Genomic DNA, 144,179 nt, shown 5'->3' on the forward strand with positions numbered 1-144,179 from the left:
TTTACTTCCAGGTTGTGAGGCAGCAAAATATGGAAAATGCTAAGAGGGGTCAATACCTCTGCAAGACACCATGGAAAAAGAAAATAGGGCTTGATGATTAAATTTAAAGTACATTAATTTAACATGTTTTCACATGTAATGAAATTACACAAAATGTTTTTTAAAGAAATGTGATCATAACAACTTTAAAAAAATCACTGCATTTGGACAATGTCGAGAGGACAGTCTTGGAAATTGAAAGATGCCTTAGTTTAATGTAATGTTATTTAGTATTAATGGTATTGGTATGATATTTTTCAACAGTTTTGGACAGAATCATGAAGTGGACATTTGTGCGTACAGAAGCATCTTCAAGGACATTTTGTGTGCGTTTCTTAATGTTATTTATGTGCACCATTAAAACATGAAAGCAGTATAATATAACAGAGAAAAGGGCTCACAGATAAAAACAGTCCATCAATATTGTTTTTTATAAATGTGTTTAATTTATTACCACATATCTTATGATAATTCAAAAAGAAACACACAACACTGTAAACTATGGTGGTTTTATAACTTGTGGGTCAAAATGACTTATGATGAATAACAAATTAAGCTCAGAACATAAAATTTTAAAAACGTTAACAGTAACAGTTTGTATTTACAAAATAAACAGACATAATTTTGGAATGATAAAAATATGCAAAAAGAAAAAAGATAAAAAATATGTCTGAGATGAGAAATCGGCTCCAAATAAAGCTTTCTTTTTAAGAAACACCTCGATGCCGAGGCTTCTGGCTGCTCCTTGCAACGTTAGGCACACATTAGGCAAAATTACAATCATGTTGGGGAGGCTATACACTCTATAAGCATCAAACATACAAGAATCAAAATTATTTACACCAATTTGCACAACTGATTTGCAATTTTCTTAACTTGCAACTACTATGTAAAATATGGCATGATTACAACTAAAATAATGTAAAAATCAAATAAAAAACACCATAATAGTAGTCTTGTAAGGCCGGTTTACGCAAATAAAAAATAGTTGAAAACTTATTAAAACAGACAATATATTAAAAAAAGGCTTTTTTGATTTTATTTTTAAGTCCAAACTCAGCTGCATATGGGTCTTCTGTACATCATCACATTCACTAACATTAGCAGGAGAAATCTATACAAATTATATTCGGTCTAACTGGAATCACAAGCAAAAAACTCTGTTTCAAGTATAATTTTTTTTTTTGCCTTTATAGCGATTCAGTTCCAGGTTTTCTGCGTTTCACATGTATCTGTTCTTCACGTACTCCCTGTACATCATCATGTCCTCCCTGCACAGCGCCCTCACCTGGCCCTGACCCGTCATCACATGGCTGTCGAACATTTCGTGGCTTCTTCTGTCCACCTGAGGAAGAGAGACGGCGTAGATGCTGTCGTCCTTGAAGCGGGAAACCGGTTCTCTGAAAGCAGAGATGAAAGAACATAAAAACAAAATGTTAGGCCGACCATGGAGCAATGGAAGACTTACTCAAAGGAAACATTTCTATATTTGCAGCTATATAAACACCCAGGCTGGATAACTATTTTTATTTTACAAAAAAAAAAAAAAAAAATGTTCAACTCAACAGCTAATGGCCATGCTGATAATGGCAGCAACACCCAGTTTGTGGAGATGGGCACTTTTGCAGCAGAATATTAGATGTTTTCTCAGAAACTAAACACTAAAGCATGTCTCTCCATCCAAACAACGGATTAACAAGCTTCTGCTTGTCAGATGGTCCACTCAGTCAGTCAGTTCGACAGCAGCTGGGGATCAGACAGAAGCTGAACAAGAAACGGAAAAAAAAAAAAGAAAAAAAAAAAAACACAGCTGAGTTTCAGCAGCGCCTTCCTTGGTAATGGGCTTTCTGAAAGCAAAAGCGGACAATCAGGTAGACGCTAACGCATGCCTTTGTACAAGAAACTAGGCACACGGTCTTCTAGCTAGACACAATACTGTGATTCAAGGGTCAAAAGCCAGGAGGAAAATCTTTTATTTATTTATTTTATAAAGAAAAAACAGTGATCAGTCGATGTACACACACCAGCCACTTTATCAAGTACACCTTGCTAGTTCCCGGTATGGACCCCATTGTGCCGTCAGAACTGCCTAAATCGTGGCATAGATTCAACAAGGTACTGGAAACATTCCTCAGAGAGTTTGGTCCATATTGACATGACAGCATCACGCAGATGCTGCAGATTTGCCAGCTGCACATCCATGATGCGAATCTCCCGTTCCACAACATCCCAAAGATGCTCTATTGGATTGAGATCTGGTAACTGTGGAGGCCATTTGAGTACAGTGAACTCATTCTCATGTTCAAAAAACCAGTCTGAGATGTTTCATGCTTTATGACATTATTATTATTGTGGCATTATCCTGCTAGCCATCAGAAGATGGGTGCACTGTGGTCATAATAACGGGATGGACATGGTCCGCAACGATACTCAGGTAGGCTGTGGCGTTGACACAATGCACAGTGGGGCCCAAAGTGTGCCAAGAAAATATCCCCCACACCATGACACCATCACCAGCCTGAACTGTTCATACAAGGCAGGTTGGATCCATTTTTTTGATGTTGTTGAAGCCAAATTCTGACCCTACCATCCAAATGTTGCAGCAGAACTTGAGACTCATCAGACCAGGCAACGTTTCCAATCTTCTGTCCATTTTTGGTAAACCTGTGCGAATTGTAGCCTCAGTTTCCTGTTCTTAGCTGACAAGAGTGGCACCCGATGTGGTCTTCTGCTGCTGTAGCCCATCCGCCTTAAGGTTTGACGTGTTGTGCATTCAGAGATGCTCTTCTGCCCACCTTGGTTGTAACGAGTGGTAATTTGAGTCACTGTTGCCTTTCTATCAGCTCGAACCAGTCTGGCCATTCTCCTCTGACCTCTGGCATCAACAAGGCATTTCCGTCCACAGAACCGCCGCTCACTGGATGTTTTTTCTTTTTCGGACCATTCTCTGTAAACCCTAGAGATGGTTGTGCGGGAAAATCCAAGCAGATAAGCAGTTTCTGAAATACTCAAACCAGCCCGTCTGGCACCAACAACCCTGCCACGTTCAAAGTCACTTAAATCACCTTTCTTCCCCATTCTGATGCTCAGTTTGAACTGCAGCAGATCGTCTTGACCATGTCTACGTCCCTAAATGCATTGAGGTGCTGCCATGTGATTGGCTGTTTAGAAATTTGCGTTAACAGTTGGACAGGTGTACCAAATAAAGTGGCAAGTGAGTGCATGTATCAAATGTTGTATTTAAAAAAAAATACAACATTAAATACAACATAAACATTAAACAAAAGATTAAACTCTGCGTAAAATATCACATCAACTCAAGGTGCTGAGGCCAGAAATGATAATATACTTAATAACAAATTTATGTTTTGTTTTTTCCTTTTAGTTTACAATTAACACCATAATATTGGTTTGTACTGTGATCTCAGAAAAAAAAATTCAGGTTGAAGTCATGGCTGTTAGGGTTGTTTTTTTACGTGGAGCTTCCATGTCAAACTCTGCCAAACATCCATCCATCCATCCATTTTCCGAACCGCTTTATCCCTCATGGGGTCGCGGGGGGTGCTGGTGCCTATCTCCAGCGTTCAATGGGCGAGAGGCAGGGTCTCTGCCAAACATTTAATCTGAAATCTTACTTATTGGAATACAACCACAATTATATTACCGCGAATATTAAGTGATTTTCTTCACTTTTTTCTGGATGCTTAACATTTTCTTTTTCCGCAACAAAATCACAAAGAGCATCATAAAGCATATTTTAGTTGCAAATTACTCAGGAACTTTTATAGTGATGTTATAGAATATAGATATAGAAGGAATAATAAGGATACAAATATATATATAAAATGAAAAAAAACACAGAAGGAAAGAAAAGGTCAGTGGTAAGGTATGATAATGTGGGATACATCCATTCTTTGCGCAAATACAATTTGTCATTTATTTCTCGCAACCTCTTAAACAAACTAGGGTTAAGTATGTAATTTAAGCATGTTTTTAGCATTATGATATTTAATTAAAAGGAGTCAGAGGCACAACTTTGCAGTGTTGTGTTTACAGAAAGAAAGAAACACATGGGAAGCACAAAACCTGCAAGAGGCCACTAGATGGAAATAATTTCTGCAGACAATTTCTGAGTTCAGGTCCAACAGAAAGAATAAATTAATCAGCCGCTCTAACATAGAGTCGGATTTAGTGTTTGTTTTTTTTCCCCTCCCAAGATACTATGCTACACTGCACAGTAATCCTCATCGGTGACCATCATCGAAAGAGGAAATTCATCTCCTCACCTTTGTATTGCATCTCAACAGGAACTGGCCACAGCATTCATATCATTTCCACTTTTATCTCCACCAATTGAGTCAGCGTCGCCTATTCCTGATGGATCAATAGAGGAACTGCACAGAGGGAGGTGGATGAACAACGCGGCCCTAACAGGAGCCACACGTTTGGGGTTCTGTAACAACTTAGAATAGCCCTGTTGCGCAACAACCGACACGCCTGTCGCAACCTGCGGACCTGACAGGAGGACAGACGAGGAAAGCAGTCACGCCGGAGGGAAACAAGAGACATTCAAAGAAAAACAAAACAAAAAAAACCAAAAAAAACGATGAGATGTTAAGTCCTCCTGCTAGCTAAATGTGCTTCTTCCAAAGAGGCCTCAGTGAAGCGAAGACGTTTCTAGTTATAAGTGCAAGAAATGACGGTGAGTAAACCTACAGAACAGCAGGAAGGCCTTTTCTAACCACTAGACATGTAGCAGTCTTTAGAAAGTCTAAAAGTGAAGAGTCATTAAGAAGTATAGGTAATCTATTTCTTTAAATGCAAGTAAAAACATCCATTATAAATGTCCTTTTGTAATTTTACCTGGCCTTTCAAACAATCTCTGAAAGTATCAACTGTTGACTTAACCAGGTTCTGGAAAATAAGTCCTTCCTTGCGCAGGGTCATCTCCTACAATCTGCTTAACCGTGCTTGAACTAGACACGCTCTGCAGCCTTTGTACTCCCACAGAACAAGTGCAGGACAGTTAATAAAAGTCGCCACGTGAATTCCTTTTTATGCACCCCCCCGTGCAACGTACAGAATATCTGATTATTTCCCAGGCGGGTGTTCTTCACATAGTCATCCATAAATGTTGTCTGGGTAGTTAAACCTAAATAAAGCAGCAGCTGTTTCCGAAACTTTTCCCTGATTGTAATACTCATTGATTACAAACAGCAAAGAAGGAATGAATACATGAATGGCAGCAAACCACACCAACGTTACTTCTAAAATATTTCCATTCTTGTATTTTTGTTTAAATTGCTCTGACATTCATTATTACTGCACAGCCGAGTTGCAGCGTTTGGTGTTTAGCATTGACATGTGCATTTAGAGGTGATGGTGGTAGTTTTACCTCAAGACTACAATATACAGTACCTTGCAAAAGCTTCCATATCCCCATGAGCCTTTTCACATTTTATTATGTTAAAACCACAAACTCCAATTTATTTTACCGGGATTTTATTTGCTAGAAAACCATAAAGTAGCATGTAATTTTGCAATGAAAATAAAAAGCTAAATAAAATCTGCAAAGTCTGATGTTCATATGTATTCAGCTCCCTTTACTCTGATACCTCAAAATGAAATCTATTCTAACCAATTGCCTTCATTCGCGGACAGCCATGTCTTTGTAGGTTTGAAGTCATGCAGATTAAATTACAGACAGGTGACCTCCATCTACCAGTTAATTCACTTCTGAAGGAAACTGGTTGCACTGGACTTTATTTAAGGGTAACATATTAAAAGGATCAGAATCCATATTCACCCCACACCTTTCAGTTATTCTAACTGTAAAGCAATTTAAAAATCACAGTTTAAAAAAAAACAACTCATCTTTTTCAGTAGCCTTGGAAACATAGCTGAAACCAAGACCTCGGTTCAGGCAGCATTGTACAGCTGCCTTGTCTAAAATTACTCCTTTTGAGAAAAAGCGCACAATTCAACAAGGCCTTCTGTTTTATTCCATGCTTTGCATGGAAATCTCACTCAAATGTACATTGTGGATGTGCAGTTGAATGACAATAAAGTCTGTCTAAATCTAAAAAAAAAAAAAAAAAAAAAACATTAAGGAGTCAAAGTCTGACTCAACTTTTGCTTTTGCCTAGGATAATGGTCAATTTGTATGCTTGTTACAAAACTATCATGTTAAATGCATTTAACCTGTTTAAGAAATATTCCGCTACTGATAAACGACACATGTTGTGTTGGTCACTTTTTGTTCAAAAGTTGGCAATTAATTTCTTAAACTCTTAATAACTTATCAAGAATCATTAACACTTGACAGTATTTCTACTTTTGTAATTAAATTACTAAAAATAAAAACAGAATTATTTAAAAAAACGTAACGTCTTCCTGTAAGGATTAAAAAGTGAAAGTTTCTTCTCTTAAAGAAAAAAAAGAGCATTAAGGTTTTCAAGTCGCAATTAAATTAAATATGGACAGCGGAGATGTTCTGCATCAATATATAGGATATTTTATTTATTTAAAGCCTGGGAATAGAATATATACTTTCTTTTCTGATGAACATACATCAGTTTTGAAGATGAAAGCGTTTTCCTCTATGGCTGCACATTGAAATTACACGTGCGCTCGTGCACAGTGCCTCCATATCCTGCTGGGTCACGGCTGCAGTCGCAGCGAGACTAAGGCTAGACCAAGTGAGGAAATAGCATGGGATGAAAAGAAATAAAGAAAGTACCATAAGAGTGCACAGCTAGAAGCCTTGCAGGAACCTATTTAGAGTTTTTTATCTCCCAAGGAGACTTGGGGGGGAAATGGCATTTCCAAGGGTTATTTTATGAGTAAAAACTAATATGACGATGGTTAACAGCTCGTGGACTTGGACAACTAAGCTGAGCTACATGTGCCTGTATGTCGGTTTCCATGTGCATCTCAATGAACTATAATGATCAAAAAAAAAAAATCTGTAATTCATTTGAAAAAGAGAAACTCATGATATACCTTAATTACACGCAGTGATATGTACCAACAGTTTGTTTAATTTTATTGACCATTTCTCATGAGTGATGAGAACCCAAAATGTTTTATTTTATTTATCAGAGAATTTGAATAAAATGGATAATAAATACATTTATTGTCGTACAACGGGTAAATTCAGGAAATTAATAAAAAAAGTTAATTTAAAGTTGAGTTGTAAAGCAGAAGAGAAACAGCTTATCAGAAAGAGGAAACGTATTGCACAATTATTAATTGATAATACGGCATATTCAGGTAAAAAAAAAAGCATGATTCAAATTAGATAGAGGAAAGACATCAGCCGATTTACAGGACAATGTGAGAAAACTATGCAACACGCGTGATTGTAAAAGAAACATACACCTGAGAGAAGCTAAAGACGTGGTGAATGGAGATTAGCATCCGAGAAACACTTTTTACACATTATGCCTAGGAATAATAAAATGGTTTCCTTTTACATAGAGTTGTCAACCAACTGAAAAAAAAAATGTCCATGTACCGTTTAGTATATTCCCCCCATAACTGGTTGGTGCTCCTGAGTTACTGCTTCAATCTTTAATAGAGCCCTTTAGCTGGTCAGGATAAAAAGGGACTAGACATCGACATTGTGAACATTTCTAGCATTTCTCGCCCGTATTTCAGACCACAAGTCTTTTGGTCAGTTTGCTGTGTGTTTGTCTGTACCGTTTCCCTTTCTGAACAGTTGTAAACCATCTTTATGAAAACCAAGATCTCTCTTTTAAGTGTTAGGGGTTTGGATAATTTGCGTTTGTACAAGCAGCTCCAAAAAGACCAAGGGCTCAAAAGAAAGGCGAAGCAGAGTGAAGCGTCTCAGTGCATGCAACTGAAATGAACTCCAATGAAATGAACTCTAAAGATGGTTTATATTAAAATAAACACCGTAATTCTGTTATATTTAGACATGACGACATCAAACTCTGTCAACTGTGCTGATTGGTTAGACAGAGAAATCAAGTTATCTCCTTTAACCTGATTTACTTACAAGGAAATGATGTTCGCCAGGTTTATGCGCTCCGTTTTCTCCACCGTGTGCTGGTTTTCACCAAGATGTGCAAACCTGCAGAAAGAAAGGGGAACAAACACTAAATAAGAATACCCCTCTAAAATAAACCAACAGGTAAACTTTTTTATATTGCATTCTTTACGAACATATTTATCCTTTTCTAATTACTTATCAGATTGGTAATTTTTCCACCTGGAAGACAAGAACGTGCAACAGCACGAGGGGCTTTCTTGTTCTTGCTTATGTTTTTTTTTATTATTAATAAACTGATAAGAGGCGCTCTGGCTTTCACTGACATCTTTACAGCTGCTGCTCCTTCCAGCTTCAATAATGAACGCAATTTCGCGCTTGTTATGAGCCACTATGGTCGAGGGATATGAACATCGTTCTTCGACGCAATTCGGATGCCAATTCCCCTGCTCCAAATCGCAACTGTGTCTGCCATCAAAGTCTGATGAGAAAGAAACAAAAAGCGCTCAAGGTGTTGGGGGCACAAAATAAAGACCGGGAGGAGAGGACGTTGCAATACATGTCAGAAAAGAATCAACTGGTGCTAGAGAACAAACAGCCTGCGCTCCCACTCTATCCTGCAAGATGTAGATGTTTGTCTCCACCAGACGCAGTCCACCGAGACAACTCTGCTGTCACAAACGCATTTTCCTTACAAATGTCACACCATTTAACGGGGAATATGCAGACTTTCTAACAACATAATTGATATGAGACAATACAATTTTAAGTACTGAGCAAAAATACATTCCCTTTTAACACTTTATTTAGCAATATGTACTTTACTATACATCAAAAAATAATTTATATATATATATATATATATATATATATATAATATTTAGATTGCAAGATTTCCTCAAATTTTCTGTGAGCATTCAAACTCAAAAGATGCCTAACCTGGCCATCAACGAGTTGAAATGAGCTGCTGTTTTCTCAATTACTTTTATTTTTTACTTCACTTAGAAAAATATCAGAAAATTTGGAACATTTTAGTTAGTTACTTTAGCAGTAGCACTTAAAAGGGGGAAAGAACATCATCAAACTAGAGTTTTCTATAAAAAACTAGAAAACATTCCGTTTCAAACTGACCATATACACACACATATATATATATATATATATATATATATATATATATATATATATATATATATATATATATATATATATATATATATATATATATATATATATATATGCCCAAATAAAATTTATACCGATTGATTAAATTTCAAACAGGAACTATTCTTTCTGGGCTTCTCGGGGCATTCGAAAGCTGTGCCTGAAAAACCCATTAGTAAACCTGTCATCAAACATTCAGTTTGCTTCCAAGGAACAGATAGTTATGTTCAATTTCAGAACCTGTGGTGGTCTATTTATCAGCACTGCTGGGTGCAATCAGGGAGAAAGAATAAGATGTAACAGAGAGGACATGCAGAAGAGTGAACGAGGGGACAAAGGTGGACAGGGGACACCCGGGTCTGGAGCGTGATGCTCTGAGTGGGTCAAATCCGACCATGTGCATTTATCAAAACTGATTGTTTTACCCTGAGGGTGTGGCTGAAACTCACTGGCTGTTTTGCCCCTCACCCTCTTAGGGAATCATAAGTTAAAATAAAACCTTTTTGAAAATCAGCGTTGCTCTTCAGTTAAGACAATTATTATTTAGGTCAGAACAAGCAAACAATCCTTTCCATTGTTAGTTGCCGGATCAGAGAACCTATTGCCTCCACGACATCCACTCTTAGGAACTTGACTGGATTGTATTAAATTAGCAAAACTACTAACTATTGAGAGTTGTCTACAGATTGTTACTACTGACCATTGTAAGAGTATATTGCAGCATGAGCTGCTGCTTTTACTTTACCCCTCTTCCTTTTTTCCTGAAATATAATGTCACCCTGAAACACTTACAGTCTTCCAGCAACCAGCACAGCCAGACTTCTGCATAATTCGGATGTGTCTGCACTTTTCTTCCAACTACACACAGAGTGCAGTGCACACATAATCCAATGTGCAAGCAGTCTAAGCATGATAGATTGCATGTTTTGGCTCCCTGGTGACATCCTGCTGGTTGCAGTTGCAGTGGTGGGACATGATGTATAAAGCAGCTGCACTGCCTAGGGCATTGCAATTAATTACACGGAGCAATGAAGGCAGGTGAGGATGTGAGGAGGTCTGCAGCCTTGCCATGAGGCCAGCAGGCCCAGTGATGCTTCAACTTCTGTGATGACCAAGACGTGCTGCTCTGAAGGCGACATGCTGCCGTCACAGTGAAGCACCATGGTCTGAATGCAGAGGTTTAAGGCATGCTCAAAACAAATGTGGCAACTCGTGCATTATCCATAATGCGGAGCCCATATGACCCCAGAAAACCTGACAAAGACTATGCACATCCTGGATGATAAAATCATGGTGTATGCACAAAGATTTTAAGAGATTTCCTAAATTAGCATAAAATGCCAATAACCTTTAGCTTAAGAGGGATTCAGATAGTTGCTGAGAACAACTGAGCAAGGAGATGAAGGTGTGGTTGACCCCGTTGCTAGGTGTGACACTAGATATGTTTAGATGGACAAAAGTAATCGGAATAATGGGCTGATCAGAATAAAAAAATGTTGTGTAAACACGGCAATCGGAATACTGTGATCATAGTAAGCTCAATTGTAATAAAATTGTATTCCAGATGAGAGGGGTGGTTTACACCGATTGATAATCCGATCAACGTGGATATAAACGCTCGTCAGGCTCAAGTTATTGCGAATGTGGCAAACTGACCCGAGTACGCCCGACGCAAAGGTGACATATTTCTGCACTGTTGAGTGACGGAAATACGTCGGGAAGCAAAACTGTCAGGGCTCCGGATTCTGTTCGAAACATTAAAAGAGCTCAAAATTATTACTTATTCCGTAACGGCTCAACCGTAATTAGAACATCGTGCATGTCCAGCCTGGGCGCTCGGAAGACAAATGAACTTGTGCAATAATGCTTAGTTTACTATTTTTTGTTGTTCAGTAAAGAAGGAAATACAATTTTATAAACATGGCAGCGCAGGATGCACGCGTAGCTGCTGCCATCACATCTGTTTTGTCAGAATCCACGTTTTTTTCTCCGATATAGGAACATCAAGAAGTACCTTAAATAGCTTAACTAGTTGTGGTTTCTCATGGCACCTGCTGTCTACGTTTTAATTTGATATTGTGATTGGCTAAAACCAACCTTTGGTAGGCGGGCACTAGGTGTCGCAACTGTGTCTGCCATCAAAGTCTGATGGCAGACACAGATCTGGCTTTTTTTTTTTTTTTTTTTTTTTTGCTTAAAGGGGACATATCATGCAAAATCCACTTTTTCAACCCGAAGCTACAAGTGGATAAGTCAAAATGTCCGGTTGTTTATTACACCGTCCCCCAGCATACTACAAAAATGGCCGAACGGGGTGGAGGGAAACGAAATTTGAAGCGCCTTCTTTAGATTTAAAGAGACAGCACCAAAACAAGTTGCACTCAGACCTCAGAACAGGGTTAAAAGACAGGCTGTGGGGCAACAATAATGAGGAATTCAGACTAAAGCATTGCGGTTCGACTTTATGTAGACCACAACTGAATGATTTCAATGTGAAAAAGAAAAAGTGAAAAGCATGATATTCCCCCTTTAAAGATCCTGTCCAAATTTACCCTAAACTAAGACATGTAAATCTAGGCGTGGTTACGTCGTTTAATCAAGCCCAAGCAATATTTTAGTCACATTTTTCTTTCAATTTCACAATGTTTAGATGGGAGGGAACGTCTTTTTTACGTTATTGGATACATCTGCTCAGTGTGGAAGATAAAAGCCTCCAGAATTTCTCAAAATCTGATAAACTATTTAAACAATAAAATCTGTATTGCAGGTGAACAATGTACAAAACGTGGTTCTAAAAATTTCATATGCAGCGGTAACCTTTATATATACCTTTCATAAATGAGCAAATCTTCCTCTGCAGGACACTCAGCAAGATTATGACCATAAGGCTCCTTCATCACTTGCTGCGGCTGGATCTCCTACAGAGGTAAGACAAAAGGTAACACATGAATGTGAGCAGCATCAAAATAAATAAATGTGGTCAAGTATTATTTGTACATTGAATTCTATAACTAAACTAAATAATGGTACAAAGAGGTCCAGTTCTTCCTAGAAAATAGACTCTTTCAGACAAGGTCATCAGGTTCAGATGCTCCTCTGCAACTTATCCGGCAATTATGGCCACCCAAGGAGTTTAATATAAGCAGCTTTTGACGGTAATTTGGTGGTGTCTGATCAGGCGGTTTTAGGTTTCTTCGTATTTGTGTCCTGTGGTCTCCTGCGGCTTTTGCACGTCCAGTTCGTAGAAACTCAAAATATCCATAGAATAGAGACCACTTGCTTAATCCTTTGCAAGGTTATGAAGTTCTTTTTTGACACCTAAACAGGAATGACTCACCTAAGCATAAACACTGCTGGACCTCTAAAATTGCCCTACGGCATCTGGAAACAGTCACACTTATCATTTTCTGCTTTCATCCCATTAACTTTAAATATAAAAGTGTTCATAAGCTGCCTTTGATACAGAGTCTTGAAAAGGTATTCATAGGCTTTGAACAATTTGTAAAGAGCTGTGAATACCATGAATCGTTCTCCTTGCACTTATTTTGAACTTCGTTGTGTCTGTCTATCACAACAAATCTCAACTGAATAACTTGAAGTTTGTTGTTGTAAGGTGACAAAAAGTTTTATTGAAAAAGGTTTTATTGAAAAAAGGTTTTATTGAAAAAGGTACTTTTGGTCAGAGTCTAATATTTTGGCAATTAAACTAATTGTAGTTTCATCTTAATACCTCTTTACATGCTAAAAGTTTTCATGCGGCATTAAGAACAGTCACTTAATATATTACAGGCATAGCGAGTCTGAAAGAATCGTACTTAAATTAATTAATTTATTAATATGTTTTACATTTCAGTGAGCTCCATGTGATATGGAAATTGCGTACATACCATATTGTGTTAATGGTAAACTTGCGCTATATTTTGTAGACCTGCTGATAGCCATTACCTGGAAATTTAGGAAATAAAGGAAACTAGAGGTAGCCCTCCATGAATTTTCTGGCGGACCAATATTCTCCAAGAGCGCAACTTATAGCTCATTCAGGAGAACATGAAAGAACCCAGAACAACACAGAAAGCACTGCAGACCCCACCTGACTCAGATAAAGCCAATGTTCATTTGTTATTAAATTATAACAGAGACTGAGCAAAGTGGCCTTTATGGAAGAGCACTAAAGCCAAAAAAAGACCCACAAAGGTCCATCTAATACTTGCAAGAAAACATATTAATGATCCCAAGACCTTCATTGGGCCAGGTTGGTTTGAATCATATTACCCCCTAATAAATGAAACAATCAGTTAAAAACATTTTATTTTAATTTGGCGGTGTAATGTTCCTTTCTGGTTTATGTTTATTATTTGGTTAAGTAACCCTATCCTGCCTCTGGGTTTATTTCTGTTTTGCCTCTTTACTGTGTTAGTTATCTGGTCCCTGTATTAGTTCTTATTTTGGTTCTGTGCTTTGTTTATTCTGTTTTATCTTAGCTTTCTTGTCTTAGGTTTATTATCTAGTGTCCTGTGAGCTCCCTTAATCACTCCCACCTGTCCTCAGTTAATTAGTTTCATTCCGCTCACCTGTCTGACCGTCTATTAAACCTGCTTTAGTTCTCTGCTCCCCGTGGGTTCGTCACTTGTTGCCTCCGTTGGCAAGAGCCTCCCAGCACCTTGATTCTGTTCCGTCTGTTTTGCCTTATCTCAGTTTGCCTGTTACTTTCAAGTGTTGCCTGGATGTCCGCCCCGTACCATATGTTGGATCCTGTTCTGTCTGTCTGATTCCCACTCATCCCCTGTTCTGTTGATAAACCCCGTTAAAAGCATTGCTACTGTGTTGGCTGAATACCGGGTTCATCTCCCTCCAAGATCATTACAAGCGGGTCGTCTTTCTCTGATAATATAATACAAAATAAAAAATAAAAAAACTTTCTTGGAATGTCTAAATGCTAACCTGAAAATTACACATAATGTGCACAGAGTAGAAGGTTCAGAGAAAGCTTGTGTGACTTAAAGTTGTTTCTTTGACACATCATGAATTGCGAAGGAGATTTTCATGCCTTCTGTTCACACTAAAAGGAACCTCTGAAGAAAGAACAGAAAACGTGTTATGCAACAGCACATAGAGCAGGCACCAAGGCCAGTTTCCCTCTTTGCATTACAGCAATAGATTCAACACGATGTTTCAGTTTCAAGGTATGTGCATGAATGCAAGTTGTACAGGGAGGTGAATGATTTGGGGTGTTATAGGACCATGACAAAGAAACAGCAACTGTGAACACAAAATATACATAAGCATCATCATACAAAATGCACTAATGTTGTGCAAATTAGACATGCACAGGGATAGGGAATATAGGAAAAGCCCTGTTAGATGAACATAAACATGCTTATAAAAGCACACAAACCCACACATACACCCAATACTGAGGCGAAAAAACCTTAGTGAGCATGTCTCATTTTACAGTAAATGTGGTAATGATCTAATAACGTTTAAATATTTCAGCACCGTTCTCAGCGACAGGGCCTGCAGGCAGGCAACGGCACGTATATTGTGTGTCGGACACGTGAGCTAGATGTCCAGCCCCAAATGCATTTATTCATGATTGCATCATTGCTCAAGGCCCTGACAAGACAGAAAACTGAAGAACAATACATCATAAGTCAGGAATTACAAAGTGATTGATTGAGAAACAGGGGGAGCCATTTTTCTAATCGTAGAGATCAAAAACAAACCTGCTGAGATTTCTCAAAGTACACCTTACCTCCTCAGGAAATTAAGACGAGGTTGGTTCAAAGAATGTTTTGGATAGGCATGACTGGGGTTCAAGGTACACAATGGTTTTTTAAAGTAAATGGTGTCAAAGTAGCAAGAAATCTCAGTGATAACTTCCCTAAGGTTTAAAGCTCATTTTAGAGATTTAAGAGATGCTATCTGTAAGGAGCACAGAGCACCACTGACCTTCACCCACCCTTTGATTCACAGTAAAATTCATATTGGAAACTACGATGGTGAGCTAGCCAGGTCCGGGTCCTGCTGCAGTAAAATACCTCCAAACCATGACACTTTGTTAAAGATTATGGGATCAGAGATGCTGGAGCTGCAGAAAGCAGATAACCGAGAAACAACAGATGACTCACGGACGGCGAGGACGTGACAAGTGTGGCGTGCGTAAACAACTGGACAGCTATCTCAGGGCAGAATGCTCTATGCTTCACAGTAGGTATGAGTTTCATTTTATGAAATGCTGATTTTGGTTCATGCTAAACATGGCCTCTTTCCGGTGCCCAAGCAGCACTTTTCTTTCCTAGCCACCCAGCTTTTATGGACTCTCACTCCGGACTGTCAGCTCCTGCCATCACCTTCATCCCTGACTTTCTGCAGTCCTGAACCTCCGGTCATCATCATGTGCCATCCAGCACACTTCTTATAATAAAAACCCTTAAACTTTAGTCCCGTGTGCGCTTCCTGAGTTCCTCTGTAACAAACCCTGACAATGGGAAAATGTTCGGTCCTCGCGGCGATTCTGATCCAGGTGTACGCTCATTTTGCAGACGGGGCACATTACCGACGCGGATGGTAAAGTGGTGAATTGCAGCCAAACTGCATCGTGATTCCTCTCAGACGTCCAATTTTACTCCATATCAGACATTAATCATAGATCGACTTCATCATAAGAATTCAAAACTGCAGTGTCATTCATGCTGCCGCTAGTGACAACATAACTATACAAAAAGACCTTTCAATAAAATAAAATCCCTTAAGCCATCTTAAAATCTTAAATGTCTGCACAACATTTTATGGGGGTTTCCAACCATCACCTTCCTCTCCCCGATGATCATCAGAGTGATGTGAACCACAGATTATTGTGACAAGGTATGAGGCAGTTACTTTAATCGCTGCCACAGTCAAACACACTTGTGCATAATGCTGCTCGGTGGATGCATTGGCACAGTTGGAAGGCCTTGTAGATGGGAGAATTAGAAGGAAACCGTTTCAGGGATCAAATATATCCTGGCCAATGACGTTGGCCAAGATGCCTCATTAGACTCCGATCATAGCATTTTGCTATAACCTCCAGGGGAAGTTGGCTACACCTCCCTCCCAGGTGAGAGCTGAAAGGCCATTTTCCAGCTCCCAGAGCGCAATTTGTTATTCCAATTTGTTACACCACTGCATCTGACACTTTGCATTGCACTAGGCCACGTGAAGTTTGAAGGTGTGTAGCGATAGATAAAGTTGACAACCTCTGCACATTAAGCGCCTCAGCATCCTCAGCCCCCGGCCTGTAAGTCTACGTAGCCTACCACTTTGTGGCCAAGTTACTGTTGTTCCCACTCGATTCTACTTTGTTATAATACCACAGACAGTCGGATGTAAAATATTTAGGAGAGAGCTGGAGTTGTTGCAGGGGTGGTATCCTATCACAGAACCATGCTGGGATTCACTTAGCTCCTGGCAGCGATTCTTGCAGAAACAATCTGCACCGTGTTTGATTTTGTACACCTGTGGCCACAAGGAAGTGATTTGAACACCTGATTTCTATTATTTGGATGGGAGAGTGAATACTTTGTGTCAGTATTTGGTAATGCCCATTAGCTAGTTTCACCTCAGTCATGTGTAGTATGTAGAAATAAATAGGTTTCTGGCATTACGGTGGCTAAACAGTGCACCCTCTGAAGCGTAGAAAGTTGTTTTTAATTAGTTGGTTTGTTCAAACAAACCTGATTTTTAAGCACACATCCCCAATAGTGATGGGATCAAGGGGATTAAGGAGGCTAAATGGTAGTTTTAATCCATTCCAGATACAGTTTTGAGGTTTGTTTGGGACATTTTCCGGTTGGAACATCCAACTCTGTAGGTTTCAACCATCTAGTTTGATTTCTTTGGTGGAGTTCAAGAATTTAGCGGTAGTCCGTTTTATTTTTTTCCTTTTTATTTCTGACAGGGTATGAATATTTATGGGCCTAACTTGACCTTTAAATATGCCAATGAAGAGTAAAGCTGGGCTCTAAGGCCACTTGTCAAAAGATCTCTCAATACATGGCTTTACTATTATCTCAAATGAGGCCATCCATGTATTAATTGAACAGATTAGTTGACAGTGATATAAAAATGGTGCACTGCCAGTGAGAAAACAGACTATTTACTAGAAGAAGCAGACAACCAAACCTGATGGCGTACTACAAAACAATATCCTTCCACAGAGGACCCCATGGTTGAGTCACCAGCCAAGAAAGCACTTCAGATTTTGGGAATAATCTTAAAACCTGAGAATCACAGCCTCATTGCATATAAACGAGGAACAGGAGTAGAGGAATAGAGTGTGAGCCGGTGTCATGAAAACCATCATAAAGCTCAAATCTGTTAATACTTTGCAATTATTGTGGGCTCTTGAAATATATATATAAAAAAAATGCATCTCAGATGAATGGTTCTATTTTGAATATGTAAGGTATGGTACAGTTGATCCATCCTATTGACACAGTGACATTGTACCTGTACTAGATGTTCCTGCTGAAATACAGAATCTGGGTCAATGCGGGGGGTGTAAACGTGTGAAGAGTCCGCCTGGGGCGTGAAACGAATACAGATATGGGCAGGGTAGATGGTGAACACTTTTCACACCTTCCACAAACAGCTAACATATGGTAACCCATTTAATCATATGCGTCGGTTCATAAAGCAGTTATGGTAATGTGCACAGTGAAATTAAATATTTAATGTTCAAAGTTTAATTCACATTTTATTTAATTCATTTTAGAAAAAATAAATACTGCAAAACTTGTGTTCATGGCTGAAGCTGGTAAATGGTAACTCATTAGGTTTAGTGTTAAGAACTGAAGGCAATCAAGGAACTTTCAGGTTCACTGATGCCAATTTAGGTTAAAGGCTAAAGAATGACGGAGAATTTCTTTTTTTTTACTAATAAACAAGGTTTGGAAAAGGATTTGCCAACTTCTTTCTTTGTGTAAAACTGGAGCTAGTTGAAAAAAAGCCATTGACAGAAGATTGTAGATTGCTGATGACCTGGGCCAAAGTTTGAGAAAAGCATTTGCCATTTTCTAAGGACTTTCTAATAGCATTTTCGCAGATTGCTTTTCTACTGAACTCCCCAGAAAAAGAAATAGCAAGCAAAATGATATTCAAGGAAGAAAAACTGTTTTCATGTCAAGGGAATACAAGCAGCCCAAGGGTAGAAATTCAGTTGTTTCTTTTTCTGAACCAAAACCCTAATTGTTCTTTAAATAAATCTTGGGTTCGGATGTAAATGCAGAGTGCACTTACACCGTATTCATGTCAAAAATCCATACTTTCCCAGATTCAGACTTAAACAGTTTTCTTTCATGTTTACACATTTCCTTTATCAAACTGAGAAAGTATCAATAAAAAAAACTTGACAATGAATTTATAGCAGAATTTTCTAAAGTATGCAATTTGGAAAAAAACTGTATTCAAAGAGGAAGAAAAGCCAAACAGAAAGACAGAGAAAGATGGATAGAGTGACAGACAGACAGACAGATGGATTGAAGGAGAGACAGTTAAATGGACGGATGGATGGATGGCCTCCATCCATTTAGTAGGTTTTAGTAGATCTGCTATGGTAAACCATCTAAATGTTAATTAACTATACAGATTATGCTTTATTACTAAATACACTGCTCAAAAGAAATTTAAGGATCACTTTAAAAAAACACATCAGCTCTTAATTGGAAAAGAAAAATCATGCTGGAAACCTATACTGATATGGAAAAGACTTTGTTAGGAACAAAAGGAGGCAACATGATTTGATCAGAATAAAAATTATTAACCCACAGGGAGCTTAATCTTCAGTCACAGCGAAAGTGAAACTGGAAAACTGAAGAGGTAGACTGGTCCAATTTCCTGAAATTCAGCCACTAAAGATGGTCCTCAGTAGTTTGTATGTCCATGTGCTTGTATGCATGCCTGACAACGTCGAGGCATGTTCTTTATGGGATGACTGACAATGTCGTAAGCTCTCTCCTTCCAGCTCCTGGAAGTCCTGACCAGGGCATCACTGAACTCCTGGACAGACTATGGTCCAAGCTGGTGATGTTGGATGGTCCGAAACATGATGTCCCAGAGATGTTCTAGTGGATTTAGGTCAGGGGAGCGTGGAGGCCAGTCAATGGTATCAATTACTTCACCCTCCGGGACCTGCCTACATAGTCTTGACACATGAAGCTGGGGCATTATCATGCAGCAGGAGGAACCCAGAATCCACTACACCAGCAAAGGGTCTAACAATGGGTTGAAGGATTTCATCCCGTAACCTGATGGCAGTCAGGGTGCCATCGTTTATCCTGTACAGGTCTGTGTGTCCCTCCTTGGACATGCCTCCACAAGCCAACACTGACCCACTCACTGCATCTCCAGACCCTTTCACGTCTGTCTTACGAGCTCAGAGTTAACCTGCTCTCATCTGCGAAAAGAACAGGGTGCCAGTACTGAACCTGGTGTTCTTTTGCAAATACCAATCGAGCTTCACGGTCGTAGGCAGTGAACACTGGGACTACTGGAGGACATTGGGCCCTCAGGTCACCTTCATGAAGTCTGTTTCTAAAGATTTGGTCCCACCTGTGGCTCACTTGAGGTCACTTTCTAGGGCTCTTGAAGTACCTCTCCTGTTCCTCCTTGCACGAAGGAGCAGATACCGGTCCTGCTGATGGGGTTTGGGATCTAAGATGGCTCTGTCCAGCTCTCCAAGAGTAACTGCCTGTCTCCTGGAATCTCCCCCATTCTCTTGAAACTGAGTTGGGAGACACAGCAAACCTTCTGGTAAAGGCAGCTATTGATGCCCCAATGCTTTTGGAGTTGGGTTGCCTTGTGCAACCTCTGTAGGATCCAGGTGTCGCCTCGTGCTAACAGTAGTCACACTGACCCCGGGTAAATGCAAAACTACTTAAAAACAGTTAAAAAACAAAAACACAAGAAGGGAAACATGTCTCTGGCCTCCATGCTCAACACCATTCCTGTTTTTGGTGTCGTCTCATGGTTTAGTTCATCTGTTATTAATTTCATTAACACCAACACAGTTGACTCTGATTAACAATACCCTCTACTACTTAACTAACTAAACATGACCAGAAATCATGCTCTGATTAAAAAGTTTTTTTCTTTAAGTAGTGTACAACACAGAATCAATACCATGGTACAATACGACGCAAACATCTTACTCCATCCATCTGTATTTATAAATTTGGATGACTCCCAACTCTAACCTGATTTATTTCAGCTGCCAGATCAGAGATCAAAATCAATCTTAGCATGAAATAACAAGAACGGCGTAAATGAAGCCCAAAGAAAGCAGACACCTGCATGAGACTTTCACCTGACATACTAAAAGCAGACAAATCCCACTGCACATGCCCTACATGCTTCAAACTCCTTAAAGAGAACTTGATTTAAAAAAGGAGAAAACTGAAGACAGGCGAAACGATGATACACCCTCTCTGAGAGAAATGAGGTGCATAAGATGCTGAAAAAAACTGCTTCAACATTGTTTCATCAGAAATTCCTAAAATCCATAAAAACTAACTTTTACTCACAAATTAATTTCATTTCATGAAGAAAAATATATTTTGCATGATCTCCCTTACAGTATTTTCCTTTAAAAAACACTTATAAAATGCATCTGATTAAGATCTTTAAAAGTAAACTATCCATAGGCTTTGATTTCATCAGTCAGGGTTCAGTTTCCAAAAGCTGGTTTTTACTAGGAGTGGCAAGAACAACAGTATTGGTGGAAGATACCCAGAAGAGGTTTTGTCACAAGCCAAGACCAAAATCTGGTCAGATTAGACCAAGAATAAACTATTTGGCCCACATGCAAAAATGCCATGATAGATGGAGTTATGCATGCCAGGGTCACAGTTAATGCCAATCCCAATAAGCTCTGTAAAGTAAATATGTCTGAGAATTTTCTAATACTTTTTTTCTTTTTGGGTTAATCAGATTGTCTTGAAACTTTTAATTAATCCTTCAGTTCCATTTAAAATATATATGAATATGTGACACAGACATCATCTTCTCTTACAATTAAAGTAAGGCAAAAATATACAGTGATATTCATATGTCAGTTTGCTGTAGAGGTGGGGGGAGTGGGTTCATGCATTTATTTATCACTATGTCAATCACAGAGAGAGCAAATAACTCCCCACTCACAAAAACAGAACTTATCATGACTGTGTGAAAAATAATTAAGGGATTGAAAAAGCAGAAAAGTGGAAATTTTGAAAGAGAAGAGAAAGAATGATGGGGTAGAAGATCAGGTAGGACCAGGTAGGCCGCGATCTACCGAATTAAAATTAAGCATATTCAATTAAACACTTTTTTATGTTCTGAAATAGTTTTATGCAAGTTATTAAAGTAAAAGGATGCATCTTTCTGTTTACTACAATTTAAAGGAACATTTTTGGATTTGGGCCTGTTTCTCTTTCAAAAGGGCCTGAGCAACATTTTAGAGTAAATGGTATCATAATCCCTTCAATATAACTGGATATTTAAAAAAAAAAAAAAAAAAAAAAAAACTTACAGAAAATGTTTTCATCAAGTATTACAGCAGTAAAAGAATAATATATTAACTTTTTCCCCCAGCAATAAGTCTGGAGTGACCCGTTTGTGTATCAGTTTGTTTGACAACCAGGTGTTTTTCTTTTCTTCTTTTTTTTGTTTTACACAGTCACATACAGGCATAAATAAAAAATATTGTTTAAGTGCTCCTCTTATGTCGGTCATGATTTTTTTTTTTTTCACAAAACTTGTGTTGCAAGATCAGCTTAATAGCCGCACTGCTTTTGACTTTTTAATTAAATTGAATGTGGCATTGTTAAGTTACTTAATGACAATATTTAATTGAATTTTATCTTAAAGTGCTATAATATGATACACGTAGAGGCAACCTGTTGACCTTCTGCTCTTTCACAGACTGTGTCTAATTCAGCTTGATGTAAACGGACGACAATAACTATTGTGATAGACTTCAATAAAAGGTGGAAAAAAAGAAACTAGGGAGTGGTAAGACAAGTCACATTGGAAGGCAAAATATCATTAAGGCCTAAAATACAAGCTGTTACCGTTGCATTTCCCTCAGGTCTCTTGAAGACATTATTTATAGTTGGATTATCAAATGAAAGGAAGCAATTCTCGCTTCATTATAAAAAAAAAAAAAAAAAAGTTCTAAAACTATTTGGTTGGTAGCGGATGTGATTGAGGCCTCATTTAGCAGAGCGTACATCTGATCTCAGAGGAAGACACATTTGATTGCAGTAATATTTTCCTCTGACGTGAAGATTTATTTGGCCAGCACATGGACTTATCTTACCTCCTGTGTGCGACTGCTCTCTCCAGACTCTGTCAGCAGCTTGATCGGGGTAGAGCGCTGTGAAACGGGCCCTTCGTCGTCCCGGTCCTCCTCCGAGTCGTCCTCAGACGTACTGGAGATGGCCTCCTCACTGGGGGGAGGAGGTGCACTGGCTGCAGTCTTCCTTTGGAGAACGGTCTCCTCCTTGCTGCTCTTGCTGTTCAACAAAGATTAATATTATATGATTAATAGTATCTGTATGATTAATAGTATCCGTTATGTGCAACATAGGATGCGGATCAATGTCTTACGACTTGACTCAAAGTATTTCATAATGTAGAAATTATCAGTTTGAAGCTCAATATTTTCTAGTTTTTTATAGAAAACTCTAGTTTGATGATGTTCTTTCCCCATTTTAAGTGCTACTGCTAAGGTAACTAACTAAAATGTTCCAGATTTTCTGATATTTTTCTAAGTGAAAAAAAAAAAAAATAGTTTGAGAAAACAGCAGCTCATTTCAACTCGTTGATGGCCAGGTTAAGCATCTTAATGAGCCGCGATTTTGAGTTTAAATGCTCACAGAAAATTTTAGGAAATCTTGCAATCTAAATATTTTTATATATATATATATATATATATATATATATATATATATGTAGTTTCCAGTCAAGGAGCAAGTGTATTGCAGAATTATTCATTCCCCAGTTAGGTTGCCACAAATTTCAATGCTAAATTCTGCACTTCATTGTAGCTCTGCCTGTATGTTTACTGTGGCTCAGGCTTCTGTCCCTGCTGAAGATACGCTTAGCATAACGTGGCCCTCACTATGCGTCACCAAGTGGACGCTGTGTTCAAGATGACAGGTAGTGTCATTTCTTTCCCTAAATATAGGGTTTGCTGGCCAAAAAGTTGCCTTTTGGTTTTCTTCTGATCAGAGCACCTTCTTTCACATGTTTGCTGTACTTTCTAAACGACCAGTGGCAAATTATCTTCAACAGTGGCTTTCATATAGCCACTACTTGATAAAGACCAGTTTTAAGAAGCGAACGATTAACAGATGTCAATTTGGTTCAGTTTCTGTTCTGTCGCCAGATTCTCCCATTTGAGCTGTGGATCTCTGCAGCTCCTCCAGTGTCACCATGGGCCCTCTCTGCATAAGGCCATTACAGGACAGCTGTGCTTATACAGAGATTAAATAACACACAGGGGGAGTGTATTCACTAAACGTATCTGAATGTCACACCAAACAGCTTTATCACTACAGAAAATGTTGTTTTGAGGTCAAACTGTGCCTCGGCACAGAACATTTGACAGGTCGTGAATAATCATTCGGGTTAATGTTGCTCTGCAGCAACGTGGAGATGAGAGTAAAAGCTTTAAGTGTTATATATTTTTTTTCCTAGTAATGTTTGCCTCTTTTAGCTTTTGATTTCAGACATGCATGCATTCACAAAGAGCTCATCAATGTGTCCGCTCAACAAAAACATGGAAAAAGGACAGACCGTATTTTCTGGTTACCTGAGAACATGATGATTAATGAAGCTGTGTGTGTGCCTGCGTGTGTGTGTGTGTGTGCGCGTGTGTGTAAGGGCACAGTGACATGGGATTCACCTCACAAAACAAAACAATAACATAAACACCGGTGTGCCAAAATGAGCATGGTTAAAGAGGGACTCACCCCAGCACTGATTTCCCGGTTTCCTCTGGCTTGCGAACAGTGAATGGACTTGGATCCACTCCCAACGTTTTAGGCATTAGTTCCCTTTATAAACACATTTTAAAAAGGCATTCAGTCAACATCCTTTTGTATCGCTGCACTAAAAAGATACTAAATTCATCACAAATTGTTAAATCAGACTCTCAATTTGCAATTGCCACATAAAAGAATAAGTAACCTCAGCATGAGAGCTGATTAAAATCGTTCACTTCCTAAGTCGTAAATGTTTTGGTGTGTGCACACGCGTACCTCGCCGAGTTAGTCTTGCTAATGCAGAAAGTTTCATCGAAGGAGGTGAGCTCGTAAGGTTTAAAGAACTCTGTGTAGATGTCAACACTTTCATCAAACTGGTTCATCCTCTTCACTTTGACGGTCTTCATCGTCTCTTCGCAGGCGACTGCACGCACAAGGAAAAGCACGAACTCAGGAACATTAACAGCGTTTTGACTTCCCGAAACAACGTGCACCGCTATGCTCGAAAGAGATCAACGTGTTTACGCAATATTGGAAAACTAGATTAAGACAAAGGTTGCTTACAGAAAGAATGCATGACATAATAGGAAAAAAAGCAGCATTGTAAACAGTTTTCACATAAAACACGCAAATAAAAATCAAAGCCGGTGCGGCAACGAGAAAATATACAGTCAAAGTTGCCAAAGTCAGATCGTTTCCAATTCATTCTTTTTTTTCTTTTTTCCTTTAGGAGTTCCTGCAAGTACATAATTACACACTCAGTATGTACAAGTACTCATATTTACATTTGTGGAAAACTAAAGTTATCTTAATAGAAATAAATTACACTGACTTCATAACTGTATTAGGCCTTGTTGCAGGTAAGAGTGCTTGTCAAAATACATAAAGTTAGCAACCTAAAACCACAACTACAGTTTGTTTCTTTCTTCAGATCTTTCTTCTAGGTAGCTGAGGTAGGAGGTTGTTATTGTGTGTACTTATATCTTATTTTAAAGGGTTAAGGTTACAGAAAGCACAAAACACAACAAAATGAAGAAATCATATAATCAGATCCAGAATATTCAGCATAAATAAGGCACACCTTGCAGAATATATTTTACTTTATGTGACAATTATGGCTATTGGCGATTTGCCAACATCTTTTTCAGGGGGGCATTCCCATGAAACAGACCTTGCCTGAACAAATGATTTGGCTTTTTTAAAAGTAGCTTTTTGAACTGTTTAGAAGTAGTTTTAAAATAAACAAAAGTGGAATGAGTGGGCGACGGCTTAAGGGTGAGGAATCAAACGGTAATTGTAGCTTGGTGATTCAAGGTTTACCTCCAACCTGGAACTTGGAACCTAATGAGCAGAGAGAGCAGACAAGCCTTGGCAGCACAGTTTAGCTGCAAAAATAGTCAAAATATGGAAATTACCTTCATCATATGGTACAGGTAAGTAGGACAGGACTCCCTCTGACCACCAAAATGTGTAGCTGGAAACAAGTGAGACAGAAAGAAATAACATTTAATAAACCTTTCAGAAAACATTTTTTACAGGCTAATATGTCCTTTCCAGCCTGCAATCTCATCTGGGCTTTTACTTAGCCTAGATTTGAAAATTGGCTTGGCATGCCCACCTACTGTACTGCTGAATGCACCAGACTGTTATTCAGCACTATAAAAGAAGAAATGCATTTAAAGTGATTTACTTTGTGATCTGCCCCTTATGTCAGTCGATATGTGGCAGCCAAACTGATTACAGCTGCAGCCATGCTAATTTCTTAGAATAATGAGTCCAGTTCATGGAGCCATTGTCGCCATGGGTGCTAGTTGTCCAGGAAAGAAAATTAGGTCTACTTTTGTGTAAGCATTAACAAAAAAAAAAACAAGACAGCGTGGGACATGAATACACAACATATTACATATGATACTGGGTCAAAAACGCCAATGTAATATCGTGTTACCAACAGAGCTGGTCCACTTTACACGGTTAAGTACAAAATTATTCAAACTCCTGAAAGATTTCTCGGTAATATTTTAATTTAACGAAGAAACGGCTTCGTCATAAAAAACCTGCATCTCCTAAATTACAATATTTCTATATTTGTATGAAATGGTATGTAAATACTTACGCCCTTCTCCCTAATCAATGGAAAAACCACCATTGGAGTTACAGTAATAAAACCCTTAAAACCGCTGAGCAGCTTTAAGCATTGTTTCTGCACCCAGGTTAAGAATTTCTCTCTTGTCTTTCAGCTTCAAGTCTTTAATGTTGGAAAACTCAGCTGTCTTCGGCCTAATCTTTAACTCCCTCCTCAGACTCTCCAAAAGATTAAAGTTGGGATTCTGATTTTGTTGTTGTGTATACTTACATCTTATTTTAAAGTTCAAAGAGAGAAAAAAACAATGGACAGGACAAAATCCACATTATGCAGCCTAGACGAGGCACAACTTGACAAAATATGTACATTTTAAACATAATAGAAAAAAAAAAATAGGGAGATGGAGATTTGCCAAGATTTTTTAAGGGGACATTTCCTTCAAATGAAATTTGCCTGAACACATTTCTTTAGCTTTTATTGAAAAAACAAAAATGTTGACCTGTTTGGAAATGAGGCCAACTCCCCAGATTCTCACACAGATTCAAGGCAGGACTGACTGGGCCGCTCCCAAAATTATAATGTTCCACCAAATAAGAAGAAAATAAGCTCGTAAATTTAAAAAAAAAAAAAAAAAAAAAAAAAAAAAAAAAAAAAAAAGATTTTAAACCTTAATCTGTCAGGAGTATAAAGAATATTTGGAACAACTGTAAGATGTTAATAAAATGGCGTCATTTGTGCACTATTACCTCAGTAATTACATTATAACTAACACCGGTTTAAACCGGCTGCTTGTTGCACCAGGAAAAACTTTATATTTGGCTCCATATGCAGCAATGAGGCTTTTTCTTTAGTTTTCAGTGGAGACAAAGATGGTCTTTAGAAGATAGTAGTTGATGTGTTGTGATGGACGAGTGGTGTGTGTCTGCTGATGGTCCTGGCTGGACGTACTGGTCAAATGTGAATGCGTGGTATGCATGTGCCTGGCGAGCAGACCAGTTTGTAGGGCACAGCTTAGAGCTGATGTGTAGGAAACAACAGCACTAGTTTTGCCCGTAATGTTTGCCCCTTGGATAATACAATGGATTATTTGCAGCTACACCTACACACAGAGCATGTGACTACCTCCCTTCCCCTTCTCACAACCGAGCACCGGACCTGGGGCGATAAAGCCTTCTGCTTAGCTACTTTCTCCCCAAACACATCTGTGAATGTGCAGACCTATCCACAATCAAATAATAGCTCTAAAATCCCCGTTTTAGAACTGCTGTGTAATTTCTGTCCGGTCTTATACTTATTGTGTGTTCTATAATGTCTTCGGCCAAGCATGTCAGTGTCTTGCTTTTAGATTTTGTTTCATGTCCTGTGTTTTGTACTTAAGTGCTCCTATTTTGTATTTTTGTCTGATTCTGTGAAGTGTCTTTCAGTTTTTTTGAAAATAGCTATACAAATAAAATGTATTATTATTATTATTATTATCATTATTATTATTATTATTATTATTATGTACACATTGAAGCAGGCGGTCATTTAATCCATTCTCATTTCATACCATTGTCGTTTTGGTTGTTTCTTGCCCAAGTTTTTCAGGAGAAAACTTTTCACACAGTAGTTTGTATTAACCATGCTCTGGCTGGTATCTGCCAGTAAAGGGTACGTAAGTAATCGGTTTCTGCCTTAACAAACAAACAAACAAAAAATCTCTGATTTTAAGTTTCTCTGTTTTCTATGTGTTCAGTTTGAGTTTTAAGGCTACAACTTAAATGTACAGATGCTACAAACATTTATGTTCATCAACAACAAAAATTTAATTTGTGCAGCATCTCCCACACAAAAAAAAATCTGTTTTAAAGAGAGAGTTTCCCAGAAATAGCCAATTGCAACTTTTCAAGTCAGTAGTGACATAAGCACTAAAACAAACAAAACCTTCTCAAGGGCAATCAAAACCGTAAATTATTTTTTCCTAAATTTCACTGTGTATAAAAACTGTCAGAGGCATGTAGGCTCATGCCATAAGACTGATTTATGTGTGTACTAATACCTAAAGGAGCATTATAGTATATAGTGGTGTCTTTACCTGCGTCTGTTGTGTTGAAGGGCCATGGTGCTCTTCTGGTGAAGGTAAAAGTCAGTCGGAAGCTCCCACAAATGTGGCTTACCGTCCGACGGCTGGTAAACTTGGAGGAACAAGTTGATGGCATCTTGTCTGTCTGCATCTGGAGGGTCCAAACACAAGCATCAGTAACAAAAGATTAGAAAATATCAACAGGTGAGAACAGAGATATGTTTCACTGGATTTAAGTCTGGCCATACAAATACTGAGTCCTATGAAAATTTAATTATGAACAAGCTTCTAACAACGTTGCAAAAAATGTGTCTATGAGAGCTTTATTTCTGTCTGTAAGGCCGCAACATAATCCCAGTATTTGTTTGTGTGCTCAGCCTGTGGCATGTGTTCTGCATGTTGCCCAGTCTGGTGCCATCTAACGTGCACGTTGGTTCACGTGCACGTTGCTCCAGCAGAGACACACTGGATATTTAGAAGTTAACTTCAGGTCAATTAAAGCATGTCAAAAAGGCTTTTTTCACCAAGTAATATCAAGACTGACATTACAGGTGAATCACTATGTAAAAGAAATTAACTGAAAAAAAAAATAAAAATACAACATACATTTGTAAAAGGTTGTGACAAAAAAAACAAAGCTATCCTTGAATCAAATATTGTAAATAAAATGCATGCAGCAGGACTGAGCATCATGTGCTTAAAAAAAAAAATTAGTTCAGTTTATCCTGCTGCCGTCAGTACAGCAAGAATATATATATATATATATATATATATATATATATATATATATATATATATATATATATATATATCTATATATATATATATATATATATATATATAGATAGATAGATAGATAGATAGATAGATAGATAGATAGATAGATAGATAGATAGATAGATAGATAGATAGATAGATCTACAAAATAAGTCATGCAAAAAATAAACAAAAATAAAAAATAAATGAAAGATAAATAAATAAATGGATTTAAAAAAGTCAATGAAAAAAGTGTTCTTGAAAACACCATAAAAAAACCCAGAAAAGAGCTTTAACTCATCTGGAAAGGCCTGCGACAGGGTTTACGATTGCGTGACAATTTTTTCAGGACAGCATTGTTTGATCAGACACGAATGCTAGACAAGAAGTTCCTGACTTGAATTACCCTTTAATTCAATCCAAATGTTTTATATCAGGTTTATATCAGTTCTTCTACAATTAACTTGGTCATCCATGCCTTTATGGACCATATTCTGCCATTTTTGCCATGCAGTCATGTCTGAATATGAAGGAACCCTCCTCAAACTTTGGAGCAGCAAATTGGTTTCACTTTGACGTAACAGCACAGCCCAGTTGACTGAAATCCTTAGAAATAAGGAAATTTAACGAAATTTTCCACAAATATCTGTAGAAGCAATCTGCATCACGAGGTGCTTAATTTTTACACACTGGTGCACATCCAACTGATTAAAAACACCTGAATTCAACAATTTTGGAGGACAGCCCAATACTTTTGGCCATATTATGCAGTCATTTTGACACTTTCTGTATCCAGTCTCCTACACATTCTATACTTTAATATTCAAGTATTTTCAACACTCAAATCCTCAAATATCTCTAATAATAATAATAATAGTAATAATAACGACAACAACAATAATAATAATTTCATTTTAAGACAGTTTTAAACATGTAATTATTATAAGATGTAATGTACTTTGGTTTACTTTCTTTAGTTTTTGGAATTCAGTTTCAGTTTTTTTCTAAGCATTTAACTCTTCAAAAATGCATTTTATATCTGAAGCTCCACATCCATCCATTACAAACTGAAAACCGTAGAAATGTTGACGGATCAGTCGGTAACTCTAAACACATGTTATAACATGGTATGCAAATTTATTTTTAATAAATTATCTATAATGTCAAGACATTCCTCTATCAAAAATGATAGAGGAATGTCTTGACACTTGTACAGACTAGGAAAATGCTAAAAGCAAGCCTTGTGCCATTTCTCATGTATTTCTCGGATGGAAATGTGTCAAGTGTAATTTTCATTCAACAAGCATTCAGCTGCATTCTACAAAACTTATAGGTCTATATTAAAAACTGCTAAATTGATCTAAAAAAAAAGTGCATCTTTCATAATGTCCGGTACCTAATCACTTTCACTGAATTGAAGTCCAGCTTTAAAGTCTCCATTGCTCACATCATACACTGTTGCAGGATAAGAAAGTATGGTGAAAATAGTTGTTACATTCTTGTTTCCATCTTTACTTTTTTGCCCATCAGTCTCCCCAGCAACAGCCACGAAGGTAAGTGACCAATAATTGGTCTTAGAGAGCCAAAGAAGTGATTTTCCCTGTACAAATTTAGAAAGTGACAAAAATCTGGCCAAGAGTCTTGAATCGTGATCTTTTTCCTTTTTTTACAATAATAACAACTGAGCAAAAGAGAGGCATGATTTGGACTATTTAGAAAGCTCATTGTGACAATTAGCTTAAAGAGATGTAATTAGTTTGAAAGCCCAGTGACAAGTAAATGACATCACGCTTACGTTGTAATTTTATGTTTTCCTTTTAGAAAACAGGTTGAAAGAAGATACCAGGTGTTCAGACAGAGAGGCTTTTTTTAATATTTTTTTTTTCCCAAGTTCAAGTTCTAGTCATTGGACTTCCTGGCGATCATGATTTTGTTGTGTGACTACGTGATGAAATATGCAGTACTTTCTGCAATACTGTTTCAGTGCCTATAAAATATAACTTAAGTCACTCCTACTTAACACTTCACTATGGACAAAGTAACCGACCCACCAGCTGACCTACATTTTTGAAATGATCGTCTGACCTTTATAAAGGGCAAGACACACAAAAGGAAGTTGACTAAGCAGGTAAATTAGAGCAGCGCTGTTTATCTGCAATTATAACAGTTGTAATTCTGGTTGACTCACTAGTGTGTCATGAAAGTATCACTGTTCACTCAGAATTGTTTTCTTGTCAGCAAAATATCATGCAACGACAAGCTGGGGTGTGATTTACATTATTATAAGCCGGAAATGAGAGCATCCTCTTGTCATGGGAGCCAAAAAAAAAATCTCAGTGGAGTACACTTCATGTCTGGAAACTGATGGTAAATTAAACAACACAGTAGGACAAACTATATAATATTCTAGTTGTAAACAATATAATTTCCCTAAACCTAGTGTTAGTAATTCAATAAGGTTAATGCCAACATCAAACAAGAACCAGATTTCCCAGAAACTGGGGGAGGACATGCAGTTACATTTTGACACTACATTCCTCTCGCCTATACCGCCAAAACACTACATTTTGATGCATTTCTAATTATCTATGCACAATATGTTCCCTAATTGATTTAAAGAAAAAAATGAAGGAAACAACAGCACATCATTTGCTCTATCAGAAGTCACAGATGCTTTTTTTCATGCATTTCTAACTTCTTCAAGTATTCCCTTGGTTGTCCTCTTATTTGTCGTTAAGGCAGTAGATAGCTCGAAGACACTAAGCAGTCTATTTATGGGCGACATTTAGAAGTTTTAGCATTAGTAAATCCAGGTCTGCATAGCTGTGTGGTGGATTATCCTGTCACCGTACACTTCCTGGTTCAAGCCTCCAACAGACCTGCATGGGCTTTCTCCAGGCACATTGATTTTATTCCACAATAAAACGTATTAGTGGGAGGGGAAAAAAAGGCATAAGACACAAAGATACTGTGGGGTATACATATCAGAAACCCAGTGCAAATATCTCTGGCCTTACAGAATCTAGATCTTTACAATGGGTGAACCTTAGGATTTCACCACTGAGATAACTATTAATAATCACATATCGCTGCTGGTGTCGGTGGCACACCTACCTGAGAAGGCGTTGCTGTAATACCGTGATAATGTCTGCATGATATCTTTGGAGTGCTGCGTCCACGGTGCAATCTTGCGGTAGGTTTTCACCCTGTGGACCAGTTGAGAGCCTCCATACTGCAGAGATAAAGTGTCTCCATGGTCCTCATACAGCTCCTCGAATAACCTAAATTGAGCAGGGGACAGACACATATATATATAAAAAAAACAACATAATAGTAACAACAATGTTGGAGGGTCTTAATTTAGATTTTTTTTCAGTCATGGCTTTGAATGAGTAAAAAAACAAAAAAACAAAAACAACGAAATCAAATAATAGGATAGATTTCGCTGACTGGTCAGATCAATACATTAACCATGATATCAGTTGTGTTTTTTAGTTAAGCAGCTTGTAGCTTTAATAATGAGGTCGTGAAAACCTTTACTGAAATAAAATATGCAGTCATATGGTCCTCGTGTGAGTCTTTGTCAACTTGTTATAAACATTGAGTCTTACCTGACACAGTCAGTATCAAACTGTAGCTTGGGTTTATCAATCATTCCTAGTGCATACAGTTGATAAGCCAGCGCACATTTCCCCACCATAAACTGGGCTGTATTGGTACGGTCCAAACAATCCACGCAGTTGGTCCTCAACACACCCGTCTGCAACAACAAAGTATTTATTAACCTGCAAGGGGTAATTTATCTCCAAGACCAAACGTGAAAAAATAGGATTGAAAATATTGAAAATATTAAACACTGCAGTCCAGCGACATACTTTAAATTTAAATCAAAAACAAGTTACTGCGGGCTTTTATCACGCCGAGTTTTAAATGTTTGTGTGTGTGTGTGTGTGTGTGTGTGTGTGTGTGTGTGGGGGGGGGGGGGGGGGTGGGTCCCTACTTTTCTTCAGTATTTTTAAAGTCTAGCCTCCCAGTTCAAACGGCCATTAGGGAGTTTTTTTTTTTTTTTGGGGGGGGTGGATGGGTCCCTACTTTTCTTCAGTATTTTTAAAGTCTAGCCTCCCAGTTCAAACGGCCATTAGGGAGTTTTTTTTTTTTTTGCCGCCAATGACCTAACGCTTGAAAACTTTAAAATCTTGCAAAACATTTTCAATAATTATTCATAAATTTTTCCAATATTCGTTTTTTAACCAACCTATACATCTTTTACTACTTTGTTATTATTACAACTTTTTTAATATATATATATTTTTGGTATATTTTTAAATTAATTTTAGAAAGATATTCCTATTGTAGTTTAAAGCTCTGATTTGACACAACTGACCCCTTAGGGTGAGTCCCCTTTGGTGACAGCACAAGCATTTGCCAAAAAAAAAAGAAAAGAAATGATATTAGAAACAAACAAAAAAAAAAAAATCACTAAACTTGTTTTCTATAGGTTTTCTCTGCATCTTTAATAACAAGTTGACGTGTCTGTGCCTTATGCACAACATAAGCACTGTAACTACGGCTATGGACTGTTGTCAGCTAGCAATGTTGAAGTTGGTGTCTGATTTGTAGGATCTCCTTCAGCCTCGAATTAAAGGGCCCTTCCATTACTTTGAGAACAAACTCCAGATTATTCCATTGACCGTCTATTACTCAAATTCCAAACTACTTGAGTTTTACAATATTTTTAGAAAACTCAAGTAGTATTATGGATGTCATGAAAGCAATGGCTACGTTTGACAGAGGAAGCAAGGAAACCGCATTATACAGATGAGTCAACCCTTTATTAACAGATTCTGCAGTCTCTCTTTTGGCCACATTTTGTTATGCGTAGAGATCAAGTTGGATTATAATGATCACAATCTCAAATGAACTACAAAGCAATTTTCCTAGAGTTTTTTGTAATGCGACTTTTAGAAAAGTTGCATATAAAAAAATCTGCGAGGCAAAGTTACACCAAAACTATGTGATGTACCTGTAGTCGTCCAGTGGATGTAACGGATCCACCCACATCTCTCCACCTGAAAAATTACAAAAAGTTAATTTACCAGGTTAAAAAAAATTTCTCTATTACTACTCTACTACATTGAGTAAATGTTCTTATGCCATTTTCTGTTTATTTAAAGAAACCTTTTGAGCTTATTCATTGATAACAGCTATCAAAATATTTATGACACTATTGAGGTTCCTTGCTTGTTTAAGACTGATTTTGATCTTCAAACTACACTAAATAAAGGATTTTGGTGGTAGGTAGGGAACTATATTTTATTGTTTAGCTTATAGAGTTTTAGAAATCTTTCCACCTCTTTAAATATCAACTCAATGGTATTAGTTATGTTTTGAAATGTCCAAAAGTATGAGATTTAAAAAATATATATATACAAACTCAAGTTTAATACGCTCATTGAATTCCTGCTTTCTCAAAGAGCAACATTAAAATCAGCGGATGCTTCTGGTTGGTCAAATTAAAATTTGGGACAGCCACAACATAAATTAAGGGGTGTTGTCATGCAAAGTGCACTTTGTCAAAGCACAAACTCAGATACTTCCTTTAAAACAAGACAGAATGAGGTTATGCATATGGTAACATATCCCAGAGCAATATAAAGTAACTGAACCAAGAAGTTGTTATAAGAACAAAATTCAGACATAAACTGTTCCCCTGTGTGAGATGAAGACAACAGGTGCCGTCACTTAGTTCACCCACTCCTGTGAGTGTCTACATAGGAGCAGTGGTTGTGTGTGCATGAATATGCATAACCAAGCAAGTGAGCAATAATTACGTAATGCAGAAGAAAAGGTAATAAATATTGGCTGGGGTATGGCTGCTGGGTTACATAACAGGATGGTAATAGTGGCTGAAAGCAATTAAAATATGCAGACGATGGAGGAACCAGTCTCCGAGTGCAGAGATGGCAATCTACTTAGCTTATTAGGAAAAGTTTCTCTGCGTTAAACCCGCCATCAGGCATCATTTCCATTACGGACAAATATCTTTCAAACCCAAGCAACACTGACACACTTCATCCTGCATAGGTACGAAAAGATTCATCTTCGCACTCAAAAGGAATCGAAAGTGAGATATTCCTGACAACGTTTCACAATTATTATTTTTTTTAGTCTAGATGCTTATATGTTGACAACAACGGTGTGTGTTTCTGGTTCTTCTTCTAACTGGAAAAAAGTCCAGAGTGAAAAGCAAAGATTCACCTGTCGTCCGGTCTGAGGGTGTGGCAGTAGAAGTCAGAGCGATTGATGAAGAAACCTGTTCGCTTCACCACATTCTCTGCTATCATGCTCAAGCGGTCCAAAACGTTGCATAATTTGCTGAAAAAAAAAAAAAAAAAAGATTGTGTCACTATATACCAAAACAAAGTTGGTAGGATGGCTGTAGATTTACAGATTACACCTTTCTACAACAGGATATATTATTATAGGAAGTATATTCCATTGGGGAAAATGTATGTTGATGATATTCTTCGAATAATTGCTTTAATTCAGTGTTTTTTTGCAAATTCTCTGTGTTCCCTTTTTATTATCCACATAGTTTGCACAGACTTGTATTTAGCAGTGAAACAGGGGTTTTCCACCTTTGAACCCACCAAAAAGTTGCAACCGCTGTCCAAATAACATAGGAAAAAAGCAGCAATCCACTGGAAAACTCCTTTCATCTTTCCTTACATTTAACAGAGAAAAACTGACTAATGGCCACTTAAACTTTTGTTAACTCTGTTCAGGTACAAGATGTCATGTGTGATGCTTGGCCAAGCCTGTTACAGGCTTTTAGTGGAGCTGTTCCTGGCAGGTACATCCAAGTGTGAGAATGACCACAAACTGCAGGCTGGAAAAGTCAGGATACAACAGAGGCTCATTTAAACCTTTCTGTTTTCTCTGGGAGGCATTTCTTTCAACGATAAAATAGCTGAAGGTGAGTAAGTTCATAATGACAACTGGGGTCATCCATGTAGAGGAGATCAAGTACGCTGATGAAAGGAGTTAATTTTTTTTGGAGTGAAAAGATGTAATGGTCTGATTTTTGGAGGCAATTACTGACTTTTCATTTGATATTTTCATAATGTACGCTATAATTTGTTTATACACATATTTCTTTTACAAAGGTTGCTTTTTTTAAATCCATGCTTAATAAAATTTAATGAATGCTTTGGTAAAGCATGCATCCAAATTATAAATAATTCTTTTTTAGAAAGGTTGTAAAAAAAAGAAAAAAGTTTTTTGATGGCCGTTACCCCCATTTGGCCTTCTGATAAGGCTCTCTTGGGAAACTAAGGGTTAGCGTTAGATGTGCTGGAGATAGATGTGCACAACAAGATATAAATATTGCACAGGGTAGTCTCATCTTGATTAGTCCAAAATAGGAAACAATACAGTCATAGTTCATTTAACAAATTAACTATGACAAAAACAAATATGCTCCTTCATGCAATAATGTCATAAGTATAAGACAAAGCTTGGAGAAGCGCTCAAATGGCAACAATAAACTTAGGGAGTGTAGATAACTTCAGTCCAAGATGTGTCTGTAGGAAAAGGATTTGATTTGAAATTAACTTCTTCAGAAGATTATCTGTGATCTTGTTTTTTTTTTGTTTTTTGTTTTTTTTTATACATATACCCATTTAAAAAAATCACCACCTTAACAGAAGTGGCTTTCACTGTTTTTAAATGGAACTCTATAAGAAAACTATAGTAAAGCATCTTTTAAGTAATTAAGCTGAGAGAATGCACAATACATTGTAGTACCAGTTGTATAATTCAGGATATGGTCACTCTTATATATATATATATATATATATATATATATATATATATATATATATATATATATATATATATATATATATATATATATATATATTCACACACACACACACACACACACACACACACACACACACACACACAAACACTTAAGAATAGGAGAATTATTGCATTGTATCAGATTCTTTTCCACTGCCAGATTTGTTACCTCTTGGTATAGCGGGCCATGTCCCAGGCGATGTAGTCAATGCGGTGGTCAGGAGGGAGGAACTGATTGAGATTGATCACAGCTGGGTAGAGCTCTTCACTGAGAATCTTTTCATGTTTCCTCTTTTCACGTTTCTGTAGAATCAAAAAGGCAAGTACTCCAGGTTACTGACAGATACTATTTTAGCTCTCTGGTGATGGTAGGTCTTGAAGGAGTTCTCAAAGGTAGTAAGAAAAATAAAAGTAATCCGCTAAATAAAAAGGTGTGTCAAAAGTTTTTACTGGTAATGTATTCCTGTCCTCCTAATAGTGACCCCAAAGAAGGATCAAGTTGCAAAATACCATGTACACACTTTAGTTGAGTGTCTAAGTGAAGACTGGAAATGTTGTGGAGGCGAAAGTTAAAAGAATTGAGATGTACTGATTAATACATTTTTCTGTAGATAGGCTCTGATCGGTGATCCTATGGTCAGATCCTTAAAAGTAAAAAAATAAAATAAAATAAAAATCTGATTTCATATTCCTATCAACTAAATGCATCAAACCCACCCCAAAATCAGCCTTTTCTGCAGATAAACTATATAAACTGGGCCTAAGGCCAATACTTTAATGTTACTGTTTTACATTTTTTAGTGAACTTGTTTAGTTCTGCAGTATTTGTCTTAAAACAGTTTTAGTGCTGCCCTTGAATGGTGGCTACTGTAGGTGAATTTTCCTATTGGTTCAAACGGTACATGCTTTTGTAACCATAGCCTCGCATTTGGGTATAAAAGCATCTCAGTCAGACACACGCCCCTGGTCCACGGCAAGTCAGACTCAGGGGTTGAAATTGGAAAGGATTGAGAGCAATGAGAGCATTGAGAGCATCGATCAATAATGTTTTGGGTTACTGCTTTGAATGTTAGCCCATGATGGCAATGATGCTGCTGAAATAACTTTACCACTGAGAAACATTGTGGGGCAATGCTGCCAAATAGTGATGTACAGTATGTACATTATGGAAGAAAGTTATGAAATTATACGGAAAGTGATTTTACTACTCTTGTATTTAGTACAAATAAATAAGTATAGTACTTGTCTAAAATGGGAAAGGTGTAGTCTAATTTATTGTCAGAAAGTGAAGAAAAGAAGATTATTTTTCTTTTATACAGGTTATGTAAATATCTGCTTCCAGCTGCATGTGTTTCTAACCTGAAAATAATTACTTACGTCAATAAAAAGGGAAGCAGTCAGTCTGTCTCTGTGACTTGGACCATCCATTAAGTTATTTGTGTGCTCCCACATTGTGCCTTTATGACCCATCACCCTGGGTGATAATTGTCATGGATGCATCATTAAGCAGGCTCACATCTCCATTCACACCATCTAGCAGCGGCAAGCAACATGGCAACCAGCGAACTTACCAGAGCATTTCCAAACACCCACTCTGCAGAGCTCGTCAGACACAGACACAATCACACAACTTGCAGATGATATACTATAAGTATCCTACACATGAACATGCACTCACAAAGGCCACAATGAGTTTTTAACGCGAGTAATGCGGGAAACATTACGTCCGCCAGTGTTTGAAAGTGCAGTTACCGAGCCAGAATATGCAGGAGTCACACATGGCGCACACGCGAAGGCTGGTCTTTGAAATTTTAAAAGATGGAAATAATGAGAGTAATTATGTAAAATTTGTCTAACCCTGTGAAATGATTTTTTTCCTCACATGTTCATTTCCTTTCCCTTTTATCAGTTCGGTTGTGTGAGAGGATATTCAAATAATTATGATAGCATTAAAACATTTACCTTTTATTATTTCATCAAAAAAATTCCTCTGTGAGACAGAAAATGTTTTAATACACTTTAGTCCAGTTTGATCATGGGGGTGGGGGGGGGATTCACATGCTTGGCCATGTGTTCTTTACTCCTCCTCAAAAATATATGTGCACACCCCAGACTTAACAGGTTACCTGCTGACCCCAGTATCCCCACTGGGAGAGGTGGACTGTCAAGGCTTTATGGTTAATGTCCAATTTTATTCCTCTATCTGTCTTTCTGGGATAAGTGAGGGAGCATACAGTGAAAGAAGGGGGGCAGGTCTCTCCTTTATTCCCCATGGTCTGCAGATTTCACATGGCTGTCGCTTGTGCGGACAACGGAGGTTTGTGATTGGTCCCTCCTCTCGCAGCCCCCCCTTGTGAGGAACAACGTGAGCTGGAAATCCAAGCTACAAATTATATGTCTGGGTACCCAACAGAAACTGTACAATGTGATGCACAGCGAGGTGGAAGTAGACAGAAATATGCACACTTCAATTCAATCCGTTTGCTTCCCTTTAAGGATATGAAGGTTATAGCATAGGTTCAACTACACTTTCCAAGTATTGTAAAAATGGATTCCTTCTTTAAAACTTCAGATCAGTTTAAGGTCTGAAATTACCATTTCACTGAGCCAGGAGTGCGGTGGTATGTTACCTTCGATTACTCACGAGTTTCTTTATAGAGATACAAAGAAACGTCAATATCTGAGGTAGGATTTCAACAGCTGAGAATCACAAACCACTGAGGACGTCTCTTCTTACCATAAGAGCACACAGTTAATGAGAAGCAATCAATTGAATGCTTTAGAGGGCATACGTCCCACCGTGTCCTATTCGACCCATCGGGTGATACCACAGGCAGAGCGAATAAAAAGATAAACACTTGAAGAATGCAGAACATTTCATGTTTGCTTCCAAAAATAATAAAATACTAGTTCTTTAAGTGAGAAGAGAACGTTTTTTTCAGAATTATTTCTGAATTATTTGAGATGTCGCAAAATCATGCCATCTGAAACCAGCCTTGCGAGACGCTTTATGATAGACGACACGTAATCTAAAACTCCCATCTCTCTGACCAGGGGCCTCATGTAACAAAAAAAAAACTTTGGTGGATTTACTACTGAAAAAGGGTACAAGCTTTAATCAGTTTAGTTGTGCATGCACAAACAAATCCAGGCAAATGAAACTATGAGTATGCATAAATATTTGAACATTTAATTTGTACAGTTAATGTCTTTGAAATTGAGGGAAAATGAGGGAATAGAAATGGTTGGGTTTTTTTTTGCGCTGGTTTAAGTATACTATTTAATGTACACAATGTAAAATACATAAAAAGATAGTTAATGTGAATAATAACTTAATATTGTACTGAATAAAACAGAATAGAGTAATCCTTCATTGTCCCACACTGAGGAATTCCAGGCGTATTAATAGCAAGTATGGGGAAAAAGTCCACAACAGAAGAAGAAAATACTGCTCTGCTATTAAAAATAGTATACTCAGATTAAATCAAATGCAACTAAGTTGGTTGACCCAAAAGTTAACTAAAAGTGCACGTGTAATGTTGCACAAAAAAACAGCATCAGACTCAAAAAAATGGAAACAACTGTGTAATGAACAGCAGGGATGTAAACATTTAGTTTGTTGGGAGGAGAGATGATTATAAAGTCTAACAGCTGCTAGGACAAAGCATCTGTGATAAAGCTCCATTATGCGCCGAGGGTGCAGCAGTCTGACACCAACATACGTCCTTAACATACTTAACTGATTAAACGTAAATCCTAATATTGTCACACATGTCAATTCCTTCTGGTTTACTTTACGCCTTTTACACAGTATGCAGCAAGTTTCATTATGGTGACTAATTACAAGTTTTAACCACTTATCCGTTTCTTAAACCTAACCTTATGAACCATACAAGTTCCCATGAAAAAGCAGTAGACAGTGAATCATTATTTTGAACAAAACAATAACATAGTCTTATGGATAAAACAAAACAAAAAAAAAAAACGTTTCTGGGTTTAAAGGAAATCCTACTTGCTTCCGCTGTTGTTTGGTGGAGACAACTTTGTCTCTCATTCGAGAAACAAAAGAAGTCCAGTGGCATTCCTTTTTTATCACATAGGATTGTCATGCTGGGCATGACTGGAAATCTAAACCAAAGTATGAAAGAAAAGCTGTATAATCTGCAATAAATTCCTTCTGAAAGGGCAGTTTTTTATCCTATCTCATGGGCTCTGTAGATTTGTCACTGCATTAAAAAAATCATAATTACTTTTCAAAACTCTGACACATTGTTTAAACGCCACCAGAACATCTCTTCAAAAAAAAATATTGAAAGTTTGCTAGAAAAAGTTCTAGACCTAAACATTTAAGAGACCCTATAACCCAAAACATGCATATATTGAAGACATTTATGGTTTTAAATTTGATTTGAATAGATTTCAGACCTAGAAGAGGACATATCATGCAAAATCCACTTTTATAGCCCTTAAATACATGCTTGTGTAGATTGAGTCTGTAGGAACAGAGAACATTTTATTGTAGTCTGTCCAGCAGCCACATAAATGTCTTTGGATTCAGTTTTGATCATATTTTTCAAGCTGTTCTTGAATTTGTGTAGAAGATGCTCCAAAACTAGGTGTTTAAAAAAGACTCGACAAGAAGTTGTCCAAAAAAAGACCTCCTTGTGGTAATAGTATAACATCCCCACGTTTATCATGCGCACCATCATTGTAAATGATTCCAGAAGTACACCAAAGTCTGGAGTATTTCAAATTTTACGCCTGTGCTTATTCACATGACTGTAAACAAATATGCACCTAGAGACTTGGCAGCACAATGTGAAGCTATTTTAAAAAGAAGAAATCAAAAAGTCAGTCTGTTGAACCCTTAAATAGCAATGATGCCAAGAAGACAGCCCGATACCTGCACTGCATCCACATGATGCACAGCTATGAGGGCACATGAGTACATGTGCATCGTAACATCACCTGGTTGGTCAAATGTGCCTGTGAGAATTACTTTGTACATTTAGAATAATTCTGGTTAAAAATTGGGTACTAACTGCTCTTTAAAATTGACTTGATCAACTAGACAGAATGGTAATTTTATAAACCTGGCTAACGTATAGTGAATTTCAGCTAGAATAGCTCAGCTCAGGATCAAATGACATGGCTCCCACTCTTGCTGGGGACCCCGGCGCTGTCAGCAGCTGTTTGTGTAGGGGCAGTGCACAGTTCCTCAGCTTACCTGCTATAAATGACCACAGATTTGTCAGACAATAGAATCAGGATTTAAACCAACAACCGATTTAAAATTGTCTATTGATGGCTTCTTAGATTAGATTTGTTCCATCCCATTAATTGATAACGCCTGCCGTGGGTTTAGGCTGCTGTTCATCGGAGAAACAGAAGCAAAGCTGCACCATTCCTTGTACTTTGACGTGCTTGGTCTAGGCAAGTAAGGCAAGAAGTGGCATTTAATGTATGTAAATACAAATTGAAGGCTGCAGTCAAAATATGGGAGATGTCCATTCCATACCAGACACTTAAATTTGGCTTTAAATAAGGGAAATTCCAGCTAATACAGGACAGTCGGCAACCCAAGCAGTGACAGAAAAGCAGAGGGCATTATAGGAAAAAAATTATAACATGATAGAAAAACTTATGAAGCCAACAGCACAGTGGACAGTGAGGGCTTTCTTTAGGAGTTTAAGTTTTTCACCAATTTAATTATCTACATCTTATTTGTTTCTATTCATTAACCTAATAGGCTCCTGTTTTGTTAAATTTCATAAATGTGTCCAAGTTTAATAATGTGTGAGAAAATGACATTTGTTTTGTTTATTTTGTCAGTCTTTAAATACAGATAGCTCAATAGATTTCTAAAATATATGATGTGCCTGTTTAAATTCAGCATATTGTAAAAACAATTTTGCCCTTCGTGTTATGGAAGAACCCTCTTGATACAAGAGAAAACTTGGGATTTCAGGAAGATGGCTGATTATTAATTAATCTTTAGTCGATCAATAGAATTAGTAAATTAAGATTAACTCAATCAATAACTTGCATCCGTATTCCAGTGGGGAAGTTGTTTTGGTGGTCCACACATTCAGTTTATTATTTATTCGTGGGGTTATTTGGTTTGGAAAAAGGTGTACGTCATGTTTTTGTGCATAAGCTCCCCGTTGTGCATGGGGCCTCTGGTACATGTGACAAGTCATCGGCAGTTTTTGGACAATGGAGTGGATTGTCTTTTATTCAAGGCAGAAAGGAGGAAATAATAGCCATATTCCATGTAAGAACTTTAAATGGTGTGCAATTATAACCCATGGTTTTCAGTTTTGTTGACAATTTCAGCGCAATCATAACCATAGGAACTATAATATGCTTTTGGAGCTTAGGTGGGCTTTTCTTTTATGTCAGCTTGTTCCAAAGCTTTTTGATCATTAAAAAAAAATCTGCAGATTTTAACATATTAAATTGTTTATCATAGACAAAAAAAAATTATAATAAGGAAAAACCCACTTGTGAATTGCCAGAAAAGTTTTATGCTGTATGTTTTGTCAAGCCTTCCTGATGATCTAATTGACTCAATTAAATTAAAAGACAAATCTGCGTTTGTGAATCAGTTTCATAAACACTACTTTATATATAGGCTATTTTTATATATAGGCTATTTTTGAGAGTCTATATATAAATACCTTAAAGCTGCAGTAGAGAGTTTGGAGACTTTCTACTGCAGACTTAGTTTAAAATTTGAACATACACACTGTGCAGGTCCCTCCCCCACAACAGATCCTGTTGCTGCAATGTATGCAAAGCATGTCAAATTACCAGCTTTTGCTAACACCCAGCCATCTTCCCAGGTGATTTTAAAGAAACTTTGAGGCATTTTTTTTTATCACTAATCTTCTTTTCAGAGGGCCAACATTCAAGTGCTCATATATTCTTTAATTATTTTTTTGATTTTCAAAGTTTGACATCAGTGGAAAGCTTAGATTCCACTCTTTCTGTAAATAACAAATCTGGGGAGAGTTGTTCCTGGTTTTGCCTTGGCCTGTGACATATGTAAAAAATAAATTTTTACAAAAGTTCGCTACTGCAGCATTTGTTTTTAAAAAAAAGGTCTTCCAACCCATCAACTTTAGATTTAGCTGGATAGACATCATTAACCATCTAACTTCAGTAGGGATTAGATTTTTTATTGCTAAATCTGTTGGATAAACCCAAAGCCTAACTGCAGTACTTTCTGTCAGCACAAGCAGGTACCCTCTCTACACTTTTAAGCTGTGCTTTGACAGATTTCGCCAAAGCCTTTGCTACCATGCACCATGATCATGGTATAACTCTGTTGGGGGAAGCTTCGGCCAGGTCTCTGTGGCAAATGGGATTTCTGATCCCAGAGGAATGTTTCTGTAAGTGCTTATTACCTTAACCAAGTTGAGGATGATGATGGGTGAGCCAAACCGCTGCAGCATTTGGTCGAAATGCAGGGCAGCTATATTAGCGTATGGATCTGCTTGGTCCACTATAAAAAAAGGGAAAAAAAGAAATCAGAATGAGATGGAATACAAGACTATAAAAAAAACTTTCTTGATCAGTGTAATTGTGAGGGGAATTGAATATCTCTATCATGTTCCATTTATGGCAATATGTTGTATGCAGAGGGCTGTGCTGCGGATGTTGGGAATTAAGGTATACAATTCTTATCTATTTAACAATACAGTCATGGAGGCATTCGGTCACTACTAAAAATATTAAATTCAATGTCAAGGATCTTATATATGTTATATAAATATATATACAATATATACAATCATCATGGTATTAAAGAACACCATCCAATAAGACAAACAAAAAGAAAATGGTGCGACACGTAAGTAAACACAACTGCAACAGTCTAGGATCATGGCAGCCCTAAACCACAACTGTAGCAAGACTTCCTCATAATAACTTCTCCTAAGCACCAGAAAACCTCTGCATGTGATTCCAGGAGAGCAAGTTGTTTCTGAAGCCCAAAGATTAAAAGAAATCTTATGGTCAGTTTTAAAAATAAAATCAATTCATGGCATTATTTTTGGAAACCGTGTGCACTTGCTTTGTCGAGGTTGAAAGCTAAACAATCTGTAAAACCTGTAATGTCAAACATCATCACAACCCCTCTGCTCAATGCTTCAGGTAAAAAAAATGTCATTGAATTCATTAGGGGTCATTTTTGCAAATGCTTCTGTTGTTGTGCAACTGCGATCACAGCTTCAACCTATTAAATCATTTTTTCAGAGCTTTACCGGGGCTGGCAATGAGTGAGGAGGCCGGTGCATCTTTAAATTTACTGATACTCCAGCTGAGAGTTTCCAACTTTGTTGTAACTCACTTCAACATCCCCCACATGATAACTTTGCTCCCCTCTAGAGTTAATATGCTGAAAATTTCAACAGCAGAGGAGCAGAGCAAATTATTTAGGCTATCAACTTCACCATCATGTCATCGATCATCTTCATTCCAGTCATTCCCCATTACATTACAGATGTAAATCAGAGTCTAAACAGTCATTGTGACATGACATGGATGGTTATTTATTTACAGTCATGGCGCTGATCTAAAATATTCTTACAGATGTCAGGCAGCCACAAAACCAAATAAATATTACAACCTGACTGCCGTTGATTGGACACCCCCCATCCCCAGCCCTCAAAGGATGAAAAGCCAAATAATTATAGTCCTGTAGAATAAGCAGCTCACCAGATTAAGAAAAACCAGCAGCTACAGAAATAACTAGATATTACTTTTTAGCCTCTGACAGTTTATCTGCACAGCTATTTAATAGCAGGCTTGCACTTCTACCTTACCAGACACCAATTTTCGGATGATGGTACCTAACCCTGCTTTAACTTTTCCACAGTTTTCTTGCTGAAATGTCTGTTTTGTTACCAGGTCTTCAGTTGGTTCACTAATGTTTCCTAACAAACCTCCAAAGCCTTCACAAAACGGGTATATTTATAATCAGATTAAATTACATGTGTAGACACTGTTGACCCATTTGGTGTTTTTTGTGATGGGAAATGGTTGCACTACATTTCATTTAGAGGTCTTAATAGAAACAAGCTGCACCTCGTACTGTAATTAGTACATAAAATAATTAGCTGACAAACATCCCAAAATGTGCAAAGACACAATGGTGAAAATGATTCTTTCATTTATGCAGTCTTCTATGTTAAGACGGCCCACCAAAACTGCTGAGATTTTCAGTGTATTACCACAGGATTAATAATCTTAATTTTTATCAACAATATACACAAAGATATGATACAAAAATCTAACCACACTGTCCAATTTCAGCTTATGTTTGCAAAAAGTCAGACAAGGACTGTGTTCAGGGATCAAAGGAGGACCGTGTCAATGAGGTAAACCAAGAGAGAGATTGCTGATTAACATCTCAATTTAAGGTCATCTGAGGATGAAAAAGGCCATAGCAGAGGAAAAAGGATTATGAGTTCATGCAGACATTATACAAAAGTAAATCCCAGCGTATTCCTGTTGATACACACAGTAAAACATGTCAATCTACACTGTCATCAGTCTCACCCGATCTCCTCCCTCCGGTCGAGGTCTCAGTGCTTTTATCCCATTCATAATGAGAGCAGCGAACAAATACAAATATGGAAACCAAGAGGGGGGTCACCTTGCCCTCATCTACTAATCTTTCTAAATCCTACTTACATTTGTGCTTGTACAGGAAATAGAAGGGCCTTAGTGGGAAACCAAGCTCTTTTTATAAAGCTAAATGTCCATGAGCCAAACAGGTTATTTTAGGTTTTGAAAAGCAAAATGGGGTTTTTACTGAAACATTTTAAGGTTTGGGCCTCTCTGCCGCCTCGCGATATTTTTAATAATGAAGCATATGAAACTTCCAAAATGAAAAAAACGACAAGCAGTTTGTGTTTTTTACCAAGTATAGCTGAATAGCTCAAAGCACAACAAAACAGTGAAAAGTATTCCCTTATAAGAAGTGTATGAGATGTGAAGCAGTACTCTTACATCTTATGGGTGGCTTTGGCATCATGGTGGAAATGTCCTGAGACCAGTAGAGTGGCACGGAACCTCGCACCTGGACGTACGACGAGTAGCTTCCTGCTGTGAAAGACATAATCGAGGCATCGTGGACGATCTGCTCGGTCTCTACCTCGTTAGCTACGTCCCCCTGGCGTGTGGGGGAAAAAATGTAAAGTAATCATGAACATGATTTTCAAAAGCAGCCATTTTTAAAATGTGAAGGTTCTTACAAGAAAATGTAATGAATAAAAACAAAGAATGAAATGGAAATAGCATTTTGTTTTCACTAGTCCTGACTTTCCTTCAATCAGGCAACAAACTTAAATGAATCAGAGTTTGCAGAAGAATTTAAACATTTCAGAATCTCCTATGCCATGCGTTGCACAGGTCAAAATTCTTACTTGTGACTTTTAAAAATGACTTATTTTAACTTTAACCAACATTGAATATTTTTTATAGCACAAATAATGCTTAGGTTAATGGCACAAATATATTTATTAAGCATAGAGGAAACAGCAGTTTGATATTGCACTCAATGAGCTCCCTTTTCTCCCAACTCAAAAATACTTTCATCAATAAATTCAAAAGAACAAACAACCCACCCACTGAAGAATAGAGAAAGAAGAGGCAAACAAGCTGGTTTCACAATACAGATAAACGAGCTAAATGAAAAGAAGAATTTAAGCTCGATGTCACACTATTATTTGCGGAGTAAAACAGACGATTCTAGAAAATGGGGTGGTGCATCGTCATGTGAAAAGATTTTTGCCCATTTATAGATTGTTTCTGTTTTGGCTTCTTCTTTTGGTCAAACCTTAATGTTTTAGTGTTTAAAAACACATTTTTATATTAGACAATGATAACTAGAGGACCTACATGTAGCTGTTTTTAAAAGATGATTTCATTTTTAAGACAACCAAAGCTGTCCAACCAGCAAGGCCCTATGATAAAAAGTAATTGCCCTCTAAACCGAATCACTGGTTGTGCGAATCTCATCATGAGCAACTACAATCAATCATTTGCATAACAGGCAAACAATATTTTCTAGTGCTGTGAAGGGATTCTGAACAACTTTTATAGCATAATTCTTTAAATTTAGCTACATAGGAAGGAATGTCAAGCATTAAAGGTTTGTGTGCTTGACTTTTGGTATGATGTTCTTTCTCCAACTATACCAATGAATATCTTCTCAAAGGCCTTGGGATTATCAAAGTTTTTTTTTTTTTCTTGGCAGATGTGAGACAGGCTTTTTTTGTTCTTTCTGTTCAGCGGTGGGTCTGGTCTTTGAACTCCCCCACAGATGTTGTTTTGGCCCAACCTCCCTCTTACTATCGGGTCATGAACACTGACCTTGACTGACCTTGCGTACAGTGCGTAAGATGTTGTTCTGGGTTGGTTTGTAACCTCTAGGATGAGTCGTTAAAGCTCTCCTGGAGTAATTTTGATAGGCCAGCTGCTCCTTGGAAGTTATTTTCTCAATTTCTGGTTAATGGCTCCTGTAGTTATTTACTGAAGTACCAACACCTTGAGAAATTGTTTTTTAACCCTTTTCAGACTGACTTATTTCAATAACTTTGTTTTTCATCTATTCTTAAATCTATACACTGGTGCATGATGTCTTGATTCAGGGATGTTAAGCTTAATTCATGCTGTCAGAGAGCTTCTGATTACGTTATTTCTTGATTTTACAGAATTAATAAGGACCGTTTGATGATTTGAGACAAAAAAAAACTGATGACAAATTGAGGAAGCTATGAGCTCTTATTTTTAATCAATTGGGAAGTATGGAAAGTGGCCTCTGTGAAAACATTTCCTTGATATTGCTTTATTTAAATGGTTGTCTTTTATACAATGAAATGAGTTTAAATATATTAGAAGAGTTTGTTCACAATGGTATTCAGATGGGATTCTAGACCCACTTTGCAAATGTAAGGCATCTTTCACATTTTCTCTGAATGTCTGTATGGATTACTGAACATATGCTAAAGTACCACAAGCCAGGAAATGTTACATTAGGACACATTAGTTTTGATTTGCTGAACTACGTGCCACAGTAGCAGCGAAGGATAAAAAGCCTCTCTCGTCACACGCTTATATCCAAATAAGCCATATGATCATCCTCCACTTCAGATATGGCAAGTGGTAAATGTATGAAAAAATATGCAAATAAAGCTGAAAGAGTTCATCATTACAGATGTGTTTATATAGGATGTGATATGAACAAGAAAAAACGCCTTACAGCACAATGAAACATGCACATCTGATGCTGCGTCTCAATATTCTTTAGATTACGTCTGGGATTTGAAAAAACAACAACAAATGATTGCAATTAATTTTTAAATATCTAACAGGTTTATTGATCACAATATCCTGACAAATAATGTGGCTGCCTGCTTGACTAGTTTTCAAAGAATATTACACGACTGAGACCAACAAAGCTGTTCACTTACAAACGTGACCTAATCTGCAATTGATTGCAAAAATAAATTCTTTTTTCTTTTTTTTTCTTTTTTTTTTGTAAAACGGGTCAAAACAGGAGTGCAAAAAAAAAATAAAAATAAAAATATTTGACTTAAGTTCCTCCAACAAAACGCCCACACAGATATTCATGCGTACTGAAGAAAGAGACTGGATCAAATTAACCCCCTGTGATCAAGCTGAGTAATCTCAATCATGCTGATGGCCCTCAGCTCTGCCTCCACTAGCTATTGTCCCTGTCGCTGTGGTAACGGCTGTACCTCGCAGTTGGCACCTCTTTTCAAGAAGCGGGTCCCGGCGAATTTGCTGGAGCGCCTGGCAATCAGGGTGATGTGAACCGGTCGGCCGTAGATCAGTAGTTCTGAAGTCAGTGGGTTAAGGGGGGAGGATAATGCTAATAATTTTAAAAAGGCATGCTGGCAAAAGCACACACGCTCAAAATAATACAAACTTTGTTGGAAATGCCTGGAATCCGCACTTGAAACATTCTGATAAATCTGGGTTCATGTACAAATGGATCTTTATAAATAGGGATATCAGAACTTTTTGTTTTTTATTAGTAGTAATTGAACTCAAAAAGTGAAACTCACATTACATAAGAGTTGCTATAGTTCAAACATTAATCTCTGTTAATGAGTCTGTCTTACAGTTTATAAAATCTTACTATTCAGTTTCTCAGAAGATTAGAATATTACTTAAGTCCTATAAAACATTTTTAATACAGAAATGTTCTACAAAACCGAAAGGAAGACTACAGACTTAATAGTTGTTCAGCAGATTGTCACTGAAACCCACCTAAGGCTGGAAACCCACTAAGGTCATTGCTAAATAAGCTGGCTGTTCACAAATTAGTTGTATCCAAGCATTAGACTGGAAAGTTTAGTGGAAGGAAACCTGATTAAAAAATTATTAAAAAAGGCAATTTCAAGAGTCAAATGGAGCTGAATAAGGCATGGACTGCGGCTAGAGTCAGAGGCGCTCCTAACCCAAAAACAGCACCAGATGCATTGAAAAAGGTTCATCAAAGCACTTTAAACAAAATGTTTAAGGTACTTCTTTTGATTGGTTAAATTTCTTATTAGCGGTAAGTCATAATCATCAAATCTAAACCTAAAATATGTCAGTCTATGTGTAATGAATTCATTTAATATGTGCGTTTCATTTTTCAAATGTAATTACTAAAAGAGATCAACCTTCTGGTGATAGATTAATAGCAACTATGTTTTCATACACGCTCTGGTTTATTAATGTTTTTATACGCCATGTCTTGTAGTCACTGAAATCAAACATATCAATCTGAAAATGGCTCACTTGAGACGTAGACGTACTGGACTGGAAGAAGAAGGAGGGGTGTCAAATAGTCCATACACAACATCAGCACATCTTTTCCGTAGTATATACTTTCCTTACTTTTCACACCTGTAAATCTACTGTCAAGCTGCGGAGTCTCGCTGCATTGCACCATCTGCCACTCTAATGCTCGCCCTGAAACTTCAGCAAAGGCCGAGTAGTTTCCAGGAATCATCTAAGCTCACACGCAAATTGTCCATGTGTGGCAGCAAAAACTCGTGTACGGAAAAAAAAGAAAACACCACAAAAAAACAACAACAACAAAAACAAAAAGACATGAGAGAAGTAATCGCTAGCTTATCAGTACTCTAAACACTGAAGTACATGACGGTCATACAGTAGCTGCCCTAGACATATTAAATGGTTCAGAATCAGTCAATACCTAAAACACATTAGCAAAAACGTAACATATTTCACTCTGATGTGATTTGTGCTGATGGCAGAAGACTTGAAATTTTAATCTGAGCCTGAGGCGCACTTTTACCCGAATCAATCAGTCTCCTTACGCTTTGTAGCAGTAACTCACGAAGTACAACAAAAGCTGTTCACAAGTCCAGGGGAAATTATTCATGTGGAACCAAACTCAGTGACATGCATTCAGAGCATTTATTTAAAAGATCCAGAACGACTGGATATTAATGCATTAAAGCTAAGGTTTAATTAAAACGCTGACTTTGCCTTTAAGCCAAAAGGCACAACAAAGCATGCACACTCAACTTGCTCCCAGCAGATAACAGACGGAGAGGTTATGTAATCCCCAGTGTCTATACGCCTGATAAGTGTTGCTGAGAAACACCAAATTTCATTTTGCTTCAGTTTAGTTAGCAGATCCTGCGAATTTTGCTCTAACTCCCACGCTGCTGTTCGCCGTGATCCACGTGCTGCGATGAAGACAGCTCAACAAAGAGAGAAATGGCAACAAAAGACAAATGCAGCTGTGTTGGTTGGGCGTGTGTGCTCATTCAAAGCGTACAATCTCCTCACATATACTCTCTATTCAAAACCTCAGCAAGGTATCCTTTTAGATGTCTCTAAACACTAATAAAAACCTCACAATTGTTCCAGCTAAAGAAAAAAAAAACTCCTTAAGAGAACAAAAAAAACAAAAACCTTCTATCAAATAAAAACAAACCCATTGCTTTAAAAGGATACTGGACTGACCACAAAAGCCATGGATTATGTACATGAGCCAGTCAGGATGCACAATGTCCTTGACCCTCTCAAACAGCTTGCCGTTCCACACGTACTTGTAGTACGGCTCGTTCCGGAGGCCATAAACCACTGTGGCACACAAAAAAAAAAAATAAAACAAAGTCAGACAGCATTTAAAACCGGCGGGTCATTTTACCAACCAGGGTTCAGTCCAAATAATCAGCTGGAAAACAGCATATTTAAAAAGGAAACCATGAAATGCATTTAGAAACTTGTGTTTGCGTTCCAAGTTAAAGAACTTCTGTCCAGTTGTACCAGAATGCATGGCAAGACATTAACCTTTAATATGCTAAAAAAAATTTGGTTTATTGTAGTTACTGAATAATCTCTCCAAACGTTTTCTGGTTTTTTCAACAACTGCATCTTGCAGATTCACTTGACAATATACTACATATCCAAAAGCTTTTTTTCTCAAAATGTAACTCAAGATGCACTGATTAGACCATTCTGTCAAGTTTAGTTTTTCTTTCGTGTCTAACCTGTCAATTATTAGTTTCTTAGAAAGAATATAACATAAGCTACATAAATAAACAGCAAATTTTATAATATAAATAATGCTTCTGGGAATACAGGAATTCAAATATCTCCATTTATTCAGCATATGTCCCTAAACCTTATCTGATTTGAGATCTGATATATATAATCATATATATCTATATATATATATGATCATATATATATATATATAATATATATATATATATATATATATATATATATATATTATCTATATATATATATGATAGATATCTGAATCTCCTATATCTATATGAATATATATCTATCATCTCTATCTCTTATTAGATATCTGATCTCTATCTATTCATATCTCTTCTCCTATATCTTTGATTCTCTCTATCTATCTACTCTCTATCTATAGGCTCTCTTATGATCTCTCTCTGCTCTCTCTTCTCTCTGTCGCTCTATCCTCTCTTCTCCTCTCTACTCTATCTCTCTCTCTCTGCTCTCTCTCTCCTACTCTCTCTTCTCTCTCTCTCTCTATCTGGCTCGCTCTCTCTCTTCTCTCTCTCTCTCCTCTCTCTCTCTTCTATCTCTCTTCTCTGTCTCTCCTCTCTCTCTTCTCTCTACTTCTCTCTCCTCTCCTCTCTACTCGGTCTTTCTCTATCTCTATCTCATCTTACTCTTCTCCTCTTCTCTCTCTACCATTTTATTCAATTTTTCCCAACCTGTCCAATGTAGTGGGTAGGTCATGTTTTCCTAAGTGAGCAGTTGTGCCACACCAGTTTATTTTTAAATGACTGATGGAACGGTGCTTCAGGAGAGGTTGTTGTTTAGAACTATGACAACTGACCTGCTGGAAACAGTAGTCATTCTCTAAGACAACCTTTTAGGTCTTTGCAAAAAATCTGCACTTATACAAATTAGGCAACTTCCAAATGCTATTGGAAGCACTGAATTTTATCAAAAGGGAACCAGAGTACTACTTGTGCATACAATTACACAATTATGCACTACTTTGGGTTTTTGTATCACACAAGTCCTACTAAAGCATTGAGGTTTGTGGTAGTATCAAGCAAAAATGTGAGAAAGTTCAAGATGTTTTGAATAAATCTGCATATGTCCTCCACTGACGTGACCTGAATCACAGCATTTACTGTATGGGATCCCCTAAAGTTTATCCCTTCAATACAAAATCTCTAACAAGGTTAGTGTGTTTGTGTTTCAGTTTATTTAGGCCATTAGGAGAGGTTTATTGAGTGTGTCTGACTCATTTATTTATTTTTAAATGTGCTCTTTTAATGCATTTATGCCTTTATAATTAAAACCTGGCCAAGACACGATTCTGAAACAAGGTAATTATTTGCTGTGGCTAACCCACTTTCTCATTTATACGACTTCATGCATAACATGTTTGGGTGTTATTTTTAGAAATTGATTCTAAACCCCAACAACCAACATAAAATGATTAGTCACCTCGAATGGCCGCTTTTAAACAAAGTCTTCTGTAAGGCATTCAAGGCTTTTTCTTATTATTTCAATAGCATTCTAATATAAACCCTAAAAAAAGAATTGCCTTTATGCATGCTGTTTTGTTAATGTAAGGTGACAATGTTCAATGTTTTTAAATAGGTTATTATTTAATTATTTAACACAAATTCTGTCAGAGCGCTGATATTTCTTTTACCAGGATGCTGGGTCAGAATGACAAAACCTGCAAACGACACTGAATAAAAATATACTTAGAATGACGATCCCTAATAAAACTGTAATAAGAAAAGAACCAGGCAATGAGCCTCTCAGGAAACACTATAACCCACATGGGTGCATCACTCCCAATATTGTTAAGGGCCTAAATAACGGTTTGTGAACAGAGATGGAAAATAAGCAATTTTCTAACCAAATGTCAAAAACATGTTAGTATCAATGTGACCATTTAATCTGATATGATATTGAGTACAACATGATGAAGTATTTTTTTATTATCATCATCATTAGTATTATTATATCAGATTTACTGAAACCAATCTTTACAGAATCCACACATTTTTATCTAATTTAAGATGAACTACAAATAAATTAATGTCACTTTTGGCAAAGGAAAATACTGCAAACATTGAAATGTGAAAAAACAAATGTTCAAGTCCTTTATGGTAGACACGTAGAGTTTCAGTTTTGTGTCCAATAACACATTTTGGCAATTTTTGTTTCTTTCTTTGAGCAATTAAAGAATAAAAAAATAAAAAAGATTTACAATAAGCAAAATAAACGTATGCATTATATTACAAATTATAGTGTGATATACATTTACAAGGTTACACACAGTAAAAAGCAAACTTTACAAATTGCAATACAAAATACAGTCTAAAATAAAAGCATTAGATTTTCAATGAGAATTCAGGGATTACATCTTAATTTGGAATTCATTGTTCATATATATATATATATATATATATATATATATATATATATATATATATATATATATATATATAGTGTTCTAACAAGGTATTTGCCACCTTACAGGTGTATCCTGTGTTTGATTCTTGTCACACTTCATATTGTGAAGGCAATGTCTCAATATTAGGCAAAGATAAAATGATTATTTCATCTAAATCACCCTGGCCCTATGCGAAAAAGTAATTGTTACCCTTGTCAAAATTTTTAATTAACACTGATTTGACATTATTTTAGTACCTTACCAAACTTGACCTAAACAATCAAAAAATCTCTAAACAGAACTTCTCTGATAAACTCAAAAAGCAACATATTTTGTCCCAATCTAAAGCAATTTAAGAAGAGATGGAAAACAAAGTCACTGACATCTGTCAGTCTGGAAAGGTTTAGAAAGCCATTTTTATGGCTTTGGAAATTGGGTGAACCACAGTGAGAGCCATTAGCCTCAAATTAAGAAAAGTGGAACAGTTTTTTAAAAATTCCCAGGAGTGGCTGGCCTTACAAAATTACTCCAAAGTGCCTCACTTAAGTTCAGTGTTCATGACTCAACAACAGGAAACAGATTAGGCAAAACTGGCCACCATCAAAGAGTTTCAAAGCCAAACTCACAGCTACCCAAAACGAACACAAAGGCCAGTCTAAAATCGTTAAAAAAATCAAGAAGCTGACCCCCAAAGGTTTAGGGAAAATAGTCAGTGGACTGATGAGATCAGAGCGTCACATCTAACATAAAACTAACACAGATTCAGAGATAGAACATTTTACTGAATCTCAAACATAGTGTTTATAATCCAAGGGTCTTGGGCTGCTTTATGTCTACACAGTCTGGATAAGTTAACGCTGATGAAACCATGAATCCTGCACTCTACCAGAAAATCCTGTGACAAAATGTCCATCTGAACTTGAGCTAAAGGTCCATTTATGACCTTTAGCTCAAGCATAGTTGGGTTATTGAGCACGACAAGGATTCAAAGCACTCAACTCTATCCTCTAAATGCAGAAAAAGAACAAACAAATGAAAGCTCTTGAGTGGCCTAATCAAAGTCTGGGCTTAACTCTGTTTGTGATGCTGAGGCAGGAGTTTAAACAGACCATTTGTGCAGGAAACCCCGCTCCCCCCCCAAAAAATGTGTCGGAATTAAAACAACCCTGCAAACAAGAGGAGGCCAAAATACCTCCAAAGTGATGTAAAAGACTCAAATAATCACAACTAGATGGCAGTAGTTAACACAAAGGGTGCTACAAACAATTTGAAAGTATTAGAAAAGAATCTAAAACTATATATGACTGATAAACTAATTCAAACGAGTAACAGTAACAAAAACAACCAAACAAAACCATGTATTACTTTGTCCACCATCACTATCATTGCAGGTCACACGTGGGGGTTTGAGCACTTATCACACTCTGTACAATGTACTTCACTACCTAATTAATGAGTTCACACAGCATTCACTGTGCCGACCGTAATAAAGCAGCGAGTTACATAAGACTCATATGTTTTGAATTTTGAACAAAGGAGCAGGGGTTGGTTCTACAAATAAAAAAGAAGAAGGAGTAACCGGGTCTAAAGAAGAAGAAGAAGAACATGATAAAGACGGTAATGAGGTGTAACTAGGTCTGTAGGTCGACATCAAAAGCACAAAAACAGAAAATATAGCTTTGTGTCAAAACAAAAAGGTAAGATAAATGAATATGTTTTAGATCAGCATCACATAACTGGCCGCGTCACATTAATTTGATTCAATATGAAATGATAGGGGGGAAAAAAATCTATTCTTCAAAAAGGGTTTCGTGTTTCTATTGAGAATGTTTATTGGGGGAAAAAAGTCTCTGTTTATGGAGCACGTGTTGATCCAATAAGAAAAACTAACATGTTGGCTTTTTGCCCTAATAAAGTAAATGACACCACAACAGGGCCTGGTGCTCCTTATACTTAATCTTTTCGATTCCCTGCAAATAAAAGCTTAACCAGTTCCCCACCCACACTGTTCCTGATTTAGGATAAGCTACTAGTACACGTCATTTAACAGTTACAGTCAGAATTATGCCACTGAGGGGGCAAGTTGGTGAACAGACTTTACTCACCTACAATGCCGTAAGCCAAGACCGCCCTGGACAAACCGGAGGAGCCCTTTTGGCCCATTTTGGTGCGGTTGCCCAAGTCCAGGCGGCCCAGTAGCTCCCGCACCTCGTGCTGATTATACACATGCTACAGACAGAAAAAAACATATAGATGAATATTTTAAAACGTGAAACTCTATGAATAGATTTTTGCACATAGGGTGGTATATTTCAAGTATTTATCTTTATGTTTTGGGAGGAGTAGGGGTAAGAATATGGCTTATATACATATTAATTTATGAAATCCAAATCTCCAATACATAGGACAACAAATTTCAGTTTCTCAGAAAATTTGAATATTACACAAGACAGAAATGATATTTCTAATGTCAAAATGTCAGCCTACAGAAATTCTACAGAGCTGTGAAATAGTATTTCACCAATAAAGATTTATTCCATTGTTGCTTTTCTTGACACACGTGCTGGTTTCAGTGTGAAAATCAAGGCCAACCTTATTTGTACAGCACACTAAAAACAACAATGGTTTACCAAAGTATTTGAAGAGCCAGACACAAAACGTCTAGGCAAGGGTAAGTCGGTAAAACATCATGTAGTCTTTTATAACACCAGCAGTTAAGATTCTTTCAAAGCAGGGAGCAAATAAAGACAAAGGAAAAGCTCTGATGTCTAATTTTCTTCTTAAAAATACTTCAAAGATTCTCTACAGGGTCAGGCCACTTGGTTGACCAATCAACATGGTATCATCATAGAAACGCCATGGTCATTAAAACCAGCTATTGGAACTATTGATAGTGTTTATTGGTGCCAAGTCCTGCTGAAAAATGAGATCCGCATCATCGTGAAGCTCGTCAAAGGGGGAGCATGAAGTGCTACAGATTTCCCTGGTAGACGGCTACGCTGACTTTGGACTTGATTAAACAATGGACACCAATGTCTCTGGAAACGTTACACTGGAGCAACTTGGACCAAGAGTGTCTCCACGTTTAATAAGAAAAAACAACAACAACAACAACAACAACAAAAAAAACAGACTAAAGCACAATAAAAGTTTTTTTGTTGTTGTTTTTTTTCCTCCTCTGAAAGTCATAAATTCAACTTTCCATGCTGATAAGGTGTTCAGCACGTTGGATGTAGCGTCAATAGATGCATACATCTGACAAACAACACAAATAAATTACGGAAATTTGCGTTTGGTGCGAGTTCCTTCTTCACTGAAACAATACTTTTTGTAATGCATCTTATATCATTCAAAAGCCTGTTTATTTTCCTTTAATTGTGTCACATTTAGTATAGCGAAAAAATGCATTTGTGGGTTTAGTGGCAAAAAGTTTAGTATATTGGTTGACCCCATGAGAAAAATCCAAAATCTTATCAATGGCAGACGACTCATTTTGGTATTTGATACTTGTTTTGACCTTCTGGTACGATAAGGTAAGGTAACTGATTGGTGGCTGAACAGCAGCATCTGTGAGCCAGGACCAGCTACAGGTGTCTCCACCAGGCATGTCACATTTGACGGATCTGGATGGGTTCTGTGCTATAAAGTAAATTCACGCTGGTGTTCCACAAAATAAATTTTTTAGAGTGAGCCGTTTTACCATCCCCAAATAGATCACATTCCACAAAATGGGATGTGTCAGAGGCAAGCCGTGAAGCAGGCAGCCGAAGCAGGTGACAACACACACAGATTGTTTCCTCACCCTAAGACAAGCACCTAGGAACTGTCGGCCTGACAGTAAATCTTTTGAAGGTTTGCTGCCAAGGTTTTGCAGAACAATATGGCTCTCTACCCGGAAAACCTGGAACAGGTTCCTCACAGCTCGTCGTCAACATCTGCACCGAACGGGGCGATGAGTCCAGCGATGAGTCAAGATTCTGCCGAGAGCACTTGGATGCCAGGGTAAAAAGTCCGTAGTCGATGCGGAAAACTCTAAGCTGACTGCCGCACCGATGGGGTGACAGCTTTTGAGGGGGTAGGTGTGATGGTGTGAGGTGGCATCTGCCTCACTGGGAAAACAAGGCTCTTCATCGTTTGAGGCAAACTCGATGTGGAGAGATTTTACAGATGAGATTCGACAACCAGCGCGGTAACATCATATCCCCACTGTCTGGGACGGAGCTCCGTCCTCGAAGATGTTACTGCTTGCCTGCTGTGTTTTTAAGAGAGTATCTGAATAATTTGGGAGTGGAGAAGATGGAATGGACTGCCTGCAGTTTTGAACTCATCTCCATTGAGCTCTCAGCTTTAGAGTGCCTTTTATTTCAGAGTTACCAGCACTGGTTGAGATCGGTCGCACAGGGTGTCCAACGTTACAAGATTTATTGCCAAGAAGCAGTGTTATAAAACTGAAATCATGGAGCACATATGTTCTGCCTTTAAATGTTGTATATTTAAAGGTGTAAGAAGCTGAAAATCAGTAGCCTGGTCAGCCAAACCGACTTACACAGAGCGTATGTCAGTCTGTTAAGGCTCCATATGCTCTGTCCTAAAACAAACGGGACCAATCACAGCGCGGGAGGTGTGACTAAGATGAGTCACACTCAGCGGCAGAATTACCCATAATGCAGCAGTGCTTTTCTGTAACCATAGCAGTCAAGATACATACGGATATTTTTGTTGCCTTAGAAAATTAAAAAAAAAGTACATGTGAGTACCACATTTATCTCACATTACACTTTTTTTATAACAAAAGCGGCAAAAAACGTTCACTAGAGAGTTTTGCTTGACGACAGGACATGTTTCACGGGCTACAAAACTTAAAAAACAGACCACGTCGCTTGGAGTTTTTAGTGTCACATCCGTAGTTATCCGATAAGTGCTAACCTGATGACGCTGGTCCCGTTAGTCCCACCTTTGAAATCTTACTACTTACCAGACCGATAAGCAGTGTATAAAAAAAAAAAAAAATCAGAAAACTGAAAGCAATGTAATGACAGAAAAGGAAAACAGTAAAATAAATGGAGATTTGTCCCCGCCATATAGCCACAGCTACAGTTAACACTACTATTGCAGTTGCATGATTTTCTAATCCGGTGCAACCCTATTAAATGCAATCCTCAAAAGCTGTAAAAGGCCACAACAAATACAGCTTCCACATAACAGATTCAGATATTCAAAATTGAACGCATGACATAATACATCTTTAGTCATCGATGCATCATAACAACACACATTATCATTTCTGTAATAAACCACAACAAGGCCAAAACCCAATCAACAACCAGCTCATAAATTCTGGAAATGAGGAGGAGAGAAGGGAGCACTCAGGGACATTACATTTGGGACAGGCTCGGTGACTGAATGACCTCAACGTAGGAACACGGTGCTGTATTACATAAGCATATACATTGGCGCGACACTGCGCCTGGTGGAAAGTCGCTGCTTACCTTATCATCAATTATCACCAGATCCTTTGGTTCTGTGCGGTCAATCTTTAGGACTCTGTGTTTGGTCTCTGCGTGGTTGCTGCCAACCAAGAATAACCTCTGGGAAGAAAACAATAAAATCTTTAATGAGGGGCTTCTTCTACATGCAGACTGAAGACAAAGATACAGTATAGTAGATAAAGGTCTTCTCGTGCATATTTTTGATAGGTTAAGTTATAAGTTAAAGAAATTACTTGCAGATTTATGATTTCAGCTAATGGAAATAATTGGCAGTCCTCCATTCTACGATACAGCGGAAATGTTTCTCGCTTTATTTGGCCATTGAGCTTTGTCAAATTATGAACCAGAGTATCTCCGGAGTCACTAAAACATATCAAGGTCTGATATACTGTAAATAATTATACATGACAAAATACTGAATATTGGAAACAGAAATGGGCTAGTCTTAATTTATTTGACTCTGTGAGATAGTTGATAGCAAAACCACACCATAATATGTTCTTGATCAGACTGTCATCCATGTCTCTTCTTCTCGTGTTATTATCTTTGTCCTCATACACAATGGTAAAATGGCCATAGATGTGAAGGCCAGTAAGAAGCGTCAAAACAGAACATCATGTATTCGTAAGGTCTGCAGCTATTAGATCCATTCTGTACTGTTCCAATGTTCCCTGTACCCCGCAGAGTCATATTTTCCCCCCCAAAACAGCAACTACATCCACTGTTGAGTAAAGTTATAAGAGTGTAAGATTCTGTAATACACGATAACTAAAACTAGAATGCAAATTTACGCTTATAATAATCCTATTAAATTAGTTATAATCATCAAGTCATTACAATTTATACTTCCCTTCTAAAAACATTAAATATGTTCACAGAGGAAAAAGAACAACCACAAAATGACCTAAAACTAACAAAATACAATTCATTTTGGTAAAGTTTTAAACTTGTTAGTCAAAAACTGACTCCTCTAGGAACCAATATGATTTGGAGCATAAAAAAATTATTCCAAATAAAATCCTGCTGCCATCTAGTGTTTACCAAAATGCCCTTACAGTGTAATCACGGGTCACTACAACTATCCAGATTAAATGGTTCCTAGACATTTTAATAACAAATTGACATACATGTCAAAGATCTAATTTCCAGTTCTTGTGCCTGTTTAACCTGCTTTCAAAGGATAAATAGAAAACTGAACGATGACGTTGCAGATTTTCCAAGAGGTCAGCCTATAAATTTGCAACCTGCAAAAACTAGAGACAGGAAAGAGACATATTTCTGAATGTTCCAGAATACATTAAGACCTTTAAAATACCAATCTGTTAACAGGCTATAAATTAACATTAAACATTAGCAGTTGATTACACAAGTGTCATTTTTCTTAGCTTTGTTTGCTGTCTTTAGCGTCTAATGTCCAATTTGAAGGTACAACTGGATCCAATGCCCTAACTAATACAATTTTTATCATACCTGTGCATTGTAAACATGAATTAAATCAGTGTAACTATTCACTGTTAAATTTTAAAATGCAAAGGTATCAAACCAACAGTCATTCCTTTGAATCGTGCCAAAAGAATCCTGACGTTACTGTAGTTTCTTTAAGTGATCAGAAGCAAAGAACCACAGAATTCAGTGGGTCTTTCAGATTTTGCTTCTGGACATTGGCCTCTTTTGCAGATGTCAGTATAAAACCAGTAGCTCTTGGTTCTGCAGGAGGTTTGATTCTGTTGTTTCTTCAAACAGAAATAAACATAGAATGGGGAGCATTGCTGCTGATTCATACAACTGTCACCACAGGCTTGCACAGTAGGAGGGAATCGCTGAAAAGCGAATGTTTTGATGCCATTGGTTGGGCTTCTTCAGATAACATTTCATCAACTAGCTTTAGATAATCTACTGGATTTGACATAACTTTATTCAATTACATTTTAATTGGACCTTGTATCAATGACTTTGTATGACTTGATTGATATATTGCTTTGATTACAAATTTTTTATAACTGGATATGAATTTAACCCTTTTTGGGCATTTGTTGTTGGTTGACACTGTGTAAATAAACTGAATTGAAAATAGTTGTCGAGTAAAGGAACAATTATGGGTTTTATATGATGTTAGAAGAGTTATGACTTCTTGCGTTCTGCAAGTATGCCTTTGATTTAGGTTGCTTATATTCCAACATTAATAAACAACAGAGCTAGCAGCAGAAAGTAATTGACGTCCATCTTAATCAAACTGATAAGGCTTTCACTTTGTTGAGATGTGATGGAATTTAATTAATTTACACTTACTGCTCTTGTTTCGTACAAAACCATCCTCTGGATCCCACTGATGATAGCCGCTGTTTGAGGCATTTTTAGCCGTTTGATCTCAAAAGGTGGAAGTGCAGACGAAAGAATACAAGAACTGCAGGGCGAATATAAACATAAATACAAAACTTCACAATAAACGCCTAAAACGAAATGCTCAAACTACTTACTCAGCTCTTCTTAGCAATCTGAATGAAAACTACCGAACTGGCTAACATACCTCACCAAGAAGTTAGCCCGCTAGCTCCAAAGAACAACACTCGCTTCGATCGATAATTATTCTCATTTTTGTTAAAACTACAGTTTTAAATGTTTTAGAAAGCTCTTTTAATACACATTTCCATTCAAAATTGAGTGGTCAGGAACCAGAAAGATGCTAAATTAGTGCCTTTTAGTCACGTGACTGTCTGTCACAAGCCATTTGTCAGCTGATACGGTGCTTCGCGAGGTCAAAAATCTAAAGTGGCAAAAACGCGAGTAGCTAAGGCTTGCTACCCATCCTCGTATTTGTTTTTTATTTATTTATTTATTTATTTATTTATTTATTTATTTATTTATTTATTTATTTATTTATTTATTTATTTATTGGTTGTATCCCTTTACATTAATAATAAAGGAATATATGTAAATATAAAAAAAAAATATGATGCCGAATGGCTGTTAAAAAAAAATACAACAATTTACGTCACCCTTCTACGTTCTGAGTTTGAGTCTCTATGGTAACCGCCAGACAATTTCGTTACTTCCAAAACTTCGTGGTCGGTACCTACAATAAATACACGTAGAACGAGTTATGCGGGAATGTTAGATAAGAGTAAGTACACTATAGAATTTTACTGTTAACGAACAGTTAAATGTGGGACAAAAGCGTTTGCTTAAAAAAGAAAATGTCTTCTATTAAGGTTTTTTAAGGCAGTAGAATGACTCTCTCCGTTCGGCAAGCTGAAATGGACGCCTTGGTGGACAATCTAATTGAAGATGAAGCTGAGAAAGAGGGTCTTCTTGCTAAACCCACCTGCTTCATTATATTTGGAAGACCGGTAAGTTCTCTGAGATAATTAAACTTAGGTAGATATATACTATCTGCAAGAACCTCGTTTAGTAAAATAAAAAATAAAAGCAAAATCGTTATAAAAAGATATAAATTATGTTAGGTAGCAAATTGAATTTTAAGCTTCAAATTTCTATGCAAATAAACATTAAAAATTATATTAGCAATTCCAAGATATCCCGTCACTTTTGACCCCAGGCTTCATTCCTTATTGTGACAGGGTATTGGGAAATCAACCTTGGCCAAAAAGATTGCAGAATCCTGGAAATGTATCTTAATTGATGGTAAGTTCTTCTTGAGAATTTTGTTTTGTATATTTGTATGCATGGCAGTCGAGAAACTTCTACTTTAAAATATGTTTCAGATACTGACCTTCTCAACACACACATTAAAAACAAGTCTAATGAAGGCATAGAGGTGAGACCTTTAGTGATGTACTTTTTCAGATTTTTCTTTTCGTTTCATTCTTTTCTTTAAATATGCATCTAATCAAACACATACAATCAATATTGCATTTTAAAATCATTTCAGCTGCTAAACATCTTATATGAAGGGAAAAGTATTCCAGACGACATGGTTCTGCAGCTCATCCTTGCCCGGATTAATTCGCCTGAGGTTGAGCACTATGGTAAACAGTGTTCTAAAAGTTTAGCTGACATGGCTTTGCACTGTACGCGCTTTTAACACCAAATGTTGTTTGTACCATTTGGTTACAAGAAATCTACAAAATGATTCACCAGAATACATGGGAATGCCAAAACAAGCAGGCAGGGAAAAGTGTCTTTGTGAAAGCAGCATGGAGGCTGTCTTTGTTTGATTCTGCACTTGTTCTGTACAGGCTATGTGTTGAGCTGCGTGCCGTTTATATCAGAGGACTCCCGTAAGATCTGCGATCAGATTGAACTGATCAGAAACCTCAAGCTAACGCCAGATTTCATCATTAACATTAAGGTCAAAATACTTACATTTGGAAGCTGTGTTTATTTCCTTCGCTATTTTAAAACCTGTTATTTGTAGTTTACAGGAATAACTGACATGCCATAGATTTTGTCTATTCAAATCATTTCAAAAATGTTCCTCTGAGTTACTGATATAATTTAACAACAATGTGCCCCATCCTTGAACAGTGTGCTGATAAGGACTTAGTCCAAAGGCTGTCAGGTCTGAAGCAGCATCCAGAGAGTGGCAAGTTGTACAGCAGGGATCAATGGAAACAGGAAGAGGTGAGCAGCAGGAAGGAGAAGAGCTCGAGTCAGGAGGTGGATGAGGACGAGGAGGAGGTACTTGCAGTACAAAAACTTTCCACTTACTAACCTTCAGTTCTTATTTTTTTCAGGCCCAGCTTCTTCTTTTATTTATGAAATAAAAGAAGAAGCGTCACCTCATTTTGTTGTTTTGTTTCACCTGGATTTCCAACCATATTTAGACTTTTTTTTAAAACAGCTAAATTAGGATGAGCCAAGACTATTTTAGTGACTAAATGTTTACACAACAATAAACTTTAAACCTCAATTTGAATACAAAAAAAACAATATGCTTAACTACAGTATTCTAAAACACTGGTTTCCTTTATTCTCACAGGCTGAGGATGAAGACAACTCTAAGGACATTATTGACCAGATGGTGTGGACACCAGAAAACCTGCCTAGAAATGCATTTGCTAGAATCAACACGTACAAGGACAACCTGCTTAGACCATTGGAGGCAAGTTAGGATGGAATTAGCATTTTCTAAATAACTCATTGGCAGACGTAATGTCTCGTATGTCGTTGTGTTTTTAACAGCAGACATTGTTTGTTCCACTTTTGTCCCCTGGACACACAGAACGCTCTTGTCAAGATTGCCTTAAGAATACTATGTCTTGAGTTTTCTTTTTTGAAAAAAAAAATTATTTGCATTACGTACTTGCCATGCATGTAAAATGTTCAAGAATTTTCAGAATCTGCAGCCAAATGCCAGTTTTAGCAATTAAATCTCTTTATTTAAACACAAACGGGCTATTACTTAATGTAATTTGTAAATTGTCCCCACCTGGCTCCCTTGGTGACAGAACATACAAATTGAAAGATTGACACAGAAATTACTTTATGTCTGGGAAAAAAAAATGTCCATTCAGTTTTAAGAATGCCATTATCAACTTATATGTCTTCAATCTTAAAGAATTTTCTGAATTTCTTGCCACATTAATGTAATTTCTTGGTATTAAAGTTTTTTTTTCCTTGTTAAAATACAAAAATAGTATTTTTTTTCTTTATCCCCAAATATGCAAATAATCTTCTGTATGTTTTCTACCACTCATACCCTATGATGGATTGACGACTCTTCCAAACCACACTTCTTGTCCTTTCCACTAGAGGTGGGGCACTTTTAGTCCCTGCAAAGATTAAGTTGGTATAGAATATTTTAAACATAGGTTTCTCGATTAACTTAAAAGACTGGATGAAAAAAAAAACATAACATGTGTTCACATGTGTTGTTCTTTCAACAAATATGTTCGGTATTACTTGACATTTTTCCAGGACTTTATTGCAGAACACAACCCCCTTTACCTTTTGGAGCTGGATGGAAACAATACTCTTGAAGAACAACACTTGGTAAAGATAAAAATGTAAATTTAGGAAAGTTCATCGACTGATGTCTTTGGTACGGCTGACCTTGTCTTTTTTCTACTTCTGTCTTTTAGTCTGTGATGACCCGTCTTCAAACTATGGCTATAAAGCGAGTGTCTGTTCCAGTCCTCCTCAGCCAATATGTTGATGAAGAACTAGGAGACACCATTGAAACGGTATGGCTATCCTCATAGTTTCTTTTTATATTAATTCATGTAGCTGTAGAACTACCTACTAAATGGATATATGTTGGACGGAGCCTTTAAAACACACCTCTGACGGAACTGCCGCAGTTTTAACTTGAATCAGTGTCATCAGGTGTTTTTCTCTTTTACAGGAACACCTTCTGAGATTTATGTCCTCCATCAGAACCGTGGCCCCTGGCTTTCGGTGGAGAAGAAGCCGCTGGGGCAGCACTTGTCCCGTCGCTCTGAAGGAGGGCAAGATTATTCCAGGAAAGCCAGAATTTTCTGTAAGGTGAGTGGCCTTTAACAAAATGATTCCACTTGGAATGGCTGTCCTTGTTGCTCCAATTGTGACTGAATCAAAACATTCCCCTCTCCACCCCTGTACAGCTTTCAGGACAAGTTGTACATACTGTCATCGCAGGAGGCCTACCAGAAATTTGTTACAAATCCACGCAGGTACTTGTTGCCTCCGATGCCCAGGCCCCCTTGCAAAGTTTCCATCATTGGGCCTCCCCAGGCTGGAAAGAGCACCCTGTGCAGTCTTCTAGCTCGGCACTATGGTGCAGTGGTGATCGACTTGGAGGAGCTCTCAGAGCCCGTTCTAGCCAAGGCCGAACAGGAACGGCTTGACAGAATCAAAGAGGCGACTACACAAGCTGCTATAGAGAAAGTTAAGATGGAGATGGAGCAGGATAGTGAAAAAACTTTAGGCAAGTGGAATTTATCTATGATATCTGATTTTCACATTACATTATCATCCTCTCAAAAATGTGTATACCTTTGAAAAGGTGTTATGTGGGCATATGCACAAACGGTCACTCATCTTTAATGCTTACATTTTTATTTAAAGAAATAGAGCTTTTTATACAATGCTAAAGTATTCATACCCCAATGAACCTTTTTTTAGTCTGTTACATTACAGCCACAAATGGTATTTTGTTTTCATGTAATAGCCTAAAATACGATCACAGCCATGAAGTTAAAGGAAACTGTTGCTTTTCTTTCCTTTTTTTTTTTTTTTTGTTCTTTTACAAATATCTGAACTATGTACTCACAAATATGTTTTCGTCGTACAAAATAATTTGTCCAGCACCCTCTGCCTCAATGCTTCATAGGCAGAATACCTGTCTCAGTCCTGCTGGAAGGTGAACAAATGCTATTTTCATATGTTGTCAGTGACAGAGGATCATCCACAAGTAAAGGCCCTGCTGCTTCCTGCGATCCAGGAAGCCAAACAAACGAGACAGTCTCCCTTTGAAGTATATGCTGACGTGCTAGAGAAGCGCCTGAAAGAGGTTGGTTTCCCTTTTTTGGATTCTTATTCATCCTCCATGACTTAATTATTATTTTTTTAATCCTGAAACTTTGTTTTACAAGTTGGATTGTATAACATTCTAAAGAAAAATCTACGACGCAAACACTAACGTATTCATAATTTCAACGTACATTTATGGGTCCCAGTAAGTATATTAGTACCAAGCTAATGCGGTTGATGTCACAGATTGAGGCGATGGACTCCACAGCCGGGGCCAAAACTGGATGGGTGCTTGACAACTTCCCCAAGAACTTAACTGAAATGGATGTCTTGGACCGAGCAGGAATCACACCAGATACAATCATCTGTCTCAGAGACAGCGACAGCCATCAGGGTAAGGGCATAATTCCTTCATTTGTTTTCTCCTCGTCAGCCTTTAAAATGTGTCCTTAATCCTCATCCTCATCATATTTTGTACGGAGCAGTTCTGAGGAGAGTTTATGAGAAGAATAAGGAAAAAGTGAGCAGAGCTATCGAGAAGAGGCTACAGGAAGAACTGTCTCAGAGAAACCAACAAGATGAGTAAGTTCAGACATGATGGGCCTTCTACAATTTAAAATATTTTTATGCACACTTCTGGTTTTGCGCTTCCTTTCTTCCCACTTCAGAAAGCAAGAAGAGCAGGAATCAGAGATGCAATCCGACTTAGAGACGGTTGTCGAAGAGGAAGATGGTATTGTATTCACAATAATCTTCTAGAACTTGTACATTTCCTTAGCATCTTATTTTGCTTATTTTCATAAAGCGAGGAGCCTAAACATGTGGATGTTACCAGCCCAGTAGACCTGCACAGAAGAAATCAGTAATAATTTGAATTAATCGAGCGATAAAAACCTGTTTCCAACTTACTATTTGTTAAACATTCAGGTCGAACTCTGTAGTGAAAAGAATCAACTGAATCACTAATAATAGAGTTGTAAGCATTAATCCTTTCCTTCTTTTACTCTGCAGCACTACAGGATGATTTGGATTTGGGCTATCCCGACGTTCCAGAGATGAACGAATATAAAGAGCAAATGCTGCAGCTTGAGGGGGAATGGGAGCAAATGCAGTCGAGTTTACCAGTCGACCACTTCAACCTCGAGATCGAGAGTAAAAGCCCGGAGGACTTGCTTCAAGAAATTGTCCAAAACATGGAGAGTGAGTTTGAAAACCTGTTTTGAGTCATCACAATGAACGTCCAAGTTTGAATTTCTCATCATAGTGCTGTGAAAAAGTATTTGCTCCTTTGCAGATGTCTCCTTTTTGGCTTCCTTAAATATTTAAAATCAACCATGTTTTTGATTGCGCCGCTTTGGTCGCAGCAACGACCATCAAGCAAAAGAACTAACTGGCAATGAATCTTTTATTTTTGTCTATAAAAAAAAAAGGTTGTGATTATAAACACCCTGTTTAAGGTTTTGCCACGGCATCTAAAACAAGTCTTTATTTTAATCAGGCCACTCTAAAATCTTCATTTTGTCATTTGTTTTTGGGGCATTCAGACATTCAGAGGTGGACTTGCCGTCGTGTTGTGGATGATTGTCCTGCTGCATGACCCAACACACTGCAAAATGGATCTAAAAATAAGCAAAATGTTCTTAAACATAGTGGGTTTTTTTCCTTGATCTGAGCAGGTAAATATGATCATTTGCCAATGGAATGAGTATTTTGACCCCTAAATTAAGATAATTAGACATCCTGCACTTGAAATAAGATGATGGAGATGAATTGTTCCTATTTTAAGTGCAAAAATCTTATTCTATTGGCAGATCATCTTATTTACCTGCTCAAATCAAGGACAGATACACTCATTTTAAGAAAATTTAACTTATTTTTAGTTCCGTTTTTGCAGTGCAGTGCTTCAGTTTCAGGTCACAAACTGATGCCCGGACAGTCTTCTTCAGGATTACCAGGGAGTAGAACACATGGTTCAGTTGTAGCACGCTGTCCAGGTGCTGAAGCAGCGAAGTGGCCCCAGACCATCACATCACCACCACTATGTTTAATTGCCAATTTGATGTCCTGGTTTCGAAATGCTGAGTGTTTTTTGAGACACAAGCCTTTGTGTTTGATTTGGCCAGCCTTGGTTGGGAACGCTTCCATGGACACAATCTCTAATCTGTCTCTTTCTTGTTGCTTAAACATCAACACTGACCATAACTGATGCAACTGAGGTCTGCAGTTCTTTAGATATTGTTCTGGGTTATTTTGTGACCTCCTGGATGAGTCGCTGGTGCACTTAATGAGTTGGTAGGCTGGCCACTCCAGGGAAAGTTACCACTTCTCTGTGTTTTCACATATTGTGAATAATTGCTCTCACAGTGGTTCAACTGGAATAACGAAGCCACAAAAATGACTTTGTGTCCCTTCCTAGGCTCGTAGTTGCCGCTGGCTTTGTTTCTTGTCTGTTCTTAAAGGGGTTTTTTTGTTGTTGTTTTTTTTTTACTTAGACATAGTGATGAGTCATGTTTTTTATAACATTTATTCCACTTCATGTTGTCAAGAGAGGTTCTGTTTAAGCAATTTCTTCACTGCAACGGTCTGGCAGGCAGTTATCAGGCCTGACTAAAGTTGAACTCAGCTATTCAGAAAATGTGGATAATCACAGTTTAGTCTGTATTAAACAATGGAGGAATACACTTTCTCATATAGAGCCTGGTGTTCTTTTAACAGCCTTTTCCTCAAATAAACAAACTCATCAGTTCAAAAACAGCATTTTGTATCTAATCAAAGGTTATATTTGTGTGATATTGGCATTTGTTTGATCATCTGAAACATTTAAGTTTGACAAAAAGCAAAAAAAAAAGGAAATCTGTGCGAGAACAACCACCTTTTCACCGCTCTGTCTACGCTTCTTCTTTAGAACCATTTCAGTACGTGGCTTGGGAGCTGTCTACGCTTGACATTGACGAGGAGGAAGAAGATGCTATGGCCTTAGCGGCAGAGGAAGACGGCAGTGACAACGACAATGACGAGGAAGAGGAAGAGGTTGGCGTACGGCCAAATGTTTTTGATTTAAAATTACCCTTACGATGCTATTTACTTCCCAAAAATTTAGGATGTGGTTCTTATGTTTTGTAGATTAATATTTTTTTTTATTAATCTGTAAAATCATCTCTGCTCAACCAATAGTTACAAGGCGAATCAACAGTCAAGAGTTTGTTAGGGGATACCAAGCATTTCTGCCCTGTTGCTTTGAAAAACATCAATGTCCTCTGGCCGACTACCGACACATTTTCGGCCAAGTACCGTGAGCGGACTTATTACTTCTCCACCCTGGACGCCAGAGAGTCCTTCCTTCAAAACCCTGCGCATTTTGTTTCACAAAGAGAACTCGTTCAGGTAAAGGCTGGCAGAAAGAGAATTTCAACGGTGTATTTATAAGACGAAGATAGAATCTCTTACGCGTTTCTGTCTTCCCCCTATGCAAGCCTCCCGCCTTGCGAATCTTTTTGCTCGGCACCAGGGGGTCGGGGAAGTCAACTCACGGCGAATGGCTCGCCCAGAAACTCGGGCTCTTCCATATTCAGTTCAGAGAGCTGCTCCAAATGCGGATCATAGCCAAGACAAGTCAGCCGGTTCCTCGTGCCGATGAAGCCGTGTTCCTCACGAGCGACTCAGAGTATCTGGAGGCCCTAATCAAGGAAGAAATGGCGGGGGAGGAGAACGAAAACGAAAATGACTCTAGCGCCATGAACAACACTGAGGTTGGCTTCATTATTTATTTATTTTATTCATTTAATTTTTGCCACTGCATGACTTTTTTGGTTCTTCCACTAAGTCTTAGGAGGGGATATGGTCAAAATGTGTGTGCATAACTTTTGTGTTTTTGATTTTGCCTTTACAACAGGAGGAGATCATGACTGAAGAAGAATTAGCCATCAAAGCCTTCCTATCCCACGGAGAGGCGCTGAGTCCACACATTTTGGACATGATTGTTTTACCTTACTTTAAAGAAGAGCCATACAAGTAATTATTACCAGACATTCTTCATCTTAGCTCGCTCTTCTTCGATAAATTGAACCTCCAAATTATCTTGTAAAAGCGCTTAACTTAAGATAAGTATTATAACATTACAATATTTTCTTTATTACCCTGAATCTGTCCATGCATCCATCCATCCATCTATCCTTATTATAGACTTGGATCAACAGGTTTAAGCGTGCTTATTGTTCCCAGGGGGTGGAATCATGCTCACAATAACAGTGTTGCGAGTGGCGGGCAACTGGACCCGGAGGCCACCACCCCTGTTTAATAACAAGTGGCTTCTCTAAAAAAAAAAAAGGCCTACTTTACTCCTTTCTCAAACCAATGTTCTTTCCTATCCAAAATGAGAATATCTTCATCCTTGAACGAGTGACCGCTGGCCTGCAGATGAGTGTAAACCGGCAAATCTTGTTCACTCCAAGGATTCGGTCCCACAGCACAATGACATAGCAATGTAATAATGTGTATGTTGTTAAGCTCCTGGAGGAATCTGGCCAATTATACATCGGGAAAACAAAGCAGCCACTAGCCAAAAGGATGGGCCAACACAGAAGAGCAGCGTCATTGGGCCAAGATTTGACAGTTTACACTCATCTGCAGGCCAGCGGTCACTCTTCGATGGATGAAGATATTTTCATCCTGGATAGGGAGGAACGTTGGTTTGAGTAAGCCCTTTTTGTGAAAAGAAATCACCTTTCGTTTGATGGGGGGGGGAGGTCTCCGGGTCCAACTGCCCCCCTTTAACCCTGTTATTGCAAGCATGACTCAGGCTTTTGGGAGCCATCAGAGCACTAATGATCAGTTGGTAAGCTGGTTGTCCTCTTTTGCAAGAGAGCTACCAGTGTTGATTGTCACCGTTAAACTTGTTGAGTAGCTTTGCAGGTGTACAGCTTATAAGGCTGAGTTTACCTGGGACTCCTCGGGCTGAAGACATCTCTTGGAGAAGAGACCAAACACTTCAACATACTAAATTTTATTTATTTATTTATTTTTCTACCTGGCTTATTGAGATGCATCCGGACATTTTAATGTATTCTTCCCACACCGTCCCATTTGTTCTGTTCTGACGCTTTTTCCTTTAACCTTTCAATCTAAGTAGAATATGTTAATGACTCAGAGAGGTGAAGTTAAACTGTTGTAGACCACAAGGGTTACACCATCCTCAGTCTTTTTATTTTTTTACGTCGTTAATGTAGCACTTCTGCCATCTGCTGGTACATCATAGGTAATACAGCGTTTTGTGACGGACCTTCAATGAAGGCAGAGTTTTTGGATTTTTTTTTAAACGTCTATACTTAATTTGAAATAGAAATTCATAATAATAATAAAAAATTTTACATATTTTACCCAGAAAGAAACAATATTTTACAAAAATCTAAACAACATTTCTGTTATTCAAGCACAGATTAGCACGCACATTGACTTTAGGCAGTTATTACAAATAAAAATTTGTGTTAGACAAAAAAATATATATATGTATGTCAGTGCTACCCTGCACTAGCAGACTACAATATTACATCAACTTACTAATAATATGGGGTTCCAAATAATCACCTACCAACTGAGACGTGGACATTTTGTGAAGAGCCACCAAAATATGACCTTTTTTTGTGTTAGTTGGGACGAAGTTTCATAGAATCTGTTTTTTCACAACATCTCAGAGATGCTCCGTTAAATCAAAGTTAGTAATACTTTTTTCATGTTGTGTGAAAACCTTTTTTAACGTGTGGAATAATGTAGTTTGTCAGTGGGTAACAGTGGCTCAATGGGTAGTGTAGTCATCTTGCAATCAGAAAGCTGTGACTTCACCAAGCACTGAACCCTGACCTGTGTATCAGTGTATGAATTTCAGTGCTACTAGGTGACTGACGCTGTGGTGTAAAGCGCTTTGAGTGGTTGGTGCGACCAGAAAAGTACTGTACAAACCATTTACCATTTAAAGGCATTTCAAAGCTAATCTGAAGCAACGCTTCAGTAAACAGGAATGCACATGTTGGTAATTATTCACACATGAATGCCAGGGCTCAAGGTTCTTGGCAGAACATGTCAATTAAATTACTTTCTTTGTACAGTGCTTCCTGCTGCCTCCCATCATGCATTGCCACAGAGGATTTAAAGTATATGTCAGACCAGGACCATAGCTGGATTTATTTCATGTCTCGTAGTCTTGCATTTTGGAGGGAAATACACGTTTGCATAACTACTCTGACCCTTTTCTTTGGTATTTTACTGTAACATAAGTACTTTAATGGTGTGTTTTACTAAAATGAGACACTCATTAATTCAGGCCATATTTTTTAAAGAATAATTATTGTAATTCTAGTTGATTGTTAATTGAAGATTTTGGTATCACTAACAAGTGTAATATTCAGGATACAATAATGTGGATATCTTCTCACCTTTCATTTTTCTGCCACAATTTTACCAAAAGACACATGGAAATTTCATCTTTTTTTTGTTTATTCAGCAAAAGTTGGCTGGTGAGAAGCACTTTTTTGGAATTTCAGTACACACTTGAAATATTTTTTTTCATGCATACATTACTACCTATTTTCTAGGTCTACAGGCTTCATTTTGGAGGACTTCCCCCATGACCCTGAGCTGGTGGAGTACATGCTGGAGCGACAGCTTTTCCCTGATGTTGTTGTTGTCCTGGAAGTTGAAGTTGCAGATGTCCAAAAGCGCCTGTTGCCAACCTACTTTAAGAAGTGGCACGACCTACACACCAAGCATGAAGAACAAGTAAAACTTCTGCGTCATCTGCGCAAAACAAACCGAGTAAGAATGCGACTTTGTTTAATTGTTAGCAGATTCTTTTTTGCCATTGGTTTTTTTGTGATTCATTATAACAGTATCTAACTAATTTATTTGTTGTGACCTACTGTTTTGCTGTAAGGAGGAGAAGATCACCAAGAGAAGGGCTGAACTCTTGGAAGAGCAAGGACCTGATGAGTCCAGATTCAGCGTGAGCAAAACTCATCATAACCTTATTTATCCATTTTCATTTCCAAACAATCTTCAACTCTGTGAATTTAAACCAACAGTTTAGGCAACAGATGAGAAAAGATGATGAGTCAGACGAAGATGCAGACAACACAATGGAGGAGATAGAAGCTATACTGGAGGTGGAATTTCCTCAAGATGACAATGATGAGGAAATGGAAAATGTGGAGACCGAAAACGCGGCGACTGAGAGGATCGAGGAAGAAATACTAGAACGTTTTGAAAAAGATGAATCCAACCTTCTGACTGTGACGGTATAAATACATATGTCCTATATTTGCTCATAAGTGGGATGCTAATAACTACTCTGCAGTACATATGACATTTGATCAAGTCTTATTCACTGTTCCTCTAGTGTTTAGGGCAAGATTCTAATGTCCTTGTGTTTTTTTTTAATGGTTCTCTGGTCTTCTTTGTGCTATATTCTCAGGAACTCCTCAGTGAAAACGACATACCCAAACTGACATTCAATGCATCTGACAAGCTCAAGATCATCCAGTATCATCTGCTCCAGAAAATTGAGCCCCTGTTGGCGAACAGGGAGTCACTTTTCCAAACATGCCAGCCCATCTCGTACAGACTTGCACAGAAGCTGCTGCTCTCCTCCTATAAGCTTCACAGTGCCTTCGGTTGTTGGGACCCTGTCCAGGTTGGTGTGATTACAAAGTCTTGGAATAACAGCTGTGTTTTTGTGGATTTGAAGTACATTTATATTTGTTTATATTTGAGAACTGAAACTGACTAACTTCCTGTATTGTAACCTTTGTTTTTTTGTTCTTTTTCATGTAAAACTAAGCAATACAAAGAGAAGGACATGATTCAACCATTGCAGTGGCCTCTCAACACTACATATCCGCTGCTCCTCAAACAGTACATCTACTTTTTTGGATCCAAGGAAAACCGCAACAGCTTTATGCTGAGCCCCTTGAAATACCTTCGACAGCCAAAGCCCACCCCTACCCTCCCTATAAAAATAGCAGTGGCTGGACCTCCTAAATCTGGAAAAACCACAGGTAAGTCTCAAGGCAGATGTAAATGATCCTCGATTGTCAAGGCAGCTTCAAATGACTTCATTTTTGTTCTTCGTTTTTGTCGGCAGTGGCACAAATGTTTGCTAAAAAATATGGTTTGGCTCGGCTTTCCATTGGGACCGCTATGCGTACGGTGTTGAGCTGTAAAGAGCACACCGATCTGGCGGTCCAGATGAGAAGGTATCTCACACAAGGCCATGTTTTGCCTGATGAACTGGCTATTCAGTGTCTGGAGGTGGCGCTCCTGGACTCAGTGTGTAGCATTCGAGGGTAAGATGGTTATTTACAATCATGCAAAAACATTGTTTGAATTTACAGATCTTTGGTATTCATACCCCTTAAAACTTTTTCATATTTATTTGCATTTCAGATGCAAATTTCAGTCTATTTTATTGGGATTTTATGTCAGTGAACCAACACAAAAAATCTCGTATTTGTGATGTGAAAGCAAAAGCATTTTTCCCCAAGTCAAATTAAAAGTCTGAAAAGTGTGGCATGTATTTGTTTCTAGCCCACTTGAATCAACACTTTGTCACCCACCTTTCAATGTAGTTACAGCTGTGAGTTCTTCTGGTGTGTCTCTTGCAAAATAGCTCAAACTCAGTCAGACTGGATGCAGACCATCAATCAAAATCAGTTTTCAACCCTTTTCAGATTCTTAGTCAACTTTAGTTGTTTTCTTTAACGCGATTGTTTTAGCACATAAATAGTGTGGATTTCAAATCCAGATAAATAAATATTTTGCATTGTAGCTCTTTCTTACAGCTCTATCCATCTTCTAATCAATCCTGGCTATTTTTTTTGTGTGTGTGTCCCCAACATAGTATGTAGAAACAAAATCCATTTGGATTTCCTTTAACAATGGCTTCCCTCTAGCTACTGTTCCATGAAGGACATATTATTGGAGTGAGCTGCTAAAGGTTGCCCTGTCCACAAAAGCGCCAGTAAGATAAGTGGCTCTCTGCAGCTCCTCCAGAGTTACCATTGGCCTCTTCGCTGCTTCTCTGCTGAATCTTCTCTTAGCCTGGCCATTTTATGCAGATTGTTGTTTCTGCAGTTGGGGCATGTTTTTTAAATTGTCAGATGATGGATCAAGCTTTGCTAATGTGAGATGTTCAGAGTGTGTAATTTGTTTTCTAATCTGACCCTACTTAAAACTTCTACACAGCTTTGTCCCTGACTTGTCTGCTGTGCTCCTTGGTCTTTGTGGTGCTGTTTGTTCACTGATGTTTTCAACAAACCTCTGAGGACTACAGTGAATGGACTTATCACAGATAGACTATTTACTTTCTGGATGTAGCTGGTTGCATTGGATTTCATTTAGTGGTATCACAGCAAAGGAAACGGAAAACAAAAGAATGCCACACTTTTCTCACTTTTATTTAGAAAAAAAAGTTAAAGCCATGTGTCATTTTCCTTTTATTTCCCAATTATACACTGCTTTGTGTTGTCCTACTCATAAAATCCAAATAAAGCACATTATAAATTGATGTAGTAATCTGACAAAATTTGAAAAAAAAAAAAGGTCAAGGGGTATAAATAGTTTTCTGAGGCACTGCAAGACTAAAAAGTATTTACTTTTTAAAAATGCTGTTATTTTAGAGTTTGAACAAGAAAAGGATCTATTTTGACTAACAAAGAAAGTACCGGTACAGTTTCCAGTTAAGTGAATGTTAAAAGGAATGTGTGATTTCATAAATATTTCAGGTATGTACTGGATGGCTTTCCAATGACTCTTAAGCAGGCAGAACTCATGGCGTCTCGGAGCATCATCCCCATGATTGTGTTTGAGCTTGAGCTTGACACAGTGGAGGTTCTTAAAAGAGGCCTAACTGACAAGATGAACCCTAGCAAGTAAAACAGCCCTCTTTAATCTCAGTAGTTTTCTTCAGATACAGCAAGCCTGGGAGCATTCCCAAATATGAAAATAAAAAAAAAAAAACCCTGTTCACTCTTTTTCCCCCCATAAATGTTAGGCCTTACGTCATGCATGACAGCTCTGAGATCCTGCTCAGTTGGGATTCTTCTTACAAGCAAGAGACTGGACACGTTCGGCAATACTTCCAAGAACAGCATCAGAACTGGTTCCCAATCAATGGCATGAAAAGCAAATGGTGGATCTGGACTAATATATTAAAAGAAGTCAACGCCTGTATGAAGTGCATTCATTCCTACCTGGACAGAACACAAAGTGGTAAGTAAGACTTAAATACTTGTTTTTTTGTTAACCTCACAACAGCATGCATTATTAGTGGTGGGCCTCATAGTTAGAGTGGGGTACTTGCATGCTGGTAAGGGTGAGAGTTCCCTGGTTTGACTCCCACAGACTGCCACTCCAGGAGTCTGAGCAAGACCCTTAGCCTTAGAATGCCCCCCAGGTGCAGCTGCTCCCTAAAATGGAGTATCCCAGAGGTTCTGGGTTCAACTCCCACTCTGGGTCCCTGAGCCAGACCCTTAACCGCAGATTGCTCCCCATGCACCGCACAGTGGCAGCCCACTGCTCCCCAAGCGGACGGGTTACATGCAGAGAACAAATCTGATTGGAATGTATGTTGCAATGATGAATAAATATGATTATTGGATTATTGTTATTATTTAACAGGGAAAGCTGCCTGCATAAACAGGCTGTGCATCACACCTAAAGAGCTTGGTTGTCGCCTTGGAGAGTTTGGCCATTACTGTCCCGTCTGCCTGGCTCTTCACCACCACCTGGTGGATTGCTCCGAAACTGCAGCCTTAACTCATGCTGCTGAGTACAAAAGGCATTATTATCGGTTATGTGGCGAAAACCATCTTGAGGTCAGTGTCCTAGATTTACGTATTATCAATTACAAACAGATGCTTACATTCTTGTTTTAAAAAAAGATAACTATATTATGTTTTCTTAACAGACGTTCCTGTCAACTCCTGATGAGTTTGTGGCGCCTGGTTGTCCACACAACCTCCCAGAGCCCCACCTACTGCCAACAAAGCTGACAGAGCTCCAGGTGAAAAACAAATTCCCAAAGCAGGCTGAACTAAAGGGCTTCTGTCCTGTCACTTACAAAGACGGAAAGCAGAGGTATACATTCCTGCTCAACATTTGAGTTCACAATAAAATAATGGCTACTTTGCCATCTCTTTAGGATAGGTCTAAAATAAATTCTTTTTGTAGGTATGAAGCATTGGTCCGAGGAAAAATTGAATATGCAGTGGAATACAAGGGAAAACTCTACATCTTTGAGACAAAGCAGAAGCAGGATAAATTTTTGAGGTACGTGATGTTAAAAAAGTGTTTAATCTCAGGCACACTTCTTTTATGTTTACCTATCTTGCCCATTTTACTTGTTTTAGATCAAACTAATTTTATCATCAGACAACTATCTGACTACATCCAAAAATCAGTTTTTGGATGATTTGGTTCATCAAGGGAATACAGCTTTCCAAACTTACCTGGTCCGTTGTTTCCCAATTCCCTGCTGCCCCCTACTTAATCATGAATTATTCGCAACGCTGACTTGAATTTCAGTAGGCACATCCAACCCTGATTACTGCCAGGTCTGTGGAATCAAGAATCCCCTTAATCTGAAGCTATCTGGCAACATAAAGTAGCTTGAAATAGCTGATGAAGCAACGCACCATGTCCTGATCAGAAAATATGTTAGAAACAGATGAGACACAAAGTTATTGACACATTTCAGTTTGAAAAGGCTTACAAACCATTTCTAAGGTGTAGGGACTTCAAGATGCATTCTCCATAAATGCAGAAAACATGAAACAGTAGTGAAGATTTCCTGGAGTGACTCAGATACCAAGATTATTCCTAGAGCGACTCGACAACTCGTCCTGGAAATCAAAACAAAATCCAAACCCCTGCAGGCCTGACATAACCTTGTTATGGTCAATAATAAGAAACGTAAAAAAAATAATACGAAAGCAAACAATAAGAAATAATAAGAAAGCAAAAATGGCATTCATGGGAGGCCAAACCACTGCTCACAACAAAAAGCAAACACAAAGCTACATCTCACTATGAAAAAAACCTTTGGACAAATAAAAGTGAAATTTTATGGAAGATGCTTTCATCCATTTGCTATCATGGGGAAGCTGGTGCCTATCTCCAGTAGTCAATGGTCATTTAACCTTTTGACAGTGATGATTTTGGACTGTAGGAGGAAGCTGGAGTAGCTGGAGAGAACATGCACAGAACATGCAAACTCCATGCAGTCAAACCTGTGGTTTCAACCTTCTAGCTGCAAGGCAGCAGTACTATCAGCTGCACCACTATGCAGCCCACTTTAAGGAAGATCAGATTCTCATTCCATAAGAATAACTGCATTTCAGGAAAAATATTTTAACTCTCCAGTCCAGCAATAAACATGTGACTTTTAACTTTTTCTTCTGAAAAAAATGTATTAATCATTTGAAAACTGCTAATTGTATTCCCTCCAGATATCTTTATCTGATCTGAAATTGCATTTGATCTGAAATATTTCAGTCCAACCAGAGGGCAAAAACAGAAGAAAAATCTGTGTTTGGGCAACCATGTTTTTTACATTACTGTATGTCTGTTCATTTCTAAATATAACACTTTCAGCTTGTGCTTTCTTCATAAACTAAATAACAATAACAATAGAATTAAGCATTTTTACCTTGGTGTATGTTAACATGCAAAGGATGCCTGAAACCTATTGGGACCAAAAGCTGCCGTGTAAGGTTCCACCTCTTTGTGAGCCTATTCCTCTCACCTCTCTTCCAACACTGGGCTACCTGGAACAGGTTAGACACGTTGACACCAGTCTTATTTCTTTTTTAGGTTAAACATTTCCTTGCATGCATTTTAAGGGTTTCTCTGGTGCACTGAAACGGCTTTGAGTTGAACTTATTTTCCTCTTCAGGGAGTGGCCGTAGCAGTGATCAAAGCTATGACCGCTGCTGGGACTCTCAAACCAAAGTACCCTTTTGTCAGTATACAAAGATCAGCTCTTCTTTATGTGGCCTTCTATCTGAAAGGTGAGCAAAATGTCAAAGGTGCAAGTGGTTAAATCATTAATCAAGTTTAAGGGCAAGTTATGATGATGATGATGATGATAAAGATTTTAAGTGTTGTTTTGGTGTATTTTAAAAGCTTTCAACCCCCGGGGCACAGACTACACTCGGCAGAAGTACAAGAAGAAGCTTGCATCATTTGAAGAGAACAGTGAGCTCATTCCCTACCTGAGTTCAGCAATGAGAGGGGCCTTCAAACCTCCCGGTGAACGTCCCATAGATTTTGATTTTAAACTGAACAGGTTTCTGGTACTGAGAGCCCCGGGAGCCAGAGATGCTCTGTAGCCACACCTTTATGTTTCTTTTCAGCTTCACACTTCAGTTAGCAATGCTGTTGATGTGTGTGTATGTGTGTGTCTGTAAGTGCGTGCACGCTCTTTCGTGTGTGTAAGATTATTATTTAAACTTATTTCTAGCTATCTATATGCCAAAACATGTGAGTGAGGCTGACAATAAAAAAAAAGGTTAAGCACTTTTTAGCTTTGGTTTTTATTGTGGCAGTTTGAATTGAGCCAATGAAAGATGATCAAAGGAAATGCTATTAAATGCTGAGCTAAATCCTTCTTTGTCATTTATGTTTACTTTAAGGGAAAAAGGTGCCAAAAGGCTTTTACTGTCAAGGGTGTTGCTGATAGTAAGATTGCACCTAACTAAACCATTCATCAATTCGTAGAGAAATTCAAGGACAGAGGCCTCAACTTTTGAAAGCTGGTCTAGTGTCAAGATTTGCAGAAAAGTAACAACTTCAGAAAGATCTGTTCAAGTTTTTTTGTTCTGATAGCACGACCTTCCTGTTTGCGATATTTGGAAAAAAGTGCTGTCCAAAGACAAAAAAGGTGAACATGGCCCCAAGTCATCTGTCATGTTGACAGAGATGCATCATTATCAATTTTGCCTATGAAAACGCTGCTATCAATAAAATAACTGGATCAAGGATCTAGGAGCAATTTAGTAATGAAAAATGCTTTTTTCAGCACTGGATGGCTATGTTAACTAAGTGAACATGAAATAAAACTATTGAGATTTGGGTGGACAGAAAGCTCCAAAGATCTCAATCAATCGCGTTAACAGCTTGCATGAACTGGACATGTTTCTCAATGAAAGCCTCTGTAATGTATGATATTGTTTAACTTCAGTATAGTATTGAAACGCCTGAGAAAAAAAATCCTAACAATACTAAAGAAGTAAAGTGTGTGGAAAAACAGAATTTCTGACCACAGTGTAAACTGAACAAAAAAAATTCATTGGCTAAAATATACAATTCACTTTGCACTGTAAAACTGAACTGAATGCCTTTATTGTCATTGTTGGATGCAGTTGTTAGGGTGCAGGTTTAAGACCAAAATAGCTATTTCTTAACATTTATGGATTTGGAAACTTCAAAAAAGTTTGAAAAGTATTGCTCTTCCATTTTAAAAGTAATATGTGAACAGTAAAACAAGCTAAAACATGTTAAACCGTCTGGGCTGAATATTTTTCATATGGTGGAGGATGACGCTGTTTGTTTTGAGAAGGTTCTAGCTCAGGGGTCTCCAACCTGTGGCTCTAGAGTCGTAAGGGGCTCTTTGGACCTTTTACAGTGGCTCTTATTAACTGTGGCTAAAAACAATAATAACAACTATGATAACAAATGTAGGTTTTATAAGCTTATCGTTTTTTTATTGGAATAATTACATTAAATTTCCACAACAGTATGACATTAAAAGTACCAGTGTACATTTTTTACAACTATTTTCTTGTCATTAGATTGGAATCTGTGCTTTTTTTAAAAAAAAAAACAAATAAATAAATAAACGCAAATATCAACGTCCCATAGAAGAAATTGTACCCATCTTCTTTTTGTAAAAGATACTGCTCCCCTAGAAAATATGCGTCCCTGAGTCATGTCATGTTGATTGTCTATGGAGCAGAAGGAAAATGGAGGTGGGTCAGCTGTCAAATGACGATTTAGGTCAGTGGCTTTAGAGCTGCTCTGGAGAATATCCATGGCATTTGAGAGCTCACTGAAGAATGCACCAGACCTTGTTGGGAAAAGCTTTTCAGTCTTCTGGACCAGACTGAAGGCTTCATGTGATGGCTCAACATTTTGTCAAGCAGCCTTTTATTTGGTCTTGCTGGATGTTGGATATTTATTTTGTTGTGGCCCACTCCAAAAGCCCGCCACATAGCTAGATTTGGACTGCCCATGTCAGTGATGATGTTCACCACAAAAAGTCCTATGGAAGCTGCTCTCTTATTTCTAGGCTGGTAATTTGCCCACTGAAATGGTAAGCCACCACTTGCTTCCATCTTGTTCTTCCTGCCGACATAAAAACACGCACATGTGTTGCTGCTCTCCTCTATGCCCAGGCTGTGTCACATTCAAAAAGCTTCCTTGTTTCTGGGTGCAGCTCCACACTTAGTGTAATTGGCATTTCATCCACAGTTAATACACCTGGTTCCAGTGTAATATGCTGCAGTCTTCTCTGCTGTTTTCTGATATCATGGAGAGGAAGACTCATGTCCTGAAGAAACGTGTAGCCTGTTGAACACGCAGAAAAACAGATTGCCTGTTTTTTTTTATGTGCATTTGCTCTATCTAATGACTCTATTGTTTTTTTTGGGGTTTTTTTTGTCAGTGGCCTTCATCTGATGTTTGGGGAATATATATATATATATATATATATATATATATATATATATATATATATATATATATATATATATATATATATATATATATATATATATGACCCAATTTATTTTCCATAGTCAAAACTTTCTTTCATAGGAAGGGATAAATCTTTTTTGTGTTAAGTTCTTCTTCTATCCTTTTAATGTGATCTTTTTGCCTTTCTAATTCCTCCCTCGTTTTTTTGTCACATGAGTTCCCCGCTTTGTGTAGTAAAAGGCCTTGTATAATAAAATGTGTGGTTATTTTGTTTTTGCACAATTGACACACGTCTATTTTTTCACCTAGTATGGTGTTAAATAGAAACTGTTTTATCAAAATTAGCATTTTAACTATAATATTATACTGTATGCACAATCAAATGGGTTGCACATACCTGTATAAGCACACATGAAAATGAAAATAAATAAATAAACAATAATTATGTTTTCCACAAAAAATAATTAATCCTAAATCATCAAAGTATCTACTGCAGAGACCCCAACTTGACTCTTCCTCCGCCGCTGGGAGAGACTGCCGAGTGTTTCCAGAGCCGCATAGTAAGAAAGTTGCATCACCCACGTGACTTCCGCATTCTATCTACTACCGAAGTCTATTTCAGCATAGACATAGGCCGTTTCTCAATATGCGTTCTTGAGCGTTCTCGTGTGCTCGTGTACTCGTGACACGTCATCAGCCTCAGCCCGAGCACTGTTCCAATGCTGAGAACGCCAAATCGAGAACGCGCCGAATTCCCCGGATGTTGTTCTCGCCCGCCCTCTTTATCGAGCATGCATCAGAGCAGACCACAGACATGAATACGTAGACGCCGCGTCCTCGGGTGAGAGGCGTGCCGACAGAGCGGCCATCTTAGGTCAGACCTAGCTGCGCTCAGAGAGAATACAAGTCAATTCAGAAAAATGTACTTTATGTTTTCAGACACTCTGAATGCGGTGAATTCTCACCCGATTTCCAGATAAATCAACTGACTGAAACGTCACCCCTTTAGGGGCTACATGGGACCAATTGAATGAAATTAAATTATTGTCTAACTTAATATATAATTTCGATTTTGTATTGAAAGTAAGCAAACTTCCAGAGCTACGTCCCAGGAAGCCTGACTTTTACTCCGCTTATGGGTGCGCAAATAAAAGGATAGGCCTACTAGAAACCAGATCCTGGGGAATTACTTTCCATAAGTAAGATTTTATAATAGATATTCCTCATGCTTTACAGTTACAGTTTTTCTGGCATAAACACAATATGTGCTAATGGGTAGCAGGGATGGAAGCAGAGAAAAGTACATTAAACACCAAAAACAAACAAAATGGTCCTAAATTACTGGATAGACATGATTTGTGGTGGGGGGGATATTATACAGTTTTTGCTATGATTTTGTAATGTATTTGATTCTTAGATGCGTAAGGTTTTTTGTTGATTTATTTCCCCCCAGATTGCGGTTTGTAATATATAATTTTTAAATGCTGTTATGAGCACCTCTGCTCTCACTTGTCTGTATATAGTTTTGCTCCTATGTAGATCAGTGCTGTTGTCTGTAGATCGGTGTCTGTGTACATAGCCTATACATACAGTATATATATATATATATATATATATATATATATATATATATATATATATATATATATATATATATAGGAAGAAAGAGAGAGAAATTTATGTGTGTATAAATTGTGTGTGTATATTAGATTAATATATAACTGCAAAATATGTAAGTGCATGTACATTTTTCATCCAGTTTGACTTCAATTTAAATAGTTTTGGTTCTGAATAAATATATGTAATCTGTCTGAAATGTCACGAGCGTTGTGAACATATGATTAAAATGAGATCTGAGCTGCCTCCTATTCATTTTGACAGCAGATGTCTGATCTGTGGTCTGACCCAAGATGGCCGCCATGTAGGCACGTCGGCCCAGCGGCCGGCAGCGTACAATGGGGCGTCTACGTATATGATGTCTATGGAGCAGACTTGTGCGTTCTTCAGACTGACCGCTTGCCCAGAATGCACCGCGGCCGCAGCTTGACTCGAGACAGCGCAAACAGAGCTCACAGCGGTAAGTTAAAAAATTCCCTTTTCTGCTGCTGTTGTTGTTCAAAAGTACGTTTTAAGATCGTTTGAGGCGAGAACATTATACTTTTAAGCTTCTCTATGTGGCCTGTTTACAGAGTTAGTGCGTAATTTAAAAAAAGTAGTGTGCATAATACCGCTGGTTATGATTTATTTGTTTTGTGTTTATCTGACTGACGTGTGTTGCTTTATTAACTCAATACTTGCTGGAATAAATTGTAAATGTCTCCCTAGGACGACAGCAGCATATAAAATAAATAAATAAATACATTCTATAAATGTTTTTCCTATCTAAGTGAGTTTCTTCTGAGTCAGGACACGAATAATTGAGAGGAGAAAGAGGGAAAGAAAACAATAGTAATAATAGTGTATGAAAAAACAGACATTTATTTTATACAAATGTTTTATCTTTGGAACAGAATGAAGGTGTAATATATTCAACAAATTATTAACAGTTACTAACATGGTTTAAAACAAAGAAATAACTCATTAAGATCTTATACAAACAGACAATGCCTATAAACTTACAATTAAAAATAGTTGGAATGGAAATTAATTTACGCATTATTTTATGTATTTTTCCAGGTGGTGAAAACAAAAGAAATGAAGCAGCATGTGAACATGACTCCAACTGATCTACATTAGGTCAGGTGTAGTCATGTTCACTTAAACATGCAGCCAGCTGGAGCAGCTCCCTGTCTTCAGCTGCCTCCTCTGGGTCAACCTCCTCATCCTCCACGTCCAGCTGGTCCCCTGCCTCTATACTAATACTGTGGAGGATGCAGCAGGCAGCGATTACTTTTGGGGCAAACGTCAGGCGGACCTCCAGCGCCCTGAAGAAGATGGAACGCCACCGTGTCTTCAGACCACCAAAGACACGCTCAGTGATGTTTATCAGCCTTGGCGTGGTGTCTGTTGTAGCGTGCCTCCACTTGACCTGTACCAAATATAAAATTAACTTGTAATTTAGGTAATATGCTGATCTGTCTTAATCTTCTATCCAATTAATATCATCTATCAATTGTGTGTCATTGTTGGCTCTATTTAAGGACAAGAAGGTAAGAGATCTTACTGGCAAGCTGTTTCCCTATAGGATGCTCCACAGGCCAGCCAGTAGAGGGTCAGCAGCACCTCTATCTCCTGTGGCCATCCATGGACCTTCTGGATGGGCAGCAGCTGAAGGAGGAGGACGATGGTGGCCCTTCTTAGCCTGAAGGCTGGTTTCAGGTCTCCTTCATTAAAAAATATTTGGAGGATTGGCACAGAAGTGTTTATCCTCACATATTCTGTTTCTGTTTCTTCCTGTAAATAAAAAATGCCAAATGTTACCATAATTGTTTTTTGTCACCTTTTCTATGCATAAAACTATACCTGTTTAACATGCAGATTATTATAGTGCTCAAGAAAGAAAAGGTAAAATGTATAGTAAATGTAACAAATGGCTTCCCTTCTCTGGTATTTTTACCATTTCACTAAAAAAATGGGCTGAACTAATTTATAGATTAATCACTGTAAAGGTGGACAGACATAAAAATGTTTTTTTTTTTCCTTTCTTAATGATCAATGCTGTGAAGGTCAGGAGGTGCAATAAAGTAGCTTAACCCTATTGTTATTAATGTTAAAACTGGGTCTTCATTTTTATTAATATAGGAAAAATAGTCACAATTTCAACCTGATCACGTTTTTAATATCATCATCAATGGGTTTTTTTTTAAAGATAAAAGTAGGAAATAGGCTGTCAATCTTAAAATGCCTACCAGTTGGCAATAGATGGGTGAGCAAAGCCTGCCTTCTGAGCCTCCTCTGCTGCATCAATCTTCTCCTTGCTCGGATTTGCCTCCACAACTGCATCACCTCCTCTTCAGCCTGCTGGTAAAGCTGACCAACGACCGAAGCAACAGCAATATTGCTCGTATCGCTCATTTTGCTTCTACAAAGTGCTGATTTTTAAAGAAGATTCAATCGCCTCTACAATTACAACTCCCCACAAAGAAATTCACGCTATTGCTGTTTTTATACCCACAGTTCTGTAATTATTTTAGATATTTTTTATACTTTTTAGAAATTAATTTAAATAAAAACGTTTTCAATAAGATATGATGGTGTAGTGTATAAATAGTTTTGAACGTTAAAGGAATGCTCAAGAGCTGCGGGTGTGATGACGTCACGAGTATACTTCTGTTCCAATGCACAATACGTGCTGCGTGCTCGCGTTCTCGTCAAGTCCGATCTTCCTGTGTTCTTACCGAGAACAGACTTGACGAGAACGCGAGTCCGGACTCGCGTTCTCGTGAATTGAGAAACGGCCATATATACGTAGACCACCCATTGGACGCTGCCGGCCGCATTAGGGCGGCCATCTTGGGTCAGACCACAGATCAGACAGCTGCTGTCAGAATGAATAGGAGGCAGCTCAGATCTCATTTTAATCATATGTTCACAATGCTCGTGACCTTTCAGTTAGATTACACATATTTATTAAGAACCAAACCAATTTAAACTGAAGTCAAACTGGATGAGATATATACACGCACTACATTTTGCAGCTACATATTATATACATAATATAATAAACACACACAAATTATACACATACATATCTCTCTCTCTATAGATAGATAGATAGATAGATAGATAGATAGATAGATAGATAGATAGATAGATAGATAGATAGATAGATAGATAGATAGATAGATAGATAGATAGATATCCATAGACTTAGTTTCTATGTTAATTTAGTTAACATAGCCGTCCATCACAGTCTTTTTTATCATCGGATCCAACAGGGTAGCTTCCTACTTTATGTGTAAATACATTTGCAAAGAGCACTTTAAACTACAAAAAACAGATACTCTTCAGTGACCATCTGCCAAGAGTATGTGATGACTACAGCACTGATCTAACCTGACCCTAGCCAAATATATTTCGCTCCTCTTAGCTCCACTCATGTGAGTGAAGCGGAGTGAAGCGGAGCTTAGCGGAACGAAATTCATCTGGCTCGTCAGGTTAGCACTGATCTACATAGGAGCAAAGTGAATTTCTCCAATGTGAGATCAATAAAGATTATCTTATCTTATCTTATCAAAACTATATACAGACAAGTGAGAGCAGAGGTGCCAACTCCATAGAGAGTCTCTCCTCTGCTTTCTTTGCAGTAAGTGTCGTCCTCCTTACTTCTTGCGATAATACAATACAATAAAAGACACACAAAAGTAAAACTCAAGTTTAAAAATTTGTGTCACAAGGTACACAGTAATTTAAGTCAAAACCATTAGACAGGAAGACAAAGCAGCGGGACCAAACACCTTCCAATAATTATTTACAGAGACACAGGAGAAACATACTTTTTGGAGAGAAGTTGGAAAATTGAATATAGATAGTATGACATGATTCAGTCTAAGTCATCTATCTTCAAGTGCTCATTGCACAACATAGATCGATTTGTTGCAAAAAAATATATATCCTGTCGCACAGCCAGCTCCCACTTTTTTCTCCGTGTACTGTCTTTGGGAAACCTGGAGTGAAATAAGCAGCCAGATAAAGTGATATTAAAATGTCGCTACATGTAATAACACCCCACCCCCTCATATAGTCCGTCGATTTAAACAAAAATACGCCGCACAGTGCTGAGGTATCACTAGTGTGTTCAGCTTGAATCAGCAGGTTAGGGTAGCAGGTCGACCGCCCTAAGATGGCGGCCATAATTCCTGCGCCGCGACAGTCAATGCAGGGTCTATTCTTATATTATGTCTATGGAGAACACTACAAACCACATGCTACAAACTACAACCATTTTAGCTACGGGATGACGAATCATGCCCAATCTCGGTTTTTCCCGCGATGTGTTGTTGGAACTAGCGCGAATTCGATAGACACCGGTTGGCGGTGTTGACTCACAAACGAGGTAAGTTGTCCCATAAGTTACTTTATGCGTTGTGTCAGTTAGTTTTGATAACACAAAGGCAACCACAACTAGCCAAGCTGCTGCTTTAATAGATAACATTTTTTATTCTCCTTTAGCGGGCAGCGTCAGTTAGCCACACAAGCTACGTCTTCGTTACCGTCAATTTAGTGCCGTACACTAATGGCAACAAATCCCAACAGTTAAATCCTAGCAACGCCAGAAGGAGTTCTTGTAAACAGGAGTACTGTTGCAGGATGAGATAAACTTGTCAAAACTCATCCTCCCGTAATGCTTGTAACGTTAGCCCGCAGCTTTTCTTTCAGTTTCGTTTTGTCCACAATAGTGACGGGCGTCCCAAGATGTCGAAGCGAAAAAGCGCAGCCGTCAGTGAAAAGGCACCCAAACGGCTTCGACCCGCGGCCAACGACGAAGACGAGAGCGAGGAAGAGGAGCAGCATGCAACTGAAGGGGATTCTGCTCTGAGTCAACGGGTACGTCATGTCGCTGCTAGTTTTTCCAGCCGTCAAATGTCACCAGGCATGGACTCGTAAAAAGCAGAACGTGGGTAGTATCTTAGCAGTGTGTTACAAAAGCGTTCCTATCTACCCCTTGAAGTTTTCCACGTTGTGTTACAGCCACGGGCGGTTCTAGACAGGGGCCAACAGGGGCTAGTGCCCCTGTAAAACTGGTCAGGGACCCTCTTATGGCTCCTGTATTAAAGACTAAAACTGAGTCCAATTTCTTATGATCATATGTGCTGTAACAGAAACAATAACTGGTTGGACTCTTGGGCCCATTTAAGATTTTTACATTTTTATTTTAACTTTAAATTAGTGTTTTTCAGTTTTTGGTTCAGCAGTTTTCAGGGGTGCAGCACCTGCAGTTCCAGAGCATCAAGTGGCTCTTTGGTTTTGTGGCCCACTTAATATATTAAATGATTCCATATTTTGTTTGTTTTTCACACGTAAAAAAAAAACGCTGGCCCCCCTGCTAAATTTGGTCTAGAACCATAACTTACAGCCGCAAACTCCAATGTATATTAGTCTACATGCCGCAGAGCCGTTTACCTCACCTGCAGGCGGTTGTCAATGGTGGCTGGCTGACTGGGTGCAGAGTGATGTAATCGAAGCGAGGCGGCATTTTCAAATACTGCTATTTTTGTAGTAAAGTCTACTAGGGCTGGACGATAATTCAATAACTATATATATATATATATATATATATATATATATATATATATATATATATATATATATATATATATATATATATATCTCGATCGATAGACGTGTGGCACGATAGGAAAAAATAGGGTCGATAAAACTTCGATAGAGAGTTTTCCTTCCTTCCTTTCAGCCTATCATATTAGTTGATACTACAGTCACTACTTCCTCTCGACCAATCGTAATCGCGGACCCAGGCACGCCGTCACAAAGCGCCGCCCTCTCAAACCACAACACAGAGCACGTGAATATGTCACAGCAAGTAGCGGCGGAGGAAACGGTCCCAAAACAGGGTTTTACTAGTTCGCCATTCTGACAGAAATAAACCAGTGATTTGTAAAACTTGCAAGAAACCGGTAAAAACAAAGTCTGGTAACGTAACCAACTTGTTTCATCACGTAAGCCGCTCACACCCGCAGCAGCGCGAGCCGTTTTAGCCCCACGCCGCTCCGCGTCATCTTCGGAGAAATCTTACGGAGCTTCTTCCAAAACAAAGCAGGTATAGCAGCTGAACTGGGCTCCCTTCTTTGTGATAAAATGGTATTGGTGTATTTATTTTGGTTGTTTTACTGGTCACTTTAGTTTATTCTTTGGCAGTATTTAATAACATAACTCCAGTCTCTTAAGTTATTTTTCTTTAAAAAAAATTCTGTAATAGTTTAAAAAGTTTGTTAAATAAAGATTTAATTGGAATTCTGTGTTTGTGTTCTTTGTTAAAATTAAATAATTTAGCAATATCATAAAATGTCCAGGCAGAGCTGCACATAAAATATGGTTTTAAATTAGGGCTGGACGATATAGAAAAAAAGCTTATCGATTAAAAAAAAATGCATATTGATCGATATTGATAATTATTGAAAATATTTAAAACCATATTTCTGTGCAACACCAAAGAATCCCACACGTGAGGTCAGACGCATCCTCGTCACCAGTTGTCATGTATTAATCTTGGTTTACATCGATAACGAGGAGACTGGCTGGAATGTGGTTGCGGTACGTTTACTAGAACTGAACAGCAAAATACAGGAAGAAAACGGTCCCCTCCGTAACATTGGGGTACGGTGGCCGCAGAGGCACAAACATAACAAAGGTAGAACCCGATTTAATATCTAACAGAAACGCTAACAGCGCTTGGCTCGCGGGCTGTGGGCGGAGTCCTGTGCGGCCAAAGTCGCGCTTCGGGTTCCCGCCTGAACGTCAGTCTGATGCGGCTGTTGGCTCGTTAGCTGGTTAATGACAGGAGCTCGTTTACGTGCGCAACTTTATCTGATATGATTAAAATGTGTTCGGATTAAAAGGAAAGAGAGTATTCCGAAAGTGACGTTTATATGGGCTCAAAATTTAATAATCCGACCATGACGTGTGTTTACACCAAGCTTTATTCAAAGTAGGAACTCTGACATTAGCAGAGTCGTTGAATTTCCATAAAACAACCGCAGAAGTTTTGCACTTTTTCATGCGGAAAAAAAAACCAACAACAAAGACGGAGGTGCAGTGGTGCTGACTGTTCTGAGCGCACAGAACGGACCCGCACCAGGTTCTGAGATGGTGGAGAACTCGCGCTGTTGCTGTCGAGAGAGCGGGAGGAAATGATGATCATGCCAAAAATGTTGTGTGCTGCACAGCGCTGCGGCCCCATCCGCATGTGCTGTAAATTCATGAGTTAATCGCTGCTTAGATGGACGCTAATAGGATTATGGACCATTACCCAGCCCTCTCTATCAGAATACAGTTTCATTCTGATGGTAACAATTTGTTGATTAAGCTTTAAGTTTTAATTTGCTGAGAAAGTCTGAGGGAAGTTACTGTATGGGAGCGAGGAGCAGGGCTCTAAACTAACTTTTCAAGAATCAAGAATCTTTATTGTTGTTATTTAGGGTTATGTTAGGTTCGAAGGGGGGGGGGGGTGAAGGAAGCCATTTACGTTAGGAGAGAAAAAAACAACTTTAAACAGAGGAGGAGGACTCAGGTTTCAACTTTCAAAAACTTACAACACAGCAGTAGGTTTGAGTCTTTCCAATTTTCACCTCAATCCTCACCTCCATGCAGGTGATCACAACATCTCCCCTTAACGACCTTAACGACTCTCCATTGCAAAGGGTTGGACCTGTTTTGGGTTAATTTGCTTGGTATCTAAGCCATTATAAGCCTTTTTCGGCAATAATATAAACACGGAACTCCACACTACTCCAAAAATTTGAATTGAGAAAGCTTTCTGGGTGGGAAGCGAAACGTCTTCAAACTTCAGAAAAAAGTCCAGTTGTTTTTTTGTTTTTTTTTTTTACTTTTTTTTTGGAAGTTATGTAACCGTAATGAGACCTAAGTTAAAAACACTTGCAGAAAAAAAGAGACATAAGCATCCTTAAAGGACACCCTCAAAAATGTAAAGCCCTCAGAAGAAATAAAAAGTATTAAATATCAAACACCTTGTTTGGCTCTTCAAAGAAAAATTAGAAAAACGTATAGAATAAACGTCCTTGGAAGAAAAATATGTACAAGGGCAAATGTAGCGTATAGTATTTGCATTAAATGCAGCTTGTGCTGAAACAGTCTATGAAATAAGCTGGTGTTTTATTAGATTGTCAGAAGGGATGTTTTGCATCGGTTGCTTTGTTATGCCCATTTCCCCCCTAGGTGCAATAGAACAAGGTTGAGGTTCAGCCAAACTGCATTTTACACCCCAGTTTTACAGCTTCACTTTTGTTGTGTTAAATCGCGGTTCATATAGACAACATTAACTATTGAGTTACAATCTAGTCAACATAATCTTCTTTATTTGAAGCAAAATATTACCTAATATTATTGTAACAGAACACCTAAGTAGCAACTTTTTTTTTAACTCTGTTAGTCCTTTTTTTCTAAATAGAACATTTGAAGTTTAAATAAGTTTTTTTTCTGTCTGATTCATCGATTAATCTTAAAAATAATCAAACGATTAATTGATTATTAAAATAATCATTAGTTGCAGCCCTAGTTGAGAGTTTGCTGCTGCCACTGAGGCATTAGAGAACACTATCTGTTTTAGAAGATTGACCAATTGGACTCGGATTGGTGAAGGAACAAAACAAGAGTAAATATCGGATCAGTTTTGGTGCACTGGATGGAGCTCTGTTCTGCCCTGGGAATGAAAAGGGACCAGCAGTTGGTCCTCTTTTTACTAAAAAGATAAGATGCTGTGACAGAGATCTTTTACTTCTGACAAAATTTGTCCGAATCTGCTGCGTCGGGAGCGCACATTCAGCAGAAATAGTGAATCCAGTCAACTCCGCCTCATTTCCAACCAACTACTTAATAATTCTTGATAACAATCCATGGTGTTCATGCGCTGCTCACCCGTCTTTTTTCTGTGTTGGCGGTTTGAGGGAGCCGTGATTGCCTTTCCACTTCAGTCTCACAGACACCGCTGTCTTTGCAGCCGGGCCTCGTTCTGGCTGCAAAGACAGCGACGTCTGTGAGACTGACTGCAGAGGTGGAATGGCAAACACGGCTCCCTCGTGTAACTGGAGAACAAATTGTGTTTTTACGGTGAAGTCGCCAATAACAGAAAAAAGACGAGAAGTAGCTTTTTTGAAAATTAATAAATCGGTTGAGCTGAGGTCTGAAAAGTAGCTGACAACGGCGTTTCTGTGACAGAGAACTTCAGCCTCCCCAGAGAATGACGGGGGGGGGGGGGGTCTGTCTTTTCCCTCTCCTAACTGCAATCTGTCTGGCAGAGACCCGAGCGAGCCAGCACATGAAAGTGTGGATTGTTATCAAAAGTTATCAAGTAGTTGGTGGGAAATGAGGCGAAGTTGACTGGGTTCGCTATCTCTGCTGAATTTCTAACAGTGGCTGTCAGTGGCAGCGTCTTGGTAGCTTTGCAGATGTGGAAGGGTTGTGGGGTACACAAACACTGGAAACGCAACAAAGCTTTTCAGTTTTAACTGAAAAAAAAAACGTCATGTGCACAGCACCTGAGAGCTCTGGATACCATTCTAGCATTTCTCGTCTCCACAACTTAATCTGCTGTGCTCCCTGTTCTTCATTTTAATGTTTGCTCATTTTCTCTAGAAGACCTTCTGTGCTTTCACAGAACAGATGGCTTTGGCCAGAGATTAAGTTACAAGCAGGTGGACTGCTTTCAGATGACTACTGATGGGAATTGATGGGACGGGATTTTTTTTTAGAGGTGTCAGATTAAATAGGGCTGAATGCAACACTTTTTAAATTATTTTTATTTATAAAAACATTTTGTAAGCCATGACTCTTTTTTTTTTCCTTCACTTTAGTTCTGTGTTACTTTGTGGTGGTCTGTCACACTCGGGGTTGTAGCATCACAAAATGTGGAAATGCTCAAGAAGTATGACACAGCAGTTGAAGTCATTAATCTTGTGCTTTTAGTTTCAGGATCCTTCTGATGTGGTGAGTGATGCAGGAGTAGTGCAGAGCATCACTCTGAAGAACTTCATGTGCCACTCGCTCCTTGGACCATTTGCATTCGGCTCCAATGTCAACTTTGTTGTTGGTAATAATGGAAGTAAGTGGTCCTCCGTAACTTTTGAAATTTCTTCAGTTGATTTTTTTTATTTATTTTTTTTCAGATAAATTGAAATGAAAACGAGAAAGCATTTTTTAAACAATATAAAAGCCCACTTTCAGATAGTATATATTAATTATATATAGATTTGGAACATGCTGGTGCAAAATCGAAATTATCCGCGTCATCGCAACAGCAAACTCGCTTAAATAGAAGGCAACCGGACTTCTGCTGAGTTGTTGTTGTTGTTTTTTTTGCTCATTCACAAAGACTCCTTGATAGGTGTCAAAACATTTTCATAACAACTACAGAATGTCCGGTTGCCATAGATTAGGAAATGAAGTTTAATTTTGCAGATGTTTATAGCAGAGTTTGTCAATTGTTCTTATGAACAATTGACACACGATGCACAATCATTCTCGGCTGTGATGAACTCGCCTGTTTTCAAACTTATTCAGTCAGAAACATTTCAGAGTATGGTGAGAAAATGATTTATTCAGGTTGTCAAAGGTAAAACGATGATCTTGGATGGATTTTAGGGTAATATTCAGAACTCCGTGCATACTAGAGATTTCAGCTTGTCTCAATAGAAGCAAGCCTGTAACTGTTTCTACATTTTCACTTTTAATGGCTGGGAACTGAAAGATCAAGCGGGCTGTTTTAAGACAAACCTAAATTTCTAGACTATTTTATGGATTTAAAATTAGGATAAATTGGGAAACTGTCTGTTCTGGCATTCATGCGTACATTCAATGAAGTGCACAACAGAAAGGGCGAGTTCAACTTTTTTGCCTGTAAGGCAAATTTATTTGTATAGCACATTTCAGTACAGAGACAATGCAAAGTGCTTTACATGATTAAAATACAGGAAAAAAACACAGAACTGAATAAAAGCAAGTAGGAAAAAATGTAGAAACAAAAATAGAACATGGAAAAATAGAAACTAAAAGCAAACATTAAAAACAGTTGAACTACAAAGTTGAACTAATGATGTTTCCGTAAAACATTTTGACTTGAACAGTCGAAGGCAATCCTAAACAAATGTGTTTCTAATCTTGATTTAAAGGAACTCAGGCTTTCCGCACTTTTACAGTTTTCTGGAAGTTTGTTCCAAAAAAATGGAGCATAGGAACTAAATGCTGCTTCTCCGTAGAAGCAACTCTGGGGGGAAAAGTTGTGAACCACTGCCGTTAAAGACACTTTAAAATCTAAATACTTAGGCCACATTCACAAATGGTTCTGGACACTTTTGGCCCAGTTCCTGTAGAAGTCGGCACATGCATTAATCGCAATGGATCAAATGTAAGGACCAACAGCAAAGCTGAGGTAACTACCCATAAGCGGCAACGTTTTAAAGTAAACTGAAGTGTGCAGGATGTAGTATTCGCAGACTCCAGACCTTCCCTGCTTGTACTAGAAGTGGCCTTCAAACCATCCTGGCTGGGAATGTGTCGCCGTGTTCCTTACATTTTGATTTAAAATGGCAGAACTTAACACACTGCGTCTCAACAGGGCTAGATCGTGTTGCTGTACACATTTCCTATGGCTGCAATACAAGTAGTAAAATAAGTATGTTATTGTGAGCATGTGTTCACTGCCTGTTCTAAGCAGACCCAGATCTGTTGAAATCTCCATAATCTTACAAGCTTTCATTTATGTGTAGTTACTGGAGGTGTGCTAACACTGACCTCTGTAACATATTAAAGGATTTTTTTTATATTCCTCTCTTATTTGCCATCTGCTACATTTCAAGACCTATGCTGAGACACATTTTAGCACCGTGTGTTTCAACAGCCTCTAAGCCTTGTTGTTTAGTGGTTTAAACATGACCAGGTAGATCAGCTGTCTTTTACAACAACTGCTGGTTGGTCTTTAATCTTCTGTAATCTGTGTGTGAACCGTTTGTTACAGGTGGAAAAAGTGCCATCCTGACAGCGCTGATAGTGGCCTTAGGCGGGAATGCGATGGCTACAAATAGAGGGTCATCCCTGAAGGGTTTTGTGAAAGAAGGAGAAAGGTAAGAATGTATCAAATGTATAATGCCACCCACATTTATTGACACCCACTTTCAGCAAAAACTTTCAATTGAATTCAGTAAAATCACTTTTTTTTTTATATATATACTCTTTAATATTTTTCTTTATAATGAAAATTACAACACACACAGAACTTGGTGCACTGATACATAGCTATATGGAAAGAGAAAATATTAAATATTACAAGATGTTAAGCTTGGTTATGCTTCCTTATTCTTGTACGTCAGCTATTTAGACCTGCGTTTATTGTAAGAAAGTCCTTTTATGCGTAAAAGATAGGTCAGTTTTTCCATGGAGTGGATCTCCTCAATGACTTCCCGCCAATGGTCCAGCTTGAGGAGAGTTTCTTTAGCCAGGACCGTGTAATAGCTTTTTTGCTTGCAATGGATAGAATTTTAAAAAGGTTAATTCTGGAAAAATTCTTGGGTCTTTAGGGATGACATACCCCAAAATTACTTTTAGCATAATTATTGGTACAACTGCTGATAATAGTTTGTCTTCCTCCTTTGCACAATCTCTTTATGCCATTTAGAGGAGGCAGAGTCCACCAAATATTAAATTACAATGCTTTAATATTTCAAAGCGTCTTTGATGCCATGCACTCCTGCAAGCTTCCCAGGGCCTTTGTTAACAGACACAGGTGTGCAGCATCACTGCTCTTCCATGATCCCTAACAGAGGGCATGGTGGATTTTCTACATTTCAAATCTTTGCTTCACACCAGACCCACCAGGAGTGTTTGTTGCTGAAAAGCTCAGTCTTAATCTCATGTGACCAGCCCACACAGTTCCATTTAAAGCCCACTAGCGTTTAGCAAATGGCAAGTTTGTGGTTGTTGATCCCAAAAGGCCTCTTCCAAGCACTCCCAAACAACCAGTTGCCTTGTAGATAACGTCTAATGGTTTCAGTGGAAACTTAGTGATTCCAGGATCCCACGTTTTGCTGCAGTTCTCTCTAGGTAAATTTATAGTAGGGATTATTTTTCCCCCTTCCATAACACCTTGCTCCCTGTGTATGGTGGCAAAGTAAACCTACAGCCCAGCTTTGTGGACAAAAAAAAATGGGCCTTTAGTGTCATATTTATTCCCCAAGGAGACAGAATGTCATGAATTTCTTATAAGTTCCAGAAAGAAATAAAAATATTTTATATTTATATATATATATATATATATATATATATATATATATATATATATATATATATATATATATATATATATATATATATATATATATATATATATATATATATATTCCTTTTTTCCCCTTAAAATTAAATCTACATTAATTGCAAATTCAAATTAATCCATAAAAATCGATTTATCGCCTAACCCTAGTTAAATTGTTGAAAATCTGTCACAATTTGTCTATGAATGAACCCAGAACCACAACACACGGAACTTAAAATGAAAAGTCTTTATTCAAGGGTTGAAGGGGTATGGAAGGAAGACCGGAGAGACAGGACTGCACTGGTGAGGGTGTAGGTGATGGCAGGAGCTGACAGCCCGGAGAGAGAGAGACCACCTGGATCCAGAGGCAGACAGCGGAGTCCACAGCTCGGCATAGAGCTAGCCTGAGCACAGCAGCAGGTCCTTCAGCACGGCAGAGAATCCACAGTTCGGCAGAGAGCTTAACCACAGCAGCAGGCCTTTCTATATGGCTGAGGGGAACCGAAGCAAGGCAGCAGGAAACACAGGGAGGTGAAAACAGAGGTGACAGGATTCCACAGGCATGGAGAAGGTGTAGGTTGATGACGGACGGGCACTGGAGTGAAAACAGAGGGAGGCTTAAATGGGGAGGCTAGCAGGTGAAATGCGTCTGACTGATTAATTACCAACAGGTGTGACTGACTGCAAAGGGAGTGAAGGGAAAGCTTAAGTGAGGGGAAAGGAGGAGCTGAAACTAACAGAAATAAAAGTCAAATCATAACTAAAACCCAAACAAAGAGGAAAACTGAAAACTAATATCAAAGCTCAAAGTCAAAACTCAACCCTGACAATATCAGGATAGGATTAGCAGATAGTTGGCCACTGTGAGGTAAAAAAATGACCAAATAACAGCTTCCAGACCAGGGTGGGCACGGCCTGCCTATGCCGCCAGGTCTGCGCCCGAGTATGTGGGACGCTAGCCTAGGCAGACGCAAGACATGAGCTCCGGTACATGTGACATAGTGAAATATCTATGATTACCCAATATTCAGTGGAAATGATTATCACTTGTTATGTCAGATTTCCAGTTTAAAGAATTTAGAGATTGCGACTCTGCACCGTCCACCGCCACAAGTAAATTCTCAACCTGTGGGAAACGCTGAGTTGGTTTTCTTCTATTCCCTCAGTTCCGCTGACGTATCAATCACCCTGCATAACAAAGGAAAAGATGCTTACAAGCTGGACGTGTACGGTCCATCCATCACCATAGATCTGAGAATTACACGAGAAGGGCTGAGAACCTACAAGCTGAGAAGTAAAACAGGTAAAGACAGGAGAGATTTTATTTCTTTTTTTTTTAGATTGCTTTGTTTTTGTGTGTTCCTTCATGCTTTTCCACCTATTTTAAACATACAAACACAGTTTTGCTGGCCGTGTAAAAGCAATTTTGGAAAACAAGCCACGTCCAGTAATGCACTTGCAAATCCAAAGATTGATGTTCATAGTTTTTATCCTCTGCTAGGTCAGGTCATCTCTACCAAAAAAGAAGAGCTGATTTCCATCTTGGATAATTTTAACATTCAGGTAAGATGAATGTCATTCAGAAGTTGTATTTTTCCAGCCAGGTGAGGCTGTGTAACAGACGATTCCTTGTCGTACATCTATTTTAACTGCGGTTTTTTTTGTGCTTTTCTTTTAAAGGTTAACAATCCTATATCAGTTCTCACACAGGAGATGAGCAAATACTTCCTGCACTCTAAAGGAGAAGGAGACAAGTATAAGGTCTGTTTAAATTAGCTGATATTTTAGCTGGAAGCACTATTAGTTGTAAACCTCATTGTATTAAAATAAATCAGCTTCATGAATTATTAGAGGCTTTTCCTGGCCAACAACTATTTCCGGTTGTCTTTGAGGTGCGTTCTGCTCATTCTGATTTTAACTAATTCCTGTGTTTTTTTTTTATTTTTATGATCCGTTTTTTAAGACAGAAGTTTATTAGATTTAAGGGTTCTGAATCCAACAGAAAATAAAGAATTAACATATTATGCCCATTTATGCATCACCGCACATGTACCTAACCTATATCAGGTTTTTGTTAGGCAAAAAAAAGTGATCCAAGTACATTCTGTCAGGTGATGAGTAAATTAGGAAAGGAAAACTCTACTAATAAGTCAGCAATTTTCTCAAGACAAAAAGATGAGCTTTTACAGGAAATGCTTTTTAGATGGTGTTAGACTTTCTTTCATGTTAGGATTTGGGTCCAGCTGTTTTTGTCTAGATTAAAGCAGATGCGTAATGTTTTTTTTTTTTCCCCTTGCAGTTTTTTATGAAGGCTACTCAGCTGTCACAGATGAAAGAGGACTTTATTCACATTAAAGCCACCAAGGAGGTCACAGAGCAGAAACTCGAGAACCATGGAGAAGTATGGATCCGTTTTTATTTAATAGAACTTTTTAGAATTATTCATGTGTGAATTGGTTTACTTATTTATATTTTGGCATTTTATGAGGAAAAGTTTAGGTTTTACTTGAATGTGATTAAATTAATAAATCTAAATAATCATAGTCATTTATTGTGTTCTTGCCCGTCTTTAGGTTATTCATTTACTTTATAAGTCAAACACTTTATGCTTTTACTGGGCCAGGAGATAATTGATAAAATTTTTATTTCTTTTGGAAAGGGGAAGAAAAAGTCAAAATTTAACAATAATTTGATGACCTTTGTACCTGTTTTATATAAAGCGTAACCAAACATCAAACGTTTCTTTGTGCTCTAAATATGTTTGTGTTTGGTTTTCAGTACTTGAAAGACCTGAGGTGTATATATCTTGAAAGAAAGGAACGGTACAAGAGCTTGGCTTCACTTCGTGAAATGCAGACCAAACTTGAAGAATTGCAGAAACAAATGGCTTGGGCTTTGGTAAGTGGATTGATTGATTGATTGATTGATTGATTGATTGATTGATTGATTGATTGATTGATTTGGCTCCGGATAGGATTTATTAAATGTCCGTTCATTTTTTCAGGTAGCTGAACTAGAGAAGGACTTGAAACCAGTAAAGGAAAGGCTGCAGGAAGAAGGACGTTCCACAGTGAAATACGATGAAAAGGTTGAAGAGTGGCAGGTATGACATGTCTTTTGTGTTCCTCACAGGCAATATTTACATGTTGGTCAAAGTTAATGATATCTCTAGAATTTATTGTTTTTAATTAAAACCTGTTTCACCAGTTGTGCATTTTACTGTAATCAGCGCTTTTATGTTTTAAGTTAAATGATTTCTGATCACAGCTCTATTGTCTCTTGATGACCCCCCCATGTTTTTGTAGAATAAGGTCAAACAAGCGGAGGAGAAGTACAAGGAGATTCAGGAGCAGTTGGAGAGAATTACTCAGCAAGTCCAGGAGCTCCAGCCTAAATGTGCCGAACTAAAAGCTGAGGCCCAGAAACGCAACAGTCTTCTCAAGTCCTGTGAGGTCAGGGTTCAGGCAGTATTTTACCCACATTTATTTGTGTTTTTTGGTTTTCTTTGTTGTTTGCCTTTAATAAACCTTATGAATAACTATGTTTGCATTGTTAGAATATTGCAAATCTGTTTACAAAAGTATAAAAAAAGTAACTAACAGCAGCAACATATTTGTTTAGGTTATTTTCAGCATGAAAAGCTATTCTTCTACAATAAGTTATTAGGTACCCCCCCCCCCCCACACACTCAGTTATCTTTCACTAGAAAACATGAAAATATAATAGCAGTTTTGCCTGATTTGATATGCACCACCAATCACGCTCCTCTGGGAGTAGTTAGGGACAACATTCTTTCTTTTAAATAGTAGCGCAGATAGAGCCTACAAAGTAATGGAGTTGAATTTAAAGGCTTAAATTGACACCATTGATTATGTAGATGAATCACGGCAGGCCATTAATATTAAAGTCTTGTTTGTTTTCCAAGAATAGGACCCCTTTTATGTTTCTGATGTTAGTCTGATACATGATATTCATCGCTTTAGAAAATTTCTGTTTTCTCCTCTTTAGCTGACTGTCCATAGGTGCAGAAGTAACCTCAGGGACCTGGAAAAGGACAAAGCTCAGCTGTCTGCACGCATAAAAGACCTGACTCTGAAGTGAGAGCTTTGTTTACATTCTTTCTAAGCTAGTAACATGATCACTGGGGTTTTCTTGTACTCATATTTAAACACCTTTTCATTTCTTTAGCATCAGTCAAACGACAGGAGCGGAGAGCCAGGCAAGGGCAAAACATATGGAGCAGATTGAGACTGAGCTGGAAAACCTGAATCTTCAGATTTCCACTCTGGGTCAGCAAATTGACCAGTTTCAGCACGCCTGCAGCCGCGCTAAAGAAGAGCAAGGAAAGATGATGTATGTAAATAGACAAATTACACTAAATGTTTAATTTTTATTTCTATTTTTTGCAGACTTCTAACAGCAGTTTTAGAAGTATGGAAAATAATATTTGTATGTATTTAGATAGAAGAAATCATTTTATTCTTAAGATTTCAACTCTGCCTGAAAGTTATATCCTATTTATGTAAATGCAATAAGCTAGATTCACTTTTAATTCTGAAAGAAGTCTTCTTAGCAGAGATTTAATCGTTGAACAGACGTCAACAAGGTTCTGCTACACATCTCGTTCCTTTTTGGTTCTAAATAAATCATTTGTTGCCCAGTCTAAAACATAAGTACACTTATATACTATAAATAAATCCTTCTTTATCTTTTCAGAAAAGAGTATGACGAGCTCAAGAAATATGTTGAAGCAAGCAAAAGGAAACTACAGACCATGGAGAGCAGTCGCACTAATCGACTTCGGCGATTCGGAGAACTTATGCCTTCTTTGCTCGAAGCCATTGAGGAAGCTGACAGAAAAGGCCAATTCCAGCGCAAACCCAGAGGACCTCTGGGTAAAATTTGGCTGTCTGAAACTTTGCTTTCCTTTTAACGCCAGGGTTCCACTGAATGTGCAAGTGGTGTGGGAACACCAGGGATCCCTGTTAGGCATCCTATTCCACCAGGAGTGTTTCAGAGCGGAGCGTCTCTGTGCGGCTGGACTCGGCTCACGCTAGGATTGCATTATTGCGTCATAGTAATGTAGACTTTAAAAAAATTAGTCGTCCATGATGTCAAGTATCGAGAGATCCTCTGGTAGCTTGGTACTGGAACCGCAGGTGATGACGTACTGATGTTTTAGAGTAAAATGCGATGCATATTCTGCACATGTAGTCTTTTACTTGTAAACTCGACCGGATCCACTTTTCTTTTCATCAACTGACGTCCTGCCCGAATGATCCGCTCTGCTCCAGATTGACGTGCAGCCGCGTATTTTAGAGAAGCGGCGAGCACCGGCGCGTCTGGGACGCTTCAGAAATGCGCCGGGGGAAACAGCTCTGACTGATTAGAGTTGATGCGATCAGCCACACCGCAGCACTTCCACATTCAGTGGAACTCCAGGGTTACACTCTCAAAAAGGAAAAAGCAAAATAAGCACAATAACTTGGCAACAACCTTAACCAAAATGCGTTCATTCCCCTTGCTTGTTTATTCCTCTTTTGTAGGTTACCTTATTAAACTGAAGGACCCAGAGCTGGCCCTGGCGGTAGAAGTATGTCTTAAAACTCTGCTTCTGGCCTTCACATGCGACAACTATAAAGATGAAAAGGTGCTAAAGGCCATCATAGGCAGAGTGTACAGGAATAATCGCAGGCCAGCCATCATTACCAGCCCTTTCCTTCCTGATGTCCACAATACAAGTGGAAGGTGAAGACATTTAAACATTTTACACATTAGTTCTTTAACTGACTTTATCCTACCTCTTTAAAAAATATTGGTGCTATTCAAATTTAAATGAAATTGCTTTGAGTGCATTATGGCAACATGCTATTCCCTCTTAAGATGTTTAAACAGTTTGAGAAGACGAGTGTGCATGTTACTTGTCTGTAGTTTAGATAATACTCAGACCCAGAATTATACACTAACTTACAGGTCTGTCCCATTAAAGGAAAATATAATGAAACTGTTTTTTTTCCTTCTATAATTTAGTTCAAAAAGTGAAACTTGTTGTTGTGTAGTTTCATTACACAAATGGAGATACAGTTGAGATATAGCTGGTGAGATCTTAAAATTCAGTTAGGTAAAAAGTCTCTCTGCCCCAATTAGACGTAGAGGAGAGATTTAGACTATCTCCGAAGAAGCTGGTGTAGCTGTGAAGGATTTGCTAGCAACATATAAAGCCTTCAAAGGGCTGTTCATGTGTGTTAAAGCTAATGCCTCAATATCGCTCTGCAATGAATTTGAGTTTCACTCTTTGAATTGAGTTATTTAAATTAGCTACGTTTCCAATTATGTTCCAGTTTTTTGTGTAGCAGTTGTAAAATAGTTCAGAATGGATTATTCTGCAGGATAGATTAATTTTTTTTTTGTTTAGGCCATAACTTTTAAACTGTGTTTTGAATTGGTAATTGACCTGGAATTGTTTTGCTTTGTCTTTTATTCAGGGGTGTGAATCATCCCCAATATCCCTCTGTGCTCCAAGCTCTGATAATTAAAGACCCCGTTGTGGCCAATTGCCTGATTGATCAAAGAAACATTGAGAGCATCCTCCTCATAAAGGTGAACTTCCCAATAACATAATACACATAGTATGTGTAATTTATTTTACTTATATAAGTAAAAGTGAGAAGAGCCTTTTACAGGAAAATGTGTACAGTAAAGTCTCAAGAAATCTGAATAGATGGATACCTACTTGCTACAAAAGTGTAAACAAAGTGATACAATTTTTATAGTTTGTACTTATTATTGTTTTGTTATACACATGTTTAAAGAATCGTGCAGAGGCTCGAAGAATAATGCAGGGCAAGAATCCTCCAGCTAACTGCTTCCAGGCCTTCACCAAGGATGGTGATCAGATCTTCACAAACAGAAATTACTCCTCTGATCAGAACAGACCAAACTACCTCTCAGGGGATGTTGAGGAAGACATCAGGTGAGTGTCTCTGATCGCTGTACTTTTTTTTTTCTTTTTTTTTTTTTCATCTTTTTTTTTGTGGAAAATAAATAACTCCAGGTATTGAGATTTAATTATACTGTTTCATCTATAGGGTTATACTTCTAAAACATTCTGTCCTCTTTCTCGTTTGCTTCCCGGTTTTGGCTCTTTCCCATCAGGCATATACAGAGAGAACTGGAAAACCAGAGGGGTCAGGAAGTCCGTTTCCAGCAACAAATGAGAAGGTTGGAGGAAGACATCAAACAGAATGAAGGACTTCTAAGAAGAGTGGCCACGGAGCAAAGGACCGCTAAGGTAACCTGTTTTTCATTAATGTCTGCTGTGAATATCTATCCATCGTCCCTAAGCAAGGCTGAGGGTCTTGCTTAGGGACGCAGAATGACTGTCTGGGATTCAGACCGTGGGAACCTACGGGTTAACCAGAGCGCAATCGTCCCACTTTAACAACTGGGTAAATACCACACCAAACGAGGAAGCACATTTTGGCTGCTTGTAACTGGGTTCATGTTCTTTCAATCATGATCTATACCTCGCTACCAAGGTGAGCGTCATAATTTAGACGGATCAGCTCCTTCTTGTTGTGCAATTATACACTGTTTAAAGTTATTTAATGTTTCATAAATAACTCTCTGTCTGTTAAGTATTGTCTGGTGATGATCAGCTCTTAAGCTGATATCAGGACAATGGTTGAAAGGGATGAATTCGAGCACTAGCGATCTTTTTAAAAGCAAAACCTGCACACACATAGAATAAAGGAGTGACAACTTCTTTTCAAGTTCAAGAATTTAATAACAGAAATAAAATGAACATCCGGAGAACATCACTATGTAATGCTGTTTACCTGAATTAACACAATATTTCGATTAATATATCCTCTCTACTAGGCAAGTGAAACTTAACTAAACTACTAAGCAAAATGAAGATAAAAAAGAAGCTAAGGAACTATTTACATGCAAAACAAACAAAAGACAAAACAAAAGTGGTTGATCATAAGGAGATTAATTAAGTTGAACAAAAAAATTAAATAATATTCTGAAGACCGTTTTGTCCTGTAAAATCATTTAATTCAGAATCGCTTGCCTTTGTTTATGCGATTCTACCTCCGCCCGCTAGGGGGGCGCTATAGCGATCGTGGCTAACCTGGTTAAAATCTATAGTTATCAAAATTGTCTTTAAAACCGGCATTAATATACCATATTGATGCGGGAATAAGGCTCATAACACCATCGGAGGATGGCGGGGCAGAACAGTTACGCTTTGTGCTTTAAAACAAACAAGAGAAAAAAAAAAAAAAACTCCTTTTGAAATGTCCGAGACCGGATGTTAGCAAGGCTAATATCCTGTTGGCTAGCGGACGCTCAGCGTTAACAATTGAAAGCGTTTACTTTAATTGTAGTCATATTGAGTGGCTGGATAACATAAACATTAATGTCCCATCAATGTATGAAACCCTTGTGGAGGTAACCTTTCTGGTAAAACTTTAAAACGTACTCGACAGTGACATGGTACCAAATACTAGCAATGCTATATTGTTAGCCTTTTGTTCAAAACGCCAGGTATACACGGTTTACAAGACATTTCCCAATAAACCTTTTTAACTTCACCCTCAGACCGCTGCCCAAACCTGTCCTTTTCTCGTGTCAGTTCTGTTCAGTTTGGCCATTCACGGAAGGGGCGTTGAAGGAGGAAGTTGTTGGTTTCTTCTTGGCTGGCTAGCGTTTAGCCCTGCAGCATGATGTGGCTAATCACAGCGTGGGGAGGGAATGGAGGCCTGGTATGAGCACGTTCTCTGAACCGGTGGCAGTCCGATTGGAGCAGATTTCCTCAGAATTCCACAGCTTTCCGCTCCGCCTTGGCTCGTTCCCCTGTATAGGCTGAGAAGAAATACACAGAGCTGTTTCGCATGCAGGATCTTTGCTCCTGCTACCGGTGATGATGTTAAGACAGCAAACTTAGCTCTGTGTTTGCGCAGACATGTTGTTTGTCCGGATTCAGTCAGGTCCTCTGCTGAAGCAGGCAGTCGAATCTAGCAGACCCTGGATCAAGCGTTGCTGGTCCAGGCAATCTCCCTCAGCTACTGGCTTGTGTGTCGGTGAGAGCCAACCAGGCCCTCATGGTTTGGCCTTCTTTGTCTGCTCTGAGAGAGTTCAGTAGAGCTGGGGTGGTCTGCAGAAGAATGCTGAGGAGAAGAGAGTTCTTTGTCTGTGGGAGGAAGGTTTTATCTGTAAGGAGGGCTCTCAGCAGGGACCCCTGGTGGGGAAAAAGGGCCCTCAGGAGGAGAGAGAGAGGGATAGACGCCGTCCTTCCGGCCATGTCTGCAGCAGGACAGAATTCTTTTTGTCACCTCTTCCTTACTGTTCAGGATCCAATCTGAGATCAACTATTTGTCATAGCATATTTTGGCATAACATTCTTCACCACAACAGACCAGAGCAGCTGCAACATTACCGCAGATATTGTGACGTTGAAGAGGCGTGTCAGTCGTAAAGGCCCTAAAAAACAGAAACTCAGCCTGAATCTCCCTGTCACCAGGAAGCGTTTTATCTACCACAGCCATGGTGATGGAACTGTGATTTCGATGAGGGCCCCAAAGCATTTTCCACTATAATCAGTTTTTACCCATTCACATTCAGACTGTGGTGAGCTACATTGTAGCCACAGCTGCCATACAATCGGTGAGACCGGGCCCTCTGATCACAGGGGCAGGCAAAACAGGCGCCCAACAACACAACAGCTGAGATGGACGAGGAGGGAGTTTGAACCGGCAACCCACTAGTGACAGATCGGACTCCTAGCTTCTGCCCCGTTGTCGGCTCAAACTGAAATTTAAAGTAATAAACCTTGACTCTTGCCCAGGATTTTAAATATATTTGAACATAATCTAGGCTAAAACAACCAGATTTGAGTGGTGCCAACATGCATGTGCAGGCGCCTGGATGAGGGGGAGACTTTGTGGATCTGAAGCAACTGATCAGATCCACAAGTCGGTTGAATTGGATCATCCTCCAATTCCATCAACATAGTGAGCATAACTGGTACCTTTTCAGGAGCGCACACAAAGGTTTGCAAATGTAAGAGTTAAAAAAAAAAATGCAGTTTGGGCAAATCTAAGTATCATATTGCCACAAAGCCACAGAGTTAAGTCCTTAGTCAAGTGACACTAAAGAGAGGGGGTTGGATGGTGAGGAAGTCGGGGAGAAGCCATTGCTTGAAACGGTTCAATAAAAATCCAGAAATAAGGCTTGAAGTTTGACTTTTGGATTGACATGTTAAATTGGATATTTTCTTTTTAGAGGAAGTGGAGGCTTTTTTCATTTAAAAAAAAAAAAGTTAGGCTTTTTGATTATTGTAAATGTTTGGAATTGGCTGTGGGGGGGGGGGGGGGGGCTGCTAACGATAATGTAGATTTTGAGTAAAATATTAATCAAGTAAATTAAATTATCCTAACTTGAAAAAATTCTCTGCACAATACATTTCTCAAAATAGATTTTTTTAAATTAATTTGAAAGAATTTTTCATGGAAGTCTTGTCTGACAAACCAAAATGTTTTTAATGCTTCAATATGACTAAAGCTGTTTAAATTACCCCAGAATTCCTGTTAATAACCAAAAATCCTTAATCCTAAATCTCCCATTTTTAGATCCCTGTGCTGAGTTTCTTAAATGGTTATAGCAATGAATCAGAAATATTTTCCCCCTTTGCAATCCTAATAAGAGCTTATATAAACATTATAGTTATTATTTATAGTGGGCTTTTTTATGCTTTAGGTGATATGTCTAATGTTTTACAAATCTGTTACTGTTTGAGTTCAAGTCTAGAGTATGTTTTTCTCATTGAGAACACAAAATAGTTTCATAGTATTTGCTTTGTTTTCAAAATTACAAGAATATGAGTTGTTATACATTTCTTTTAAATCACGTTACGCAGTCATAATTTTGTAACGTGTTGAATTTTATTTTTCTAGTCTATTATATTATCTCATGCTAAATTTAAGCTTGATTTAGATTTGGTTCCACTCTTCTCTCCACGTTTTTCTAATTAGTTGCAGCAATGTGAGCAGATTTTAATGCACGATAATATAAAAATATATATATTTTAGTTACTATAAAAATAAACACATTCGATTTCAGCTGGAAGAGTATAGCAATAAAATCCACAATAAGATTTTTGAATATGTTTATCTATTTAATGGCTAACTTTATTTGTTTTAGAATAAGGCCACAAAGCTGCAGCTCGAGCTGACAGACCTGAGGAACGTGGAGGAGCCTCAGTCAGAGGACCTGAGGCCGCTGGTATGAACGCATCACCTCTCTCTCTTCACACAGACGAAACAACTTGGGTTTTCCAGCAGTTTCGTGTTCTTAATGTGTTGAACTGTTATCTTCTGTCTGTCTCAGGAAGAAGATCTTCAGGAGATTGTTACAAAGATTTCCTCTAAAACTGCAGAGTACGAGCAAGCTAAAACCAGAATGGCCAACCTGAAGGCAGACTATGAAAAAGCCGACCAGGAGTACAAGCAGCACAAGGAGAGCATAAGCACAATCACCGATGAGGCTGATTCAGTCAAGGTAATGCTGTCACTTCGGTCTTGTATTTCATTTAACTCAATATTTGCATGTTGCAGATGTTGGAGACAGCTTACATCAGATAGAAATGGCTAAAATATAATTAAGTAATGCCTAGAAATATTATTTCCCTCATCACAAATAAAGGAATTCAATATACTTCTGATGTAATTATGGTAGGGCTGATCAATATAAAAACATTTTTTGTACATTTTATGCTGTTGCTTAATTTCCTATTTTTACATAAAGAACACAAACACTGAATTCAAACTCAACTTTTATTCAATCAACTTTTACCAAAACTGCAAAGTTTAATGGGGGGAAAAAAGGGAAATAAAGAGAATGAGAGCTCGCTTAACTCTTGGAAGGGGGCAGAGCTTGGTGATGCAGTGTTCCTGGGTCTGTGTTTGTGATTGGTTGGGAGGATGTATTGACTGTAGTATTAACCTACGTGATAGGCTAGAATGCAAAAGGAAAGAAAACTGTTGTTCTATTGAACTTATTGACCCGTTTTCACATCTATTGATCGATATATATCATTATTGAGTTATCATCCAGCCCTTAATTATTATGGTGCTTAACTAATGTTTTAGTTTTATATATACATGTAGCTTTTAGCGATGCAAGTTAGTGATTAATGAATTAATCTAAAGTTGATTGATCTTATCAATTGACTAACAGTTAATTGATAAGGGGCCATTTTCTTAAAAACCCTAGTTTTCTCTTGTATCAAGATGGTCTTTCCAAACGTGAAGGGCAATTTTTTTTATTTTATTTTTAAAAGAGCCACATCATTATATTTTAACTGTTTATCATATCACCTGTATTAAATACTGACTGAATAAACACAAATTGTGGTTTTCTTACACATTATTACACTTGGACATATTTATAAAAATAACAAAACAGGAACCTATTAGGTTACTGAATAGAAACAAATAAGATGAATAGGATAAAATATATTAAAACGCTAATAATTGCCACAAAACCTCTCACCATCAACCACGATTTTGGCATCATGTCTTTTTCTGTCATGTTACAACTTTTTGCATAATGCCCCTCGCTTTATTTCAAAACATTTGCATTGTTTAGCCAATTTTAATAAATTGATTCAAAGCAGACTTTAATGCACCAAAGTCTGCATTTGAGTAAAAGTCATTGGATAGATGTGGTCTTACTTACTATGAATTTTTCAATTTAAAGAGGACATAAAGTGTGGTTATTAAAAGACAAATACCCTGTGTTGTACCTCTTTTTTGTCTGTAATAATTTAGTTTTTATTAATAATAAAAAAAATTCCATTTGCACCAACCACCCTTACTGGTGGGCCAAATCTATCTTGAAATGCAGTTGTGGGTGCCGTATAAAATCATTACAGGGGCCACAAATGGCCCCCGGGCCGCACTTTGGACATCCCTGATTTAGAAGGTCTGTATTTTTTGGGGGAAAAAGGCAAGGCTGTTTTTAAATATTCCTAGAGGTCACTGTTGGAAGATGAGTAACTTTCCAAACTTCTTTTCTGCGTTTTTTTTTATTTTTTTATTTTGACAACCAAGGTATATAATGACCTCTCCGCTCGGCAGGAAAGATCTGCTCATTGGAGCTGGTTGAGCAGAGACCCTGTTGTTCATGTGGTTCCTCCAAAAAAAAAAAAAAAAGACATTCTCTGTGCAGTTGTTTTACATATGAAAATATATTTAAAAAAAAGTAATTTAGCTGATGTGTAAAATATCAGATGTGTCTCTTTGTGATGGTATTCCTGAGCAACTTTAAACAATGCTGGTCTGGCAACGTCATGTTGTATTTAATGTGCCTGTTCTTCTTCTGCTGCAGGAGGACCTGAGTAAAACGGACCAGGAGGTGACGAAGTGCAGACATCACAAGAAACACTATGATGACAAACGCAGCGCCCATCTCCGCAACATTCAGGCTCTTGAGGATCAACTTAAAAGCAAAGAGGAAAACCTTGCGGTATGTTGGGTTGTTTGAACAGGGTGTTGATTGTCAACAAGTGGCTGTGAGGTCGCTGTGTTGCCTCATGGATTAGAGAACAAAAGTGTGAAGGTGCGAAAAATAACCGCCAATGCTTAAAAATGGACTTGCTTGTATGAGGCATATGAAAACTAAGTAATGCTTTGCTTTAAGGTGAAGCTTAGAAATGCGATGGCCACCATGATTTGTTAAATAGGTCTGGTTGTGACTCCACACCTCTTGCCTCATTTACCTAATCAATCAATCAGTCAATCAAATTTTATTGCCAATTACAATTTGCATTGCAATCAAAAAGTCAGGTCCAGTGATGAGATCATGTGTTGAATTTTTACATAAAGATGAAGAATAATAGTTACAGGTAGGGCTGTGCGATGTTGCCAAAAATCAAAATTGCGATTTATTTCAACCAAATTCTCGATTGCGATTTAATCTGTGCATTAACCACAAGCAACGAAAATGGCCTGTAGATGAAGATGTTTGGAAACAAGGACTATATAAAACATGAAATTAAACAGTTTTTTGTTAATCAGAGTATTCTTATCCAAGATAATAGCTTGTTGAGTTGGACATCAATCCTTGTTGTGCAACCAACAAACAAGTCTGTGTATGAAACAGTTTGACCGGTACGTAACGCTGTGGTGGAATTCCTGAAAGTTTCTGGTTTAAAAAAAAGGTATTGATTATATAAACTCTACAGCAATAATAAAATGAGATTACCTCAATACTGCATCTCTGTTCCCTTCCATGTTGAGGCAAACCCACTTTAAACATATTACCGACACCTAAAGGACGCGTCTAATCCAATAATTGCAGACCTCTGTGATTTGGAAACTGTGTTTTTTTTTTATTTTTTATTTTTTTATTATTGCAATTATATTGCAAATGCGACTAACTGTCCAGCCCTAGTTGCAAGTAAAATAAAAACACCTAGACCTCCCGCCACATGTTATCTCAGACGTCCCTGAGCTACTTCACGTTCAGCATCCAACGAGGCTGCTGCATGAAATGTTCTGACACACTAACCAATGGCCAACATAGTGCTGTACAATCTTTATTTGTGAGTATGTGCTTTTAGTGTTTTGAGCTATGAAAAAAAATTGGTTATCAGCTTATGTTAATAATTTTTTGCACCGCCACAGTTAAATGCCACAGGTTTTTCAAAGTGCAGCTAGAGAGCAGGTGTGAGCTCAGGGGTGCCGTCATTCCCAGATCCAAGTTTCGATTTCTAAGACGAATTAAACAGAAGGCTAGTCTTTTGACCACCATGAGCAGTTGGCTAACTTCTCCTAGTAGCTGGTTGTAACTTCTTATTTCCCCTGTATCTTGTTGTGCGTACAAAATAGCTGCACACACCCACACCTCTCACTTTCCTAACGGCGAGCCCTTATTTTCAACTCAGGCATCTGTCGCTAAGGCCTCGGAGATTTGGCCAGAACACCTCGAAGTCTCTCGAAGCGCCAAAAGCATCGATGGCGAAATTAACCGGCTCAAAATCAAGATCGCAAGTCAGCAGGAACAACAAGGGGACCGTGAGGAGATTGTGAGGTGACGGCCTCATGTTTAGCAACGTTTTCCATTGCCCTCGAAGCCTTTGCGTTGTACAGTTTTCTACTTTGGCTTGACGGGGTGCAGCACTAACAGCTCACCAAAAATGGCAGTTGTCTTGTGTTTTTTTTTAATCACACTTGTATTCTTCTGTGTAGGCAGTACCAGGAGGCTTTAGAGAAATACAAAAACGCGTCTCAGCAAATGAGGAGCCTGAACTCCTTCATCAGAAAAGTGGAGAAAGTCATAACCTTCAGACTCAAGGTTTATGCTGACCTCAGAATGTAAGTCCTGAAGCTTTAACCACCACGTGTGCACTGAAATAATGAAATGCTTTATAAAAGATTTTCTCTGTACTGTCAATAAGAAAATGTAGACTCTTGAATTATATATATGATATTATGCCTCTGAAAGCCTTTTGTTTATATGTGTTCATTTTTCTACATTAGGTTCCTCTCAGCCCGTTGTAAATACTACTTTAATACTATGCTGGCTCAGAGAGGCTACAGTGGATGTATGAAGTTCGACCACAAGAATGAGACCCTGACCATCTCGGTGAGCAGATTTCATTTGTTTGCTTCTGCCTCACATTTGTATTCAGATAGAGATGGACCACAAAGTGACTGGTAGGTAGGACCACAAGTCTCTTCCCGCGGTTTTCCTAAGGTTTCAGCAGCAGAGACGTTTAGGAGCCACTGGTCTGCATCTTCTTTAAAATGTCAGTTCCATGATCATTTTTGTTTTTTGTCTAAAATTCTGGGTACAACCTTGTTTTACAGTAACACCCCAGCTACAGATGCCCCTGCTCCTTACAAGTACAGCTCAAAAAATGAAAAGGTTGCAAAAAAGTTGGATATTTTTGTCACTCTTTTCACAAAGGCAAACTTGTATATCAATATAGATTCTTTACACGTCAAGTAAAATATAAAAACTGAACAGTATGTTAATTTCTACATTTTCCCGTATATTCTCTGAGGTTCTGGTCAGTTCAGTTTGCTGGCCAATCAAGCTCAGTAACACCATGGTCACTGAACCGGCCTTTGTACCTTTGGCAGAGTGGGCCGATGCAAGTCCTGCTGGACAATAAAATCAGAGTATTTATACTGCTTGTCTGCAGTAGGAAGCATGAAGTGCTCTTAAAACTTCCTGGTAAATGACTGCATTGCATGTGGACTGGGGTGGGCGATATGAACTCAGTTTTATCGCGGTGTGGCATGGTATTCATTATCTTAACAGTTAAAATGATTCTTTCCAATAGGTAGCGAAATGACTGCGTGCCACTGCAGTTATAGCTCCATTAACACAAATGCTGCTCTTACAAATCATACCCAAATTTAAAATGGCCTTCTTTAGGACACCAGCTGTATAGAAATATGTTGGTCACTAAATTACATACTGTACTGCATTAAATCATATCAAAGTTATATTGATATTTAATGATGCTGTCATGAAACCTTCAGTGTCAATAATTGTAAATAATACAAATAACAGTTCCAGCAATAGAGTCTGTGTGAGGACTTTTCAGACACCATTCATTTAACATCATTTCATCATAAATTAAAATTCCTACCACAATAAAACCTTTTTTATGATAAGCGATGGGATAAACACCCATCCCTGATGTGGACCAACGCCAACAGGTGGCAACTTTTGTAGCCAGTGTGTAGGATTCATCTGTGCTCCTCCTCGGTTAGCTTCTTCAAAATTTATGAATGGACTTCAGTTGATAGTCCTCTCAAGGCTACTGTTATCCCTGCTGCAGGTGCACCTTTTCTGACACACTTTATCCTTTCGCTCAACTCTTTAGGTTTTCATAGAATTTTGGGTTTTCTTTATTTTTTTTTCTTTAAGGCCTGATATATTTCACTGTTTAATGAATCTATTAGTAAATGAGTTTGATTTTCTGAAATGAGTGACAAAAATACTGAAAGTTCTCACCATTTGTAATTTTGAGCTTTACTTGTCTACAAGTAATCATGGCCATTCTTAACAGAAAGGCTAAACATATTTTATATATATATATATATATATATATATATATATATATATATATATATATATATATATATATATATATATATATATATATATATATATATATATATATATCTTAACAGTTTTTATTTTGTGTGTTTTTGGTTGCGAATCTAACTACTACTGTTTAATTACTAAACAGTGCAAGTTGTTGGCTTGGACTTTGGCATTGAAGACACTTATATGCTCAATTTTAGGTGCAGCCAGGCCAAGGGAACCAAGCTGATTTGAGTGACATGCGTTCTCTGTCTGGAGGCGAGCGCTCCTTCTCCACTGTTTGCTTTGTCCTCTCTCTCTGGGCCATCACGGAGTCACCTTTTCGCTGCCTTGATGAGTTTGATGTTTACATGGTAAAAACATACAGATATTGACATTTGTGGTGTGTGTTTGTATGTGATTTATGTGGCACAACAGGGAAGAGTATGGAGAGGGTAAGCATGAACTATTGTGACGGAGTAGTCCCGTCCCTAATGCTGAACGCACACACTTAAACACTGACGCACGTGCGCACAAAGCAGTCGTGCTACATGTACCCTTCTGTATGACAGTCACAGCCGGATCGTCTGACACACTCGCCTTTCCTTCTTTATCGGTTCTGGGGCGACCAAGGGTGCACACTCGGAAACGCTTGTAAACCTCAGAGTTCATACATTCACACGAAACAAACACATTTAAGGTCGCACTCACCTATGAAGCGTTGTCTGGTCCACCTTTAGCAGCTGGAGTAAAAATGGGCCTAATGCTTCTTCTGTATTACCTATAACAAAGGTGAGCATTCTCCCACCAGCATGGTTAATTCTAAAACAATTTAACTAAAAGAAAATAAGAGAAAGAATATATTTTGAAAGCCTCATCTCAGCTGTGGAAGCAACTCCCTGAGAACCTGAGATGTGCTAAAACTGTGGCTCCTTAAGATCAGGACTAACAGTTTTACGATTTACTGCAACTTTTGACATCAAGGTGACAAAGGTCATCAATTCACCCTCGGATGTCTTGGAATGTTTTTAAATTGCATTTTAACTAGGGCTGCACAATATATAGGAACTGTATTATCTCAATTCACATACAGCCAAGAACTGCCTGAACTACAAAAAATAGTAAATTATTCCAGTAACATGCATCCAAGCACCCCGTGTCTGTAATGCGCTTGTTAACAGCTGTTTAATGCAGCATAGAAAGTTATTGAAGCTAAAGAGGTGAAGCTAAGGTGTTTCAATGCCTAAACAGCAACCATTCATCAAAAAACAAAAATGAATAAAATTATGTTTCAGTTACTGAATAAAAACTGCACATTTTCTTGGGTTCAGTTAAATGGGTATCCCAACCCTCAGCAGTATTATCTCATGTCGCATTTCACCTATAATCCTACAGCCCTAATTTTAATCTTTCTTTTGTTTTATGCAACACATACTTTAATTCTTGTAGTGCGTGTTTTTCCTCTGCTCCCCCTTTATTTTATTTTTTTATTTTTAAGCACTGAAAGCTACATGTGAATGATGCTGTATAAATAAACTTGCCAAATGTTACCACGGCTGGTGACTTGAACAAACAGATAAAGAAAACTGAACTCGGGCCAACGTTAAGCAAACATCAGGCTTTATTCTCAAGAACTCGTGTTTCAGTTGTGTGTAACACAGCAACGGGTCATGAGCTTATTTTATCCTAAGCTAACACAACCCTGGAAAAAAGTACATTTGACATCCTTGTTCTTATGCTCTTTTAGGACATGGTGAACAGGAGGATATCGATGGACATGATGCTGAAGGTAGCTGCCAGTCAGCCCTATAGACAGTTCATTTTCCTCACCCCCCAGAACATGAGGTAACTATCAGTACAGTTTCTGTATAAACTCAAATAAGTCACAGCACCCGCACGTTTCATGCTTATTTCTTGTCTTATAAATCATCTTAGGCAGGCTAAGTTCTTAAGATGTGATATTTCAGTCAAGCTTTTTAGGTTCTGTTAAAGCACTAAATTAATTAAAATCACGTTAATGTTTTTGTTGCTTTTTTTCTCCTGCTCAGTTCTCTTCCTGTGAGCAAAACGATCCGTATCCTTCGACTTAAAGATCCAGACCGGGGGCAAAACAAGCAATGATGCGTACTCATCAAGTGGACCTCAGGTCTAGGTTTTCTGTTTTTATTTGTCAATGTCAAGAAAGTGTGTTTAAAACAAAAAAAAACCTGCATTGAATTGTAAATTAAATCTGTTCTATTTTTTCATAAGTGTGTTTTTTCAAACGCAATGCCAAATTACTTCAAAATGTTTATGCAACGGTTAGAAATGTTCACTTTAATGTTAAGTTTATAATCAATCCAACTTCTTGAGCCAAAATAAGTTATAGTGCCATCTAGTGGTCCAATTTGTACCCTAACCAAATGCCTTTAAAATTCTAGATTTGTCATAAAGAATGTAAATAGCTTCTTCTAAAGTAAACAGTTCTCTGTTTTGGGTAAAAAAAAAACTGTTGCGTAAAGGAATATTTGATGTAAAATGTGTTTAAAATGTATACAATGTTTGCACTTCTTTTTTTTTTTTTTTTTTTTACTTTAACTGTTAAGTTAAACTGTATTTTTTCACTTAAGAAATGTTAAATCTTACGGTTTTATTGTTAATGACAAATCGTTCATTATATTTGTCAATATTTAAAGACATTTCTGGTCAATTTTGAATAAAGCAATGGAGCACAAATGTCTCCAGGTCTTAATCAGGTCTAAATACTTTGTGTATTCCTTTGTTCTTTTTACCTTTTGACTTTTACAAATGTCTAGATTTGTAGCAAAGAAAAGTATCTAGATTTTTTTTTTAAGGTTTTCTATGTGACTATTTTCATTTGGTTCTATTTTGTAGTGAATTAAACTTTATAGTAAAAAGTTCTGCTAGCAATTTAGAAAAGAAAAAGGTTGTTACATTTCAGATTTCTTTAAACTGTAAACAATTCCACATATTCATAATATTTTCCTCAAAATCTCATTTCTATATAGTGGATGTAATTTATTTCAAGTTAATTTTATTGAAGTTGCAAAACAATAAAGTTTGAAAAATGTGTGTTGCCATTTATTAATTTTTTCCACAATAATTTTACGGTAGGTTAGATATAAATCAATATCCCAGGGTTTGAACACCTGGAACAATATTCAGTCCATCTGTAAATAGAGTAAGAAAAAAAAAAACTGCAAACATATGAAGACATGGCCATATACCTAAACTGACTGGCCAATCAATGGGAAGCAGCCAAAAGGCCCATGCTTACTCTGGAGGAGCTGCAGAGATCCACAACTCGGATGTGGAAATGTCTTTTCATAGGAAATGTATTAGTTGTGCAGTTTGCCAAAATCTATATAGATCATGAAGAGACAAAAGCTTTGGGGCCTAAATGCAAAATGTGTGTTAAAAAAGCAAACGTCACACATTGCCCTTAACATTTACCCACGGTGAAACATGGTAGTGACATGGTCATCCTTTGGGGGGTCCATTTCTTCATTTCTTCAGGAGGCAGTGGGAAACTGGTCAGAAGTGATGGGAAAATGAATTGAGCTAAAATAAAACCTGGTAGAGCTTTCGAAAGATGTGGGGGGAGGTTCCCTTTAGAGTAGGACAAAAGTCTTATTTATACAACTACGCTACAATGGTTTCTCTTTTCCTTGGTCTTTGCTTTGCCATGTTCAGAGGTGGGTAGGGTAGCCAAAAATTGCGATACTTGAGTAATAATGACTCAAGTAAAAGAAACAAGTACAGTGCAGTAAAACTACTCCTGAAAGTACATTTTATTCAAAAAGTTACTCAAGTAAATGTAACTATTTACTACCTACCTCTGGCCCTGATTAACGAATTTGTGCACACAATTAGAGTTTTGAGTTGGTGTAAAACCAAAGGGTGAGATTAATGAGAGAAATGCTGTGTTGGGGGTAAACATCACCCATTTTTAACAATTTAGACACCCTAAAAAAAGTAAAATAGTATAAAGTCCTGCATGAACTGTCCATGCTGACATCCAGACTCAGTACCACTTTTGACTTTCAGTTTTGGGCCTGCAAATGGCCGGTGGGCCATACTTGAACACTTCTTTTAGTTTAAAGCATATTCATGTTTTAGAATGACGTAGTCAAAGTCCACACAAAAATTCTATTGTGAATCTGGTAGTGGTGGTTTTATTATGTCTGGTGTAAAACTTTTGGCCTGAAAATAACAGAAGTTGATGTCATTTTGGGCCTTGTGTTTATTGCTGTTGTTTGAGTCCAACCTCCATGGTCACTGGACCAGCATAACAAGCATGCAGAGGTGGGTAGTAACTAGTTACATTTACTTGAATAACTGTTTTAACAAAATGTACTTTTAGGAGTAGTTTCACTGCACTGTACTTGTTACTTTTACTTGAGTCATATTATTACTCAAGTATCGCTATTCTTATTCGAGTAAAATTTCTGGCTACTCTACCTACTGCGAGTAACTTCACGAATAAAGAACAGACTTGTTTTGACCAAAAATGCACCAGAGAGACAAAAACCTAGAGTTTATGTTAGAAACTTCTTATTTGTACACAAACTTTGTTATTTTAATGTTATTTTCTGTCTGCTGAGCTCATTGAGCCATTTGGCGATCACATTAACACAGTAAACAGTAGATATTGTCATTGGAAGTACTTTGCATTGTTCTAACATACAGTATATACATTAATTGCTTTCAAGTTTAATGTTTAAAAAAATATTTTAAAAAGTGTTTCTTCTGCCTGAATTTATTTTGGAATTAATCCATTTGTTGTATATTTGTACAAGTTTGTCTTTAAAATAACAGAATTTGCACATTTATGTCTGTTCAATTACATCATTTTAAAATATTAAATCATCAGCTGTTATTAATTACTCAGTACTTGAGTAGCCCTCTTACTGAACACTTTTTCACTCTTGAGTAATTTCTTGGCAGACCACTTTTCATTTGAGTAAAAATATGTTGAAGTAGTGCTACTCTTACTTGAGTACAATTTTTTTCTGGCTACTCTACCCACCTCTGCAAGCATGCAACAGCAGCAGGCCTTGAAAAATGATGTTCCCAGATGTACTCCATCCAAACGTTCAGGAGAAATTAATAGTCTTGCAAAGTATTGTGAAACACATATAAAGTAATTAAGAGATCCCTATTTTGGGCACTAGACCACAGAGATTAAATTAGGGGGAGCAAACGGCAATTTTTCTTGGATAATTACTATACATATAATAATTTGTTTACTTAATATTCTTACTGCTGTTGTACACAATTTTATTGAAAGTTGTGAAAATAAAAACTGTCAATTGGTTTTGAGTATTCTTTTGGGCAGCTTTAGGACAAATGCATTAGTCTGATATGACAATGTAAGCGCAGAAGTGCCCCATACTGCTTACTGTCTGCCGTACAATATTCTTCAGAATAATAGTAACTTAGAGAAAAACGATGCTGCTTGAGATCATGAGGGCTTGTGAGGAGAAGGGTTTTGCTCCTTTAAGGGCTGTGTGCCAACCCCCCACAGTAGTGGAATGCATTTCAACCTCTAGAACAAAACACCAGTTGACAACTTTGCTGATCTCCCAGAGGAAACCGGTGCTTTTCCTCGCATCTCTTAACCAGGAGATAACATGAAGCCCAAATCGTATCCATCCCGTCTGTTTGACAGGAATTCAGCCGCAGTGTCAGGTGAAAGGGGGAACAGCTGTGCTGCGAGGTATCAACGGCATGTTGACTCTGTGGATCAAGCTTGCTCCGAGGACAGCGGGCCAAACGAGAAAGCCAAAAGAGACCTAAACTTTACCTTTCGGCCAGAGAGGTATGAGCCACTGACAGATGACGAGGCAAAAGAAGAGAAGAAAAAAAGGAAGAAAGAAAGCTACAAGAAAGTAAAAAAGGTATGTCTTGCATTCCTTAACTCAAGCTGAAAACATCTTTGAATTTGATATCAGTCAAGGTTCCTTTTAGTCAGTTACAAATAACCAGATATAATTGTATATTAATTATATTTACAAGTAGTGCCTTCATAACCCTGTGGAAAGAAAAACTGTGAAGTAAGTAAAATGAAAATTAAAAATCAAGGCCTGTTTTGTTTGTGTAGCACTTTGATAAAGGAACAGAGGAAAATAGAATTTCCTTTTAAAGAAGGCAAGGCAAATTTATTTATATAGCACAATTTAGTACAAAGACAATGCAAAGTGCAAGAAGCAATACGTTTAAAGAATAATATTTGCATTTTAGCAGTTTGGAAAAGTATAAAATGATTCCTGTCTTTCTGCATCAAGGTGAACAAAATTCTGACCAATTCACTCAGGCCATTATAGATACACTAATTCAGTATAAAGTTGTAATCAGCATATATGTGGTAAAAGATGTTGTGCTCGGTGATCTGAGCAAGGTGCTGAAGAAAAGTGACCTGAGAATGAAGCCTTGAGGAACACCACATATGATTTGTGTTCACTCAGATTTATAATTACCAAATGACCCAAAGATGTCTTGGTTTGATAAATATGATCTGAGCTAGTTGAGCACAATACTAAACAATTATGGCCACTTTTGCCTTCTATGAATCAGTATATTGTAATCAACTGTGTCAAATACATAACCAGTAATACTAAAGAAGTTTTAGATGCATCGATTTTATGATGTATACCATTTGATAGGTTGAAAACATGTGGGAAAAGCAATAAATACAAAAAGTAGTGAAGTTTTTGAGAAACAATCCGTCCGTCCGTCCGTCCGTTGTCTTCCGCTTATCCGGGGTCGGGTCGCGGGGGTAGCAGCTTCAGTAGGGAGGCCCAGACGTCCCTCTCCCCAGCCACTTGGGCCAGCTCCTCAGGAGGAATCCCAAGGCGTTCCCAGGCCAGCCGGGAGACATAGTCTCTCCAGCGTGTCCTGGGTCTTCCCCTGGGTCTCCTCCCGGTGGGACGTGCCCGGAACACCTCTCCAGGGAGGCGTCCAGGAGGCATCCTGACCAGATGCCCGAGCCACCTCAACTGGCTCCTCTCGACGTGGAGGAGCAGCGGCTCTACTCTGAGTCCTCCCCGGATGACTGAGCTCCTCACCCTATCTCTAAGGGAGAGCCCAGACACACTACGGAGAAAACTCATTTCAGCCGCTTGTATCCGGGATCTCGTTCTTTCGGTCACGACCCAAAGCTCGTGACCATAGATGAGGGTAGGAACGTAGATCGACCGGTAAATCGAGAGCTTCGCCTTTTGGCTCAGCTCTCTCTTCACCACAACGGATCGGTACAGCGCCCGCTTCACAGCAGACGCTGCACCAATCCGCCTGTCGATCTCCCGCTCCATCTTCCCCTCATTCGTGAACAAGACCCCAAGATACTTGAACTCCTCCACTAGGGGCAGGACATCCTCCCCAACCCGGAGAAGGCACTCTACCCTTTTCCGGTTCAAGACCATGGTCTCGGATTTGGAGGCACTGATTTTCATCCCGGCCGCTTCGCACTCGGCTGCGAACCGCTCCAGTGAGAGCTGTAGATCACGCCCTGATGAAGCCAATAGGACCACGTCATCCGCGAATAGCAGAGACGCAATCCTAAGGCCACCAAAGCGGATCCCCTCAACACCTTGGCTGCGCCTAGAAATTCTGTCCATAAAAGTTATGAACAGAATCGGTGACAAAGGGCAGCCTTGGCGGAGTCCAACTCTCACCGGAAACGAGTCCGACTTACTGCCGGCAATGCGGACCAGACTCTGACACCGGTCGTACAGAGACCTGACAGCCCTTATTAAAGGGTCCGGTACTCCATACTCCCGGAGTACCCCCCACAGGATCCCCCGGGGGACACGGTCGAATGCCTTCTCCAGATCCACAAAGCACATGTAGACTGGTTGGGCAAACTCCCATGCCCCCTCAAGAATCCTGCTGAGGGTGTAGAGCTGGTCCAGTGTTCCACGGCCAGGACGAAAACCACACTGCTCTTCCTGAATCCGAGATTCGACTATCCGACGGACCCTCCTTTCCAGAACCCCTGAATAGACCTTACCAGGGAGGCTTAAGAGTGTGATTCCTCTGTAGTTGGAACACACCCTCCGGTCCCCCTTTTTAAATAGGGGGACCACCACCCCAGTCTGCCAATCCAGGGGAACTGCCCCCGATGTCCACGCAATGTTGCAGAGCCGCGTTAACCAACACAGCCCCACAACATCCAGAGCCTTAAGGTACTCAGGGCGAATCTCATCCACCCCCGGAGCCTTGCCACCGAGGAGCTTTTTAACAACCTCGGCAACCTCAGCACCAGAGATGGGAGAACCCGACCCAGAGTCCTCAGGCTCTGCTTCCTCAATGGAAGACGTGTTGGTGGGATTAAGGAGGTCTTCGAAGTATTCCGCCCACCGACGCACGACGTCCCGAGTCGAGGTCAGCAGCACACCACCCCCACTGTAAACAGTGTTGGTACTGCACTGCTTCCCCCTCCTGAGACGCCGGATGGTGGACCAGAATCGCTTCGAAGCCGTACGGAAGTCTTTCTCCATGGCCTCTCCGAACTCTTCCCACGCCCGAGTTTTTGCCTCGGCGACCAGCCGAGCCGCCTGCCGCTTCGACTGCCGGTACACATCAGCTGCTTCCGGAGTCCCACAGGCCAAAAAAGCCCGGTAGGACTCCTTCTTCAGCTTGACGGCTTCCCTCACCGCTGGTGTCCACCAGCGGGTTCGAGGGTTGCCGCCACGACATGCACCGACAACCTTGCGGCCACAGCTCCGACTAGCCGCCTCAGCAATAGAGGCGTGGAACATGGTCCATTCAGACTCAATGTCCCCCGCCTCCCTCGGGACGTGTTTAAAGTTCTCCCGGAGGTGGGAGTTAAAGCTCCGCCTCACAGGGGACTCCGCCAGACGTGAAACAATCCTTTGAATGATATTTGATAAAAAAAAAAAAAAGTTAGGTTAGATATAAGCCTGTATTAATTAAACGTTTAGGCATCCAGATTAGCTCTCTTTAATAGAGATTCACACTGTGTTGTTTCTGCGGATTTTACTCAGTGTATTATTTCCAAAGTGAAGATTATCTGTTTAAAATTTTTGTTTGAGTTCCACTGGTAGATAGAGTTATATTCAGTTCATCCTGTTTCTGCTGCAGCCGGTCAGCCCTTTCCTGTTCAGGATGCACGGGACAATGGAGTCCTCAGGACTTTCTGTATTTATGCTGCAGTCAGGTGGAGAAAGAACTTCTCTTCCTGCTGTTGCTATTGTGCCCCAAAGGAGTATAATCACATCCTTGAAAACCGTGTCCTGTCTTTTTATTTTTTAACCTGTTTCTGTTCAAATCACCGGTAGTTCAGACATTACAATCTGAATGCAGTGGGGTTAAAATAATGGTGACTTAAATGTGCTGAAAAACATCTTTTTGATGATTTTCTTCTCTATTTAGAATGTTGGGAAGGCCCTTCGCACCACCTGGAAGTGTTTGATGCTCGGCCTGTACAACTTTGCACTCGCTTACTCCACTCCCATCACAGTTGCAGCGACTTTTGTCCCAGACTTTCACCCCAGCCGAGACAGGACATAAGCTACACTCCAAGGGTCCAGCCTTCGGTCTTTTCCTGTAAATAGTTGTAACCCTGTGATTTGACCAAAGACTCTCTGTGTGTTTTATATATTCCTGTATTTGAAATAACAATAACAGCACAACTGTTTTTCTTATTCATATTATTATTATTGTAAAAATCATCCAGTTAGACCTGTTAAACTTAGGATAGACAGATATGTGGTGTTTTAAATATATATATATATTTATATTTGCCAATTTCTAAAAATTATTCTAAAGAAAAATATATTGGGCAAATTTTTTTTCGCTCACCCAGTAAGGCGTATATGTATCAGTCACAGTATACAATCCCTAACAATAAAATAGAGAACCTATTCTTTTCACTTGGAAAGGTATTCTCATCATTTTGTTGGATTTTTCATATGTTTAGATGAGTGTCCTGCAGCAGGACAGCAGTAGCATCAATTTATATATTTGTGTGTCTTTGAAAGAAGTGTGGGCAAAGATATTTAGAAGCAGGAAAGATTAAACGAGAAAGAGATTAACAGTATGTTGTAATGGAAAAGACTGAAATGAATTCACTGAGAAGGAAGTGAGAAGACCTTTTTTTTCTAACTGCCTAATATAACTCGTCATACATCTGACCAATCCTATATGTAAATGAGTGATGTTTATTTTTATTATGCCATTTTAAAACACATTTTAGCAAGTTAGTCCTGGGTTTATTTAATCTGTGAATTTGCGTGTGGCATTGCTACACACACTACACACACCATTTTTAGGTCATGTCGCTAGGGTGTGCAGTGTGGGTAAATGTTGGGAAATAGCAAAAAAGATGTGATGTTTGCTCCTTAAAAAAAGAGGATGAAATGCAGAGAGGGCTGAACGGAATAGTTTCTGTCTTTGCAGGTCTAGAGGAGTGGTCTGTCACCTTCACTATTCAAAGAGACAAATTTTTGCCCTCAATTCAGCAAAACAAACTTGTTTGTCCTGTAAATTTTATATGACGTCTTTAAAAAAGACTAAATATCTAAATATCTATTTTTTACTAAATATCTATTATAGAAATGTGTTGTTATTTTTAAAGAAATCTATTCTATTTTTAGGTATTAAAACAAATAAAAACAAAATAATGATGGAAAACAGAGGATAGACTCCATTTTTTATGGGAAGTTGATAGTTGTGAAAATGTGTGTTACAAAAAAGCACATAGTTTTCAACCTAATACCAAGGAAAATAAATCTAATAGAACATTACTGGTACTTTTATTGTGATCCTGTTGTGGAAATGTATTGCAGTTATTCCATTAAAGAATAACCAAAACATTAAAATATCTATATTTAATAACATTGGTTTGTTCTATGCTGTTTTAGGCAAAGTGATTAAGAGCCATTAGAAGGGCCAAAGACCAGACCCCTAGTTTGAAGATATCAACATAAAGGAAAACCATAGGAGGAGCTGTGGAAGTCAGTTGTGGTAGAAGTGTAGGACATGGATGAATGTTAATTGAAGCATATGACCACTTACATAACATGTATAGGGACAATGAAACAGTGGTGAGGGTGTGTGGTAGGAGTTATAAATTCGAAGTTGGGGTGGGATTAATCCAGGATAATATCTGCAGTGGTGAAGGATAGGTTTCCATGGACAATGAAATCAGAAAGAAATGAAGTCAATGAAGTCATTTTAAAAGAAAGGGAACAGGGTGTGGCCAGAGGGATTTGCAACAAGAGAGCTGCACAAGGGATTGATTTATGATATCTAGACCTTTTATGACATATTTTAGAGAGGGTGGTTACTAAAATTGGAGGCAGAATTAAAGATGTTGCAATTTTTCATTGGGAGGCAAAAAATGAATAAAAGCACCATAGGCAGCTCATCAGGTAACAGAAGAAGATAAAACAAAATGTCTATGTAATGGTATACTGCAATATAAAGTAAACATATTTTCCTAGTACATCTGAAAAACTTGGGTGGGATCTTTCCTTTTTTTTCTATTTTCTTTGGACAGAGGAAATTGTATTTTTTTTATTATTATTATAAATGGTGCATACTCTACACACTGTATTCCATGATTAAATACAACCTTAGAATTTAGATTTGTTTATGCTCTGCTTTTTGACCAAAGATTTTCCCCATTGTGTTTGTGACAGTGTAATAAAGTTGGTTGCATCAAAATAAGTGTGTTTTATTCCCAGCTATTGAACATTGCAACGGGAAGAAAAAAAATCGAAAAATAACGAATCACCAAAGGACTCGTTGAAAACGTCATCCGTGTTTACACTTCGAATGCAAATGATTGGCTGCGTGCCTCTGACCTCATCCGCCTACTTTCGCATTTCCGGTTTGTTTTACCTTCAGCTAAGCTACACGGCTAGCTTGTTGCCTTTTGATGATGATGGCAGAACAAAAACCGGTCAACATTAGCTCCATACCCATCGACGGATTCAGCAATTTAAGAATAACGTCGATATGGACGTTTCTAATGTCTGTAAGTTTTACGTTTTGTTTTCAAGCAAAACGAGCTGTTCTAGGCGTTAGCCTGCACTGCCTGACTAAAAACAATGATTTAGTTCAGCGAGCATTTTGTGTGTTTACAGGTGAAGTGGTCGGAGCCATGGCTAATTGGGCTCGTAGTGTTTCATGTGGCGTGTCTGTGCCTGACTGTGGTGACCTGCAGGTTTTACAGAGCTCAGATCTGCCACTTCCTGATCATCGGTAGGTGGTCAGCAGCAAGTCGTTTCATATCACGTCTGACACTTGCGTCACCAAAGGACATCAGATATGCAACTCTGAAGAATCAGTATTGCCTTGGCTCTCGTTTCTGCTGTCCTTATCCCATAAATATAGAAATTTACTGGATCATTACAGCTATTAACTGTTCAGTAATCAGTCAGCAGCCTTAAATGTGGAGGACCAACAGAGCCCCTCTAGAATACATGAATAAAATTTAATTTGATTAAAAATACATGTTCAAATTAGTTAAAATAGGAAATAAATACATAAACACTTCTAAAATGGTAAATATTGAAATCCTTCTTTACTACTTCATTATTTTATCGTCTTATGCTGAAGCACAAAATTTATTTATTTTATTCACCAGCTTTTTACTCATCCATAGCCATGTTTACATGCGCAAAATTCTTTGATCCGATTGAAAAAGCAGAGATAATTTGAATGTATGATTTTATATTGTCACTGATAGGGGGTTTCTTGGGGCCCATCTCTGCTCTTCACTCACATTGGGGAGGCAGCTTTCCCTGTGTTGCTCCCTCTTGGGGGCACCTTTGCTCCGGGGAGTCCCTTCGGGCATTTGGGGTTTTGGTTCCCTTGGCATCTGCCTCATTTCTCAGGGGGGCTCTTCTTTGGCTCCTCACAACCACTATTGACCATTTTTCCTATGGATAAACTTTACACACACAAGTGCACTCTCACAAACACCTGCATGTGCTTGGATTCAGGTACTTAAAGATTCACTTCTATACAGAAAACCACTATTATTATCTTTAGCTGTCACTTTGTACATTTCGTATCAAATCATACTGTATATTCTTCAGTGATGGTACCAAGGCGTTGGTTGTTTGTACCTATAATACTTTATTGGTTGGTTTTGCTGTTCTTTTTACATCTCTCTTTGCAAGTGTAAAAGCAGACTCAGAGAATGTTATATTGCTCTCTCCATTTCCTTTACTCTTTTTCTTTCACCTTTTCTCACTTTTAGCAAAAAAAACCCAACACATTTTCTTTGATTTTTAAATTCTGAAAAGAAATAAGTTGTCATCTTTGGTCCAGAGTCCTTAAAAAAGAAACTTCTTAATCACTTAATCTGGATGGCGTTAAATTGGCCTCTGGTAATAAAGTAAAAAGTCTTGGTCTTATGTTTGAGATATATTAAACAGGTTTTCTTTATATACCTCCGGCATATCGCCAAAATTAGAAATATTCTGTCCAGGGATGATGCTGAAAAACTACTTCATGCATTTGTTACTTCAAGGCTGGACTATTGTAATTCTTTACTATCAGGAAGCCCACAACATGCAGTTCAAAGCCTTTAGCTGATCCAAATTGCTGCTGCAAGAGTTCTGATGAAAATCAACAAAACGAGGGGTCATGTTTCTCCTATTTTAGCTTCCCTTAATTGGCTTCCTGTTAAATCAAGAATAGAATTTAAAATTCTATAAAGCCCTTAATAATCAAGCTCCATCATGTATCAGAGCTCTGATGTTCCTAACAGAGCACTTCGCTCTCAGGCTGCAGGTCTGCTGGTGGTTCCTAGAGTCTCAAAAAGTAGAATGGGAGGCAGATCCTTTAGCCATCAGGCTCCTCTCCTGTGGAACCAACTCCCAGTTTTGGTCTGTGAGGCAGACACCCTGTCTACTTTTAAGAATAATCTTAAAACTTTCCTTTTTGTCTAAGCTTAAAGTCAGAGTGGCTCATGTTACCCTGAGCTATCTCTGCAGTTATGCTGCTATAGGCTTAGGCTACTGGAGGACATTAGGGCCTATTTTTCTCACTCTGCTGAGTTCTCCTACTGTTCTCCAATTTTGCAGTATTTGTTGTTATTTCAGCTTTTAACTTTTTGTTCTGTGTCATTTTTCTCTTAATAGTAGGTACACCTGGTCTGGCGTTCTGTTAGCTGTGACATCATCTAGGGAAGACAAATCATCCACTGTTATCATATAACATAGAAAGGATTACTGGATCAATGCTTCTGTGCTTGTTGTGTCTCTGCTCTGTCTTCTCTAACCCCCAGTCAGCCGTTCATACTAAGCCTGGTTCTACTGAAGGCTTTTTCTTCCTGTTAAAGGGGAGTTTTCCTCTCCACTGTTGCTTCATGCATGCTCAGTATGAGGAATTGCTGCAAAGCCATGGACAATGCAGACGACTCTTTCAGGAGGAGTAAATGCTGCTTGTCAGGACTTGATGCAATCTGCTGGGTTTCCTTAGATAGGAACATTTTAGATCAATCTGTATGATTTCATTGAATTGACTTTGTAAAATGCCTTGAGATGACATGTGTCGCAAATTGCTGTTTAAATAAATAAAGTTTAATTGAACTAAACTGTTCAGTAATTCTGTGATGGATTAGGGGTTCTAGAAGACAGAAGAAACACACAAATACAGAAGCACTGGGTCCAGGAGTAATCTCTGTTAATGAAAAGTAAAGAGTTAATGTCAGCAGTGGCTCTTTTTGTGGCTTCATCTAGGAGAAAAACAGCTAAACATGCTGTAAATCATAACTGGTGGTCAATTGTCAAATAATCCTGGATATCTCATTTGGAGCGGAAATGCGTTGATGTTATCATGTCTGTCATAATTATAGACGTTAAAGTCATCACTTAGTAATGTAAGTTTTTTTCTGCAGTTGGCCTGGTGTATAGCGCTGAATACCTAAATGAGCTGGCAGCGATGAACTGGAGGTGAGACCTAATCTTTTTTTTTGGGGAGGGGGGATCTATTAATGTGTGTATGATTTGAAAAATAACTTCGTCCACTAAATATTTTTATGTAAAGTTTTCGTTTCCACATTCAATCTTCTCTTAGGTCTTTTTCTGATTTCCAGTACTTTGACTCTAAGGGCATGTTCATATCGCTGGTTTACTCAATACCCCTCCTGCTCAATGCAGTCATCATTGTGGTAAGTTTTCAACTTTATTCTCCTTCAACTTGTCACATCAAACAAATATGTCAGAAACGCTCTGTAAAGGATTAGACACCAGATCATGTGTAAGACTTTCTTTTTTTCTTTTTCCCCCGCCCGCTGACAGATGGTGTGGGTTTACAGGACCTTTTCCACCATGACTGAACTCAAGACGCTTCAGCTGAAGAGAAGGGCCCGTCGAGAGAAGAGGGAGAAAAACGACTGATCCCTTTCCCTATGTCCGTACATGGCCTTCACTGGGAGAATTCACAATCGCTCCCTGGCTAATCCTGAATTTTGGAAAAGGAAAAGAGCTTCTTTCTTGTGACTCAAAAAGGACTCCTCTTTCATGATGAAAGTTTTTTTTCTTCTTCTTCTATTTTTTTTTTTTTTAGCTGTGAAAAGATTTATGTAGACCAAAGGACAATATTATTTTCTATTTATATTGTTTCAAAATATGGTCAAAGGAAAAATAAAGAGCATTTTTCTAAAGGTGACAATGTCGCTTTTCATTCTAAAACAAAACGAGTGTTGAAAGGAGTCGTGGGAAAATTAGACGTAATCCAGTCCTCATTGATCCTGAGGCAGGTGACTGTTTTTAAAGATGGAGTGTTAATGAACCTTGCAGATCCTCCAACCACAGTTCAACCCTGGACAGACTTCACACACAGGAGTTGCCACTCCTTAACAGTGTTTCCTATTGATTATTACTTTTATTCTGAATTGTAATTAATATGTCACTGTTTTTAGTAAAAACAAATATTAGATTCTTCTACATTAATGTTCAGTTTAGATTCAAAATTATTGTTGTTCAACCAGGAAGTTGGTTTTTGGTACAAAATGGCACAGGCATCTCGTCAGTATGACAAATGTCCAAGTATCTTGGGAAGAATGCACTCAATAAGCATTTCTTGGTATTACAGCATCAAACCCTTCTTGTAATTGCTGACTAGCTTTTTCATGTTGCCACTGGTGTTTTTCACCATTCATCCTTGCAATGGGATTCAAGGCTTTGGGGGCTAGAAAGCGTCCTAATCTTTTGCTCCATCCACAGATGCAAGTTGAGACTGCCCGGGTCACTCCACAATACTGATACTACCTCCAGTCAGAAGAAAAATTGGTGAAATGAAAAGCTACCTATCTGCCCGGGGCATGAATGATTTTGTGAAATACAGTTAAAAAAAAAACATGATACATGAAGTGCAGCAGTTCATAGTTCAGATAGCTATGAAAGATATAATTTCTAAGTGTGCTGTTCCCTGTATGAATAAGCAATACTGTTAAATAAAGAGTCTTTGTGGCCTACTGGTTCTTCCTAAATTCAGGCACCCTAAAATGACTTCTGGAAGGCATAAGCTAATGTTCCTCATGTTATTGCATATATATATATATATATATATATATATATATATATATATATATATATATATATATATATTCCTAACAGCAATAAAGGGCTCCTTACTAGCTTGAGTTAAGGTCAAGAGGGTAACCAATCTATGTTGAAAGTGATGTTTAGGAGTAAGTAGGGAAGGAAGTGATTGTTGGTTCCTAGTTGACATTAAATATAGACTTGACTGACATACGCCTGCTGTTTTCAGACTTTAAGAGTCTTTATTTTTCCTTTGAAATTCCTGACTGATAGGGACTTTTATTGAGTCTGCACAGTTGTGATAATTAAATGTGTAATCAGATGAAATAAAATTTTTTTATATCATTTAGGAATCATATTCCTAAACACTTTTCTTGGTTGCACGATGATGGTTTAGCATCCATGCAGGCTCTCATTTAAAGTTTGGGGAGCAAAATGATAAGCTGTAATTTGACTTTTCAGGAAAAAAAAGAAAGAAAAAAAATAAAATGTTATGTTCAATACCGCTGGATAGTGTCTTCAGCAGGGTTATCTGGAAGCACATGGCGGGGGAAATTCAACATATAATGTCAGGAACCTGTTCCGAAGTGTTGCTCCTCGAGAACAAATAGTGCACCACTAGACGGCAGCATGAGCTAAATGACATCAGAGAGCCAGCTGTCTATACTTCAGGGAACTTTCTCCTCAACTCACACTCCATTTTTCACTTGTTATCTCTTGGAATTTCACAAGATGTCTTACCCGGACTGCGCTGCTCTTTCCCCACCCCACCACTTTTTATCTAAATCCTTCCTTTTTTTGTTTTCTCAGATGAATCTGATAGGCGTTGGCATACATAACCCACATCCATCTGTCAGGGTGCATTAAGTCCGGACATGAGGGATTGGACAACAGTCACTGGAACTTATCAAAAAGGACAGGGAGGAAGAGGAATGGGGCTGTTTTTTCAGTCGAAAGGTGCTGATGTGCATGCGTGCAGCCTGGTCAGGGCTTCATCTCTTGTGTAGGAGGCACGGAGAGAGAGAACGGATCGCTTCAGAAGGCATTAGGCATGCAAGATCTGCATCCTGACCTCATGCTAGTGCGCAAGAGCAGGTGTTAGACACACAAACTGACTCTGGCCGTGAGATTCCTGACCACACGCACATGGTACACACAGAAAACATAAAGTATGCATAGCTAACTCACTGAGGAGCCCCAGTTTTCAGTTGGATGTCTTCCCCTTTTCACCAAGGAACTTGGAATAAACGTTATCATCTGCTAAAATCCTCCGCTCTGATTCTGTGTCAAAGCTGCGGCCAACTTTATCAGTTCATGTATCACTAGTGCACTTTGCTTTTGTTCATGTAACACAGCATGTTGCACAACATCCAGTCAGCTGCATCCCCAAGGGTGGAAACACTTGGGATGAAAACCTGGATGAAAGCATAAACACCTGTTACATGGAGAACTGCAGATATAGCTTTGCACAGTACATTAAATAGAACAGAACCCGCTGGACTTAAGTCAGATAAGCTGCACAGTTCAAATGAGGTAATGTCAATTACATGAAATCATGTCTGCCAGGTAAACCGCCAAGTAAAGTACCTCATTGCCCTAGGCAACACAGGAAATTTAAGGGTGGAAAAGCTGTCTTCTTAAAGACATAATACGAAAAAATATATTTCTTAGGAACAGGCATCGGGTTTTAAAGGGACTTGAGTGGGAAAAAAAAGACTTTATGCATTTATTAAACTTATACATTTTCAAAGGTTGATTGATTTAAGGCCAATGTACGGTGAGGCTTGAAACATAATAAAAAAACCTATTAAACTGTCATCAAACAAAATATGAGTGTACTAGAGTGTACTACAAGCGATTGGTAACTGTTCTAGCAGGTCATTTGTTAAAGGAAGAATGCTTATCTGTTCTGATGTCACAGTAAAAATCTAAACCTTCACGTTTTTACTCACTTCCTGGGTGGAATGCTGTGTTTAGGGTGATCTGCACTGATGTATTTTCAACAAAATGTTTAGCATGTCGGCCAGTTTTTGGTCTCATGTGACCGCGACACTTTCTTGCACGTTTGCTGTGTCTCCTACATGGCTTGCGTCAATCTGGAAACTAGGACTTCTTGCTTTTTTTTTTCTATCAAATGCTTTGTTTTTGCAACTCTCCCGCAAATGTCGGATTTGTGGAGTCCATGACTACTAATTGTCCTATCAACACATTCCCCAACCTGAGCTGTGGATCTCTGCAGTTTCTCCTGAGTTACCATAGGCATCTTCCTTCCTTCTCTTACTAATCCTTTCCTGGCCTGGACAGCCATATGCTGACAGGTTTGCAGATGTGCCAAACTCTTTCCTTTCCCAGACGATAGATTGAACAGCGCCGTGGGAGACTGTTTAATAACCCAACCCTGCTTTCATTTTTCTTCAAACAAACCTTAATCTAAGAAATTGAGATGAATTAGGATTCTCTTGTGATGATTGCTGATGACTACGGTTAAGTCTTTCAGTTTCCAGGTAATGTTCAGAATCAAAGTTTTGATCAATAAATATACTTCTGATATTTCTATTATATATGAGTTTTCCACCAGATGTCGGCAACAGCCCAAGTAATCAGCACAAACAAAGAAATCAAAGCAAATTACAAATCAACGTTCTGTATTGTACTGGTAATCACAACTTCGAGACGTCTCCTGTGTGTTTACACTATTGGTTTGCTGGCAAATTCACACTCATTTCATCTTCAGGTTCTTCTCAACAATGTCTCGATACATTTTTTTTGATTCATCCTCTCTTCAGTTGCACGAAGTCTGCTGGCACCATATGCTGAATATTAGCTCACACCGTTATGTTCCTACCTGCAGACTTCAGTTTTGACCTCCTCTGAACAGACAATATTCTCTCAGTACTTTACTGGCTTTTTAAATGTTGTGCTGGAAACTTTAAACCAACTTCAACATGCTCCTTCTGTATCAGTGGAGTCTTGTGCAGCCTTGCGGTCGAGTTCATCACTTTATGTCTTCATAAAAACTGTATCTGCTATTTCCAAGTCATTCTGAAGCTCTTTGTGATTTCTCCTTTGCTCTTGAACAATTCCTTCGACTATTGTTTTGACTTTTCTTTCAAGGATCTTACGAGGAAAACCTAGAAATTACTGATTTATGGTTAAACAATGTATTTTTCATATTCATATTATAGCTCTAACACGCTCACTGGAAAATTCGGAAGTTTAAAATACAGCTGTAACATTTTAACCATTAACATCAGTATGTTGTGCAACAGATTTTTTTCCTTTTTGTTGCGGAGGCCACATTGCTTTTATGAGTTGCACAATACTTTGGCAACAAGAAATCTTTTTATAGGTTTTTATAGGTCATCAGAAATGCCTTCTAAATACTGAAAGAGTTCAGCTGGTTTCTTGGCTTTCCTTGCCTTTTTTTCCACATCGTTTTCCTCATGTGTTTAATACCTATTCCCGGTACCATAGCCCATCATCGCACATAATTATTGGACCAATGTGTTTAAATGTTTTGTATGTAGGAATTACTGGCCTTGTTAGTGACGTCTGGTGTGTATTACACGCTAACAGATATATTAGAAATATATTTACTGAAAAGAAAACGTCTTTTACCTGCTACATTTGAACTCAATGGATCTTTAGGAGACAATAAATGTTATCACTTGGTCCACAGCAAGCTTTTGATATGTTACAGTTTTAGGATGAAATATGTAGCTGTGAGTTCTGGATTATTTTGCATAAAACACATTTTCCCTTATGGAATTAATTGTTGAATCAAACTGAATGTGAACACATGTCAGCCATCCATGCACCTCACAGATGTCTCTGAGTGAAGTCTGATTTTAAACCCATGAAGGAAAACCTCGGACACTGATGCATGAGAATACTCTCTCTCATTGATACCTTTGATGCTGTTGCATGTAAGGGGAGTATCTGGTGCGCAACGAGGAAATAGACATTTTTCTTTGAATCTGTCAAGAAGTTCTTTTGTTCTTTTGATACCGTTTGTGTTGGCTCCTGCTGTGGATGTCTACATCTGTTACTGTCTAATCAGCTTGTGAAGGTGTTCAGCATGGACTTTGTGTTTGTTTGAGAGTTACGGTCATCAAGACCTGTTCCAAAAACCTTTACACAAATCTAAAACAATTCAAAATCCAAATTCCTTCACGACTGAAAAGCTTTAATAATAAATAAGACATTTAACAAAAATGGAAGACATTTTCTCTTTAGGAACGTCAAAGTTGTTTTATGAAGTAACTCACTGCTTGGAGGAAGAACTTGGACAATGGAAGAAATCTGTGAGTACCAAAATCCAGTACAGACGTACAGCTGAAACCCACTGGATATTTATTATCTTCTTTGTACAGTACTGTATAAAAAAAAACAGAACTTATTTTTTATAATAAATCAGATCAGACTAAATCATTCCTGTTTTAATTAGTGTTGCACCGATACCGATACCAGTATCAGACGGGGCCCCGATCCAGCACTAAAATGGTGGTATCGGTATCGGTGAGTACCAACAAATAGGGCACCGATACCATTTTGATGTTTGTATGTCACTTGAACACAGCCTTCTTTCTCCCGACTAGCATTATACATGTTATATAAGTTCATGAAAGTTGCACTATTTTGGCATTTGAGTGCCAAAACTCAGGGTTTAAAAGAGATTATTCAATTATTAATGTAATTTTACTGTCTTACTGTTGCACTCCTATTATACATGTTATAATTTCACAAATATTGCACTACTTTGGCCTTTAAGAGCCAAAGGTTTATTCAACTATTGTCACACATTGCAGGTAGGCAATAAAAAGTTCTACTACCCTAAGTAGTATGCAGTTCTTCATATATATACACACACACATCAATTTCAAACAGATGGTATCGGTATCGGCCAATACTGCACAGCCAGGTATCGGTTATCGGTATCGAGGCCAAATAATGGCATCGCCGCAACACTAGTTTTAATGCAGAAATGTTTGCCAAACTTGTTTCGATTTGCTAAATGCCAGAATAATGAGAGATAGTTTGTTCTAGTGATAGAAATCTCATTTTTCAAAGTCAGAAGCTTATATACATTTCTAAATGTAGTTCAGCTAGCTACTTTGCTGCAATATTTTGGGAACAAGCACAATGGTACATTTTGACGACACAAGGGGTGAGTGTGTTACTTGGGCTGCCTACTAAAACCTTTGTGGAACAAATAGGCTACAAATGATCTTCAAATGGATCTATAAAATCTGGGGCCTCTCCTAGGTTTTCAAAAGGGTTTTCATGGTGTTTTGTAATGCTGATTTGGAAAGAAAGGCTCAAAAAACGTTTCTTTGTTCAGTCACTAATAAATCAGGCATCGTAACAATTCTTTAAGTCTTACCGTTACACAGGTAACAAAAACTTTCATTTATACATTATAACTAAGGAGCAGTGCTTGATTTATATCAGGTATGTAATTTATGGCAGACACTGCTTCTAAAACCCTTGGGAGGCTTAAGGGGTGTTTTTATTTTATTTTTATTTTTACATTTTGTTTTTTACTTGCAGAAACTTAAACATTATTTTCTTCATATGTTCCTCCAGATCCTGAATGATTTTTCCTACATTATTTCTTCATTAGTTAGTATTTTGTGGTAGAAAACAGTTAAGGACCAAAAATCGTTTTAGTATCTCATAATAATATATGGATTGAGGAATTACCATACAAGTATTTCAGTTACAATATTAGCTCATATTTATTTTTCTCTCCTCTAAAGGAGTCCCCTTCAATGTTCTACAGTAGATGAGACATTTTAATGCACACCTGGGAATGACTTTGCTAAGTAGCTCCATATGTTTATTCTGGTTCCTAAAGGAAGATTTAATTCAAAACATCTCCAACAAAAGCATTTCATGTAAAGTGAAAGGTTCATTGAGGTGTTTTGCAGAACAAGAGCCAAAACGTTAGTTCCCTTTTCTATAATTCTTTTGACACATTTAGGCTGTGTTTCCTAATAATCGGAAACACCAAAAGTGTAGAGCCTTCTGACGAGCTCCAAAAATAAAAGTGAATCAAAATGTCATCAAAGCTGTTGTAATGGTTATTTAGGTGCTCTTTCTGGGCATACAAACCATGCAACTAGACTATATAGTACAATGTTTTAACGATTGCTGAACAATGAGAACAACGTACAGCAATCCTGGAAAGGGTGTCGTATAACAGCAGCGTCTCGCCGCCCGTTGAGTCACTGTGTGACTGAGGATGCTCTGTAATGCAATGAAGAGATGAAAGACAGAGCGATGGATGACTCACTCAGCGTGTGCTTGTGAATAAGTCAGTGTGATATGCATGATTATATAGATGTTTTAGTCGACCTATTATTCATGCATGAGGGGTATACATTTAACCACTTTACTCCAAAGGTTTAACATGCAGCTATGATATATCTGAGAGGTTATGCTTTTATTCAAGACCAAGATAGGTTAAAACAATATACTATGACATTTACAAGATATAAATTCTATCAGTCCATTGCGCTAATGTGTTTTTATGCTTTTTCAAATGCAGTCTGTCTCCAGGATTCAGACTAAAAGCCACAGAGGGCTCAAAGTCATTACTCAAATTCAAACTTATGCTCAGTGAGTCATCAGTCAGCTTGTACCAGTTACTATAGTCCACAGAGAGGATGACCACCTTCTTTCATCATCACTCAGATACAGAGTCACTGCTGCTGCAGCTGCAAAAATGAAATAGAATAAAATGAAATAAAATGTAGCCAGGGAAAAACAAATAGTTTCCAACCACATGGGGAATTTAAAGAGAAAGACTTTGAGACTATGATGTAGACAAACCTTCAGGGGGACAATGACTTAAATCAAACAGCAATGGCTGGGAAACACAATGTACAAAATGCACGGAAATGTTCAGTTAACAAATGGGATGTTGGTTTGAAAGATTGAGGAAACGCAGTTGTGTTAATTAATATGATGACAAGGAGCCTTTTAGAGATAAATATTCTTGGAAGTATTGTTTCTAGAATTGGGATGAGAGTGGTGTTTCAATGCTGAGCTTCAAACTCTAACAAAAATCTCCATCAGATATGATTTGAGCAACATAAGACCAGTTCTGTATAGGTGGTATTAATCTTCGAGTCTATTAAGTAAAAGGTTGCAATATATTAGATTAGAGGCTGCACTTAGGTCAAATAAGTCCAATACAGGTTACAACCCAGGTCATTTATGATCTTAATTAATATTGTCTCTGCGCTATGACCTAATCTGAACTGCAATTGGACATTTTCAAACATGTTATTGATGATCAGAAAACGGTTTCATTTAATTAAAAAAACATCTTCTCTAAAATCATGCTTATAAATTAAGAATCAGACCTATTGGTAATAAGAAGGTTATTTTGTAATGGATGGAGTAGCAATAACTACTGAACTGTGGTCTTGAATTGTTTTAATTCTACAAAGTTTGTAAGTATAACCTTTGCATTTTTTTCCACTATTCCATATAAATTACCAACTGGTTTATTTTTCTTTCATTTCATCTCAGGTTTCCTGTCCAGAATCCCTTTATGTCAAAGTTTGAAATCTTCCATCCGATCACAAGATGAAGCACCATCTGTCCAATGGTGTACTCCAATGATTCTGGTTTTGATACCCTTTCCTAGAAAAGATCTTGCGTCATCACATCATGAAGCAGTATATTTCTCCAAGCAGATGTGTGTTCTTGGTTGGAAAATATTTGTTGCAGTCTTTTTTTTTTTTTCAACCCATTTACATAAGCTGATACTGTAAGATTTATTATCCAGGTGAAATAAATTTCATGCATTTTCATAATGCACGTTTAAGCTAGAAGGAAAAAAAAAAACAGAACCTTCTCCCTCAAGGTCCATCTGAATTCACTCCCTGGGAATTGTGTTTTTCATCCACCGACATGCTCACAGCGGTTCCTCTGTTCCAGACACCCAGTAGCATTGAGAGTAGCTGCACTGCTTCTGCCATATGGTTCTTGATAAGCCCTTTATATTTTGAAGACAGTAAATGAAGGCAGTAAAACATAGATGGAGGTGAATATTTTCATACTGTAAAACCTGACAGCAAAATTTATTGTTTGCTAATCCTGCACACCAAATCTTTCCCCGGCAGACACCTGTTATGATAACACATGACAAAAAAAACCCAAAAACTTTATTCTTGATCTGCCCTGATTTCTTTTTCAGTGAGAATAAAAGTGTTCCTTAGATGATTCGCATGCATTTCACGTGCATCGGTGCAGACCGATGCTTATTTACATCACATGTGACAGAAGCAGAGGAATGTTTAAAGTTTACATCTGATTACTGTTGTTTCCAAGGTTTGGAAGTGTGTTAGGTATTGTACGTGGCTAAATGTGATTATATTTCTTTGTGAAACTCATGAACAAACCTCGATGCTCTTGGCTTAAATAAAACGGAATATAATTGCCGTGTTTTTTTAACTATAAGTTGCACTTTTTTTGATTGTTTGGCCCGTGCTGCGACATATATATATATATATATATATCAATTTTAAATGGTAATTCATATTCACCAACATGAACCGAGAAGTAAACATTACTGTCTATGGCTGCAAGAGAACTCGCTACGCTTGTGAAAACTATATGCTGCTCTTGCACCACTTAAAAATTTATTGAAACATTAACTTACGCAAAACAAAGACGGAACATGTTTGTATGTTGTTTCGCTGTGTCAGTCTGCATTCACGTAGCGGAGCGTTATGTAGTGCAGCTTGAGAGGCCCAGACCATGACAGAACTTTGTTATTGGATTGTCCGTGAAGCTAATAACGGCTAGCACTAGCTTACAGCTCTGTTGTCCGTGCAGTTTACAATTTCTCTGCTGCACGTGAGCTTTATGTTGCTCTGTGTTACACTGTTAGCGTAGCATGTCGCACCATTACGCTCACGGTCTAATTTCAGCATTACCCTGAAATGCGCTGGCAAGAACCTTCCCGGTTGTATTTGTTGGCTTGTTATGCTAATTTACCCCATTCAACCTCCCAAGCATGTTCCTATATTATTCAGCCGATTGTGGATGCGGTTGTGTAATTGAATAAGTTGGTTTAACAGATTAAATGTCAGTTTTTAGTTTTAGGATTGTGTGAAATAAACCTCTAAATAAATGTGTATAGTCCTGTACAATTTATAGTCTGAAAAATATTGTACATTTCAGTGGATTTAGGTGAGTTTTAGTACTTTTTTTTTATTATTATTGCTCATTGAAGAAGTTTGTGTTGCTGATGCAAATTTTCACTGCAGGTCAAAAATTTGGACGTGACATGAAGGCATCTGATTGGTTCTTTCGATTCGGACCGAACGACAGGATTGGTCAGAGTTTTAACAGGCCTGCAGCTCTCACAGATATATAATTTTTAACCTCCTTATTTCTGAATACATAATGTATTGAGTACTGCTAGGATGGAAGGACCAATTCACCCAGTATAACAAAGAGTGTTTCTGAACAGGACTAACAACTATAGCTTTAAATCAAAAATAAACTTTTCCTTATTTAGTTATGTTAGGGTTATATAGGTAGTTTTTATTTGCTAAATACCAGAAATAATGAGATTTTTACACAACGACTGCTACATCTTTCAACAATTTGAGAAACCCACATTATGATGTCATTGCTTTGTTAGCTTTTGATTGGTTAATTCGCAACATCTGAGGCGATTGACATATCTGAACACCCAAAAAACTTCAAAAGCAATCCTTCCAAATACTGAGAAAGTACATATAAACTTCTGAATTTGAAGAAGTCAAGCCTTTTCTGCTAAAGACCAGAAATATTGTGTAGCATTTAGCCAGGAGAAATTATTCTTGTTGATCCTAATAGACCTATATATGTCACCCTATGTAAATATGTGGTCTTAACTGTGGGTTATGTGCTCTATAAAATCACCCAGCATAAGCATGTGATTCATGATAATTGAAAAACATCCTGGGAGGTTCAGTCGAAAGACAAACATAACGTTGGAAATAAAATAAACATACTTCTTTTATCCAACTTCAATATTAATTTAGAAATGTTTTATAAAGAAATGTAATCACGCTGTTTCTCTTTAACTGCTACCAGACTACAGCCTTATTTCACAAAGGGTTTGATCCTCAAGATAGACCATGAATTTCTCATCCAAACTGTTTATTTAGTTGTTGTTTTTTCTCCAAAAGTCAAACTTCAAGAAAGAGGAGTCGAAGGAGGGGAAGCATGACCCGGCCAAAAAGCAAAAGGAGGTGCTGATCTGACGCTGATGTTGAAATACACAACCCATAAAAAAAAGAAACATTTTAGATTTGATATAAAAAGGTCATCATATACCCTGAAGAATTTGAAATGTTATAGTTTAGATGTTAGATGTCATAGAGCAAGACTCTGCCCCTCAATCCACCCCAGTTTGTCAAAGAGGAAAATGCTGTTTTGTTGTATCTCCCTCCAGAAGGATGCGGCCAAGAGTGTTATAACTCCCAGCACGATGTCATAAATCTATGCGTGGACTTAAACAAACATTCTTGCATAAACACGCAAAAGATAACTGAGGTCATTAACTATGTATTCATCAAGGGAAAAGTGAGGATTGTCAACTTTACTCTCAATCCCACAGTCCTGGAGCAGAATGTATTGTAGATGTATAAAAAAGGGAAGCCGTGGATGGAGTATGGATGCTGAATGAAATCCACCCATTAATGTCCATTCTCAAACATATCTGTCTGGTCAACGCGTGCACTCAAGGGGACGGTGTATCCATTCTCACTTATTCCAATTTGGTGCTCGTATCTGAATTGCATGAATCACAGCCAATTATTGAGATGAATTATGGGACTTTGTCAGTAAGAATGAAATGCCGAATCATTGCCTCCGGGCAGCTGAGAGGATGAGAATCCATCATCTTGCTTTTCTTTTGCTCAAATTTTCCACCAAACATCTGACACAACATCTGCTTTTTGGTTGTTCTGTTTCGGAGCTTCCTTTGTGGTTTGCTTGTGATGTAACATCCAAGTTGTCGTCTCTAGAGGATCCTTTTAGTTGTAAAAATGTCTTCCTGAAGTGCACTGAAGAGCACCTTTCAAAAATATACACACCCTGCTTTTTCCAAACGAAAAAGGTGAAAAGTGGGAAATGCATTTGTATTTAGTTCTCTGCTTTTACCCCTAAATAAAATTCAGGGCAACTAATGGGTTTAAGAAGTCACCTAATTAGTAAATAGAGCTTAGCGGTGTATGGTTTAATGTCAGTGCAAATACAGGTGTAGGAAATGATAAACTCAAACAGTAGACCTTTAACTCTACTTAAATATTTTTTAACTTTGTAAAGAATATTATCATTGTCAACAGATCAAATATATTATTTCCTCATCAGAAGCAGAAGAACTTAGGATAAAGGTCACGGCAGCACTCTACAGTGCAAGAATCCCCACTTTGAACATCCCAGCACAGGAAAGTATGGCTGTGACATCCCTCAGCAAAGACTGTAATATCCCAATTTCGCCAGCAGACAAAGGCAGATGCACAGTGGTTCTTAACACAACTGATTACCATGAGAGAATAATGCATCTACTGATGGACAGTAACACCTACGAGACCAATGAAAAGGGACCCAACCCCTAACTACCAAAAGAAAATAACTGACTCAACAAAAACTGGAAAAATAGAAAGCGACCAATCGCTCTAACTACTATCAGCTGTACTCAGGCGAGGCCTTTGAATGCTTATATGGACTTCCAAGAATACACAAAGAATGGGTGGCTCTCAGACCCATTGTCAGCAGCATTAACTCAGCCACCGTTTTCAGAAAGAACTGAACGAAAGTCCGGTTTCCTCCAACCTAAGCCTGTTGCGAGAATCCGGATAAATGAGAATTTGCACAGGCATGTTCTCTATCAGTCTCAAATCAAGATAAATAGTTTAATCTGTGAGCTTTAATCGCATACTTTACCAAAAGTATGAGATAAACATATGAGAATATATTTATACAGGCCAACCCTCCATCTCA

General features: G+C 38.2%; 5 protein-coding genes across 6 annotated transcripts; 4 read left to right on the forward strand and 1 right to left on the reverse strand.

Annotated features, from left to right (window-relative positions):
• Positions 1-466: 466 nt before the first annotated feature.
• fig4a (FIG4 phosphoinositide 5-phosphatase a) lies at positions 467-63,175 on the reverse strand. The gene is made up of 21 exons (XM_036129816.1): positions 62,918-63,175; positions 62,730-62,844; positions 60,441-60,539; positions 57,057-57,180; positions 51,993-52,181; positions 49,751-49,851; positions 46,998-47,160; positions 44,390-44,487; positions 37,150-37,283; positions 35,376-35,492; positions 34,141-34,186; positions 32,729-32,877; positions 32,232-32,398; positions 28,374-28,512; positions 25,632-25,690; positions 24,493-24,640; positions 24,205-24,288; positions 22,548-22,743; positions 12,044-12,132; positions 8,060-8,134; positions 467-1,439 (listed from the first exon to the last, which is right to left on the reverse strand). Exons 2-21 carry the CDS (start codon positions 62,790-62,792, stop codon positions 1,262-1,264), a joined length of 2,418 nt encoding a protein of 805 aa, XP_035985709.1. The 5' UTR covers positions 62,793-62,844; positions 62,918-63,175; the 3' UTR covers positions 467-1,261.
• Positions 63,176-63,652: 477 nt separating this feature from the next.
• Positions 63,653-81,591, forward strand: ak9 (adenylate kinase 9). Its single transcript, XM_021318942.2, has 34 exons — positions 63,653-63,787; positions 64,019-64,082; positions 64,163-64,215; positions 64,330-64,426; positions 64,637-64,749; positions 64,926-65,078; positions 65,380-65,502; positions 66,318-66,392; positions 66,482-66,583; positions 66,745-66,884; positions 66,983-67,305; positions 67,772-67,890; positions 68,097-68,244; positions 68,336-68,432; positions 68,519-68,583; positions 68,862-69,050; positions 70,756-70,880; positions 71,025-71,234; positions 71,324-71,599; positions 71,743-71,861; positions 74,438-74,657; positions 74,776-74,844; positions 74,924-75,136; positions 75,313-75,531; positions 75,679-75,895; positions 75,982-76,183; positions 77,621-77,767; positions 77,890-78,107; positions 78,516-78,712; positions 78,805-78,974; positions 79,068-79,166; positions 80,569-80,671; positions 80,791-80,905; positions 81,021-81,591. The coding sequence occupies exons 1-34, from the start codon at positions 63,668-63,670 to the stop codon at positions 81,224-81,226; spliced, it is 5,106 nt and encodes a 1,701-aa protein (XP_021174617.2). The 5' UTR covers positions 63,653-63,667; the 3' UTR covers positions 81,227-81,591.
• A 7,889-nt stretch (positions 81,592-89,480) lies between these two features.
• si:dkey-119f1.1 (uncharacterized protein LOC557127 homolog) lies at positions 89,481-118,374 on the forward strand. Of its 2 annotated transcripts, none has more exons than XM_036129814.1 (27): positions 89,481-89,586; positions 89,930-90,077; positions 95,190-95,325; positions 97,237-97,342; positions 99,696-99,832; positions 100,031-100,092; positions 100,210-100,290; positions 100,829-100,930; positions 101,308-101,427; positions 101,534-101,632; positions 101,835-101,981; positions 102,538-102,626; positions 102,718-102,882; positions 103,246-103,424; positions 104,076-104,277; positions 105,015-105,129; positions 105,342-105,502; positions 105,685-105,820; positions 109,738-109,818; positions 109,924-110,094; positions 111,925-112,062; positions 113,483-113,628; positions 113,787-113,912; positions 114,078-114,183; positions 115,860-116,012; positions 117,386-117,483; positions 117,687-118,374. In XM_036129814.1, the coding sequence occupies exons 2-27, from the start codon at positions 89,946-89,948 to the stop codon at positions 117,757-117,759; spliced, it is 3,261 nt and encodes a 1,086-aa protein (XP_035985707.1). In that variant the 5' UTR covers positions 89,481-89,586; positions 89,930-89,945; the 3' UTR covers positions 117,760-118,374. The 2 variants fall into 2 exon arrangements, with proteins under 2 accessions (XP_035985707.1, XP_035985708.1); XM_036129815.1 differs by having other exon boundaries at positions 89,497-89,586; positions 89,910-90,077.
• Positions 118,375-121,121: 2,747 nt separating this feature from the next.
• Positions 121,122-126,482, forward strand: LOC110368799 (uncharacterized protein C1orf115). Its single transcript, XM_021318849.2, has 2 exons — positions 121,122-121,538; positions 125,035-126,482. Exons 1-2 carry the CDS (start codon positions 121,272-121,274, stop codon positions 125,170-125,172), a joined length of 405 nt encoding a protein of 134 aa, XP_021174524.2. The 5' UTR covers positions 121,122-121,271; the 3' UTR covers positions 125,173-126,482.
• Positions 126,483-127,464: 982 nt separating this feature from the next.
• Positions 127,465-131,289, forward strand: tmem18 (transmembrane protein 18). The gene is made up of 5 exons (XM_012867235.3): positions 127,465-127,642; positions 127,752-127,869; positions 130,517-130,571; positions 130,696-130,789; positions 130,920-131,289. The coding sequence occupies exons 1-5, from the start codon at positions 127,544-127,546 to the stop codon at positions 131,016-131,018; spliced, it is 465 nt and encodes a 154-aa protein (XP_012722689.2). The 5' UTR covers positions 127,465-127,543; the 3' UTR covers positions 131,019-131,289.
• Positions 131,290-144,179: the final 12,890 nt, after the last annotated feature.

The sequence above is a fragment of the Fundulus heteroclitus genome, unplaced genomic scaffold, assembly GCF_011125445.2.
Source record: "Fundulus heteroclitus isolate FHET01 unplaced genomic scaffold, MU-UCD_Fhet_4.1 scaffold_220, whole genome shotgun sequence".
In the NCBI taxonomy this organism is placed as follows: Eukaryota; Metazoa; Chordata; class Actinopteri; order Cyprinodontiformes; family Fundulidae; genus Fundulus; species Fundulus heteroclitus.

Excerpts from the sequence above, each read along its gene's own strand:
- ak9 (XM_021318942.2), top strand. The coding sequence starts at position 63,668 with ATGACTCTCTCCGTTCGGCAAGCTGAAATGGACGCCTTGGTGGACAAT. Across the intron at positions 67,891-68,096 it reads TAGAGAAGCGCCTGAAAGAG|ATTGAGGCGATGGACTCCAC; the intron begins GTTGGTTTCCCT and ends TTGATGTCACAG. Across the intron at positions 68,584-68,861 it reads GGTTGTCGAAGAGGAAGATG|CACTACAGGATGATTTGGAT; the intron begins GTATTGTATTCA and ends TTTACTCTGCAG.
- LOC110368799 (XM_021318849.2), top strand. The coding sequence starts at position 121,272 with ATGAAGCCCAAATCGTATCCATCCCGTCTGTTTGACAGGAATTCAGCC. Across the intron at positions 121,539-125,034 it reads GCTACAAGAAAGTAAAAAAG|AATGTTGGGAAGGCCCTTCG; the intron begins GTATGTCTTGCA and ends TTCTCTATTTAG.
- si:dkey-119f1.1 (XM_036129814.1), top strand. The coding sequence starts at position 89,946 with ATGTCGAAGCGAAAAAGCGCAGCCGTCAGTGAAAAGGCACCCAAACGG. Across the intron at positions 100,291-100,828 it reads GAGAAGGAGACAAGTATAAG|TTTTTTATGAAGGCTACTCA; the intron begins GTCTGTTTAAAT and ends TTCCCCTTGCAG. Across the intron at positions 101,633-101,834 it reads AAAAGGTTGAAGAGTGGCAG|AATAAGGTCAAACAAGCGGA; the intron begins GTATGACATGTC and ends ATGTTTTTGTAG.
- tmem18 (XM_012867235.3), top strand. The coding sequence starts at position 127,544 with ATGATGATGGCAGAACAAAAACCGGTCAACATTAGCTCCATACCCATC. Across the intron at positions 127,870-130,516 it reads CTGCCACTTCCTGATCATCG|TTGGCCTGGTGTATAGCGCT; the intron begins GTAGGTGGTCAG and ends TTTTTTCTGCAG. Across the intron at positions 130,572-130,695 it reads CTGGCAGCGATGAACTGGAG|GTCTTTTTCTGATTTCCAGT; the intron begins GTGAGACCTAAT and ends ATCTTCTCTTAG.
- fig4a (XM_036129816.1), bottom strand. The coding sequence starts at position 62,792 with ATGCCTCAAACAGCGGCTATCATCAGTGGGATCCAGAGGATGGTTTTG. Across the intron at positions 57,181-60,440 it reads TGGTGATAATTGATGATAAG|CATGTGTATAATCAGCACGA; the intron begins GTAAGCAGCGAC and ends TTCTGTCTGTAG. Across the intron at positions 24,641-25,631 it reads ACCTGTACCATATGATGAAG|TCGCCTGCGAAGAGACGATG; the intron begins GTAATTTCCATA and ends TTGTGCGTGCAG.